Source organism: Peromyscus californicus, unplaced genomic scaffold, assembly GCF_007827085.1.
Source record: "Peromyscus californicus insignis strain IS unplaced genomic scaffold, ASM782708v3 Scaffold_19__1_contigs__length_69161282, whole genome shotgun sequence".
Classification (NCBI taxonomy): domain Eukaryota; kingdom Metazoa; phylum Chordata; class Mammalia; order Rodentia; family Cricetidae; genus Peromyscus; species Peromyscus californicus.
Genome location: NW_026294491.1, coordinates 5,047,380 through 5,191,061, shown reverse-complemented (window position 1 = coordinate 5,191,061; position 143,682 = coordinate 5,047,380). Strand labels below are relative to the sequence as shown.

At 46.6% G+C, this 143,682-nt stretch overlaps 1 protein-coding gene and 1 long non-coding RNA gene across 4 annotated transcripts; one reads left to right on the top strand and one right to left on the bottom strand.

Moving 5' to 3' along the window:
• The first annotated feature begins 28,933 nt into the window (after positions 1-28,933).
• Positions 28,934-113,502, top strand: Fkbp5 (FKBP prolyl isomerase 5). 3 transcript variants are annotated; one of them, XM_052744411.1, is made up of 11 exons: positions 28,934-29,033; positions 65,446-65,571; positions 69,234-69,378; positions 79,735-79,877; positions 80,666-80,780; positions 93,506-93,662; positions 98,119-98,209; positions 101,371-101,454; positions 105,165-105,350; positions 110,185-110,424; positions 111,305-113,502. In XM_052744411.1, exons 2-11 carry the CDS (start codon positions 65,467-65,469, stop codon positions 111,407-111,409), a joined length of 1,371 nt encoding a protein of 456 aa, XP_052600371.1. In that variant the 5' UTR covers positions 28,934-29,033; positions 65,446-65,466; the 3' UTR covers positions 111,410-113,502. The 3 variants fall into 3 exon arrangements, with proteins under 3 accessions (XP_052600371.1, XP_052600372.1, XP_052600373.1); XM_052744412.1 differs by lacking the exon at positions 28,934-29,033 and adding an exon at positions 29,075-29,155; XM_052744413.1 differs by lacking the exon at positions 28,934-29,033 and adding an exon at positions 30,007-30,026.
• Positions 113,503-113,616: 114 nt separating this feature from the next.
• On the bottom strand, positions 113,617-127,751 carry LOC128114428 (uncharacterized). Its single transcript, XR_008219766.1, has 4 exons — positions 127,037-127,751; positions 120,691-120,850; positions 118,146-118,220; positions 113,617-116,746 (listed from the first exon to the last, which is right to left on the bottom strand). It is a non-coding gene; the product is annotated as an uncharacterized LOC128114428 (long non-coding RNA).
• Positions 127,752-143,682: the final 15,931 nt, after the last annotated feature.

The following is a 143,682-nucleotide window of genomic DNA, read 5'->3' as shown; positions in this document are numbered from 1 at the left end:
AAAAGCAGGAGGGCTGAAATGATGGCTCAGGAGTTTAGAGTTGGTGTTACTTTTCCCTAGGACCTGAGTTTGGTTCCCAGTACATGCCTCTAAGTCCAGCTGTCCTTTGTGAGTACCCATATACATGACAGATACTTGCACACATGCACCCACAAAAAAAGTCATTTTTGTTATTATTTTTTCTCACTATTTATTTATTTATTTATTTATCTATCTATCTATCTATCTATCTATCTATTTATTTATTTATTTAGTTTTTCAAGACAGGGTTGCCTCTGTGTAGCCTTGGCTGTTTTGGAACTCGCTCTGGAGACCAAGCTAGCCTTGAACTCAAGAGATCTGCCTGCCTCTGCCTCCTGAGTACTAAAGGCATGTGTCACTGCCGCTCAGCGATTTTTCCTTTTTAAAAATAAATCCTTAAAAAATAAACGTAGCTGCTATGATTGGAGAGAGGAGTGGACAATAAGAAGGTTAGCAGTGGTGACGCCCGCCTCTACCTGTCCCAGGTATAGGCTTCTAGGCATGCACCACCATGCCCGGTTTATAAGGTTCTGGGGATCGAACCCAGGGCTTCATGCATGCTAGGCAAGCACTCTGTTGGTAAGCCACACCTCCAACCTGTGGGTGAGAAAGCTGTGAAGGTAGGAGAGCCTCCATTGAGGAGTTCCTTGAACTTGGACACAGAAAGTGGGAATCAGTGTAGAGACCAGAATAAGAGGCTGTAGGTGAAGAGGGGGCGAGGAGGAGGGTCAGCATTGCTCCTCTGCCACAGTGGTCCCTGGTGGGACGCCAGCCCCTCCCGCTCCTCTGGCCCCTCCCACTCCCCTGGCCCCTCCCACTCCTCCAGCGCCCCTCCTCCTCTAGCCCCCCTCGCCATGCATAGCGGTTTTTAGCAAGGCCAAGACTTTGAGAAACAGCACTTTCAAGGCCATCCACCCAGGGACAGGGAGAAGTGAGGGCTTTGTGGTTAGCTCATTTCTTTCTGTCCTCCTTTTCAAGGTCGTTCAGATTCTGGGCCTCCCCCATCCTGTGGCCCGGAAAGAGCTGAGCTTCCAAGAGAGGTACGGGATGGCTGTGGGTGCTCCCGGCTCCCTCTTTCAGACACCCATTGGAAGCTGCCGCCGGGCTGTAACTCCTGCCAGCTGCTGGGGACCAGAGGATGACAGGGATGCAGCCTACTGGCTGTGACATCAGAGTTGGCGTTCCCAGGAGTGAGAGGTGGTTTAGGAACAAACAGCGAGCTGCTGGCAAAGGGAGGCAGGGTCGGGAGACTCCCGTGAACACCCAGCATGCCCAGCAGCGCTCCTCCCCGCTTTGTCCCGTAAGCCCTCACTTCCGGTTCCCAAGCACTTCCTCTCTCCAGGCGGTGGTCTCCTGTGAACACGAAGGAAGCGGTCTTTGGAGGACTTCCACGGGTCCAGTCAGATTTCCTTTTCCCTGCCTTAGCTCCTTGAGTCATTACTGCTGCCTGGAGTGCTGGGATTTCACGCCTTCCCATCGGAAGGGCGGAACAGCCAGCTCTGAGCATCAGGACTGGAGCTCTCTGGGCAAAGCTAACTGCTTTGGGAAGGGCCCTTTGGTTGATATATTGTGCACCCCAATAAACTTATCTGGGGGTCAGAGAACAGAATAGCCACTATATTAAACATAGGTTTAGGCAGTGGTAGCACACGCCTTTAATCCTAGCATTCAGGAGGCAGAGATCCGTCTGGATCTCTGTGAGTTCAAAGCCACACTGGAAACAACCAGGTATGGTGACACATGCCTTTAATCCCAGGAAGTGATGGCAGGAAGTAGAAAGGTATATAGGGTGTGAGGACCAGGAACTAGAGCCTTTTTTTAAGCTTTTAGGCTTTTAGCAGCAGTTCAGCTGAGATCCATTCAGATGAGGATTCAGAGGCTTTCAGTCTGAGGAAACAAGATCAGCTGAGGAATTGGCAAGGTGAGGTTGGATGTGGCTTGTTCTGTTTTTCTGATCTTTCAGCGTTCACCCCAATACCTGGCTCCGGGTTTGTTTTTATTAATAAGACCTTTTAGAGATTCATGCTACAGGGCCCCAGGAAGAAGACAGCAAAGTGGTCCTGTCCTTAGTCTCTCTCTCTCTCTCTCTCTCTCACACACACACACACACACACACACACACACACACACACACACACACACACACACCAGGAAGACAGTATCCCTCAGCAAACACATGAGCTGGTTGTGGTGATGCACACCTGTAATTCCAGCCTGTGGGAAGCAGACATCCAGCTTTCCAGGTCAACCTCGGAAACTGTGAGAGATTGAGGCCAGCCTGAGCTACTTCAAACTCTGTCCTTCCCGAACCAAAAGCAAGTGCTGGAGAGATGGCTGAGTGGGTGAGGGGCCTGTCACCGAAAGCATGAGGACCCAAGTTCAGATCTCTAGAACCCACTTCAAAAGCCAGGCACTGTGGTGGTATGTGTCTGTAATACCACCACTTGGGAAACAGCAGAGTCTGGTGGATCTCTGGAGGTCATTGCCTGGTCAGCCTATTGGAATAAGTGTGCTTCAAGTTTAGTGAGGGGACCCTGCACTATAAGGGTGGGCAGTGATTGAGGAGGTCATTGATGCCCATCTCTGGCCTACACACACACACACACACACACACACACACACACACACACACACACACACAAAAGCATCAAAACATGCTAGGCCAGGCTTGGTGATACATGCCTTTAATCCTAGCACTCAGGAGGTGGAAACTGGCAGATCTGTGTGAGTTTGAAGCTGGCCTGGTCTATACATTGAGTTCTAGGAGAGCCAGGGCTACATCATGAGACCACCAAATATGGCTTCTGCTCCCACAACCTCACCTAAGCCCATGTCACTTGCCTGTCCATCAACACACCAACCAGTTTACAAAAATGTTTCCCATGGCTCCCCTGTGTATCAATTGGTGGGCATCACCCTCATACTCATGTTCATGACACAGATGCCTCCAGGCACACACAGACACAAGCAGGATACACACACATATACAATCCAGTACAAGCATGAACATGCACACACACACACACACACACCGCGTGTCAAATGCACACACACACACACACACACATATACATACATGAACACATGGGCACACAGACAGTTTCATGTACATACGCTTCCTTCTCCACCCTGGCTCACACTTGCTTGATGAAGGGAACTCCGGGGAACCTGCCCGCGCAGAGGCCTGCTTGCCCCCGGCTGTCTCTGGGTTCATAGAGATCTGGCATCTTTTCTATGGTTTTCCCTCCCGGTGCCTGGTGTGAATTAGAGGAAGCATCGAGACAGGGCTTCACCCTGGAGCACCCGGCTTGCGTGACTGTCAGGAATGGGGCTACAGAGAGGGGAAGGGCAGGTGAGCAGCTGGGTAATGACCCTGTCCCTTCTGTATGCTGAAGTCTCCAAGGGCACTGTGGTTTGTGGGCTCAGTACGGTGACTCCGGTGTCTCTTTTCTCGTGGCCACATTTCTTTTCAAATGTATTTATTTTATATTTTGCCTGAATGTATGCATGTGTACTATGTGCATGCCCAGTGCCCGAGGAGGTGAGAAGAGGGTGTTGAAGCCCCTGGAACTTGATTTATGAGGGTATGTGCCGGGAACTGAACCTCGGTCCTCTGGAAGAATAGCCAGCATGCCTAATTGCACAGCCATCTGTCCAGCCCCCTCTGTCACATTTCTTAACTCACTTTGTGTGTCTGTGTGTGGGTTTGTTGTTGTTTTGAGACAGGGTTTCACGTAGCTCAACCTGGCCTCAGATTAACTATGTAGCCAAGGATGACCTCGGCTCCTGGTCCTCCTGCCTCCACCTCCTGAGTGCTGGAGTTACAGGTGTGTAGCTCATGTGTTTGTTGAAAGACAATTTTTCCCACGGTGTTTGAGGCTGAGGTCTGTACAAGTGAGGCTGGGCCTTGAGCGCTGACCTTTTTAAAAAGCGGAATGAATTAATTTAGTTTTGTATGGGTGTGGGCAGGCAGGTACCATGGTATGCTCAGTGGAGATGAAAGGGACTGTGGCACTGGGTGGGGCTGGGGTGCGGCTGGGGCGTGGCACTGGGTGGGGCTGGGTGGGGGCATTTCTGCCTTTGCTTTTCTGACTCGTTTATGTTGGAGATCAGTGAGAGACAACCTGAGTTCACTCTTTGCTTCAACACACATGGATGCTTGCTTGGCACAACGCCATTCTGAGGGACTGTCACCCACTCTTTCCAAGCCTGTGGTTCAGTGGTTTGTCACAAGTCAGGTGGAATGGCCTGGCACCCTGATTGTGTTCCTTGAACAGATCAAAATTTTTCGTTGCATTTATTTGTGTGTATGTGTGTATATGGGGGGTGGATGGGGTGCACGTGTGCCACCGCATGCCACTGTGTGTAAGTGTAGGTCAGAGGACAGCTTTATGGTGACCTCCCTGGAGGTCTCGGAGACTGAACTCAGGCCCCCATGCTTGGCAACAACCTCCTTTCCCTGCTGAGCTGTCTTGCGACCCTGAGTCCGTGAATCTTCTCCTGCTGCTGCCTCCACTTCCTGGGTGATGCGATTAGACCAGGCCTGGACTCTTGCTTTAGGAGCCTCAGGCTTGAGGGGAGGGTTTAGAGAGCCACACTGGCCATCTGCCTCATGTGGAAGCTTCTCCCAGGCTCCTCCGGGGCATCAAGGCAGTAACCCGAGGCCGTTGAGGTAGAGGGGTCTGACGCAACTACTGAAGGACTGGACAGGGAGGAGGTTCAGATTTGACTCAGCCTTGTTCAGCTGTGGACACTGTTTCCAGAGTGTGTGCCTGGTGTGTGGGGCTGGCAGGTCTTGATGGGGGCAGATAGAAGAGTCAGTGCGACCTAGGGGTGTCTCAAAAGAGTCTGTGTCTAGGGTGGGGTCTGGGGAACCCAAATTCAGTGTCAGGCATGCTGTCACACTTGTATAGGACTCCAGTTGAGGCAGGAAAGCTGAGTGTCCCAGGCCAGACTGGTGAGCTCCTGCCTTAAAACAGAGTCGTAGGCAGGGCTGGGCAGGTGGCTCAATGGGTAAAGCACTTGCTTGGAAACCGTGAGGAGAGTGGGAGTGAACACCATTGTAAACTGTGTGTGGAGCCCAGTTGTAATCCTAGTGCTGGGGAGCGGAGACAGGGCAAACTAGCCCAGTGCAAACTCATTGGCTAGACTATCTGACTAGCAGCTCTGGGTTCTAGGAAACTTCGCCTCAACATCCAAGGGCTCCAGCAACTGAGAAAGACAAGACCTTGTCATCAACCTCTGGCCTCCACAGGCACCCGAACATACACCTGCACATCACACACACCTGCACACCACACACACCTGCACACCACACACACCTGCACACCACACACACCTGCACACCACACACACATGCACACCACACATGCACATGCACCACACATGCACACCACACACACATGCACACCACACTCACATGCACACCACACACACCTGCACACCACACACACCTGCACACCACACACACCTGCACACCACACACACCTGCACACCACACACACCTGCACACCACACACACATGCACACCACACACAAATGCATACCACACACAAATGCACACCACACACACCTGCACACCACACACACCTGCACACCACACACACCTACACACCACACACACCTGCACACCACACACATCTGCACACTACACACACATGCACACCACACACACATGCATACCACACACACATGCACACCACACACACATGCACACCACACACACATACACACCACACACACATGCACACCACACACACATACACACCACACACACATGCGCACCACACACACATGCGCACCACATACACATGCACACCACACACACATGCACACCACACGCACACCACATACACATGCACACCACACACACATGCACACCACACGCACACCACATACACATGCACACCACATACACATGCACACCACACACACATGCACACCACACACACATACACACCACACACACATGCACACCACACACACATGCACACCACACACACCTGCACACCACACACACATGCATAACACACACACCTGCACACCACACACACCTACACACCACACACACCTACACACCACACACACATGCACACCACATACACATGGAAAAAAAGAAAAGCCAAGGGGTAGTGTCATAGATCAGGGGTAGAGCACTTGGCTAGCATTCCCAAAGCCTTCTGTTCCATCCCCAGCGCCACAAAAACAGATAAAAAAGTAGAGATCACTCTCATCCGATGCCCCCCAGCTACCACTGCATCCACGTGAGTGGTCCAGGAGGGGAGGTCTATTGTCAACCCCGCGCTCTCTTCGGAAGCATCTGCCGCCTGCAGTAGCTTTTAGTATTCATCCCCAGTGGACAGATAATGAATGGATGAGCAAATTTATTCAAATTTAATGGAATGAGAAAGTATGGTTCATTTTTATTTACGTAAGAGTTCTGTCCTGACAAAACTATTTTTTACTGAACATAGCATATTTAAAAGAAAATAAAGTTTGAGCCGGGTATAGTGGCACACACCTTTAATCTCAGCACTCAGGAGGCAGAGGCAGGCAGATCTCTGTGAGTTCTAGGCCAGCCTGGTCTACAGAGTGAGTTCAGGACAGCCAGGGCTACACAGAGAAACCCTGTTTCAAAACAAACAAACAAATGAACAAACAAAGTTTGAGAGTAAACCCCATGCATCTTCTTTTATTTTATTTATTTATTTTTTGAGACAGAATCTTGCATAGCCCAGGCTGACACTGAACTTGGCATATAGCCAAGGATGGCCCTGATCTCCTTGGTCTCTCATCTCCACTTGCCAAGAGCTGGGATGACAGGCAGGTGTCACCACGCCTGGCTCTTCCTGGTTTTCGAATGGAATTCAAATGAATCTGGAGCCTATGCTTTCCATATTCCCCAAGCAGGGACTTGGGAGTGGGGTGCACGCCTGTCACCTCAGCACTTGGGAAGCAAAGCAGGAGAAACACTATGTATGTGAGGTCAGTCAGGGCTACATAGGGCAAGATCCTATCTCAAAAACAAGTCCAAAGAAGGAAGAAAAAGAGAGTGAGAGACGAGGTCCCTTCTGACCTCCTAATGGCATCCTCCCCATGAGAAGTGGCAGCTACTACTGACTTGTGTCTGTGGCTCATCCCCAAGGAGACAGCCCACAGAGGAGTGGCCTGGTACAAGATGAGTGCTGACCCTTGCTTTTGGCACATCCTATTTCATGGCCTGGGCCAGGGTTGGTCATGTCCTCCAGGGTTGTCTGTGAGGGCTGTCGACATGGTGGACTCTTGAAAGATGTGGGTGATTGAAGGGGAGCAAGAAGGACAGGGGAGCCCCGCAAATGTTTGGACCCACAAACATTTGGTAGTAGGAAAGGCAGTGCAGGAAGGCAGGGGGGAGGATGTGAGAGACCAGGAAGCCAGGGAGGCAGGGAGGGCAGGGGAGGCTGGGATGCAGAGGAGCTGGGAGGGCAGGAGGGCTGGGAGGGCAGGGGAGACTGGGATGCAGGGAGGCTGGGAGGTCAGGGGGTCTGGGGGGGCAGGGGGACTGGGGGGGCAGGGGAGACTGGGATGCAGGGGGGCTGGGAGGGCAGGGGGTCTGGGGGGGCAGGGGCGACTGGGATGCAGGGGGGCTGGGAGGCAGGGGAGACTGGGATGCAGGGGGGCTGGGAGGGCAGGGGGTCTGGGGGGGCAGGGGGACTGGGGGGCAGGGGAGACTGGGATGCAGGGGGTCTGGGAGGGCAGGGGGTCTGGGGGGGCAGGGGCGACTGGGATGCAGGGGGGCTGGGAGGCAGGGGAGACTGGGATGCAGGGGGCCTGGGAGGCTGGGGGGCTGGGAGGGCAGGGGGGCTGGGGAGCTGGGGGGCTGGGAGGGCAGGGGGGCTGGGGAGCTGGGGGGCTGGGAGGGCAGGTCCTCTGCAAGAGCAGCCAGTGCTCTTAATGGCTGAACCATCTCCGGCCCGGGCTGTATAGTTCTAAACATGTGGTTTCCTATTCACATTTGTTCTCAACCACCCTGTATCTGAATTTAAATGTGGAACAAGCTTGATAGGAACCCACCAGGCCTGGAGAGCATACTGACCCTCCTGAACATTGTCACACCTCTGAGAGGCCTGATGGCTTACAGCTTAGTCAATGGCTCTGTCACTCACTGGTTAGGCAGGTCATTTAACTGCCACGTGTCTCAGTTTCCCAATCTGTCAAAAGGAGATAGCATCTACCTTTGAGATGGTTGTTGAAGATGACATTCTTTTTTCTTTTTTTTTTAATTAAAAAAAAATTTAAGGTTTATTTTATTATGTATACAGTGTTCTGTCTGCATGCCAGAAGAGGGTGCTAAATATCATTGTAGATGGTTGCGAGCCACCATGTGGTTGCTGGGAATTGAACTCATGACCTCTGGAAGAGCAGCCAGTGCTCTTAACCATTGAGCCATCTCTCCAGCCCCTTTTTTTCTTTTTCTTTTCTTTCTTTTTTTTGTTTTTTGTTTTTGTTTTGTTTTGTTTTGGAGACAGGGTTTCTCTGTGTAGCTTTGTGCCTTTCCTGGAACTTGCTTTGTAGACTAGGCTGGCCTCAAACTCACAGAGATCTGCCTGCCTCTGCCTCCTGCTGGGATTAAAGGCATGTGCCACCACCGCCCGGCCCTTTTTTCTTTTTTTAAGACAGGGTCTCACTGTGTAGGTTTGACTGATCTGGAACTCACACAGATCCACCTGTCTCTGTCTCCTGAGTGTTGGGATTTAAAGCATAAGCCACCACTGCCTGGCCTGTTTCTTTTTCTAGCTTAGGACATGCCTGTTGGTTGCCTCTGTGACAGTGTGAGGACAGTCTCCAGCTAGACAGTGGGAAGTCTCTGAAAGTTCTGTTGGGGCGGGCTGCACACTGTTTCAGTGAAGGGACAGAGGCAGGGCTCGGAGGCCTGTGGCCCCAGCTGCTGGAGAAGCTAAGACAGAAAGATGGCTTGAGCTCAGGAGTGTGGGGCAACCCAGTATAGGTGTGCAGCCCGGCAGTAAAGTATTACCCAGCTCTGGGCTCAATTCACAGCGCTGCAAAGACACAAAACAGAGCCCAGCGCTTTTCCAGTGCTGGGTTCCACCAGCTGCCTCTGAGGGAACTTCCCATGAGAGCGTGGATGTCCTCTTCCACCATCCCCACCCGGACTCCATCCCCATCTTGCCCTTTAATCTGAGTTTATTTTCAGATTGTTGCTTACTTATATGTGCATGTGTGTTTTACATGTGTGTGTATGTGTGTGTGTGTGTGTGTGTGTGTGTGTGTGTGTGTGTGTGTCTGTGTGTGTGTGTGTGTGTGGTCAGAGGACGGCACTCAGGAGTCAGCTCTCTCCTTCCACCATGTGGGTCATCAGGGTTGGTGACACACACCTTCGCCTGTGGAGCCATCTCACTGATCCCTCATCTTCCCTTTGCATTAGTTCTTTGTCTCATTACTGTGACCAAGTGCCCGGCAAGAAGGAACCTAAGGGAGGAGGGGTTTGTTTTGGCTCACGGTTCGGAGGGACCTGGTTATCAAGGTGGATAAGTCATTTCCAGCAGGGTGGGCTGTGAGGCTGCTGCTTCATTGCATCTACAGCCAGAAGCAGAGGAAGTTGAACAGTGCCAGACAGTGGTAGCTCAAGTCTTTAATCCTAGCACCCAGGGGGCAGAGATCTCTGTGAGTTCAAGGCCAACCTGGTCCACAGAGTGAGTTCCAGGACAGCCAGAGCTACACAGCGAAACCCTGTCTAGGAAAACAAAACAGAACAATCAACAAATCTGCTCTCAGTGGCCCACTTCCTCCATTGAGGCTCCAACTCTTAAAGGTCCCATGACTTTCCAAATTAGCTCCACCATTTGGGGACCAAGTGTTCAAATCAGGAGCCTACGGGGGAACATTCCAAGTTCAAATCACAGCACCCTTCTCTCTCACTTCCAGGACCTTTCTCCCAACACAGAAGTCATGCCTAGTAGTTGGAGAGATGGTTCAGTGGACTGCCCTTGTAGAGGACCAGAGTTTGATTCTAAAACCCATGTCCAGTGGTTCAGAACCACCTGTAATTCCAGTTCTAGGGGACCTTATGCCCTCTTCTGATCTCTTCAGACACTACACCCACATGCACACACACACACACACACACACACACACACACACACACACACACACATAATTAAAAATAAAATAAATCTTAATTTAAAAAACAAAGGCCATGCTCAGCTCCCTGAAAAAATGGAAAGAATGGGGGCCAAGATGGCGGCCACAGTGCCGAAGTTAGACGTCCATGGTGACGGGCCTAATGCCATCTGGGGACGAGGTTAAAGGGAAAAACAAGAGAGCAGGGACAATGTCAACTTGTAAGCAAATACAGAGAGGGGCTGGCGAGAAGGCTCATGGACTGAGAGCACCGGCTGCTCTTGCAGAGGACTTGAGTTCCATTACTAGCCCTGACATGCTGCTCACAACCATCTGCAGATCCAGTTCCAAGGGACCTGACACTCTCTGGCCTCTGCAGGTACTGCACACAAACAGTACACAGATATACATGTAGACAACACACCAATACACATAAAATGACAATACAGAGAGCGGCAGGACCAGACTAAGAATTAAGCACACACTACATATTTTAGGTTAAGTTCAAAGAGATATAATTACATACAATGCCATTCATCGTCTATGTGTACAGTTTTTTTGGTTTTGTCGTGTTTTGAGAAAGGGTTTCTCTACATAGCTCTAGCTGTCCTGGAACTCACCATGTAGACCAGGCTGGCCTCAAACTCACAGAAATCCACCTGCCCCTGCCTCCTGAGTGCTAGGACTAAAGGCATGTGCAAGCATGCCCGATTTATGTATGGTTTGATGGGATGATTTTTGGTGTTTTCAGTGGTGGGATTCAATCCTGGGGCCTCACACATCCTAAACAAGTTCTCACTGAGCTACAGCCACAGACTAGTATGATGAAGAGTTTTTGTTTGTTGTTGTTGTGTTTTTTAGATTTTTTTATGGGTGTGAGTGTTTTGTCTGTATGTATGTATGTGTACCACGTGTCTTGTGCCAATGGAGTTTAGAAGAAGGCTTTGGATCCTGTGGTGGTTTGAAAGAAAATGGTCCCCAAAAGGAATGGCACAATTAGGAGGTGTGGCCTTGTTGGAGGAAGTGTGTCACTGTGGGGGCGGGCTATGAGGTCTCCTGTGCTCAAGCTTCACTCAGTGTGACACTCAGTCCACTTCCTGTTGTCTTCTGATTAAGATGTAGCCAGCACCATGTCTGCCTGCACACCACTGTGTCCCACCGTGATGATAATGGACAGAACCTCTGAAACTGTAAGCCATCACAACGAAATGTTTTCCTTATAAGGGTTGCCATGGTCATGGAGTCTCTTTGCAGCAACTGAAACCCTGATGAAGAGAGATCCCCTAGACCTGGAATTAGAGACAGTTGTGAGTCACCCTGTTGGTGCTGAGAACTGAATGTGGGTTCTTTGCAAAAGCAGCAAATGCTCTTAACTGCCAAGTTACCTCTCCAGCCCCAATTTGATGAGTTTTGACAAATAGGTTTGTCTGTTTAACCTCTACCAACCATCCTTTGTTTCTTTTTTTTGTTTTTAACCAGTCGGTACTTGGTCCAAGCTGCCCCAATCTCCTTTCTGTCACTATGGCTTAACTCTGTATTTAAAATAATTATTGCTGTATCATGTGTGTGTCACCACATGTGCCACAGCTCCACATGTGCCACGGCTCCACATGTGCTGCGGGCCGCAGGAATATATCATAAGAACTCAGCTGGTTATGGCAAAGTCACTACCTGGAGGAATCAGGGAATTCCTCCAGAGGAAGCCAAATCTCAAGGAGTTTTTGGTGTTACTTGGCTTGTTATATATCAGCTGTCTTCTGTTATGAAAATCATGTGTGCCTTCATAGTTTTCCCAATTGACTTTTCCCTAAGAAGGGCTAACAGTGTGGACTGATCACTCTCTGGACATACACATTCCAGGTATTTGGAGAACAGCCTCAGGAAAGGCTTTCTCTGGAATCAGATATCTCCCCTAGCCACTTTCAAGGACTAAAGGAGACACCACCCAGGTGGTCGCCCAACTTCCGAGGACTAACAGTGATAACCACCCACAGGCGAGTCTCCTGACTTAAGATAAATTCCACAAGGAGACACCGCCTAGGTCAGGTGGACATTAAGTAATAGCTTTACACAATTTAGCTCGGACCCTCCCTTTATATACTGGGACTTCCAGGGCACAGGGCGGAGAAGAGAAAAGAGAATGGAAGAACTAGATGGGTAAGAACTTGAGAGGAACAAACTGAGACGGGGAAGAACCAGATTGAAGGGCTAAAAGAGAGGACTAGAGGAATGAGATGGAAGATGAGGAAGAGCCAGATGAGGAAGAACAAGATGAGGAAGAGCCAGATGAGAGAGAAGGAGACGGGAGAGGAGCTGATATGGGAAAGAACTAGATGGATGAGAACCCAGAAGGGACAGAACTAGATGAAGGAATTAAGATAGAACCTAGAGGGGACAGTAGACAAATATAGAGAGAAATCAGGCAAGAATGGAGCTAGACATGAGAGCAGAATAGAAGCTGTGCAGAGAGAGAACTATCACAGAATAATAAAGTGTATGAACTAAGGAGTTTCGTGTACATAGATTCATTTCTTTTCATCAAAGATTAATTATCAGCTGGTTGTAGATTCTTCCCGGACCCTGGGAGGGGACTATCGAGGGGCTGGACCCCCATAGTCCCCGATACACATGTGCCACCACATGTGCCACAGCTTGCATGTGGAGCTCAGAAGACAACTTTGTAGAGTCAGGTGTCTCCTTTACGTGGATTCTGGAGACAGAACCCATAGCACCAGACTTACACATGGTTGAGTAGCAAGAGCCTTTAGCTCTGCTGAGCCATCTCACAGCCTCTAGATTTATATTTCTAAAATTTTAGATAAATGGAACACTCAGTATGTTCTTGTTCTCTCTCTCTGAACATCTCTTTCTCTATGAGTGTGTGTGTGTGTGTGTGTGTGTGTGTGTGTGTGTGTGTGTGTGTGTGGCTGCATTTACCTATGCAGGCATGTGTGGAAGCCAAGGTTGAGACTGAGATGTCTTTTTGTCTTTTTCATTTACTTTTCCATCTTACATTTTAAATATTTATTTTTATGTTATGTGTATGAGTGTTTTGCCTGCTTGTCTGTCTATGCACCACTTTTGTGCCTGTGGAGGCCAGATGAGGGCATCAAATTCCCTGGAACTGGAGTTACAGATGATTGTGAGCTGCCATGTGGGTGCTGGGAATTGAACTCAGGTCCTCTGGAATACCTACTCATAATTGCTCAGCCAATCGCCCTAGCATTCCACCTCACTTTTTGTGACCAGGTCTCTAACTAAACATGTCAGCTGATTGGTTGGCAGCAAGCTCCGTGGATCCGCAGGTCTCTACCCTCAGCTCTGGGGTTCAGGAGTGCACTGCCATGCCCAGCTTATTTGATTAGCGCAATCCCAGCTCAGGCTGAGCTTTATATGGCACCGCTTTACTTGCTGAGCCGTCCCCAGGTGCTCCTTTTCTTTCTCCTTTCTCCTTTCCTTTTTTTTGGAGACAGCTCAGGCTGTCCTCGAACTCACAACAATCCCCCTGCTTCAGCCCCGATTGCTGGGACCACAGGCATGAACCATCGCACCATCACACCATCACAGCTACAGGTAGTTTGTTCTTCATTATTGCTGCTGCTGCACTGATTTCCACCGACTGGCCATACCACAGGCCGTTTCCACAATTCCCCGTCGATGGCTACATGACTGTCTGCCACGTGGGTCTGTTAGGAAGGAGTCCCCCAGAACACTCTTACACAAGCTGCTTTCTTTCTGGACAAACCCCCCTCTCTCTCATGGGGGGAGAACAAATTGTTGAGTAGCATGGCAAGTGCACTTGTATGTGGATAGTGTGTGTACGTGCAAGTACATATGTGTGCCCGAGTATAGACGAATTTCTAAACAGTCTTATTAAATAAGAAACACAGAGCCAAATACAGGGGTGCAAGCCATAGAGATCAGAGCAATAGCCACGACTAGCCTTAGCTTACCACCAGTAGTAGCTTCCAGAGAGAGCTTCTTCCTGCCTGACCTGTGCTTTTATTGCCTTTCTCTTCTGCCTTCTCATTGGCTCTAAGCCCAGCCACATGACTTCCTCGTCACTGCCTGACTATACAGACCTCCAGGTCTCTATGGTTGGTACTGGGATTAAAGGCTCATGTCACCATGCTTGGCTGTGTTCTTGACCACACAGAGACTCTGCCTGCCATGTGATCGGATTAAGGGCATGTGCTGTCACCCCTGACTTCTGTTTATGGCTCCCTGACCTCTGATCTCCAAGCAACTTCATTTATTAACATACAAATAAAATATCACATTTCAGCACAAATAAAATATCACCACACCTGAGTGTGCATGTGGATGTAGGCACATGTTGTCTGGAATGTGTGTGTAGTCGTGTTTGTCTTGCGTATGGTGTGAATTGTATGTGTGCATGTGTGTGCACGTGTGTGTGTGCACTTCACTTCTAAAGAAACCACCAGAGTGTGTTCCAGAGTGCCTGTGTGTTCCCAGCAGCAAGGCAGGAGTGTTCCAGCGCTGTCACAGTTGGCCAGCCTCTCTCTGGTGCCGTCAGCCTTTAATTTTTCACTCTGGTGAGGGAGGGATTGCTAATTTTCCACAAATGCTGTGGGTTGAGTGTGTGCCAGTGTTGAGGCACTTGGACCTTCAAGAGGTGGGTTTAGGAGGAGCTAACTAGCAGTGCCTCAGAGGACCTGGGAGGGCTGACAGGAGGGGTCAGCTCCCTCAAGCTTGGGACGCCATAAAGCCTGACCGTCACTGTCATCGTGTGTGGCCTTGTGCAGGGAACCCACGCCCTTGCTGCCTCTCCACCGCGTACGGTGCAGACCCGGGCAGGGTGGCTCACCAGGCCCATGGTGCCGTGTTCTCCAACCTTCAAAACTGTGGTAGTCTTTCCTTTTTTCTGTACAAAGTGCTACAGTCAGGGCTGGGGAGATGTCAGTAAAGTGCTGGATGCACAGGCATGAAGACTGGAGTTCGTTCCCAGCACTCAGGTACTGTGGTGACTTGAGTAACTGCAGGCTGGAGAGGTAAGCCAGCCAGCCTACCCCGACACAGAGACCCAGGTCTCAGTAAGAGACCCCGCCTCCAAAAAGCCTGTGCCTCCAGGCACACACACACACCAAGTGCTAGCTTTGTGTATTTTATTGCAGCAGCACAGAATGAACTAAATGGGTGTGCAGCAACCTCTCCATGAAGTCTACACTGCCCCCCACTCCCTGCTGCCATTCTGTCCATTCTCTGTTCCTCCTCACTCACCGCTTAGTTCCTAGAATCCAGTTTTGTTTTGCTTTTGTTTGCTGAGACGAGGTCTTGTTCCGTAGCCCAGGCTGACCTGGAATTATACTTCTTATCACGCTTCTCTGTCAGCCCTGTGGGAACACCAGTTTCATCCTGGTTGGTTTTTTGTTTGTTTGTTTGTTTGTTTTGTTTTGTTTTGAACGCAGACAAGTGCCCAACAGTGCCCAGTATCTACTGCCGTGCAAGCACTAGTGTGCAAGCAGTGCATTGATCGTAAGGGTCCTGCCATTAATGGGCACACATGACATCAAAATAGAAATAGTCGACAGGAGCTATTTTTATTGGGTGTTGCTGCTGTCTCATGTTGCTAAAAGAACACAGAACAAGAAAGAAGGAGAAAGCCAGGTGGCGCTGGTGCACACCTTTAATCCCAGCACTCGGGAGGCAGAGGCAGGCGGATCTCTGTGAGTTCGAGGCCAGCCTGGTCTCCAAAGTGAGTTCCAGGAAAGGCGCAACCTGTCTCAAAAAACAAAAAAAAAAAAAAAAATTCACCCAATAGGATGGTGCATGCCTGCAATTCCAGCTCTCAGGAGGCTGAGGGAAAAGGATTAGGGGACCTGAGTTCCAGGCTAGCCTGGGCTACATAGTAATACCCTGTGTCTAAATGTACACACACATTGTTTCAGTTTAATTTCTTTTCTTTCTTTTTGAAACACTGTCTCTTTATGTAGCCTGGAGGCTTGAAGGTCTTGAAGCCTGGAGGTCTTGAAACTCACTGTGTAGACCAGGCTGGCTTCAAACTCAAAAGATCTGCCTGTCTCTGGCCCCCAAATGCTGGGTGAAAGGTGAGCGCCACCACAGATAGCTTTAGTTTGCTTTCTATTGTGATAAAACACCAGGACCAAAAGCAGTTTCAGTGGGGAAGGGAGTGTGTATCTTACCTGTCCCGATCACAGTCCTCATGAAGAGAACTCAGGCCAGGAATGCAAGGCAGGAAGCCGGGGGCAGAAGCCAAAGCAGAGGCTGGAGGAACTCTGCTTGCTGGCTTGCTCCTCACGGCTTGCTCTGTCTCCTGTCTTACATCATCCAAGACCACCTGCCCTGGGTGGCTCCGCCCACAGTGGGCTGGACTCTCCCACATCAATCATTAATGAAGAAAACGCCCCACAGGTGGGGGTGGGGTGGATGGGTGGAAACAGGTTTGGGTGCAAGTGACAGAATATATAAAATAGCATCAATGCAAAATTAGGCTTTCCTATCTTTCTCCAGTAAAGTCCAGAGGTAAATATTCGCACAGATTCTGTCTCAATTCGTCAGGCTGTCTTCAACAGGGACTTGGACCTCATGATCCAGCATGGTATCTGGGCTCCGGCCATCACATCTGCATTTATCTAGCAGCAAGATGATTAAAGAGAGAGAGAAGAGAGAGAGAGAGAGAAAGAGAGAAATATGAGCTTCTCTCTTTTTTTTTTTATTTAACTTTATTTTATGTGCATTGGTATGAAGGTGTCAGATCCCCTGGAACTGGAGTTAGAGACAGTGGTGAGCTGCCATGTGGATGCTGGGAATTGAACCCGGGTCCTCTGGGAGAGCAGCCAGTGCTCTTAACCGCTGAGCCATCTCTCCAGCCCCGAGCTTCTCTTTTTAAGGACAATTCCTTTAACTTCTTTTCTTCTCTCGTTAGCCAGAAGATGGGCTCATACCTAGCTGCAAGGGAGGCTGGGAAATGTATCCCTCATCCTAGGGAGCCACGTACCTACTACAACATCAGAGGGGAAAAGGAAAATCAGTAATGGAGGATGGAGAGAATGTCTGCTCTATTACACAGGAATTCACCTCATTAAAAAGAAACAGCCAGGCGGTGGTGGTGCACGCCTTTAATCCCAGCACTCGGGAGGCAGAGCCAGGCGAATCTCTGTGAGTTCGAGGCCAGCCTGGACTACCAAGTGAGTTCCAGGAAAGGCGCAAAGCTACACAGAGAAACCCTGTCTCGGAAAACCAAAAAAAAAAAAAAAAGAAAAAAAAAAAGAAAAAGAAACAGAAGGGACTGGAGCCATAGCTCTGTGGTGTAAAGATTCGCTTCCAGAGGACCCAGGTTCCTCGAGGCTGTCTCTAAATCCAGTTCCAGGGCATTCAAGCATCCTTCTGGCCTCCACAGTTACCAGGCATGCATATGGTGCACAAACATGTGTGTGGCAAACCACCCATACACATGAAAATAAATAAGTACATTTTTTTAAAGGAAAGAAAAAGAAGGTGGCAGAGAACCATGGCTGCCTCCTCTTCCTCTGGCTGTGATGGTGCAAGCCTATGCAAGCCTGTGCAAGCCTGTGATCCCAGCACTTGAGAGGTGGGAGGCAAGAGAAGAGGGTCAGGAGGGCAAGGTGTGTGTTCAGGGCCAGCTTGAGACTCTCTCTCCCTCTCCCTCTCCCTCTCCCTCTCTCTCTCTCTCTCTCTTACACACACACACACACACACACACACACACACACACACACACACACACACACACAGAATTCCGTAGAGGAAGGTACCATCTTTTTGTTTGTTTAGTTTGTTTTTTTCAAGACAAGGTTTCCCTGTGTAGCTCTGGCTGTCCTGGAACTCGCTCTGTAGACCAGGCTGGCCTTGAACTCACAGAGATCTGCCTGCCTCTGCCTCCCAAGTGCTGGGATTAAAGGCGTGTGCCACCATCGCCTGGCAGAAGGTACCATCTTTTACTTGTCATTTGTATTCATTACAGGCGATGCTGCAATAAGCTATATGTTTTCATACCACCTCCTTGGCATCAAGGGACTTTTTTGGCTGGGTGAATTCCCAGAAGGAGAAGTGCTGGGTCGAAGACTGTGTAATTATTGCCAAATTGTTCTTTGAAGAGGTTTCATCAATTTCTGCTTACCAATAATATCTTTCCCATGCCGTGACCATGCGCTGTGTTAGAAAACATTGGCTGCCTTAGATAGAAAAGGCTATCTCTTTCTGGTAAGTGCAGGATGTATGGTTTATGTTTCTGCTTTTATGAGTCAGTTTAAATGTCTTTTCAAGTGTATTAATAATTTACTAATGTTTTTGATGATTGATGATTTTGGGGTGTGTGTGGGGTGTGTATATATGTGTGCAGGTGCATGTGTGTACTTTAAGTTGGGAATTCTTCCCCCTCAGACACTCCCCTCCTTGTTTCTTTGAGACAGGGTCTCTCACAGGCCTAGAATTCAGTAAATGGTCAAGGTTGACTGGGCCAGTAAGACCTGATCCGCCAGTCTCTGCCCGCTCAACACTGAGATTACAATCGCATGCCACCATGCCTGGCTCTTTTAAATATGAGCTCTGGGGACCGAATTTAAGTCCTCACGCTTTTGTGGCAAGCACTTTGCCAATTGAGCCATCTCTCTAGCCCTTGTCTGAATTTTTTTTGGGTGGGGATGTATAAGAAATAAAGTAGGGTGAGGACCCGAGTTTAGATCTAGCATCCATACTGGATAGCTCATTACTGCCTGTGATCCCAGTTCCAGGGGTTCCAATCCCTCTGGCTTTTATGGGTACCTGCACTCGTGTACACATGCCCACACACATATACATATGATTAAAAATAAAAATAAGCCAGGTGGTGGGGCCTCATGCCTTTAATCCCAGCACTTAGGAGGCAAAGGCAGTTCGATCTCTATGATTGAGGCCAGCCTGGTCTACAGAGTGAGTTCCAGGACAGCCAGGAGTACAGAGAGAAACCCTGTTTTTAACCCTTCCCCCCCAAATAAAATAAATAAATTCTTTGGGTTGTAAAGATGGCTCAGAGGTTAAAAGTGTGTACTGCTTTTGCAGAGGACCTGAGTTCAGTTCCCAGAAGTAAAATAAGGATCTGTCTTTCTTCATCCTACTCCCCCTCAAAAGCTGATTTAATTAGCTTTCACATTACCTACTGAATACACACCCATTTTTGACATTGTTCTGAAATATGTATAGGCAGGTTATGGCTATGTCTATATTTTATATTACTCAATAAAACTGTAGTTATTATTATTATTTTTGAGACAATGTCTCACTGTGTAGCCCTGGCTGGCCTGGAACTCTCTGTGTAGACCAGGCTGGCCTCAAATTCACAGAGATCCACCTGCCCGTTTCCCAAGTGCTAGGATTAAAGGTGTGTGACACCACATCTGGCAAAATCTAGATATATATTTGTAATAATTTATTTTTGTTTTCTGTGTATGGTGCTTTGCCTGCATGTACATTTGTGCACGAAGTGTCTGAGCATGACAGAGGGGGATTGGAGCCCTTGGAATTGTAGTTACTGACAGTTGTGAGCTGCCACGTGGGTGCTGGGAACCAAACCCGGGTCCTCTGGAAGAGCAGCCAGTGCTCTTAACTACTGAACCATCTCTCTAGCACCAAAATACAGATTTTTAAGAACATGTCCATTCAAGCCCGTGTTAGTGATGGCGGTTCTGCGGTATGCCTTAACTTCTGGGGGTTCCCTGTGGTTCTTTTCCAGAGCTTTTCTCCACTTCGATGCACTCATGTTTCCAGAATGAATGGCAGCTGTGAACTCATCATATTGCTATTGGGATTGCAACAGTCTACGAAAACAAAGACTCATGAATGGTGTGCACTATTTTGTACGACTCTTCCTGTAGAGACATGAACAACTGTCTCTTCATCCCAGACAGGGCACTGACACCAGATCAAAAACAATTCCACCGGCTCGCTGCCTGCTTCCCGCAGATTGGGAGGTGAAGCTCTGACTACTGCTCCAGCACCATGCCTGCCTGCTTCCTGTCACGGTCAGGAGTGAGTCTCTGAAACCGTAAGCAAGCCTCCGATTAAATACTTTCTCTCGGCCGGGCGGTGGTGGCGCACGCCTTTAATCCCAGCACTCGGGAGGCAGAGCCAGGCGGATCTCTGTGAGTTCGAGGCCAGCCTGGTCTCCAAAGCGAGTTCCAGGAAAGGCGCAAAGCTACACAGAGAAACCCTGTCTCGAAAAACCAAAAAAAAAAAAAAAAAAAAAAAAAAAAAAAAAAAAAAATACTTTCTCTCTTCCCTTTCCCCCCTTTTTTCTATTTTCTTTTGGTCTTTCGAGAGAGAGTTTCTCTGTGCAGCTCTGGCTGTCCTGAAACTCGATTTGTAGACCAGGCTGGACCGAACTCACAGAGATCCACCTGCCTCTGCCTTCTGAGTACTGAGATTAAAGGCCTGTGCCACCACCTCCTGGCTTAAATACTTTCTTTAAAACAAACAAACAAACAAACAAAAAACAAAAAACCCCACAAACAAACAAACAAACAAAAAACAATTCCACCAAAGTGTGGCTTGGTAATGCCACGAGTGTCCTGGGGTTACTCACAGCAGTCTTCTCTTGGCAGTGACTGCTTAAAGCCTTTGTCCCCTTGGGGAACGGACCTGTGAATCCCTTGACTTTCTGAGCATCCTGATCTTGCTAAGGTCTGTGAGTTTCCTGAGCTACCATCATCACCAAATAGTTTGGAACTGGCATGTAAAACATACCTGTATTTTGGGGCTGGAGAGCTGTCTCCATGGTTATGAGCACTTGTTGCTCTTGCAGAGGACCCAGGTTCAGATCCTAATGAGATAGCAAGGGATTCCTGGACCAACAGTGAAAATGTGAAGTCTGCAGAGATTAAGTTAGATTAAATACAGCCTCCCCAGCTAAATCTTTATGTGTCTTTCATGGGAACAATGAATACTTTTCTTGTGTGAATGTCCCAGTTAAATTTGAATTTCAAAAAAACAAATTATTTTTTTAAGCATAAATATACTTATGCAATATTTGGGACACATCTATGCTAAGAAATTACGTGTTGCTTATCTGAAATTCAGATTTCACCGCGTGTCTCTAAGCTAGCAACTTTTCCAGAGCCCAGCACTTGGGGTGGCTTTGGTGCCTGAGTGCTGGCTCAGGAGGGAGAGCTGTAGCAGAGGCGGAGCGGAGGTTCTCAATCTTCTTGGTTTAAAAGTTTACCAAGGTTAGAGACCCTGGCAGACCACTTGTTTGAATATGAATTGGACCCACCAGACCCATGGGTGACTAGCTTAGGGCACGGTTTTGGATGGTTATGGAACTTTCGAGGGGGTGGAGCCTTGCTGGAGGAAGTGAGTCACGGGGGCGGGGGCGGGGCTTGAGGTTCCATAGCCCTACCTGAGTTCCCCTGCTCTCTCTGGACCTGGATGTGGACATCTATCTGCCGATTGCTCATGCACCACCATACCTTCCCAAGTACAGTAAACTCGCCTCTTTAACTATGAGTCAAAACACCAGGCTGCTTCCTGTCGGGTAGAGGGTCACAGTCAAAGAAGCATGGCTGGTTGCCATGCCACCCCAGCAGTGGAGGTGAGGTGACTTGATTCCCCTGAACGACTTGTTTCTCAGTCTAGATGTCTTCCGAGGATGACGAATGTCACGTGAGAAGACTCTTTTTGACCTGGGCCTGGTTTAGATGTGGAGACTTTGGGCCTCAGGCTCAACCTGGTACTGGAATTTTTTTTTGTTTTTCCAGACAGGGTTTCTCCGTGTAGTTTTGGTGCCTGTTCTGGATTTCGCTCTGTAGACCAGGCTGGCCTCGAACTCACATAGATCCGCCTGGCTCTGCCTCCTGAGTCTTGGAATTAAAGGCGTGTGCCACCACTGTCCAGCTTGGAGGCCCAATTCTTAAAGAGTTAAATGGTCTTTAGGCATTTTTACATATGTGTGAACCATCCCATGATCACCTAAGTAACACTCAAAGGATATTTTATTTATTTATTTATTTGTGTGTGTGTGTGTGTGTGTGTGTGTGTGTGTGTGTGTGTGTGTGTTATTGGGGATTGAACCCAGGTCTTGGTGCACTCAAGGAAGATCTACCACCGTACCATCGCCCTAGCCCCTCTTCAACGACTTAGGTCAGCAATTTCTCTCAATGTAAATGTTCACAGTATAAGTTTTAGACTTCTTTTGTTGCGTGCATTCCGAAGTATGCTATTCTGGGGTTTGGCTAGTTGGTAGAGGACTGCACAGACAAGGCCTTGAGTTCAGTGCATCACAAAAACAAAAATTTATTTTAATGCATCATAAATGAGAGTTTTTAAAAATTTTGAATTTCATTTTGGATTATTCGGTGCAGGCATACAGAAATACAACTGTTGGTTGTTACTGAGTTTTTTTTTTTTGTTGTTTTTTTTTTTGGTTTTTCGAGACAGGGTTTCTCTGTGTAGCTTTGCGCCTTTCCTGGAACTCACTTGGTAGCCCAGGCTGGCCTCGAACTCACAGAGATCCGCCTGGCTCTGCCTCCCGAGTGCTGGGATTAAAGGCGTGCGCCACCACCGCCCGGCGTTACTGAGTTTTTATCCTAACGCCTTGCTGAGCTTGTTAGCTCTGATACTTGTTTGGTTTTTGGTGCACAGAATATCATATCTTCCTTCCTCCCTCCCTACCTCCCTCTTCCTCCTGTTCTTTCTTTTGAAACAGGGTCTCTAGCTCAGACTGGCTTTAACCATACTGAATAGCCAAGGATGACCTCACACTTCTAATCCCCGACTCCACTCCTCAAGTGCCGGGATTACATATGAGTGCTACCACATCCTATTTAGTCAGTGCTGTGGATGAGACTCGGGGCTCTGTGCATGGTAGATGGGCATTCTCCAAATGACCCACACCATCACAGCCTATGGAGTGGATGAAGTCCTGAGTGAATGTGTATTAACGACATGAACATATCCATAGAGAGGAACCCAGTGCCTCAGACCCATGGGAATGGCAGCCTTCCCTTGGTTAAAAGTCCAGATGTTGACAGTTGTGCAGAAAGTGTCAACCACAGGCTTCTCCTCCCATTGACTGTACCCCAAGACTGCTCCTCTACGGAGAGCCCTACTGAGATTAGCTGGCACACATCCTATTGAGCTGTATATAGTAAGTGAGCCCACCTCCTCAATGAGCTGTATGTAGTGAGCCCACCTCCTCAATGAGCTTTATGGAGTAAGTGAGCCCACCTCCTCAATGAGCTGTATGTAGTGAGCCCACCTCCTCAATGAGCTGTGTACAATAAGTGAGCCCACCTCCTCAATGAGCTGTGTACAGTGAGTGAGCCCACCTCCTCAATGAGCTGTGTACAGTAAGTGAGCCCACCTCCTCAATGAGCTGTGTACAGTAAGTGAGCCCACCTCCTCAATGAGCTGTGTGTAATAAGTGAGCTCACCTCCTCAATGAGCTGTGTGTAATAAGTAAGCCCACCTCCTCAATGAGCTGTGTGTAATAAGTGAGCCCACCTCCTCAATGAGCTGTGTGTAATAAGCATGAGTTTCTGGGTGGCTGTTGTGTCTCCCCTGAGCACGTGGCCCACCCGATCCCCATTTTTCTGTATGTGTGCCTCACCCCAGGCAGGTCAGTCCCAAAGCTTGCAGGTCGGGACACCAGCCCAAGTTTACTTTTTCTTTTACTTTAAAAAAAAAAAAAATTATTTTATGTGCGTTGGTGTGATGGTGTCAGATCCCCTGGAACTGGAGTTACAGGCAGTTGTGTGCTGCCATGTGGGTGCTGGGAATTGAACCCTGGTCCACTGGAAGAATAGCCAGTGTTCTTAACCACTGAGCCATCTCTCCAGCCCTTACTTTTTTTTTTTTATTTATTTATTTATTTATTTTTGGAAGCCCTTACTTTTTAATCTATATCCCTCTTTATGTGTTTCTTGCTTAACTGTCCTGACTAGAACACTTAGTCCAATATTAAACACACATCTCCAGGAGATGGAGGCCAGAAGATCAGGAATTTAAGGTCCTCTTCAGCTACACGGCAAGTTTGAGGCCAGCCTGGATTGCATGAACACCTGTTTCCAAAAACAAAAACAAAATAAAACAAAAGGTAAAAGTGGCCAGAGTGGACATCCTTATCCTGTGCTTGTCCACTGGGCAAGCACCCAGTCTTTTGTTATTGTGATGTTAGGTATGGGTTTCCACAGATGCCTTTGGGTGTAGGGTGGGGCCTGATTTTATAAATAAAGTTTTATTCAAACACAGCCATGCAACTCATTTACATATAGCAATGGCTGTGAGAGCAACTGAGTCAGTGTGACAAAGAATATGGTTTTTAAGCTTACAATGTTTCTCTTTGGCCCTTGAAGAAGTCCACTGGAGTGTTTTTTTTAAATTTTGGGCTAACTTGCTAGGAAACAATATATAATGAAAATGACTCTTATTGAGGCCCCCAAGGCTGTGTCGTCCAATGAAAGGGAACTCACAGGGGCTGGAGAGGTGGCTCAGCAGGAAAGGTACTGTCCAGCCTGACTAGCAGAGGTTCGATTCCTGGGTCCACAGGGTACGAGGAGAGCACTCCCTAAAGTTGTCTCTGACTGCTGGGTGTGCATGCAGAGAAGATCCTGGGACTGCAGAGATGTCTGAGCACTTGATAACATGCACTGCTCACCCAATGGCTCTGAACTTGGTTCCCTGCACCTGTAACTCCAGCCGCAGAGGATTCGGTGGTCTCTTCTGGGCCTTAAGGGCACTTGTCCCCGTGTGTCCCCTCCCCCACAGACACATATAAATAAAAAAACTAAAAATCTTTTATTTTTTTTTTTTGAGGCAGGGTTTCTCTATGTAACAGCCCTGGCTGTCCTAGAACTCGCTCTGTAGCCCAGGCTGTCCTTGAACTCACAGAGATCTGTCTGCCTCTGCCTCCTGAGTGCTGGGATTAATGGCAAAAAATTAAAAAATCTTTAAAAAAACAAACTAAATATTGGGGCTGGAGTTATGGCTCAGGGGTTACAGAGGATTTGGGTTTGGTTCCCAGCACCCATGTGGTGGTCCACTATCACATACAATTCTAATTGTAGAGGAACCCATGTCCCATTCTGACTTTTTGTGGGCACTAAGCATGCATGTGGTACACAGGCAAACATGCAAGCAAAAGACTCATACTATATATATATAATATATATATTATATATATATTATATATATATATAATATATATATACACACACACACATATATAAAATAAGTCTAAAAACTCTTTTTTTTTTTTTTTTTTTTTTTGGTTTTTCGAGACAGGGTTTCTCTGTGTAGCTTTGCGCCTTTTTCCTGGAACTCACTTGGTAGCCCAGGCTGGCCTCGAACTCACAGAGATCCGCCTGGCTCTGCCTCCTGAGTGCTGGGATTAAAGGCGTGCGCCACCACCGCCCGGCTCTAAAAACTCTTTTAAAAAAAGAAAATTATGAGTTCTAGTCTAGCCCATCCTAAATAGCAAGACCCTGATCACTATAACCTTGTTCCCACCAAAAAAAGTCCCACAAGACTGGAAAGAGAATTTGTGAGCCAACAGAGGAAGGACTTGGAGCAAGCATGGGAGAAGAAAAGATGGGAACCCAGCAGAAAGGGATGGCGTGAGCTTGTGTCTGTGTTTTGACTGAGTCCCAGAAGCAGGGAGAGACTACACCTGCACATACTACGACTGAGACCTGATCAGTATGGACGACAAACCACTCAAAAGCCACGCAATGGCGGAGACCCGCCTCCCCGTGTGTTCTGACTCCCCGAGCCGAACCTCCTCCATGTGTACAGCTGCCTCAGAAAAAGATCCTCACGTTGAGCTGGGGCTCTGTGGTGGGGAGAGCGAGGGCTTTGGGGAAGCTGAGGTGGAATACAGCCCCTGCCCACTTCCTAGCCAGGCTACCAGGAGAAGACTCCAGTCTGCAGTAGGTCCTTCTCCCCTCTCTCAGATTACGGCTATTTCTTTGTGTGGATGACGTGGGGGAGGTGATGTGTGTGCCACATGGTGAGTTTGTAGAGGTCAGATGCCAACTCGCAAGAGTTCTTTCTTGCCTGCTGGGCGGTGGTGGCACACGCCTTTAATCCCAGCACTTCGGAAGGCAGAGCCAGGCGAATCTCTGTGAGTTCAAGGCCAGCCTGGTCTACAGAGCGAGTTCCAGGACAGGCACCAAAACTACACAGAGAAACCCTGTCTCGAAAAACAAAAAACAAAACAAAAACAAAAACAAAAAAGTTCTTTCTCTTCTTTCATTGTGAAACCCAGGGATCAAATTCAGGTCACCAGGCTTGACCACAAGATCCTTTACCTGATGAGCCATCTCACTGGCCCTAATCTTCAGCTCTCTCAATGAATAAGCAAGAGAAACAAAAAATGGATGCCACGTTACAGTTTCGAGCATAGAGTTACCCATGCTTCGGGGAACAAACCCTGTGGACACCAAGTGCTTTTAAGACCCAGATGTGGTTTGAATTCTGTCACAGGCACAAAAGGACTATAGCATTTGCTGTGTAATTTGCAGAAATCGGTACAAAAAGAACACACAGGGCCCCTTGTTGAAAAATTACCATGTCAAGATGACCACAGACAGTGGTACTTTAAACGGGGACCTTCTTAGTGTGTGCCACTAAAAAAGGTGTGTCAACACCCATGAAGCCAGCTTTGGTGACAAGACCTGCAAAGATCTGCTTCAAGCATCAGGACAGGGCTTCTCCTGCCACATCCAGGGCATCAATGCTTAGGGAAGATGCCGAGGAGGAGGGTACATTTGGTGGCCAGAGTGGTTTTTCTGGGGGAGTGGGTGGGGCTAGCCAGGCTGCCATCAGAACTGTAGAACTGACTGTTCCCTACAGACTCTGGCCTAGAAGAAGAAAAAAAATGCCTGCAGCTGTATCTACAGCGCCTGTTGTTGTTTGCTGTGGTATGTTACAACACAGCCTGGCAGCCTCCCGGGCTTTTCTTCCTCCTGGAAGAGTCTCCTCTCAGAACATGTGACAAGTCCACACAACCCTGCAGATTGGCCCACACTGCCCCTAGCTGTTCACTCAGTTCCTAAGCAGTTCCAGGTCTGCATGCTTTGTTAGCTCAGAGCAATCCCTTCCTACCTTCTGGCAGAGTCCTGTTCCTTATCCACAGCCTTTGGTTTGGCTCAATCTCCGAAGGGTGGGTTCAACGTAATCTCTTTTTTTTTTTTTTTTCTTTTTTTTTTTGGTTTTTCGAGACAGGGTTTCTCTTGTAGCTTTGCGCCTTTCCTGGGACTCGCTTGGTAGCTCAGGCTGGCCTCGAACTCACAGAGATCCGCCTGGCTCTGCCTCCCGAGTGCTGGGATTAAAGGCGTGCGCCACCACCGCCCGGCAACGTAATCTCTTTAATGAAGCCTCTCCCCTGCCTCTCACAGGGGGATATTGACTCTCTCCCCTGGGGAGAGCCCTTCACTCTTCTATGTAGACATGTGCCACCATCCCTGGAACATTACTCAAATGTGGATGTCCCTGTTTGCTAGCTTGAAGCCTTTGCAGGCTGGCATAGTGCCGTCTCACCTCCATGAGCCCTCCTCCGCACAGGGCACACCTCTTGCTCTCCGTAAGCATAGTAGATGCAAAACCAAGTGGCATTAGTGAGCTGGACAGTCGCTATCCACATCTGTGCTGTTGAATTCATGGAAACAGCCTGTGGCCCTCTCTAGAGGCAGGTGAAGGGCAAGTTCCCAATCGCGACTGGGATAGGACTCCTGCCCAAGAGGAGGTTCCTAAGTCAGTTTTGTCTTTTCTGCATAGGTCTTTGAAGATAGGAAAGGAATGACCATACTATCACCCAGCATGGTGACACATAGAAGAAGGTCTTCAAAAATTCTGAAGCATGCATGACAATGCAAAAGAAACAAAAAATAAATTAGGACAAAAGCAGACGCGGAGCCAGAAAACACGGATTTTCATGTGGCTACGAGACAGTTCCAGAGGTAATTGGGACTTTTAGTTGAGAGAGAGAGACAGAGACAGAGACTCACTGGCTGCTCTCCCAGTGGATCTGGGTGCCATCCGCAGCACCCACATGGGAGTTTACAACTCCAGTCCCAGGAGATCCGACGCCCTCTTCTGGCCTCTGTTGGGCACTGCACTCACACAGTGCACAGGCATACAAGCAGGCGAGACACTCACCTTCTTTTTGAAAAAAAAAAAAAAAAACCCAACAGGTCTAGCTGAAGTCCCCAGGTGCAGCTCCCGAATGTCTATGGGAGTCACCCAGGGTTGGGCACGGGGTTGGGGGAGGGGTGTCGTCTTGAAGCTGAATTAGCTCAGCAGCCCATCCATCCTTTGGGCTCCTTTCGGTCCTCTTCACCTGGGCTAGTGTGCTGGAGAGGCAGAGGCCCCAAGGGACGGCGTGGTCACGCCCGCTGGCTGTCCCGAGAGAGGGGCTAGGTGCTTCATTGGATCTTCCTAAGGGGCATCTTCGAGCTCATGAGGTTGTTTTCTGGGGTCAGCACGGCCTGACCCCTCCAGCTTCGTGAAGGGCGGGCTGGGTGGGCAGATAGGCAGGGCAGAGGCTTAGCAGTATTTTGTCTGGAGGCAAAGGACGACGCCAAGAGGTGTCCGTCAGCTTCCTCCATCCCTCCTCTCCGGCCCCCACAAAGGGCAAGGGCCAGACACGTGGGCTGCGGTGGAGAGGCGGAGCTGCAAACGAAGGGGGGCGGGGCCTCATTTGCATAGACCTGCGCGGCCACCAATCGGGACAGACGGAGCGACAGCCCGCGCGCCTTTTGGGGGCGGATTGACAGCCCCGCGGCCCTATGGGAGGCAGGTCCTGCGTCCGGTGGGGGCGGGACGACGCCGGGCGCTGCCCGGCGCACTAGCCGGCTCGCGGGCGCTGCCAGTCTCCGGCGGCGGCGGTGTCCGGCGCGCGGCTGAGCGACAGCGCGACTGAGGTGCGGACGGGCGGCCTGCTTGGGCGGGCGGGGAGGGTGAGCGGCGCGCGCCGCGGAGAGACGCGGAGCTCAAGACGCGGCGGCGGCGGCGGCGGTGGCGGCGGCGGCAGCGGCGGCGACAGGTACGGGCGCCATGGCCGCGGGGATGGGGCGCGCGCGCGCGCGCGCCCGCGCGCGGTGGACCCGGGGAGTCGGCCCTGCGCCGGCGGTCCCGCCTCCGCCGCCTCTCACGCGGCTTCCCCGGGGCGGCGTGGACGGGAGGTGCGGGAGACCCCGGGCCCCCGCGTGGGAGGCGGAGCGGCCGGGCGCACCCCTCTCCTCGGCGACGGCTCAGCGCGGCGCCCGGCTGGCTCGCCCGCGCGCGGCTTTTGTTTCCCGCGCAGCCCACAGGTCCGAGGAGCCCCGTGTCGCGCGTCCCGCCACGCCGCCCGCCGCCCAGGGCGCGGAGAGGAAACTTGGCCTTCCGGAGCCCCGCGAGCCCGCGGATAACGGAGCGCCCCGCCGCGTCCGCAGGGCCGCGCGATGGGCGTGCCGCCCGGGGCGCCGCCCTCACCTGCCGGTCCCCGACCCGCCGGCTCCGGGCGGGCAGGTGACCGGCGGGGCTCGGAGGTAGACGGAGGAGGGAAAGCCAATTAAAAGTTGCTTTAGGGGCCCCCGAGGGGGCTGAGCCGGTACGGGCGCTTGTCGCCAAGTCGGACGACCTGAGTTCGATCCCTGGAACCGACGTGGTGGAGTTGTCCTCTGACCTCCAGGCGTACACACACACACACACACACACACACACACACACACACACACACACACACTCTAAATAATAAGGAAATCAGAGTTGTTGTAGGAGTCTTCATTCCCTTCAGCCCTGGGACATCACAACTCCACGGTCCCGGCCGTAGTCCAGGACTCCGAACCCAGCATTTTGCGTGTGTGTAGATGAAGCTAAGGGAGCACGCTGCATTATAATCATCTTCATCATCTTCGCTGTGGATGAGTCAGGTGGAGTGCTTGCGCCTCGTTTTTTTAAATAATGGGTTTCTGCGGTCGTGGCGACAGCTTTGGGAGGTCTGAGCCGTAAGCGGAGCGTGCAGGGCTTGGGACAGCGTGTACCGCGCTTGGCCGCCGCTCAGTCAACTCTGCTGCCGCAGTTGAGAGCTGGTGGTTTGGGGATTTTTTTTTTCCCCCAGGAGAGTGTTTTCCAGCGGACTAAGGCTGAGCGTTGAATGGGCACTTTCTTGGTCTTCTCTAGGGGTAGGAGGGAGTGTTTATTTTCGTTGTTTTATTTTCTTTGCATTCTGTTAGTGTAGAGAAGAAGGGAAGACTTAGGGTGTGTTTATTTGGGTTAAGAGTTTTGTCCCTTCCTCCAAGCCTCTTGCTGTGAGTGTTTGTTATCCATCATTACTACTATTATTATTGTTGTTATTATTATTATAGAAGTGTAGTAAGTAGCTCCTACTCTTGGTGTCTGAATAAATTCAAGAAATGACTTGAAAAATCCCTTATTCTGGTGGGACATTCTTTCTCTGTCACACTTCACGTAACCGTTTTCTGTTTGCCTCTCACCCAGCTGTTCGGTTTGGGCCGAGCAGTCCTAACAGCTTTCACTTTGGGAATTCTACAGAAATGGCATATTTTAACCATTTTTAGATGCAGAGGTTAATAACATCCATTATTTGTTAGAAACATGTGGTTTAGTTTTCTCCCTTTCTCGTTTCTAATGTGTCTTGTGTGGGAACTGCATTGGGTGTAATCTATATTTCAGAGATGTTGAACTTCAGAGCACAGTTAATTTTATTTAATTACACTAATTGAATGGTCATTTTATTCATCTAGCTAATTTAAGTTAGCTATTAGTTGGAACCACTTGAGATTATTTTAAATTAATGTAGGAATTTTCTTTTTAAATTGTTTTAAAACAGCAAATTTATACATTAATGGGGATTTTGTTGTTCCAACAGTTTTTAAAGTATGTTTCTCAGTATTTTTCAGTTATGTGGCATTTGAGTGGATTTATTTTTATTCTTTTTTTTTTTTTTTTTTTTTTTTTTTTTTTTTTTTTTGGTTTTTCGAGACAGGGTTTCTCTGTGTAGCTTTGCGCCTTTCCTGGAACTCACTTGGTAGTCCAGGCTGGCCTTGAACTCACAGAGATCCGCCTGGCTCTGCCTCCCGAGTGCTGGGATTAAAGGCGTGCGCCACCACCGCCCGGCTTATTTTTATTCTTTTTTTGTTTGTTTTTTGTTTTTTTGTTTTTTAATTTTTATTTTCTGGAGCTGAGGACCGAACCCAGGGCCTTGTGCTTGCTAGGCAAGTGCTCTACCACTGAGCTAAATCCTCTACCCCTATTTTTATTCTTTAAAATTTTATTTATGACAGGCGTGGCTGTCAGAGGACAACTTTGGAGTTGGTTTTCTCCTTCCACCATGCTGGGTCCTGGACTTCAAATTTAGGTGGGCCAGCTTAGTGGCAAGGTCCTTTACCTGCTGAGCAATCTCACCAGCCCGGATTTCTTTATAAGACATAATTTAAAATTCTTCAACATGAAAAACCTACAATTTGGGATTAGGCAAGTCGGTTGATTTTGAAATTCTTCTTTGTTCTTGGGTTGGAAAAAAAGTGTATATTCTGTGTTGATAGTTCCTCAAGGCAGAGAAGAGCCACTACGTGCCCTGTGGGGTGGAGAGGCTCAGTCCGTCTAAAGTTCCTGATAATCCCTGAAGGCAGAGTGAGTGGCTCGTCCCCATGTAGAGTGGGCTTACTTAAAAGGGGACTTCCATTGTTTTAGATGATCTCATTCCTCTTTAGTGTTCCACTACATAAAGTGGGAGGGCTTCTTTTGTCTTACGATGCTGCTCAAATGTACCAAATACCATAAGTCACGTTACTTCAAACATTTTTTTGTTTTTACAATTGATTTGTGCTTATGGGTGTTTTATCTGTGTGTGTGTATGCCGTTTGCATGTATGGTGCTGGCATCATCAGAGTCCAGAGAGGAGACTGAAGGTCAAGAGCTCAAGTGTGGTGCTGGGAATGCAAGCCTGGCCCTGGAGGAGCGGCCAGAGCCCTTCACAGTTTATTTCATCTAGTTACACAAAAGCATGTGTGGTGTGCACTTGAACTAGAAAATACCTTTTAATTGAAAGCCCACTTTAAAGGTCAGTTTTTGGGAATTTTAATTACTGATTTTTGTTTACTTTGTCTGTGTGTGGTAGACCAGGTCATAGAATGATCAACCACATTTCACTTTCAAAATTAAGCACGAGTTGATTCTCACATCTGCACACACACACACACACACACACACACACACACACACACACACACACAATCGGGGCTGTTTATTAGGCATTTACCTTTGAGTCTGGATATTGCTGGTAAATTGATTTTCTTCCTCTTCTCTCCCCTCCTTTCCCTCCCTCCCTCCCTCTTTTTTTCTATCCTAGAATTGAACCCAGGGCCTTGTGCATACTAGGCAATTGCTGTACCCTTAAGTGAATAATATAACTGACGTTAAGAACATGCTCTACAGGCCTTTAATATTTTCATGATTTCCAAAAAAGATTCAGTTGTGCATATCTTGACACTCTAAATTCTGTAGTTAATACACACTGAACAGATATCTCCATTTTGTAATTCTCAAGCTTTTGAGTTTTCCCACTTAACCAATCAGTAATTCAGTTTTTTCCTGTGTGTGTGTGTGTGTGTGTGTGTGTGTGTGTGTGTGTGTGTGTGTATTTTTTTTTTTTAATTTTTTTTTTGGTTTTTCGAAACAGGGTTTCTCTGTGTAGCTTTGTGCCTTTCCTGGATCTCACTCTGTAGACCAGGCTGGCCTCCAACTCACAAAGATCCGCCTGCCTCTGCCTTCTGAGTGCTGGGATTAAAGGTGTGTGCCACCACTGCCCAGCCTTATATTTATATTTATAAGTTCCCTGCAGTACTTTTAATGCTTTTTAATTTTCTTTATCTTTGCTATTCTGGGGATTCAGCCCAGGTCCTTATGAATGCTAGCTAGACAAGCGATCTACCACTGAGCTACAATGCCAGCCCTTTAGTGCATTTTAAAGTTCTGACATATGTGCCATCTCAGATGTTTCAAACATTAAATCTTACCATTGAAGACTAGGTGAATGATGATATGTAAGTCCTGTATCTATTGATTTAAAACAGGGACTAATGTGTGAGTTTATTTGCAAATAGTATAAAATTGTATAAAAGCCAGTTCTATAAGGGAGACAGGCTAAAATAGTTTATTAAAGAACATACCTATTGACAGGTTACTAGCAGCTATATCAACAGATTATTAAGGATATTATAGTAATATTTAGAGCACTAAAATTCCACTATTAAAAATAATTTGCACTTCTTCTTAGTTTAAGAGAATAGGCTGGTGCTGTGGGGGCACACGCCTTTTTACTTTCAACACCCAGGAAGCAGAGGTAGCCAGGTCTGCATATGGAGTTCCAGGCTGTATGCAATAGAAAGCAATACCACCAATGATAATTGCCTTACATCGTATGCTTTTATTAGTATTTACTACTAGTTGTTTAGGAAACATTTGATTAATTAGACCACCAGAGGGAGTGTAGGGTCTAACACATTTGATATGCCTGTTTTTTTACCCTTAGTCTGGAAGCAAAGCATTTAAAAAGTAAGAAAAAGTTTCATTTTAGTTCTCTGGAACAACCAGGCCAACCATAGTGAAAGTCGGAGATTGTAGCTCTTTGGAGCTGCTATGCTTTCTGTGACAAAGCTCAAGCCTTCATCAAGACTTTTTTTTTCTTTTAGAAGAAGGTACATTATTACAGAAATGAAAATGATACATTTTCAGAGTGAAATAATGGGTTTTTAAGTAAACAGTCATACAGCTGTGAAAGGGAACATCCACAGGCGCAGAATATTTCTTCCTATTTAAAATGTGGTACCTTTGAATTGTATAGTTTTGAAATTGCTCAGTGTTTGCAAAAAGGAGTACAAGATGAAGAAAGATCAAAGCCTGGAAGAGGTTGCATTTTCCTTTTCTGGTTGCAGCTGTCCTTTGGTGGCCAGCGGTAAGTTTCTAGAACCATCTGTAACATTCTGTTTCTATCTTGGCTACTGTTAAATGTATCAGGAAATGTTCGTCTGAGTGTCAAAGCAGGGTTGCGAATTTCAAATTGATCTTTTAAAAAGTCAGATTGTTTTAAAGGAGAAAAAACGATTAGTGATTCTTACTCCAGCATCCTTCAAGCTTGACAGTAGTGGTATCTTTTTTTTTTTTTTTTTTTTGACTACCTAAATGTTACCATGACAGGGAATGTGATGGCAAGTAAATTATCTAGAGAAGCCAATGAAGCGCTTACTTTTCACCCTTGAAGTAGGAATTAATGTTGGAAGAACATTTAAGATTTGGAGGGTTGGTTTTACTGAAAAAGTGAGATCTTTATTTAAAAAAAACTAGACTTGTATGTGTTTCTTAATATTTGTGTCTCTGGAAATGAAGTCTTTTCTTGATTGCCAGCTGAAAATTACACGGTAGAATTGAGTCAAAATGTCTATCATGGACTTAATGTGGTGAAGCTACTTTTTGGACTGGAGAAAACATCTTAGAGATTGAGTCCTTATCAGCATATATTCTGAATAAGCATGATATTCTTTACCTATGTTAAATATTAACTGGTGAAATTGTTTCCATGTGTAACTTTTGACAGAGCAAAAAAAATAATCTTGAACAGATTTTGGGTTTTGTCTTTGATGTAAAAATTACTGTGTAGTCAGAGGCCTGTGAAGACATATTTGTCTCACTGCGGTGAAGCACCAGTTTAAGGGGGAGAAAACTCTCTCTTCTTGTGCTCCTGGAGAGGAGGACAATCAGGAAAAGCTGAGATGGTCACCTTCCCATCATAGGTTTATTTTACTGTGAACTTAGTAAGCACTTCAAAAATATGAATTGGGGCCTGGTTAAGAATACTCATTGCTTGGCCGGGCGGTGGTGGCGCACGCCTTTAATCCCAGAACTCGGGAGGCAGAGCCAGGCGGATCTCTGTGAGTTCGAGGCCAGCCTGGACTACAGAGTGAGTTCCAGGAAAGGCACAAAGCTACACAGAGAAACCCTGTCTCGAAAAACCAAAAAAAAAAAAGAATACTCATTGCCCTAGTAGAGGACCAGGTTTGATTCCAGCACCTACAATGGTGTCTCACGGCCATCTTTAACTCCAGTTCCAGAGGATCTGACGCCCTCTTCTGACCTTTGTGGGTACATGGTGTGCATAGATACATGCAGGCAAAACACTCACATGCATAAAATAAATCTTTACAAAATAGTTTTGAGTTCACATATAATATATACAAATACACATCTGATATATATAAATACCAGATTATCAACTGTCCGTATTATATATAACTACATAAGTGTGTGTATATGAACATGCACACATAAAAATATGTACACACATAGTTGCTCTATGTGTATTTGTGTGCTTAGCTATCCATTCTGGTTTATTTAAAGGTGAACCTCTCTCCCTTTTTCCCATTTCAGTGAAACAGGCTGCACTGAAATGAACAAAGTATATACTCAGGAAGAGGCTGGTACAGGATGTTCACAGCAGCGCCTTTGCAATAGAAATGAACTGCTGGTTCCCACCGCAGAGGAGAGGGAACTCAGAAATACTGGTCAGGACAAACTAGACACAGCATTTTACTTTATGAAAAGCAAGGAACAGACAAAACCAAGGCATGGTGGCACGAATGAGGACTGTTCTAGGTAGGACGGTGGTTCACAGAAAGGGGACCTTTCCGGAATGATGAAAATCAAGTGATTTTCTTTTTCTTTCTTTCTTCTTTTTTTCCCAATAATTCATTTCTGTGCATTGGTGTTTTGCCTGCGTGTGTGCCTGTGTGAGGGTGTCAGATCCCCTGGAACTGGAGCCACAGATAGTTGTGAGCTGCCCTGTGGGGGCTGGGAATTGAACCCAGGTCTGCTTCAAGAGCAGCCAGTGCTCTTAACTGCTGAGCCATCTCTCCAGCCCCACGTGATTTAGTTTTTAAGTAATGTTGATTTTCTTGTTTGGGGCGTGTGTGTGTGTGTGTGTGTGTGTGTGTGTGTGTTTGCTTGCACGTGTGTGTGCAGGCTTACTTGCCCGTGTGTGTTTATGTGGAAGCCAGAGGTCCACATTCTCTTTCACTGTTGCTCATCCACCTTAATTTTTTTTTTTTTTTTCTGAGACCAGATTTCTCTGTGTAGTTTTGGTGCCTGTCCTGGAACTCACTCTGTAGACCAGGCTGGCCTCGAACTCACAGAGATCCGCCTGCCTCTGCCTCCTGAGTGCTGGGATTAAAGGTCTGCTGTTCGGCTCCACCTTAATTTGTGAAACACGGTCTCTCACTGAGCCTGGAGCTCTCGGCTCGACTGCTAGCCCGTGTGCACTCTTGAGCACTGCTCTTCCAGGCCTGCATCACCACGCCCTGTTTTTACATGGGTGCTGGGATTAGAACTAGGTTCTCAGGCTTACACAGCAAACACGTTACCCACAGAGTGACCTCCCAGTCTCTCTTTTTCAACTTCCAGAAAAGTGCAAGATTAGTACAAAGAATTTTTTGTTCATCTTTATCCAGATTTACCAGTTATTTCCGTGTGTTCAGACTTATTAAACTGTGCGTTGTATGGCATGTTCATTGCATTTTTAGCGAAGGAAGAAAGCTTTAAAGTGTGTTGAAAGTGAGAAGTGGTCTTACCAGAAGAAAGTGGGATAACCCAACCATAAATCCGCTGACCGATGAATAACAGGAAAGAGAACAGATGCCCGTCCCTTGTGTGTGCTGCTTTTCTCTGAAGTTGCACGTGTTTTTTGTTGGAAGAAGCAGGGTCCAGAGGATGGTCCAGAGCATAACTGCGGAGGACACCCTGCCTTCTTCTGTTATCCTGTGCATGCCGCCGCCACTGCCGCCGCCGCCGGGGACTGATACCTAGCAGTAGCTTTCCTGGAATTGAAGGTGGTGTTCATTCTTGGGAAAGCGTTGCACACCTACAGTATGCTAGTTGCTGCACAGACATGTACAATTTTAGTGTTCTGGACCCTAGACAAAGGAAGAGGAGGCCAAAAAGCCTGGCTGTCATCTTTGGGTGGTGCGCTTTATCAGAGGGAGACGAGCTTGGTGTTTGCAAACCGTGTCTGCCAGGGTGAGTCTCCCATAGCCTCAGCGTGACTGAGTGAAAAACTATACGTACCTGCGTAAGGCGAGGTTTAAATAGTGGTGGTTTAGACATCATTCCCCTTCTTGCTCGTTTGTATAGTTTTCAGTATATGTTCATTGCCATTTAAGACTAACTATATATAGTTTATAGGTATTAGTTTATTTTATTTATTTATTTATTTTTCGGAGCTGAGAACCGAACCCAGGGCCTTGTGCTTGCTAGGCAAGCGCTCTACCACTGAGCTAAATCCCCAACCCCTAGGTATTAGTTTATTTTTTAAAAACAACTTTTTTTAACCTCTGTATCAAAATTTTTAGTTATTTCCTAGATTGGGAAATATTTAAAGTATCTAGAGATTTGTGTAGTTTTGGTGCCTGTCCTGGATCTCGCTCTGTAGACCAGGCTGGTCTCAAACTCACAGAGATCTGCCTGACTCAGCCTCCCAAGTGCTGGGATCAAAGGCGTGCACCACCACTGCCCCCATATTACTGCCTTTCTTTAAAAAAACAAACACACAAAAGCTGAAGTTGCTGAAGAGATAGCTCAGTGGTTAAGAACATTTGTTGCTCCTGCAGAAGGCTCCATTTGATTCCCAGCAGCCACATAGCAGCTCACAATCACCTGTAACTGGAAATCCAATGCCATCTTCTGGCTTCCACAGGCACCAGGCACTCACGTGATGCAGATATTTATGCAGGCACACATGCATATAAACAGATCTTTGCCGGGTGTGTGTCACACTGTTAATCCCCGTGCTAAAAAGGCAGCAGTAGGCAGATCTCTCTGAGTTTGAGGTCTACCTAGCAAGTTCTCAGCTAGCCAGGGCTACATCATGAGACCCAGTCTCAAAAACAAACAAACCAAAAACAAACCCTGAAACTTTAAAACTAATGTTAACAGTGAAGCTGGTGGCTGTCTGTTGTGAACTATTATGCCTCTTTAATTTGTCAGTTTGTTTTTGGCTTTCTTCTTTCCCTTATTCTTTGTCTCAAAAGTTTGGTATTTTTTGATGTTGTTGGTTTTTGTTTGTTTGTTTGGTTTTGTTTTTCGAGACAGGGTTTGTCTGTGTAGTCCTGGCTGTCCTGGAACTCACTCTGTAGATCAGGCTGGCCTCGAACTCACAGAGATCTGCCTGCCGCTGCCTCCGCCTCCCCAGTACTGGCATTAAAGTTGTTCACCACTACTGCCTGGCTCAGTTTGGTGGGTTTTTAATGACTGGTTTCCTCCCTACCCTCCAGACAGCCTAGATTCTAAGCTACAGAGCCACAAGGTGGAAAGGACTAGGCAGAAGGGGAAAGAGAGGAAGGGAGGAAAACATTCTCTCTCCAGCTGCCTTGTTTACAGACATGGAAACTGAGATGTGGAGGAGATAGTCAAGATCCACAGCTGATTGCTGAGCAAGGGCTGCTCTGTTATTTTCAATGCTGTGGTCCTCAACCATCTGGGTGGAATTAGACCAGCACTAATTCTACTGCTGATTCTCAAAACCAAGACAGAAAGTGATTTTCTATCAGGAGCAGTATGATAGTAATTCTCCCCTGTTACAAGAAGGTCATGATTGGGTTCTCGGCAGAGTACTACTGTTCTTCCATTTAAAATCACACACGTATTTAGTGTGTGGGTGAGCTCATTTGTGGAGGTCAGAGGGCAGCTTTTGAGAATTGGTACAAAGTCGGCTTTGAGGAAAAAGCTCCTTTTTAATCTTCAAAGTTGTCAGTTGTGAGTGCTTCAAACATTGTTTTTTGAAACCTTTTGTTTTTGTCATGATAGAGCAGACTCTCTTACAGTTACAGTTGGCAGGTACTACCTTGAAGAGTTGGGTACCGTTGTGTTAGACGTGACCACCTCTGAGCCTCCGTCAGCTGCTGCAGTCTCGTACGTTTTAACATGAACCAGGCGGAATGGCAAGAACCTTAGTTGAGATTTGCTTTCTTCTCTGCTAAGGTCCGGGGTTTTGTATCTAGCTACACCAGTTGCTCAATAAGTAACCTTCTTCCCTTTCCCAGAGCACGATGCCAGATTCCAGGCACCGATTCACTGTCATGGCAGTTCCTTTTTCCCTTGAAATGTATTGTTTTAACCTCTGTGAGACATTCTCCCTGCGTTTTGAAAATGTGCATAGCCAACAATACTTCTTAGTCACTATAAGCATTATTTTACCATGAAATCATTTTGCAACTAGTAATTGTTTTATGTTCTATATTCTTTCCCACGATTAAAGAAAGAGAAAATGGCCTGGGTTACAGATACCCCAGACCTCTGTAGACTTTTACATTCCTTCCAAAAGACTAGATTTCAGATTTACTGAAATATTGATTTTTCTTTATCATTTTTAAGTCCTCTGAGATCGAATTGTATAACCTACTAATGTCTGTACACAATCTTTCCCATGTCCTCAGTGGTGTGTATCAGGTCATTTATTTATTTACCATACTTTGTTTTTGCTTCCCTTCATTTTTCTGAAGAAATTAGAGGGTTTTTTCTCTTCTTCTGATCTATGACTTGTATTAGATTTCCTTTTATGGCACCTTTTTAAAAATCCCATCACAAGAGAAGAAAAAAGCTTCCAAATTCAATTGAAATTTTTTTTCTCATTCATTATTATTGGGGAGGGGCAGAGACTCTCAACCGGCACACAAAGGCTGTGGAGCTGGGTTGGTGCTCTTTCCACACGTGGGTCCTGAAGATTGAACTCGGTTTTCAGGCTTGTGTGTTTTACTGCTCAGTCATCTTACCAGGGCAGATTTGGGTTTTTTTGAAGGTATATGTGCATTGTGTATGTGTAGGTTTCTCTTACTGGCTTTATGTGAAATGGGGAATTCTCTCTCTCTCTCTCTCTCTCTCTCTCTCTCTCTCTCTCTCTCTCTCTCTCTCTCTGTGTGTGTGTGTGTGTGTGTGTGTGTGTGTGTGTGTGTGTGTGTGTGTGTGTGTGTGTAGAGATTGAATGTGGCCTTTGAGCCACATCCCATTTTCCCAGCCCTAATGTGTTTTCTTATGCTGAAGTATTTTGCTTGTAAAGAAGTCTGCTAAGATATGTATAGGTGGTTACTCTCTTTCCTTCTAAATCTATATAGTAACAATTTTTGTTAGCTAGCTTCATTCTTAGAGTTTTTTAAAAAATAATTTGATTTATTTGGGTATTAATCCTGAGTTTCTTTTTTTTTTTTTTTTTTTTTTTTGAGAGGATGTTTAGAGACAGGGTTTCTCTTTGTAGTCCTGGCTATCTTTGAACTCACTCTGAAGATCAGGCTAGCCTTGAATTCACAGAGATCCACCTACCTCTGCCTTCCGAGTGCTGGGATTAAAGATGTGCGATTAAGAGCACACCTGGCCATTCTTTTTCTTTTTGATTTGGAGAATTGGTCCTAGGGCTTGTACATGCTAGGCAAGTGCTTTACCACTGAGCCAGGATCTGAGGCTCCTATCCTTTCTTGTTCTGTTCCTGAGGCACAGTCTCTACGTGGTCCTGGCTGTCCTGGAACTCACTAAATAGACCAGACTGACCTCAAACTCAGAGATCTGCCTGCCTCTGCTTCCCGAGTTCTGGGATCAAAGTCATGTGCCACCACACCAGGCTTCCTATGTCTTTTTACAGACTACTATGTGTTCCGTTCTTTGTACCATTTTTTTTTTTTAAAGATTGATTGATCTATTATGTGTACAGTGTTCTGCCTATATGTCTGCCAGCAGGCCAGAAGAGGGCACCAGATCTCATTACATATGGCTGTGAACGACCATAAGGTTGCTGGGAATTGAACTCAGGACCTCTGGAAGAACAGCCAGTGCTCTTAACCACTGAGCTGTCTGTCTAGCCCCGATTTGTACCATTTTTAATATGGCTGTATTCTAGAATTTCTTTATTTAATTCATGATATTTTTGCCAAATGTCTTAGAGTTGTTTCATTTCTTTTCATATTTTTTTCACCTTTAACTCCACTTAAAGCACCACTGTACTCCGGACACCTTCATGCATGTGTGTGCTTATAGTTTCTGAACAAGTGTGAATGCTATTTTCTGATATCGCAAACCATTTTTTTTTAGAGATTATTTTTTCTTTTTTTTTTTTATGTTGGTGTTTTTTGCCTGCATGTGTGTCTGTGTGAGAGTGTCAAGTCCTGGAACTGGAGTTACAGACAGTTGTGAGTTGCCATGTGGTTGCTGAGAATTGAACCTCAAGAAGAGCAGCCAGTGCTCTTAACTGCTGAGACATCTCTCCAACTCCATCTCAAGCCATTTTAATATTTTCAAACATAGTATCTGTTTTGATCTAAGAATGCTCATGATAGCCTAGAGAATTTGAGGTGACTTTTTTTTTTAACAATTATTTTGCATTGCCAGACTAATTCTATTTGTAAAGACTTAATAGTTTTGTAATTCTAATTTAGAGCCTAAATTTAGTAACTTAGGTTTTGATTTTTATGTCCTTTAATTCTTTCATTCTAAAAAGTGTCATTGGCTTTTCTAAAAGCCAATCATAATTATATGGAATAATAACTTTTAAAGAGGAAAGTAAAGATTCATTTTAGAACCTATATTCTAGATAAAATGGGTTAATAGATACACAATGATTTGAAGATAAGAACTTTTAGGTCATAAATTTTCTCTTAATTTGTAATTTATTGAAAGGGAGTTGGTAGTTTAAAACAAAAAAGGTAAAGATCATTAAAAACAAAGGAAAATGAGCATAAATCACTTGAGAAATAATGAGCAGGATGAGAGAATGGGAAGGGAGAAAAATTTACATCAGCAATCTAAGGCGAGATAGTGTCTGTATTTGAACAGTAAATTTAGCTCCACGCTTCCTGGCAAGCAAGTGAAAAAAGGAAACAGGATGGGTTTCATGGTTATTGTCTGATAAAGCAGCTTATCAGTTTTTCAGTAGAGAAAAACTTAGAAAAGTCCTGGTTATAAAGAAGCTGAATTCATACGCAAGGAATGTACTTTCTATCTCATTTGTAAATTATTAAATTTTTGCTGTTGCTGTCTTCACTGCTATAGCTAGTTATATTTGTCAGATTAAATTCATGTCCACTGTTGTCAAAAGTGGAAATACTGTGACTGGGGTGTGTTTATGTATTGCCTCTGGAGCTGAAGCCATTGACGAACAGGAAACTGAAAGCTAAAAGTTCAGGAAATGTATTGTATGGAGAAAATATATATAGTACTTAACTACTGCAGTCTGTGACCCTTTCCAGACTGAAATTTGTACTGATGTATTTAGAAACGGCTATTGGGGATTCTGACAGCAGAACCCCGGATGCTTAACCACGATGATAGATGCAGCCTGTGGCTTGTGCAATACAAGAGGAAACATGCAGCCGCTGACATGTGCTCCACTCAGTCTTTCAGGAAGCAGCTCAGCCGGCATCTCAGTGAGCTGGTCAAGGATGTTCTGTTTAAGAACTAGTTTTCCTTTGGTTCTAATGAAATGGAGACCCCTGTCTGACAAGATGTCCCATTTCACTCATAGCAGGTTCTGATGGTCGAGTTATACTTTCTTACGTTTAATTTTATTTTTCTCTACATTATTAATTTAATAGTTTTCTTACTGTTAAGAAAATTATTACCAATATTATCTTAAAAGTTAGCTGTTTCCTAAATATTTTCTAATTATTGTGGCATTATAGGAGATGCACAAAGAATATAGAATATTTTATTTTTTTGGAGACAAGGAGTGTCTCTACATAGCCCTGGCTGTCCTGAAACACTACATAGACCAGGGTGGCCACAAACTCACAGAGGTTTGCCTGCCTCTGCCTCCTGTGTCCTGAGATTAAAGGGGTGCATGCACCACTATGACCAGGAGTCTTTATTATTGAAGTTAAAAAAAAACATTTGCTTAGAGCCAATACAGTTTTTGGGTATATTGGATATAGTTTTCTTGTTATTTCTGCATGTAGCTCTTTTTTTTTTAATTCTTTTTGAGATGGGGTTTCTCTGTGTATCCCTGACTGTCTTGGAACTCATTATGTAGACTAGGCTGGCCTCGAATTCAGAGATCTGCCTGCCTCTCTACTGTGTGCTGGGATTAAAGGTGTTCACCACCGCCTGGTTTTAAGGGGAAGTTTCTAATACTGCATTTTTGCTTGTTTATTGTTATGTGGACACGCACATGCATACTTCTCTTGCTTTAAGGCGAAATATGGCTAAGTAGCCCAGGCTGGCCTGGGACTCTTGGTTCTCCTACCTCTGCCTCTAGACTGCTGGACTTCCAGGTGTGTGCTACCACACCTGTCTCACTGTTGTCATTTTAACAGAAATGTAAACTGTGAATCAGTCACACAAAATACTTACAGGTTACATTAAGTGAATTTTGTCTTCCCAAGTTTTTTTTTTTTTTTTACAGCTCAGGTGAAGCTAATCTTTTGTAAGGATTGAGTTTGGTTTGGCTTTGTTAAGGTTATTTATATGTTTATCCCTGAAGTATTCCAGTGACCATGAAGGCTGAAGACCCTGAATAGAATGGTCCAGGAGGTGAAAAGCAGTGCTCTTCCAAGGGAAGGTTCTAGAATGTTCTTTCCAGTAGAGAGGGGCGTGAGCTCTAGGCTGACAGGGAGCTGGTGTAGCGGGAAGGTGTTGGACTTAAGCGTAGCTGACTTCCAATTGCAGTCGAAGGCAGGCATGACAGCACATACTTTTAATCCAGAGACAGCATCATGTGGCCCATTTGCAGGGACTAGGTGCATCCTGTTCACCATCTTGCTGGACACATAGTGAGTGTCCTCAACTAGTTGTTAGTGAATGGTGATTTTCTGATTAAGCACTTGCAGTAACTCACATTTCCTGCATTGTGAGTCCGTGGGTCATCAAGACCTGTTATGTTCATCTAAAGTATTTTTGTATACTCAATCTTTATTAATGGGAATTAAAATTTAACAGACTGATTTTTTAAAATTGATTTTTAATTTCATATGCATTGGTGTTTTGCCTGCATGTACATCTGTGTGAGAGTGTTGGATCCCCTGGAACTGGACAGTTGTGAGCTGACATGTGAGTGCTGAGAATTGAACCTGGGTCCTCTGGAAGAGCAGTCAGTGCTCTTAGAAACCCCTGGGCCATCTCTCCAGCCCTTATTTTTTTTTTAAATTTATTTATAATAGATTGATTTTTAAATATATGAATGCTTACTCACACACACACACAAAAAAGTGAAAAATTATTTTTTTCCCCACTGAATCCTGTGATTTGGAATGGGTTGATGTATTTCTTAGAGGCTTTCACTGCACTTACAAATGCATATGGTTTTACTGTTTTTTTTTTTTTTTTTTTTTTTTGGTTTTTCGAGACAGGGTTTCTCTGTGTAGCTTTGCGCCTTTCCTGGAACTCACTTGGTAGCCCAGGCTGGCCTCGAACTCACAGAGATCCGCCTGGCTCTGCTTCCAGAGTGCTGGGATTAAAGGCGTGCGCCACCACTGCCCGGCGGTTTTACTGTTTTTGAGACAGGGTTTTACTATGTAGCCTTGGCTGGTCAGGAGCTTACAATGTAGACTAGCTGGCCAGTCACAGAGATCTACCATCCTCTGCCTCCCAAGTGATGTGTCCCACTGAATCCCACTATGCATATATATTTTTATGCAAATATATATATATGTATATACATATATATCATTCTGTGGTAGTAGAGGCCAAACCAAAGGCCTTGTGTATGTTCAGTAAATACCTTATCACTGAGCTATGTTCTTGACCCTTAGAAAAGTTAGGTTCTGTTCCATAAATTGCTTTTCTCTTTTATGTCATTCTTAAATACCTTTACACATGCATTCCAGTATAACTGTTAACTTATTTTTAACAGCTGCATAATAATTTTGTTGTTGAGATTTATAGTAATAGTCCATTAACAATTATTCCCTGGGGCTGAGGAGATGCCTCAGTAAAATGCTTGCTATGCAGGCATGGGAACCGAGTTTGCGTCCCGACATCCTTGTGAAAACTCATGTGCATGGTGTGTGTCTATAATTCCAGCCCTGGGAAAATAGAGAAAGACAGATCCCTGGAGCTTGATGGCCAACTAGCTAAGCAGAATTCATAGTCTATCTATGTTTAGTGAGAGAGAGGTCTCACAAAGTAACTGAGAAAGGCGCCAGCATTCATCTCTGCTCACATATATGGACATCTGCACAAAGAAATGTCTTTCTCTCTTCTATTAGAAGTGTTAGGGTTAGGAGCCTTCCACCAGGTACTTGTTTCTGAGAATATCTGCAGTCAGTTTCCTGGACATGGTGTTGCTGGACTAAAGGATATTAAACTTTTTGTAGATCTTGGCAAGTTTGCCCTTAAAAACATAGTGCCAGCTTGCATTCTCACTAGGAATGTAAAGTATTATCTTCTGGTGAATGTGCAGATTTCACTTTGTGGACAGAGTCAGGGACTCTGCTCTTTACTAGCTAATCATCCGTTCTTCAGTCACTTTTCCATTCTTCAGTTTCACTGTATGGAAACAATTCCAGCATCTGGGGTTATTGAGAGGCTCTTCCGTGGACCCTGCACTCTACTAAGGTAAACAGCAGTGTACAGACGGTGTGCGTGTCCTGTGGTGCGTGGAGAGACAAGTGCTGGGGCCGATTGCAGTAGTTCCTTGCTCTTTCATAGTAACAGCAGAGCAAGCCTCTCAAGAGAAGACAGGAAAATAGGAGAGTGCAAGAGTGCACTGTGAAGTTCCCAGTAGAGGGACCAGCAGGTGCAGAGCCCTGGGGAGGGAACAAGGGAGTAGGATGTTTGCCAGGGCAGCTCAAGCCGAGTGCGTGAGGTGGGAATGAAACATTACCGCAGAGATGGCCTGTGACCAACGTGGAGGGCTTTGAGTGTGGAAGGGATTTGGAGTCTGTGCTGTTTGTGATGGGAAGCCATTGGAGGGTTGCCAGAGTAAGTTGTTTTAAGCCAGTCTGATTGTCACTTTCCTTAAAAATGCTTCAGTTCCCATTTCCTTTGGAATAAAGTTCAAATGCTGTATTCTGGTACACAAGGTCCTTCAGTCAAGCCGCTGCTATTTATTTAGCGTCGTCTGCGTCTTTCCCACATGTACCCTTCACTTTAGCCAAATTGGATCCCAAGCACAAGTTCCTGGATGGGTCATGGTGATTCATGTCTTTGCTTCTTCCTGTACTCTGCTGGCCCTGCAGGAAGCCCGCCCTCGGCCTACTGTGGTCACTGGCTGAGTGTCAGAGGGTCTTTGCAGCTCTTGTTCTCTGGCCGTCCCCTCTTCGGTCACTCTCGGCTCTAGCCAGTCTTGACCCGTGCTGTCTACCCTACCTGTCCTATCACCACAGCCTTGCTGGTTGAGAGCCTCCTTCAGTTCCCATCGCCAGCACTGCCTGCCGTGATTTCTTCCCTCCTCTCTACTTCCTTGTGGGGACCTTTAGCTGGGGTCTCTGCCCCACAGAAAACCCTCCAATGGCTTGCTTTAATTCCCTCTGTAGCTCTGTGCAGAATTCGGTTCCTGTGCATGTTGTGTAGGGCCAAAGGATAATTAGACAGCTGTTGGTTTTCAAGCTGCAAAAATGAGCAAACAATTAAATGTCTGTTAAATCAGCAACCCAGATTAACTGGAATGTTGATAACATAGTAACCTCCATTCTTTCATAAAACTGACACCAGAAATTAGTGTATCCATCTATTTGTTTTTATTTTATGTCTGTGTCAATGTATGCTCTGTAAGGGCAAACCCTCATGGAATCCGGAAGAGGACATTAAGTTCCCTGGAGTTGGGGTTACAGGTGGTTATGAGCCCGAGTGGGTGCTGGGAATCCAACTTGAATCCTCTGGATGAGCAGTAAGCCCTTTTAACTGCTGAGCTGCCTCTTGAGCCTTTAGTATACCTATTCTGGAGATGCAACTTGGTGAAATATATTTTAAACACAAATACTCACTTTGTTATTGTTTTGTTTTTCCAGGTAGGTGTGGGAGACCCGCTCCCACTTTTACCCTGGGGTACTCTTGAGGGGGAAGACATGAGAAATATTTAGATAGAAGGATAGAAGGGAGAGAGACAGATAGAAACACAGGATAGCCTCAGGAGGGCCTAGATCCTTACCCACCAGCCCCTTCTGTCCCTTCTAAAGGGCTGTTTACAGGAGTGCCAAGAGGTGGAGCAAAGACCTCCCCCAGCTCAGCCAGATGTAGACCCTTCCAACCACCTAGTACCCATGCAACCACCTAGTACCCATGCAACCACCTAGTACCCATGCAACCACCTAGTACCCATGCAATCACCTAGTACCCATGCAATCACCTAGTACTCAAGCAATCCTCTAATGCAACCCTGCTGGGTAAAGCAAGCTCACTAGGAAACCTTTGTGGGCCTCCACAGGTAGGGTCTCAAAGTCTAACCTGGTGTCAAACTCAGTATGTGGCTGAGGATGACCTTAAACTGACCCTTCTAAACTTAAACTCGGCCTCCTGAGTTCCGGGGTTACCTGTGTGAGCTACCTTTCCAGGCTCATGTTTGTGGTTTGTGGAAACCTTAAGAAAGTAATGTAAATTAGAAGGACAGTTAACGGCTCCTGCTGCTGAGGCTGGAAGTGCACTGCGCCACACTGGAGCTCTCTGTGCAGTAGGTCATTCTAGGAGCCCTAGTGCATGTGAACTCTGTTTCTTTCTTTAGGTTTTGAGGACGGCTCTGACCTATGCTCCAAATTCCAGTAATGTTAAACCTTACATTTTAAAGTTGGGAAGCTGAAACTCAAAGTAGTTACGTGACTTGCTCAAATTCACATAGCTGTTCTGTTGTCAAACAGATTCCTTTTTGTTTGTTTTGTGTGTGTGTGTGGTTGTTGTTGTTGTTTTGTTTGTTTTTGAGACAGGGTTTCCCTGGCTGTCCTGGAATTCGTTCTGTAGACCAGGCTGGCCACCAATTCAGACATCGCCTGCCTCTGCCTCCCGAGTGCTGGGATTAGTGACTTGCGCCACTACTGCCTTGCTGTCAAACAGATTCTTAAGCAAGTCTTTTGATTCCTTTGACACACAGTGGGCAGTGAAGTGCAGAAGTGTCACGGCACTGTGGCATGGTGCAGGCGGAAGCAGTACGTGCCGTGTCTTCAATGGACTGTTCTATGATGGCTTTATTGACTAAACCTCAGGTATTGTGGTGTTCACCCTTTAGAGTGCACAGCTCAGTTTTCCAATGTGTTCAGACCACTACTCTCTACTCCAGAGCATCCAAAACCCAAAATGAACTCCACCCATCAGCAGTCACTCCCCATCCACCTGCCCGTCTCTCCAGCCCCTGCCTTCCACCACTGGATTTACCTGTTCTGGTCTTTAGTGAATGGCTTCATACAGTGAATGGACTTTTATTTACTGTGTATCTTATGTGTATGGGTGCTTGCATGTGTATCTGTGCACCATGTGTGATGAAATAGTTTGATTGCTAGCACCGCTATCAACCACAAAAGTAATAAGAATATAACAAAGGTGGAAATAGACTGCCACTACCTGCACACCCCCACCAGAAGTAATCTGAGCAGATATCTCAGGGAAGAAGATACACAGTAGGCTGATGGTGCTCCCTCTAACAGCTAAAGAGCACTCAACAAAACCCTAATAGGAGACCCGAGGCTCCCTCTTTTGAGTTGTTGAGACTCCCAAAACATACAGCCTATTGTTACTGCCCTTGGGTGCCCCCCAGAGGTGTAAGGGAAATCCCCTATTGCTGGAGACACCATGCACCTCAGACACAGAGCTCAGAGACCCCTGAGCTAGAATTGACCTGAATACCTTTTCCCTGAGGACTAGCTTTCATGGTACCAGAAAATACCATGCAGCTTCCAAAGGAGGGAGGCAACCAACAGTCCTCTCCCGCTACGATGCCTGTGAACCACATCAGTGATCAGCGTGGCCCAGTAACCTCAAGAGTGCAGTAGTGCTGGGCAGACTTTGTCAGTAACCGGCAGCTCTCCGATTGGACTTAAGACCTGAGAAACCACGAGGACATGATATGTATATAATTGTAGTTTTTAAAAGAAAAAGGCAAATAAAAAAAAAAAGAAAAAGAAAAAGGATCACATTAACCCCCCCCTTTTTTTTTTTGGAAGAAAAAGATAGCCAGGAATTTCAAAATTTGGCAAGAAAAAAAAGAAAAATGTAAAAAAGATGTGATTAATAGGAGATACACAGTAAGAAGGTAGGTAGATTCACATAAAAACTGCATCAGTGGTCACATTAAGTATAAAAGGCCTAGAAATCCTCAGTTAAGAGACAGAGTGCTCTAAGTTGCATAATAACTCATTGTGTGCTGCCTCGGAGAAACTCACTGTGGGGATAAAAACATACAAATAGATACAAATAGAAGAGAATACTCATTGCTAATACTATCTAAAGGAAGCTGGAATGATTGTACTGACTTTTCACCAATTAGATTTTAGAGCCAACAAGATTACCAAGAATAGGGACTAGAAAAAATGGACTCAGTAGTTAAGAGTATTTTACTGTTCTTCCGGGGTACCTGAGTCCAGTTTCCAGCAGCCACACTGGGTGGTTCACCACCACCCCTGCAACTCTGGAGCTGGAGCTTCTGCCAACATTCATATGCACACATACCTACACATAAATGTTAAAAACAAAAAAAGATTACCGAGATAAAGACCTTCTTTTGTTAAAGGGGTCACCAGACGGCGGTGGGTCACGCCTTTAATCCTAGCACTCGGGAGGCAGTGTGAGGCCAGCCTGGTCTACAGAGTGAGATCCAGGACAGGTACCAAAACTACACAGAGAAACCCTGTCTCGAAAAACAAAACAAAACAAAACAAAAAAAAAAGTTAAAGGGGTCATCAGTCCTAAATATTTAACAGTTTGAAATATTTATGTACCTATAAACAGAACTTCAAAATACATAAATCAGAATCTGATAAACCTTGAAGAAAGAGGTCTCTAATTATCCTATCAACTGATAGACCAGTGAACGACTCCCCCAGGGGAGCATCAGAAGTGAATGCCAACTACCTGAATTGACATTTGTGATAATAGTCTATCCATTATAAACCAAATACACTTTATTTTCAGTTTCACATAAGATACTAAGAGAGTTCATATTTTAGTTCATAAGATAGTGTTCAAAGATTTCCATGACTTGATACTCGAGTATGTATTCTGACCAAAAGGAATTAAATTAAAAATAAATGCTGGGTCTGGGCATAGTGACTCATACCTTTAATCCCAGCACTCACAAGGCAGAGGCAAGTAGATCTCTGAGTTTGAAGCCAGTCTGGTCTACCTAGTGAGTTCCAGGACAGCCAGAGATGCATAGTGAGATCCTGTCTTAGATAAAAAATAAAATCAGTGCTGGGGGTTGGAGAGATGGCTTACCAGTTCAGAGTACTACTGACTGCTCTTCCACAGGACCTGGGTTCAGTTCCCAGCACCCACATGATGGCCCATAAAATCTGTAACTCCAGTTCCAGGAGCTCTTCCAGCCTCTGAGAGCACTAGGCACACACATGATACACAGACAGACATGTGAGCAAAACGCCCATACATACAAAATAAAATGGAAGAAATATGCTGGGTGCAGTGGTGCACCCTTTGAAACCCAACACCTAGGAGACAGAGGCAGGTGCATCTCTGTGAGTTTGAGGCCAGCATGGTCTACATAGTCAGCTCTAGACCAGCCAAAGCTACATAAACTCTGTCTCAAAAAAAATTATTTTTAAAAATGAAAAATACCCAGAAAAATTATAAACATTTAGAAATGAACACATTTCTCAGAAACTCAAAGGTTATTTTAAAAACTTGAATTTTAATAAGTCATCAAAATTTGTGATTTATAGTTATGGAAATACTCAAAGGACAAATTCAAAAGTGTAAAGTCACAAAGAAGTATCTAGCTTACTTTTAAAGAAACTAAAGAAAGATAAAAGCTAAAGTAAACAGAAGAAACAGATCAAAGATAAAAGCTTAAATCAGGAAAATAGAAAATAGGAAAATAGTAGGGAAAGCCAATGAAGTAAAAAGTTGTCTCTTGGAAAACACAAATATGGTCTATGAATTTCTAGCCTGGTTGACCAGAAGGAAGAGAGAGGACACACATTACCAGTTGAGAGTGAAAGTAACAAAAGTATAGAAGATGCAGTTTTAGAAAGAAGATTAAAAACAGTGTGAGTTGCTTTATGATAATAAGTAGACAGTGATTCAAGACAGCAAAGCTTATTTCAGAAGCAATGAATAGCCTGGGAAGTGCTTCATCTATTGAAAACAAAGAAAAGGCTGAATTCCTTCAAGGAAAACTAAGCCCTACATGGCTTTCCCTGAGGAATCTACTAGATGTTTGAAGAACCATAACATTAGTTTTGCACAGACTCTTGGATAACATTGACATAGAATATTTCCTAACTCATTCTGTGATGCCAGTGTTATAACGCCGAACTTGAACACAATAGTTTGGGCGAAAAAAGAAGCAGAAGTAATAACCCTTAAGAACATAGTCCACATGGTGGCTCACAACAGTCCCAGGGGATCTGGAGCCCTCTTCTGACCTTGACAGGCACCAGGCATGCACATAATGCACAGACATACATGTAGGCAAAATATGTACATAAAATAATAAGTCTTTAGAATTTGTTTAATAGAAAAAAAGACTGTCGGGGGCTAGACAGATGGCTTAGTGGTTAAGAACACTGACTGTTCTTCCGAAGGACCTGGGTTCAATTCCCAGCACCCACATGGCAGTTCATAACCAGGGGATTCAACACCTTCACACAGACATACATGCAGACAAAACACAAATGCACATAAAATAAATATAAAATTAAAAAAAAACCTGTCTTTTCACAAACAAAAGCTTTGGAGCAAATTGATCTTTGTATTTAAGAAAATAATCCTTGCCGGGCGACAGTGATGCACACCTTTAATCCCAGATCTTGGGAGGCAGAGCCAGACGGATCTCTGTGAACTAGAAGCCAGCCTGGTCTACATAGTGAGATCCAGGACAGGCACCAAAACTACATGGAGAAACCCTGTCTCGAAAAAAACCAAAAAAAGAAAAGAAAAGAATCCTTGTTCATACTATACATCTTGGTATGTGGAGGTTTAGGTAGGTTTATATAACTCCTTTTTATTTTTAAAATTTGCTGTTTAAGTATTTGGTGTCATCATTTCACAATAGATTAACCCTGTAGCTTGACACTGTGTATTGTAAGGGATTCCAGGATCATGATTAAAATCTCATAGTTGCAAAATTCCTTAAAGTGCTTGCTAGTAAACAGGACCATTATCAGTTTTTAGTTGTGATGGGAGTCTTAGAAAGGAGCTGTGTAACAGATGATTAATGGCAGTCGAAGTGGTCTCACCTGGAGAGTAGAAGCAACTGTATTAGAAAAAGTATCAACTGTTCACGAACATATTTTAAATGTCCAAATTCTGAGATATGAATAATACCTGTTTGCCAAATGGCGTTAGATTTTTTTAACCCTCAAGGATTAATTCCGCCAGCAGGGGGCAGTAGAGTGGAGCCAGCTGCGGGAGGCAAGGAGGCGCAAGATGGCACAGTAGCGAGTATTAGTTCAAACTTCGGGAGTCTGACCCCATTGCTTTATTTTAGGCTCATTTAAGCACAGCACAGTCTGGTGAAAACTATTCTTGTGCACAACAAAGCATGCCTAAGTCTCTGAGGAACAAAATAATCTAAATATAGGTCAGGCGTAACTACATTGACTCTGTAAAGTACATGTGACACCTTTCATAAAGTTAGGTTCTACAGCCCGACTGAGAAAACGAGTTTATGAGGAAGTGTCCAGTGCTGGAATGTCCTCAGCCATACAGCTAGCACAAAGGTCAGTCTGGGTCCCCAGTACATGTCTGTGAGCACAGAGACTTCTGTACCCCCTAAAAAAGTAAACCCAGTTGATTGTAGACTTAAATGTAAAGTACACATTTATGAAATTTCTGGAAGAAAATCTTTGAAGTTTTGAATGTACCAAATTTTTCTGAAGTAAAATAAGTAAAAGAAAAAACAATGGGACTAGTTATGGTGGTACTCCTATAATCCCAGCGTTAAGAGATGAGGCAGGAGAATCATTTGAGTTCGAGGACAGACAGAGCTACACAGCAAGCAGATCAGAGACCACCTGGAGAGCTGAGCTGGGAAAGGAGGAGTTAGAAAAGGACACAGGAAAATCCTGTGGATGGGAGATCTATTCATTGTCTGGATTGTGGTGGTGGTTTTATGGGGATGGAGAGAGTGCACATACTCACACATTGTATGCTAGAATATGAGCAATTTGTTGTGTGTTTCTCACACAGTCTGCTAAGGAACATGCTTATACATTCTCCAGCATTTATAGTGTGCTGCGTAAAGTACTTCTCTTCAGTGTTAGTGAGGAGGAAGAATGTGTGCTGTGTGTATTGTTTTCTTACAATTTTAATGTGTTGTATACACATTTAGTCCCAGCACTGGGAGGCAGAGGCAAGCAGATCTCTAAGTTCGAGGCCAGCCTGGTGTACAGAGTGAGGTCCAGGACAGCCAGGACTCCACAGAGAAACCCTGTCTCAGGAAACCAAAAAGAAAAGGCAAAGAAAGAAGAAGACAAAGACAGACAGACTAGATAAGTGCCCTGGTGTGTTCTCTGACATGCTGAACGTATTTTCAGAATGTCTATGAAATATTAGATTTTACTTGGCTATCAGAACTTGATTAACCAAATGGATGGTAGAGAGAAAGAAAGGGCAGAACAGTAGGAGAGCCCTAAACGTGGGATGAAGGAACCTACTGACTGTATTCTTGGGAGAAACTCATGGTGTTGGTCAGCTGACTGCGTGACTATCGTAAGCAAATGAATGGCTCCTGAAGGGCTGTGGATGCTGCTGTCCAGGGCAAAGGGCACATTGTAGGTGTTTTTAAAGCTAGGGACTGGATATTCCTATTCCAGCTGGTCCCTACTTTGTCACATGAGTTCTTTTTGGGGGGGGGTGGTTGAGGAGTTTTGAGGCATGGTTTCTCTGTGTAGCCCTGGCTGTCCTGGACAAGCTCTGTAGACTAGGCTTGCCTCGAACTCATAGAGATCTACAGACCTCTCTCTGCCTCTCAAGTGCTGGGACTGAAGGAGTGCATCATTAAACCCTGCTTACATGAGTTCTTAAAAAGAAGAGGAGCTTTCTGGTTAGAAGGCAGGAGATATAACTACAAAGGAATGATGCAAGAGAACTGTGTTTGGCTCAGTTGGTAACGTGCTTGCTACGTAAGCACCAGGACCTGGATGCAGACCCCAGCACTCACATTAAAAACCACTTGTGGTGGTGTGATCCTGGGAAGGCAGAAACAGGAGAGTCTCTGGGCTTGTTGTTCAGACAGTCCAGCCAAATTTGCAAGGGATAGGTTCAGTGAGACTCAGTTACAAAAAGTAAGGTGGAGAGCAACTCAGGAAGGCACCTGAAGTCCACTTCCGGCCTCCATGAGAATACACAAATGGATCACACTGAAAGATTCATTTAGGAACCAACAAAGAAATGCAGCATTTGAAGATGGAGGAAGGGACCACCGGCACAGACCCTGTAGGTAGCACCTGGAATCTGGGGAAGGCCAAGGAGCGGCCCTTCCCGCACACCCAGGCTCATAGGCAGGGTCCGCCCTCTTGCCTTGCTTTTTCTGCTTGTCTCAGCTCCAGAACCGCAGGTTTATAAACCGTGTGGTTTCGGCCAGCGAGCCTATAGTCATGTGTTCTAGCAGCTCCAGAAAACTAGGGCTGTGTCTAAGAGAAGCTCAGAGCTAATTAATTGATTGATTAATTTGTTTGTTTGTTTATTTATTGCCCAGAGGGCTAGAATGGGGAGTTGAGTTCTATAATACTAAAATAACTTTTTATTCCTTGGGAATTTTTCCCTTTCCGCCTACCAAATCTGACTTCTCACAAAGCATAGATTTATTCATTAAAGGTAATTTCTAAATATAAAGTCTTAGAGCTGGAGTGTTGTTTTAGCCTAACCCCCTGCAATTTATAACTAGGAAAATTGAGTGAGGGCAAAGGCTTTGTAGCTGGTGCCTGTAGATGAGGGCGTGTGCCTTCTGGCCTTTAAGCCACCTACCTTCAGAATGGGGACTCAAGGTGGCCAAAGCTTTTGTTCTTACGTGAGGAAGGCTTGTTCACAGGCCCAAAATGCTATTCTTTTTCTTTAAAAATTTATTTATTCCATGTGCTCACAAGCCTTCAAATCTCCAGAAATTAGAAAGGTATACAAACTACAAACAGATGTTACATATTAAATTTTGCTGTAATTTATCTTTAAAGTACAGGAAATTTATTTTTAGAGATAACTCAAAATGCATTCATTCGTGTGCTTTTTTAGTACTCTTAAGGAAATCATTCTTTAGCGTTTTTCAACTCTTGTTATGAAGTGCTGTTCTTGTACAGTTTTTATTTTGGACTTAAAAATTACTTTTAAGAAACACAAGGAAGCCATGTTTTTAACATCTGCTTGATTTACATTGAAATGTTTGAATGAGACACTGGTTTATTACAAGATAATGCAATATTTTATTTATGTGTTATGGATGTTTTGACTGCATATATGCCTGTGCAGTGTGTGTGTGTGTGTATATGTGTGTGTGTGTGTGTGTGTTGCGGGGGTACCTGCAGAGGCTAGATAACATGGAGCTAGAATTACCACTGTTTATGAGGGGCTGTGTGGGCTGGGAATCAAAGCCAGGTCCTCCATAAGAGCAGTCGGTGCTCTCAGCTGCTGACCGTCTGCCGCTGTGGGATATGATGGTGTGTAAAACCTCGGCTCTGGGTTTCTTTTCTCTGTGAGCCATCTCCCTTCTGATTGCCAGGCCTGTGTGTCACGGAGATGCTTGCTGCGTGGCGTGGACACAGATGCTTCCAGTGCACTTCACACCTACATGTTTAGTTATTCCCAGTTTATCTTAGTTATCACTCCTGGGGAGAACAAATCGTATTTCTCATTTTAAAGATACAATTGGGTGCAGCATAATTTTTTCCAGATTTAATTTAGAGAAGTAATTTAGTCAGCTTGCCATGGCATGGCATTTTAGCACTGATTCTTTATACTGCCTGGTATTTTACCATCTTTGTTTTGACTGCTTTTGAAATCACAGTTCTTTTCACCATTTATTGAGTGCTGCTTATATGCCTTTTATTTAGACTAAGCAGTGGAGGTATAAAAACAAAGTGACATATTACACACTCTGGGGTATTTATTGGCTTCTGTTGGTATGTTTTTAGAAACCAGCAGCAGACTTGGAACTAAACTATTAGGCGTTAATGAGTCACCTCAGGTTAATCTACCACTCTGGTACCAAGTAGAAATTTGATTTTTTTCTTTTTTTTTTTTTTAAGATTAAAAACATGGAGCCGGGCGTGGTGGCATACCCTTTTAATCTCAGCACTTGTGAGGCAGAGGCAGGCAAATCTCTGAACTTGAGGTTAGCCTGGTTAATTTAGCAAGTTTCAAGCCATCCAGGACTACATAGTGAGACCCTATCTCCAAAACAACCAAAGAACACATACCAAAGTTAAAGAGGTCCATTTGTGCTGTCTCAGCCCTTGCCAGAGTGTACGATTCATGGAGACACATGTTTCTGTTGTAGTGTTTCCTCTAGAACAGTGCCTGGCAGAGCGTAGGTTTGGATTCCCCTCTTGGGGTTCAAACTCAGGATCTCAAAATCTCAAAACACAAAACAAAGAAAGAAAGATACTAAATAAGTAAGTCAATAAGTGGAGTTTGTTTTGTTTTGTTTTCAATTTTTTGTGTATGGATGTTTTCCCTGCATGTGTGTATGTGTATGAAGTGCATGCCCAATGCCCAAGAAGGCTAGGAGAGGGTGAAGGATCCCCTAGACCCAGAGTTGCAGATGGTTGTGAGCTCCCATGTGGGTGCTTGGAATTGAATCCAAGTCCTCTGGAAGAGCAGCCAGCGTTCTTAACCACCCAGCCATGTTTCCAGCCCGAGTTGAGGCTTTATTCCTAGGAAGACGTGAAGACTATTGAACGTTATTATCAGTCCTACAGCATTTAATAGCCATGCCTATCAGATAGACCTTTGGCCTGGGGTTTCATGACTTCATATAGAGCCCTGTGGAGTTTGTTAGCAGAACATCAAGTCAAGAAAGTGCTGGAGAGGGCCTGGACTGCCTGCCTCAGCAGGTGGATGCGCACTGAGGGCTTAGAAGATTGACAGGGTGGGAGCACAGGGCAGCAGGGCAGTCTCCTCAGGGCTTTGGGAATAGATCCTTCAACCTGTCATGGTGATGCTCAGCTTCCTCAGCTCAGCTTCTTCCGCAGGGGGTTTCAGTTGTGCTGCCCAACGTACAAGTAATCAGCAGTGAGGCTTGGGCCATAAAAGCTTGAGAACCAGGCTAGGGGTGTAGCTCGGGTAGAGTGCTGCTAGCATGCACAGCATGGCCCTGAGTTCAGTGTCCAGCAGTGGGAGTGACAACATTTTCATCTTGTTTACCATTAAACTCCCTAACTGTCACCAGGACTCTCTCCCAGATGTGCTGAGAGCACCCCCACTCAGCGTGTCCCCGCTGGAGTCCCTGTACCAGCCTTAGAGGGCACTTGCAGTGGTCCCTGGGACCTACATGGTGGGAGGAGAGAAGAGACTCCTGGCAACTGTCCGCTGTAGCACATGCCTTTAATTCCAACATTTAGGAGGTAGAGACAAGCAAATCTCCTGAGTTTGAGGCTGTTCTAGGATAGCCAGGGCTACATAGAGACCCTGTCTCAAAAAAAAAAAAAAAAAAAAAAAATCTTCAGTAGGTGTACCATCGTTAGCCTGCTCCTCCCGTTCTTCTGTTGTTCTGTGTCGGTGAGAGCAGGTCTTGTGCAGCCTGCTCCAGCCATACGCTCCAGGTCCTTCTGCTCCTGCCAGCCTTGTTGTCTAGTGGGTGTTACTGTTTGAGCAAGGGGCTTTGCTTGCTGAGGATCTTTGCAGACTTCTTGGAATACGTATATGCAAATACATACACATTGCTTCCTAAAAACAGGACCATGCTACAAATTGTTCTGTGTGTGCCATTGTCTTTTCTCTTAAGATGTGTTGGTGCCTGGCGTGATGGTGCACCCCTTTAAGGCGGGCAGATGTCTGTAAATTCGAGGCCAGCCTGATCTACATAGGGAGTTCCAGGACAGCCAGGGCTGTATACAGAGACCCTTTCTTAAAAAAAAAAAAAAAAAGGCAGCTCGGCCATGGTAGTGCAGACCTTTAATCCCAGCACTCCGGAGGCAGAGGCAGGCGGATCTCCGTGAGTCCCAGCCCAGCCTGCCTGCCTTGAAATAGTAACAACAAAAACAAAAAGGATGTGTTGGCACATCCCCTTTTTTGTTTCTTTGTTTTTCTTGTCAGTATTACAAGGTGGTTTTCCTGCAGTGGGTAAGGCTTCACCTGTTCCATACAGGTGATGTTTGCAGCTGTGGTAACCCTAAGGAGAACTGATGATGAAGACAGACATTTGATGTTTAGGTGGTGTGCCTGTGTAGCTGTAATGAGTGACTCTATAGATACCTGCAGCTGTAGTGACCCGTACTGTTACAAGCAGTTTGTGTTGCTTGCAGTCCTACCCATAACTCTCTGTGCCTAGGAGACCAAGTCTCACTGGGCACCAGAGTGACGCACTTTATCTACCCCAATGGTGTTCTCTTTAATGCACTTTACCTACAGCCAACAATGGTGTTCTTTTTGAATGAACATTCACTTAAGAAAGATTTCTTTCCTAGTTCCATGATTTGAGTGTTTAATGCTTCCAGGCTTAGCTAGATAACCTTCAGCTGCACATAGATGTAGCTCATCCTTTCACAAACTGTAACATTTTATGGTTCGCATTTCCAAATATTCAGACATTTTCATGACCACCTACCTAAGGAAATACTTTGATCTGGGGCTGGAGAGATTGCTCGGTAGCAGCACTGACTGCTCTTCTAAAGGCTCCAGGTTCAGTTCCCAGCACCCACAACTGTAACTCAGGGAATCTGACACCTTCTGGCCTTTGTAAGCACCAGGCGTGCATGTGGTGTGCAGACATATATTCAGGCAAAGTACCCATGCACATAAAATAAAATAAATTAATATTTAAAATAAGAGTATACTTTTTAAAAGAAATATTTTTATTTAGCAACACTTTCAGTTTAGCTCTAACTTATGCAGCCTGGGAATATTGAACTGATGGGGAAACTTTAGCACATCCTTCTCTTGAATCATTACTTTTCATTCCCTCTTGGCTCTTTCCCCTATGAATTTAAACCTTTACTTCCCTCTGCCCCAAGCATTCATTTCCCTCTGAAATCGTGCTGCAAATACCAAACCCTCCACCTGTCATCTTGGCATCTTTATTCATCTCTCTTCTGCTTAACTTCAACCTCAGGAGACCCTGCCTGTCCCTCTTGCGTCTTTAACATTGCCAGCGCCTCTGACGACACTAGGGAACGCACAAACTCAGCACTTCGTGTTTGCCTTTCCTAAGAAGTGTCCTATCTTATTCTAAGTAGTATATGCAGAAAGATGCGAAGTTATAGCCACAGAATTGCAAAGTGCTGAGGAGAGTGAGCAGTCAACTAATAAAAATCATGTAAAAATGAACAACATTACTAATTTTAAGAAAGTCTCGGGCTGGAGAGATGGCTCAGAGGTTAAGAGCACCGACTGCTCTTCCAGAGGTCCTGAGTTCAATTCCCAGCAACCACGTGGTGGCTCACAACCATCTGTAATGAGATCTGACGCCCTCTTCTGTATACATAGTAAATAAATCTTTAAAAAAAAAAAAAAAAAAAAAAAAGAAAGTCTCTGAGGGGTTGGGGATTTAGCTCAGTGGTAGAGGCTTGGGCAAGCGCAAGGCCCTGGGTTCGGTCCTCAGCTCCAGAAAAAAAAAAAAAAAAAAAGAAAAGTCTCTGAAACAGAGTAAACAAAATACTGGCCATAGTTACTGACGAAATGGGACTCTAAAAATTCCATCAAAGAAAATCTCTCCCAACATAGAGCAGAAAGGACAGCGATGGAAAATGAGAGTAGCGGTGGTTCCCAGCCACATCTGGCTGCACGCTGAGACCATGCAGCGTGCTCTGCCACCTGGTGCCCTCACACCACCTCAGCCTGGCCCCTCTGGTTGGAGTTCAGGCACCCACAGCATTTTGAAAGTTCTACAGGTGCTCCTAAGGGTGGCAGAGTTAGCAAGGTTAGTAAGGAAGGAGCCTGAAGGATAAGCCCCAAAGGTCTGACATCTCTCCACTGAGACTTAGGAGCAGAGGACAAAGATGGGAGACCTGTGAGGATGGGAGAGCAGCAGGGCTGTCGAAAGAAGGTCCAGCAGGGCACCTCTCTGCTCGTTAGAGCTTCAGGCAGCTTTGAAACACTGTCACTGCGGTTTGGGGAGCTTTAAACAAGGAAGCCAGTTCTTACCTGCTGTTTTTGGTCTTTTTTTTTAGATTGATTTATTCCGTATACAGTGTTCTGCCTGCATGTATGTCTGCAGGCCAGAAGAGGGCGCCAGATCTCATTACAGATGGTTGTGAGCCACCATGTGGGTGCTGGGAATTGAACTCAGGACCTCTGGAAGAACAGTCAGTGCTCTTAACCTCTGAGCCATCTCTCCAGCCCCACTGTTTTTGGTCTTTCTACCAACTTTTCTGTCACACTTGGGATGGTCTGGTGTAGCCACTGTGGCATGAGAACAGCATCAGTCCCGTCCATGGGCCATGGGGAAAGCTTGAACTAGTTTCTCATTTGGGAGGTCTAGCCATTTGGTTAGTTAACTACGGTTTTCAGCCCCTGTTGATGAAATGCTGGTTGTCTTCTCATTGTCAGGTCCTGTCTCAGGTGCTTGCTGACCAGCACTTTGGAGAGTGTCCCATCTAGCATGTCCGTCCATAGCGGGAAGGACTGTGTGCTCCCTTTCTGGTGCACTGGGAAGCAACCCCCTTAGCGAGTGCAGCACAACAGCTGCTTTATTGTGAGGTAGCAATAGTGTTAGGTAAGAGCGACTTAATCCAGAATCAAACCAGGACGAGGAAAGAACAGAAGACTCCCCTAGGAAAGACTGAAACTTCTTCAGCTTGCCTTAAAGGGTTTTAAGAATGGTCCTGTCTTCTTTATGTAACACAGAAAGTAAAAAGATTATTTATTTGATTTGTTTGCTTACAAAAACCTATACTTCTAGTGGCCTAAATGGAATGCAGGGGGAAATATTTGGGAAATTTAGTTTATTTCTTTATTCCTTAAGATTTATCTGACTTTGAAACCTAGAAAAGGGTTTGTTTTCTTGTCCTGAGGATTCCTGGTCCTTCTCTTCATAAGGACTCAGCAACACTGTGAGGGGCTGTTCTTTTAGATTTACAGAGCTTGCATTCCCTTAAGTGTTGAACAAGTTCTTTTGTCAAGATGGCAGTTACAGAGCCAACAAATGGGCTTGTGGGGATTGGATACTTATTTGACTAGCAAGCCAAGTTTTTCTTTTCTTCATCTTTTATTTTTAACTTAATTATTTCTCTTTTGAGAATTTCATATATGAATACTGTATTTACATCATTTCTCCTTTAATCCCTCCCATGGCCCCTTCTCAAATCCATACCCTTATTCTTTAATTATTATTGTTACATGTGTGTATGTATAAATTTATAAATACAACCTTCCAAGGTCATATGGTTTTGCTTATATGTGGTTAGGGCTGACCTCTTTTTAAGAAGGTCTCGTGTGGCTGAGCCTATTGCTCAAACCCTGGATCCTCCTGCCTCCACCCTCAAGTGCTGGTATTGTAGCTAGTGTATGCTGCCACCACCAACGTGCACCTAGGTGGAGAAAACATTTTTTCTCTCTTTTTTAATTAATTAATTAATTAGTTTTATGTGTGTAGGTGTTACCTGCATGTATGTCTGTGTCCTGTCTGCATACAGAGCCCATAGGGACCAGAAGAGATGTCCTGGAACTGAGTTACAGATGATTGTGAGCCATTATGTGGGTGCTAGGAATCGAACCTCAGTCTTCTGTGTGCTATCAACCACAGAGCCATCTCTCCAACCTTCCAGTTAAATATTTTAAAAAAATTTTTTTAATTTTTATAATCATTGGTGCTTGACCTGCATGTCTTTGTGAGGGAGTCGGATCCACTGGGTCTTTCGTTATAGACAGTTGTGAGCTGCCATCTGGGTGCTGGGAATTGAACCTAGATCCTTTGGAAGAGCGGCCAGTGCTCTTAACCACTAAGCCATCTCTCCAGCACCCCCCTAGTTAAATATTTTTTCTAAAGAATAGCACACAAATAATATATACCTCTCACTACATCACTGTGAGGCTGTTTGTCTGATTGTTTCTGCCATGGAGTTTGGTTGTGACTCATGTCACCTATTAAAAGGATATTACTCGCCGGGCGGTGGTGGCGCACGCCTTTAATCCCAGCACTCGGGAGGCAGAGCCAGGCGGATCTCTGTGAGTTCGAGGCCAGCCTGGGCTACCAAGTGAGTTCCAGGAAAGGCACAAAGCTACACAGAGAAACCCTGTCTCGAAAAACCAAAAAAAAAAAAAAAAAAAGGATATTACTCAGATGGGGTTTCTTAAACTGTTCCCATTTGTGACCCCTTTTTACTCAAGAAATTCTTATGCAATCCCAAATATATAAAATAGGTATACACGTTAAACATTTATTGATAATAAGTCATTGATAGTTTATTTTAAAACAATCTTTGGTGTACATACATTTTTACTACTTATTAAAGATGAAAGCAAATATGCATCCCCACAGATGGATGTGCTTGTTTGGTACAATCCAACTCAAAGATAGACTAATTTGATAGTACATGCTGAGAAATGGCAGTAGGAAAATATTAAGTCCCCGTTGTATGTCCCCAAAAGCAGAGAACATTGTATGTGCAGCAAAACCCCTGCTTGTTCATATGGTGTGCAGTAGCCTCCAGTCTGAGCCGAGGGTTTGCAGGCCGTCCTGTTTGAGGTGCTTGCTATGATGGCATACACAGTCCAGTGGACATGTGTGCTCAGACCAAGGCCTCAGTAGAGTCCATAACATGACATGGCCAGCGCTGCCAGGACACCTTGAGGTCCTTATGGATTGATCGTTGAACAAATTGGGGGCCATTGTGCATTCAGAAACCATGACTGCTGGTTAGTTTTTCTCTACACTACTCAGTTTTGGGTTGTGACACACATTACCTGGTAAAAGCTTTGTTGGGAAGGTCCTTTCTCCTTTCCTGGTAGGCAATCTGGGGTGGTTCTGGAGACCATTTCCTCAAGAACTTTCCCCTAGAGTTTTTCATCTCTAGTGCTTTGGTCGTGTGTTCTGTTGATAGAGGTCCGTGTATCTGTGAGAACCTAAGAAACATACTTCCCATGGATACTGTCCATGACCTGCTCCCTCCAGATACTTAAAAGGCCATCTCTTTCTGCTTTTGGGTGCTTCACACAAGTTCCCAAGTGTCAGAAAATATGTCACAAGCATCGGGCTTCCAGAAGCTTGTCTGGTTTTCCTTATTATTTAGTCCAGCATCATGTAGACTGGGTACTTAACTTTCGTTCTTTGTTTGAGAACAGTTTGTTCTGGTCTTTCACTACCCTGAGACAAACATTTGGACCTTTCATTCTGGTATAAACTGTGCTAGAAAATCAAGAATGGGGGCTTGGCCCTTGGATTTTGGTGTTGTCTTTGAAGATCTTTCAGCACAGCAAGTTTCTCACACTGAAGACATCTTAGCTCTTTTGGAAATGAGTTGAAACACTACATTTCTGTTGTCTAGTCATTAGTTCTAGCAGTAGAATGGTTTTTCACAGTATAGAAGTGGTTTTGTTTGGTTTTGACTGTAAACAGAGTACCCAGGAGTCTGTTCTTAACCTAATGTGGAATAGCTTTAGAAGCGGTCAGTTCTCAGCTGGGTTTTGTAGTATCTTTAACCTCAGTACCCAGGAGGCTGAGGCAAGAGAATGTCTATTTGAGGCCAGTATGGGCTACATAAGAACCTGTTTCAGGAAATAATGGCTAATTCTTCATTTTCCCTGCTCAGTCACAGAACAGTATAAAATTAATCATAGCAGTAGACAAGTGTGTTTTGCTTAGCCTATTAATTACTGATAATATTTTTTGGCCTTGCATGAAGAAGTGTCAGGTGACATTAGCAATAAGAGCTACTCATGTAGCCGGGTGTGGTGGCACACACCTTTAGCCTCAGCACTCGGAGGCAGAGGCAGGCAGATCTCCGTGAGTTCAGAGGCCTGTCTGGTCTGTCTACAAAGCAAGTTCTAGAACAGCCAGGGCTGTTAACGCAGAGAAACCCTATCTTGTTCTCTAGTACCTGCTAAAGACTAAACATGAACATAACCTGTGTTCTCAAAAACCCTTCAAATCTACCAGGAATGCCTCATAAATGTCAACATTCAACTAAGAGCCAAGGAAGGAGAAAAAAATGGACAGAATGACTCGTATGCACATAGTGGAGCGGGCATGTGGGGGGAGAAGGCTATCAAAACGTGGGTGTGGGAAAGGACTTGGTTAGTTTGACCTGTGTGGTGTGTGCAGAGAAGTAGCAGAGGCTAGATCTGGTCAGCATCATGCTGTGAGAGAGACATTGAGTGCTGTGGGAAAGTGAACTTTGTTCTCTCCTTTTGTGTGTGGGGGGAATGATTTTGTTTTGGTTTTCTTTTTCTTTTTTCTTGAGATGGTATCTCCTGCCCCAGGCTAACCTGGAACTCATGTAATCCGGATTGGCCTTGACTTTGCAACTCTCCTGCCTCTACCTCTGAGTTCTGAGATCATCGGCATGAGCACCACACCCAGCCCCTCAGACCTCATTCTGTAGTTGTTTGAAGTGAGCAGTGGAAAGTGTCGTCTTCCAGAAGGTCCAGAGGTGACGACATGTGCTTGCGTTTTTGAGCTGTGGATCGTTTTTGAGCTATGGGTCTCTGCCGTTTCTTAGCTGTTACCTCATTGATGCCTGACTGATAACTTCCTGTCTTTAGCAGAGCGCCTGAGAAGCTCTTAGTTCTCTCAGAAGACTATGGCTGCTGTAGAAGAAGGGTGCTGTGGCGTTGTGAGAGGGCAGCTTCTCCCTGTGCAGCCGTGTTAGGGAATATAATTACCAGCAGCCCCGACTTGTACTGCCCTCTAATCTAGGGCCGGGGCTAGACGGGAAACTGAAGAACTGGGTGATGTTTTATTTACCTGTCTGATGACATCAATACATGCGCGAGGCAAATATTTTTGTTATTACTTCTGATGTTTTAACTCTATTAGTCTTATGTAAGCTCAGTTCTCAGGGTTTTCAGGTGCATTAAGAAATTATATTTTCACTGAAGAAAATACCTTTCTGTTGGCAGGTTTTCTACTTATAAAAGACAATGACTACTGATGAAGGCACCAGTGACAATGGAGAAAACCCAGCAGCCGCCGTGATTGAACAGGGAGAAGATATTACTACCAAAAAAGATAGAGGAGTACTAAAGGTGAGGCCACAGAGGTGTATAACATAGGGAAATCTGCTGTGTGGAAGGAAGATGGAGAGTTTATCCAGCCTTTTTTTGTGGAGGGGTAGGGTGACTGGTGTTTTTAAACTAATGCTAAGTAGCAAACACTACAGCTCAATTCTCATCTGTCTTCATAATGGGGGCTGTTCATCTCAGATTGTACATGCAGCTGAGGCTGGGTTGGGTAAAGTGACTCGCCCCTGGTCACTCACATCTTAGGCCCTGGAGAACAGCACAAGTTATGCTGGATTCCAAAAGACTGCATCCTTACTTCAGCATGTACATGTGAATTACTGTCTTAATGTACTCTTTGAGTGTACTGAAGCTACACAGTGACTGTACTAAGGACTTTGTAGAGGGAAAGCAGAGGACTTAGTTTTTATATACAAGTACTGTTTCTGTGTGTCATGATGTAGGAGCACAGACAATATGTATTTGGGTCATCTTTCCGATTTATTTAAAGCACAATAAATACTTTTTCATTTTGTGTGTGTGTTGCATGCATGTGTGCACACATATGCGTGTGGACTTGCCCTCTGTCAGCATATCTTCCTCAATCACTTCTCTACCTTATTTTTCTGCAAGACAGGGTCTTTCATCAAACCTGGAGGCTACTGTTTTGGTAAGGCTGTGTAGCTAGCCAGCCCCTGGGATCCACTCATCTCTGTCCCCCCAGCACTGGGGTTGCAGACACACTCTCACGATCAGGTTTTTACATAGGTCCTGGCAATCTGAACCTGGGTTCTCCTGCTTGCTCAGCATGCACTTTACCCCATGAGCTATCTTCTCAAACTCCTCACATGTTTTCATTTGCAGCTCAGCAACAGTGTTATGGAGACAGTACCCTTTTAATAATGGTAGTACTGGGGATGGTACTTAGGGCCTCATCCATTCTAGACAAGAGCATCACCAGCTCTGTATTTTTGAGACAAAGTCTCACTAAGTTGCCCAGGCTGGCCTTGAATTCACACTGTAACCCAGGCAGGTCTTGAACCTGCCATCCTCCTGCCTTAGTATCCTAAGTAGTTGTGACTGTAGGACTGTGCCACCAGGGTATGCCAAATTCTCCCATTTTATAGGTGAATTGGCCGAAACTAAGAGGTTAAATGACTTGAACACATTAACTAGTTACTTGTCCCACACTGTTGTCACACATGTTTTATGTAGTTAATTTTCCTCTGATGAGCTTATTTTGCATATTCTCAGTGTTCCTGCCAGGTAGAAATTCAGCAGCTCTTGTGTCGGCACTGCTGGGTTGGTTCTGTCTCTCCTTGCTAATGTGGAAGCCTCTCTTCTGTGCTGGTCTCCTGAATGTCCCTAGATTCCTGTTGTCTCACTCTGTGCTGTCAGTCCATGATGTCTTCTTCCTGGGCTTCTCAGCCTTGGAACTCTGATTGCTCATCCAGAGCTCCAGGAAACTTCTCAAGACACTGGAGTGTTTTCAGGCTGTCTGCAGCATCTCCCACCTTCTCTTCAGTGTGCCAAATTCAGAGACCTGGCCTCCAAGGTCCCTCAGACCCTGTGTATTCTGTAACAGAGTCCTGGGTGGTTCGTAAAAGAGATGTTTGTTTTGGCTCACAGGTCTAGAGCCTGAGAAGTCCAAGAACATGGCACGCCTGCATCTCCTCGCTTCTAGCAAGGGCTCAGTTCACTGTAGAAAGCAGAAGGGCGGTCAGGCAGTCTGGGAGGCAAAAACAAGGAGTGGGCAAGATTTTTACAACTTTATGATGAACCCAGTCCCTCCACCAGGAGCTCACACAAGCAAGGCATTGATTCCACCTAACTGCCTACTTCCCTCTTGAAGGCGTCGTGTCCCAATGCTGGCCCAGTGGCAATCAGATTTCAGCATAAGCTTTAGAGAGGACAGATCATATTCATGCTTTATTCAGACCACAGCATCCCTCCACTGGGAGTGTCCATTGCTGCCTAGCCTGCTCAGAGCCCTCTAAATAAACAGACAGTAAACTATAGTCTCCTTTGTTCTAGGGAGTAAATCTAAAAACAGTGAGTTTAGGCTTATTATAAATGTTTGTGGTTTGAAGTTCTTTAGGTTGTAGCATCTGTTACTGTCTAGATCCTCCAAGTCACCACAGGGCTTTTGGTGAAGATTCAGTGGGTCTGGCAGCTGTGACCTGGAGCATTTGTTAACCTCCCTGGGTTGTTTCCTGTCTGTAAAATTTATAATAATACTAATCAAGAAAAATAAAAGTTTGGGTTTGCATTTTTTTCAAATTAATTAAGACTAGATTTTTGTCTTTAAGGCAACTTAAGACTTACACACAAGTTTCATCTTGCTGGGGAGACAGACACACACACAGGAGCACACATGCATATCCCACCCCCGCTCCAGAGTGATGCCATTGCAGACGGCCATGTGACTCCCACAGTCCCATCCCACGTAGCTGGGTGTTCTTAGTCGTCCTAAAGTGCAGATCCCCACCGATGACTGCCACCAGCCTAGTGTCACATGCAAGTTAGGGACCAGAGCCTCTCGGATTTCATACAGGTTTTTTTAAAGTGCTTTTGAATTTTTCTTTTAAGGCCTGGAAGAGGCTGTGTGATAGTGGTGCACACATTTAATTCCAGCACTCAGGAGGCAGAGACACGAAAGTTCTGTGAGTTTGAGGACATCCAGGGCTACACAGAAAACACCTGTCTCCAAAAAAGAGAGAGAGGGAGAGGGAGAGAAAGTTGGGGAATCTAAGTTCACGGTGTTTGTGTGGTGTTTGTGTGAGGTGGGGCTGCAGAGACACATCTCCAATAATTTAAAAGCAAGTAATTATATATGTGAAAATCAAACTTCCCAAAGAGGATATTACCAGATGTTAACTGCTATCTTATGTACCACTGAAAATGGCCCCTTTGGTACAGATGATTGACAGGCTAAATTGTACCACCACACTCCTGGATTGAATTTTCTCTTCCAAGAATTGACCAACTGCATTAGCAGTTTGCTTTGCCAAGAATAAAAAAATATTCTGAATATTACGATGGCTAAATATTTTTCATTTGGAGTTGTTCCCCCTCCCCTTTTTCTTCACTAGAAAACAAGTTACTTGGTATCATCCAAGTCTAGATTTTACAGATTATTCAAATAATGGAAGTGTAACCTGTTACATCAGAGTGAATAGCCAAGGAGAGTCACAGCCTATTTTTAGCAAAGGAGGGAAGTAAATAAGCCATATCTTTGAAGCTTTGCTGTGGGTATCTAAGTGGCTGTTTAAGAAGTCCTGCAATCTTTTTGGCCCAGTTCAGTTTGTGGACTTCCATCCTGCTCATCAGCCTGTGTTTGGGGAAATTTTAGTATCAGAGTGTGCAGCATTAAACCACCAGCTGAGGTTAATTCTGCTTTGTTTTGTCTCAGGTAGGGTTTCACAGTACATCTGTATAGACCAGGCTGTCTCCTGCGGTGATCCTTCTACCTCTGCTTCTGCCTAATTATTTTGAGAGAATGTTGCAGTGAGTAGTAATATTAAATGCAGGAAAAGACGGTTTTCTGAGAGAACAAGGAAGGAAGCCTTGAGGAACCAGGGTGAATTTGCAGATCTGTCTGTGTGATGTGGAGTAGCCTGTGTGGCCTTTTAATTCTTTTGTAAGTAGGAAGCTCCTACATATTTTCCCCTTGTATTTGTCTTTTCTAGATTGTCAAAAGAGTGGGAACTAGTGAGGAAGCCCCAATGATTGGTGACAAAGTTTATGTCCACTACAAAGGAAAATTGTCCAATGGAAAGAAGTTTGATTCCACTTATGATAGAAACGAGCCGTTTGTTTTTAACCTTGGCAAAGGTAAGAGGTAATTTTTGCAATGTTGCTTAGATTTGTTTCTACTTGTATTCTATAGAAACAGTGGAACCTATCCCTGGCAAGTGTGGCTCACAGATCCCTAGGAGTCTCGGCGATTCTTAGGGATCCATGATATCGTTCATTTCCTGACAGTGTGAAGAGGATGCCCTTATGACTAACTGACATTTGCATCACAGACTGACACCTGCAGAGACACAAACTGCTGGTCCCTTAGTGTGGGTCAGGGCAGGGCAGCCGCCTCTGCCAGCAGTCACTGTTAACACTGCCTCTCCCTTACCCTTTACACAAAGGGGGTGTCTGTGTTTACCCCAAGGCTTGACAAGTCAGCACAGAATTACACTTACTAACCCTGGTCTTGAGATTCACATAGTGTTGCTGCTGTGTGGAAGAACAGTCATGAACAGAGCCCTTCTGTGGACGCTCATATTCAGGGGGCCTGCTACATTTGTAGTTGGGACCTGAAGTAGCTTAGTGTTTTTCATGAAACACCATTTTTACTTGAAAGGGCAAACTCTGATTATTCAGACTTAGGTATGTCCTGAAAGGGAATGAAGTAAACCTGCCACTTTAAGGAACACAGCTAACAATGTTTGTGCCATTGCATTTTCAGGTAAGTGTTTCAAAGTTTCTGTCTGCTGTGCACTTACAGCTTCCTGAAACACAAGGCTTTTCTGTGAGAGCAGTGGGTATTAATGAGTGTGATTTTTCTGCTGGACAGTGAAGTTTGTCACCATTAGAATATCTTCCTAACTCAGATATATAAGGTCAAGTGTGGACAAGCAGTCCATTCAAAGTGCAAGCTGGACCAGAGGTTTTGGCACAACACAGTATGAAGAGACCTTTGGTGAGCTTTGAGATTCCACATTGCAGCTGACCTTTTGAACCTCTCGTCCACTTTTAACACAGTCACCTGAGAATCTGTGACACTGCTTTCCTGCCAGTTCCTAGCTCTCCGGGTTTGCACTTCTCCTACCTCTTCAGTCAGGAGTAAACAAATGAATTCATCTTGGCTTATGTTAAGTGAAACACATTCCACTTTTATATCATTAGAAATGACAGCTTAGGATTGGGGTGTAGTTCAGTTGTTAGAGTACTCCCCTAGCATCTACAGAGCCTGAGTTTGATCCTTTGGTATAGTGGTACAGACCTGTGATCCCAGCACTTGGGCAACTGGAGGCAGGAGAGTCAGAAACACAGTGTGATGTTCAGTTGACCATAGAACCAAGAACACCAGCCAGGCATAGTGGCACTCATCCCAGCAGCTGGGAGGTGTCCTAGTTAGGGTTTCTGTTGTTGTGATGAACACCATGACCAAAAGCAAGTTGGGAGGAAAGGGTTTGGCTTACATTTCCACATCGTAGTCCACCACTGAAGGAAGTCAGAACAGGAACTCAGCAGGACAGGAACCTGGAGGCAGGAGCTGATGCAGAGCCATGAAGGGGTGCTGCTTACTGGCTTGCTCCTCATGGCACGTTCAGCCTGCTTTCTTATAGAACCCAGGACCACCAGCCCAGGAATAGCACCACCCACAATGGGTCGGCTCTCCCTCATCAATCACTATTTAAGGAAAAAAAAAAAAGAAGTTCCATGCTAATTTTGGGATTCTAGTTTGACTTTAGTGTTTTATTTTGAGACATAATCTTCTGTATATAACCCTGGCTATCCTGGAACTCACTATGTAGAACAGGCTGGCCTTGAACTCACAGAGATCCACCTGCTTTTGCTGGGATTAAAGGCGTGTGCCCCCACACCCAACTGGACATTAGTATTTTAAATAGAACTATTATGAACCTGACTATAAAACTTGATTAAAAAAATGCATGTACAACAGAGTGCTGCATTTATTTCTACACTGTTTGTGTGTCCATTGCCTTTTCTGTGCTGTCTTTTAGACTCTTTTATCATCTTCACTGAAAATAACTCTGTGCTATTACTATAGACTACTGTATAATGTTGAGATAAAAGTAATGCACACCATTGCGTAGATCTGCCTAACATAGCGCACACTTGGGTGTTTATTATTGTTATTACATCAGAAGATTATTGACTGGCTTTAAAGTTTTTACTGCAGTTACAATAAAAACTATTGTAATGGCCTATGTCATAACTCTCCTTACTGCACAGGCACATAAACCTTCTAAGCAATGCTTAGCCAGCCTCTTTGTCCCGTGGAGTTGAGAAAGAGAACTGAATCAGTCTGTGCACTAGTGGTTACCACTGTGGAGTATGTTACAGTGTGAGAGGGGGAGATAGCTTCCCTCATGGGTTTATCCTTACTTTTGTTTGGGGTGGTGGCGTCCAAATTCATTCTCTCTCAGAAGCATTCTTTCTTGATTATAAAATACTAAGTAAAACAAAGCAAATACTTTCTTAAAGTTTCTTGTCTATCCGTGTCACATTTTGGGGGTTAGAAAAATTGAATGTCCAGTTTTCCAAACATTGTTATTTTTTAAAAGACTTCTTTTTTGAAATAGTGTCTCTTTTCTCCCTTGTTAAAAATCACTAAGTATACAACTTTTAAATATATCCTTGCATTTAAAATATGAGTATATTTAGAATCCAATAGCATGAAAGTGTTTTTGTTTATGTATGAGGAGACAGAAGTACAAAGAGGTTATGTGTGGTGTTTGTTCACTTCTGCACAATGACTCAGCCATGCCTCAAACCCCGGGTAGTGTTTCTGAAGTTTCATCAGACCTTAGGTGTGAAACAGCCTAGTCCATGTTTAAGAAAAGCCCTTAGCATGTACCGTGTGCCTGATCCACACCAGCTGCTTTTCCTGGGAGTGATGTGTTGTAGTTTGTAGGGTTTGTAAGAAGCAAACTTCATGCTCTTGCTTGATGTTACTGTCAAGTTCATGTGTACTTTAAAAGAAGTATTATGTTTTATCTCATGATGCTAATCCTGAAAGACATTTTATACCAGTGAAATACACTTCCTAGGAAGGACTGAGTGTGTAGCCAGTGTCAAGAGCTATTTGTGGTTTGGCCATGTGCTCCTTTAGTTTCTGCTGGTGCTCTCACTCCTCTGAAGTATCTCATGTGTTTCCTTTCACAGGGGTGTGCTGGTTGTGTAAGGAAAGCTTATGAGCTAAAGTAGTTTTCTTTCCCTCGGAGATACTATACCACTTTCATGCTATTAGATTTTGACTATGCTTCTAAGAAAGAATGAATTGGACCCTTACCATGCATCGTATGTAATTAGTAACTCAATGTGGAATAAAGACCAAAGCCTCCAAGCAAAAACTGATACTGCCAGAAGAAAACACAAGAAAAGTTTCATGCCATTAGATTTGGCAGTAATTTTGGGAAAATAACACCAAAAGCATAAACACAAAAGTTTAAAAACATTTTCTCTTCATAATGGGATACAGTAGCTGAAGAAAGGATCTACAGAATGGAGAGAAGCTCCTCTAAAGCACATCTAAGAAGGTTCTGGTCTCCACAGTGAACAGTGAACATGTTCAGTATGACAAATAGTCTTAAAAATGGAGGAAGCTGGGGCAAGGTCACACATGCCTGCCATCCAGCCACTCTGGAGGCTGAGAAAGGAGGATTGCTCAAGCCTAGGAGTTTGAGGCCAGTCTAGTTTCAGGAAAGGGACGGACAGTGACCAGTTAAAAGGGAAAGGTGCTCGGCATCATTTGTCACTAAGAGTGCAAGCCAAGCACAGGATAGTGAAATACCTTACACACCAGGATGGATGCTGTTTAAGAGAGGGAGAGAAAGAAGTATTGACGAGGATATGGAGACATAGGAACCTTTCTGCCCTCTTGGAAGGTAGGCTGATGCCACCTTTATAAAAGACATACTCCAGCACTCAGGAAGCAAAGGTAGTAGGTCTCCAAGTTCAAGGCCAGCCTGGTCTACATAGTGAGTTCCAGGACAGCCAGGGTTACATCGAAACCCTGTCTCCAAAATCAAACAAACAAAACAAAAGAAGAAGGAGGAGGAGGAGCAATAATTAGGGGCTGACTGCTCTTCCAGAGGACCTGGGTTCAATTCCCAGCACCTACATGGCAGCTTACAACTGTCTGTAACTCCAGTCCCAGGGTATCTGACACCTCACACAGACATAAATGTAGGCACAATAACAGTGCACATAAAATAAAAGTAAATAAATCATTAAAAAAACGTTAAAAAAAAAACCAGATTAAACAAAAGACTCACCTGTCTTGGTTCAGCAGTCTACTTCTAGATAGATATTCAAAAGAACTCTGTGAAGGGCCTCATATTTACACACGTTTATAGCACATGAGTCGCCTTGATCAAAAGGTGTGAGCATCTGAAGTGTCCATCAGCAGGTGACGGACGGACATTGTGGTGTAGCCTGACAGAGTCATCAGGTGACGGACGGACATTGTGGTGTAGCCTGACAGAGTCATCAGGTGATGGACGGACATTGTGGTGTAGCCTGACAGTGTCAGCAGGTGACAGACGGACAGACATTGTGGTGTAGCCTGACAGTGGGTTATGACTCGGTCTTAAAGGAAAAGGAAAGTCTGGCACATACTACACCAGTGATCAAACCCAAAAGACGTTATGCTAAATGAATAATCCAATCACAAAAATGAATGCTTAGTAACTCCACTTGTATTAAATGTTTATAGAGTTGCACATTACAAAATACAGAAAGAGCGGTTGCCGGTGGCTGATCGGAGGAGGCAGTGGGGTGTGTAATCAGGTACAGAGTCTCAGATGGCAGAATAAGAACATTCTGGAGCTGAGCTGCACAGCATTGCAGGTGTGGTCACGCCGTTTACCACAGTTCAGCATGTCAGCAAAAGAAGCTATGCAGTGTGGGTCACTAAAGCAGTGAGTTACTAATGAAGCAGTCTGTGTTATAAAGGGAAGTGCTGGATGATTAAACTATAATGCGTTTGTTAAAGTATCATGTGGGGCTTTATTTTGTTTCCTAGAACTCACTTTGTAGACCAGGCTGGCCTCAAACTCAGAGATCTGACTGCCTCTGCCTCCCGAGTGCTGGAACAAGGCACCACTTGGCTTGTGTGGGTTTTATATATATATATATATATATATATATATATATATATATATATATAATTTAACTTTATTTTATGTGCACTGGTGTGAGAGTGTCAGATTCCATAGAATTGGAGTTGCAGACAGTTGAGCTGCCATGTGGGTGCTGGGAATTGAACCCGGGTCCTCTGGAAGAGCAGCCAGTGCTCTTAACCGCTGAGCCGTTTCTCTAGCTCTCATGTGGGGTTTTTTAACCAGAAAAAAATATATATAGCACTACAGAAGAAAGTCCATTGCTCTTATCCTGGGCTTTGGTGTACATTTTACTTACTTATTTACATGTGTGTATTTTGCAGATGTGTGTTATGTTCATGTTTGTGTGCATGTGTGTAGAGATCAGACATCAGCCTTGGTAGTGGTCCATATCACTTTTGAAATAGGTCATTTGGACCTAGGGCTCACCCATTCAGCTGCACTGGACATCTTGTGAGACTCTGGATCCTCCTGTCTCAGTACCCAGTGCTGGAGTTAATAGCAGTGTCACTAGGCCTGGCTTTCACATGGAGCTGGGGCTGTAACTCAGAGCCTCATACTTGATGCCTGAGCTATTTCTCAGCCCCTGCCTTTAAACTCAAGTTGCCTTTGTCTGTGTAGGTATGAGAGGTAGAAATATATATTATTTGATATTTTGTTGCAAATGGAATAGAGCTCCTAGAATTGATACATTGTATTTGAGGTAGTAAAATTGAGGTCCAGATCAAATATAAGAATACATTTTCTAGACTATATTCTAGACTATGAAGAATCTTTGAAGTGTTCATCTGTCTGTCCCCAAAGGAATGTGGTCGGCAGTATTTAACTAGCTGCAGACTTGCTTTTGCTGTAGTTGTTTGCAGATACCCTGAATGGTAGAACTGGACCCCGCTGAGTAGACAGAACTGGTCCACACTCTGTGCCCACGAGTAACCTGGACATTGGTCCTCTCCAGCCACAGACTACCAGGAGCACCGTGCAGTTGAACATTGTGTTCAATCCTTTCCAGAGAGAATGTACATAGTGAGCACCATGGAGTATCTGAGGATGTATATCAGAAAGAGTGTTGATAGGATTGGGGCTAGTGTGTGATTTGGGGGAGTTCTGAACAAGCAGGAATTTCCTCTGAATTGGACAGTTAGGATGTGGGGTGGTCCTGTGTGAAAATGAAGATTTCTGCCTGGAGCAAAATAAGACTAGAATGACCCACGATAAGATGCCACGGTCGCCCATGTCAGCCAGGAGAGGGGGCTGTTTGGTATTTTGTAGGATGCACAGTGACCTTATTTTTTATCCAAGCTTAATGAAATTTTTAAGTGTTCTTGTTTGGTCTGGGTTTATGGTGGTTATATAGTGACCTCGTCTGATGTTGGTGTTTTATAAGCTTATTTACATCCAGTGGGAGAACGACATGGCCTTGATGTGAGCCCCAGGCCAACCTCTGACAACACGGAGGCCTAACTGCATGTGTCTCAGCATTGGCAGGTGCCAAGGACTACATTTTTAATATCTCTTGTTTTTTTTTTTTTTTTTGGTTTTTTTTTTTTTTTTGGTTTTTCGAGACAGGGTTTCTCTGTGTAGCTTTGCGCCTTTCCTGGAACTCACTCTGTAGCCCAGGCTGGCCTCGAACTCACAGAGATCCGCCCGGCTCTGCCTCCCGAGTGCTGGGATTAAAGGCGTGCGCCACCACCGCCCGGCTTAATATCTCTTGTTAAGAATCATCTTAAACCTAACTACCTATGTGTACTTTTTCCAAGTATATTGTTTCATTAGATACATAAAATTGATGTGTAAAAGGGAAAAGAAACTTGTAGGACACTCTAGAAAGATTTGTTATGAGAAATGCTAAAAACATCTTTGAATTAGTGGTGGGTAAAACAGTTCAAGTGAGTAACCTTCAGAAGTAACACTTCACCAGAGGAGCCTACATACTGGTCGCCTGTATTGTTCAGCTCTTGTTCCACAGTAAGGGAACTTTACTGTAACCTAGAATGGCATGCTCACAGACAAAGCCTTGGCCACTGACACACTATGAATTAATAGGTTGTTCATGCTTTATAAAATGAGGTATGTATATGTTGTTTGCATGATACTTCACTTAACAGTTCATTAACATACAAAACCATTCATATCAATTACAGGCTTCCACTGTACATGAAAGCCATGTAGAGTTAGAGTCAAGGTTGTTCACTGGAATTCGATGGTAGTAGAAGATAACAGCAACATAGAGGGAAGAAAAATGGAATACTGTAGTTACTGAAGGTCGTGCGTCCAGACGTTATCGAGAAAAGTGCTTTTCTAATGGGAACTATGTTGAGAAGGCCACAGAGCCAAAAACGAACCATCCCAGTTTTAAGACTAGGCATGTAATGAAAGAGATATCTTGGTAGAGGGAACCATTAGGGGGTTAGGGAGAAACCTGGTGCTAGGGAAATCCCCAGGAATCCCCAAGGATGACACCAGCTAAGACTCCTAGCAATAATGGAGAGAGTATCTGAACTTACCTTCCCCTGTAATCAGATTAGTGACTACCCTAATTGTCATCATAGAACCTACATCCAGTAACTGATGGAAGCAGATGCAGTGATCCACACCCAAGCTCTGGGCTGAGCTCCTAGACTACAGTTGAAGAGAGGGAGGAGGGATCACAGGAGCAAGTTGGGTCAAGATCATGGTGGGGAAACCACAGAGACAGCTGACCCAAGCTGGTAGGAGCTCATGGGCTCTGGCCTGTCAGCTGGGGAACATGCATGGGACCCCAAACTAGGCCTTCTGAACATGGATGACAGTTATGTGGCTAGATCTCTTTGGGGAGACCCTGGCAGTGGGACCAGGACTTATCCCAGATGCATGAAATGGCTTTTTGGAACACATTCCCTAGGGTGAGATACCTTGCTCAGCCTTGACCAGTGTGTGTGGGGGTAGTCCTGCCTCAACTTAGTATGCCAGACTTTCTGGACTCCCCAAGGGAGGCCTTACCCTCTCTTGAGGAGTGGATGCAGGGTGGGATTGGGGGAGGGGTGCAGAAGAAGGGGAGGGAGGGGGAACTGTGATTGATATGTAAAATGGAAAAAAAACTTAAAAAAAGAATAGGCATGTAAAAATTTAATTCACAAACAAGCAAAAATTATATATATATATATATATATATATATAATTTAAAGGAAATTGACAATTCCCTTGGTTGCAAGGATTTCAGCGGTTTTAAAATTGTGTTCTCTGTGTTTCAATGTTTTCTTGGTATTGATTTTCAGAAAGCAGATCAGGGGAGGTGGTGTGGTGGTGCATACCTGTAATTCCAGCTCTGGAGAGGAGGAGGGCCAGGACAATGAGGGGCTGAGAGTTATCCTCGGAACTAAGGAGCTGGAGGTCAGCCTTGGATCCATGAGAACCTGTCTCAGTAATGACAGCAGTAACAATTCAAGTGTCTTCCTGTAGCAAAAAGGACTGCATTGCAGATTTCCTGGAAGGGAGAAGGGAAGAGTGTACTTTATATTGGTAGTCCCTAGCAGGCCCCTTGCTGTTTATTCATTGACCAGATATCTTGAGCAGGTGCATAATAGTGCACCCACCAGTACACAGGTGTTTTAGATCAACAGTTCTGTCGATTCCAGATAGTAGTTGGTTTGCTTCCTGGGATCAGGAGTGGTGGCTCAGGGTGTAAGCTGTCTGTCTTCGGATTATTAGGGTTATGGTTACTTGTTTTCTTGCTGTTCTGAAGGTGTCAGCAGTTGAACATACCTGCAGTGTTTGAAGAGTGTCAGTGACAAGAAAGCAACTTTAGTACAAGGCTTTCAGTCTCTCCCAGTGATTGCAGGCCGTTCTCAGAACTGAGTATGTGGATAGATACATTGATACAGTCATTTTGTAAAGGCACTTGGGTAATATTTGTTATTAAGATTGAACACCACCTAGGAATTTACACTCTAGTTATACTTGCATACAGTAGCTAGTCATACATCCTCATTACAAGATTGTTGGAAATGCATTTCTCAATAGGAGATTGTAGTACTATATAGCCATTAAGAATGAGGTAGGAGCTGGGTGGTGGCGCATGCCTTTAATCGCAGCACTCAGGAGGCAGAGGCAGGCAGATCTCTGAGTTCAAGGCCAGCCTGGTCTACAGAGTGAGTTCCAGTACAACCAAGGCTACACAGAGAAACCCTGTCTCAAAAAAAACTAAATAAATAAATAAATGAGGAGGGATGGTGAGATGGCATATGCTTCAGAGCCTATGATCGGAGTTGGATCCCCAGGACCACATGGTGAAGGAAGAGCACCATTGCCCACCAGTTTTTGCTTTCATATGCACACACACACAATAAGTAAAGTAGCACATTTAAAAAGAAGAATGAGGCTGGGTGGTGATGGTGCACGCTTTTGATCCCAGCACTCGGGAGGCAGAGCCAGGAAGATCTCTGTGAGTTCGAGACCAGCCTGGTCTACAGAGCGAGATCCAGGACAGGCAACAAAACTACACAGAGAGACTCTGTCTTGAAAAACCAAAAAAAGAAAAAAGAAAAGAAAAGAAATTACCTCAAATGTGTTTTGTTGTTGCTTAAATTCGCTGTTGTTTCCCAAACAGTTGAAGACTACTTACAATGAAACATTGTTTGTTTGTTTGTTTATTATGTGCATTGATGTTCTGCCAGAATGTACGTTTATGAGGATGTCAGAAGCCCTAGAACTGGAGTTACAGACATTTGTAAGCTGCCATGTCGGTGCTGGGAATTGAACCTGTATCTTCTGCAAGAGCAGCCAGTGCTCTTAACTGCTGAGCCATCTCTCCAGCCCCACAATGAGACATAGTTAATGCTGCACGGGATAAGAGCTATGAGTATTACCCAAGCATGGTGCACATGCCTGTCATCCCAGCATCCTAGAGGCAGAAGCAATCCAGCAGGAGAATTGAGAGGTCTAGGCTAGCTTATGCTACATTATGAGACTGACTCAAAAAAACAAACAACAACAACAAAACCCCAGCAAGCTAGATATGGTGGTGCATGCCTTTAATCCCAACACTCAGAGACAGAGGAAGGCATATCTCTGTGAGTTCAAGGCCAACCTGGCCTACAGAGTAAGTTCTAGGACAGCCAGGGCTACACAGAGAAACCCTGTCTCTAAAAACCAAAACCAAAACAAAACACCAGAACGAAAGCTTGTAAATGCTCGCAGTGCACAGGTAGCCTGCTGCAGTCCTGCAGTTGAGCCGCAAAGCTGAGTTTCTGGGACTGCCAAGAAAGGAAACATCCAGATTGTATAGTTCTTACGATTTGACAGATTCAATTTTTGTTTGACAGCGTGTTTTCTTGCTTTCTCTTAGGCCAGGTTATCAAGGCCTGGGACATTGGAGTGGCTACCATGAAGAAAGGAGAGATCTGCCATATACTATGCAAACCAGAGTATGCTTATGGCTCTGCTGGCAGCCTCCCGAAAATCCCCTCCAACGCATCTCTCTTTTTTGAGGCAAGTGTGTGTGTTGTCGACTTTCCAGCATGTGCTGTGTGCTGTAGCAGTGGGACAGCGGCTGTTTGCCACTGAGAACCCGCTCCAGCTTACTTATTTTGGAGCTTGGCTTCTTGAATTGTTTCCCACACACCCAGGGGATGTGCCTGTGCTTTCTTAGAAATGTGTCTCTGGCACAAAATGGGCATATCCAAACAAACAGAAGACACAGATTTAGAAATACAAGTTCTGCTCAGTAGGGAAGTAAGACATACTGAAAACTGACAGACCGGAAATGGTGGTGATGAGCGGTAAAATGGGAAGTTGCGAAGGTTTACAACTCTCTTCTAACCTCCATCAGGAGCAGTAAGTGGTAGTGTATTGTTTAGCCTGGGTTGAATTAATTACACATAACTGGTAAAACTTGATTTTTATATAACAAGGTAAAAGTACATCTTTAGTCAGTTGAAGGCCAGATTCTTAAGTTTTAGATTTGAGATGGAAACCTCATAAATCGGGGGTGGAAACTGGTAGCCTTGGAGTCAGACAAAATTGTTGTGCGCCAGCACCTTGTAGCTCTGGCTTTTTGCCCACAGGGCAGTTGTCCTAGTATTTCCTGTCTGTCTGTCTTGGCATGGCAGCCTCACAGGATGCTGTCCTAGACGCTGTCATTACACGGGGCTGTTTCCAAGTGTTGCAAAGTGCAGTGTTCTCTTTCTCTGCTCTCCTCTATCTTAGCCAGGGAGATAAAGGTGTAATTAAGAGTCTCATAAAATAACTCTTAAACTGGCTCTGGCCTTCCGTTCTAGATTGAACTCCTTGATTTCAAAGGCGAGGACTTATTTGAAGACTCGGGCATCATCCGTAGAATCAAGCGGAAAGGAGAGGGCTACTCCAACCCGAACGAAGGGGCGACGGTGGAGGGTAAGTCCTGCCGCTGGGGGCCAGTCCTTCCGTGGTGTGAGCAAAGTGTGGAGGCAGCTGTCAGATCTGCTTGTCAAAATAAACACGCTGTGGGCTGCAGACAGGGCTCAGCAGTGGGGAGAGCTTGCTGCTCTCTTAGAGGACCTGTGTTTGGTTCCCAGACCTACATCCAGTGACTCCACATTGACTACTAGCTCCAGTTCCAGAGAATCCAGCACCCTCTTCTGGTCTCCATGGTGGGGGGTGTGCATACTCACACACAATATTAAAAAATTAAAAATAAAATAATAAATGCATTGAATATATCTTTCAAGAACAGTTTCAGATTCAACATTCATCTAAACACTTCTTTTGCTAAATACTAATTTAATGTGTGTTCCAGGCATCTGGCAACATCTAGAAACTCAAAAATACATGTACAGTAGTCCTAGCTACCAAAGAATTCTCAGTCCCTAGATCCCTGGGAGGCATTTCTTTCTGTCTTTCTCACAGTAACCGTAGGAGGTGAGATTTATTATCCCCAGGTGAGGAAAACTAGTTCAGTGATGTCATATAACTGGCCCGAGATTGCAGGGCTGCAGAGCGGAGCTGTGGCTTGGACAGCTGTGTCCGTTCTGCATGGGGTAGCCTGGTATCAAGTACTGTTGTGCCAGTTACCAAGCCAACCTGGAGCTATTTTCATGTCTTATCTGAAGACTGGGAAACGGAGTTCTTCCCTGGGCACACTGCGGACTGATCGATTGCCACCTTACCTACCTACCTACCGCAGTATTTGCCCACCTGTCTGAGGACCAGGATGTGGCTTCATCAGTTTTGGGTTTTTTTTTTTCAGCATCTGCTGTGTGTCTGACACACACTGGGCAGTCCGTAAGAGCCTTCTGCACTGGAAGTGTTTGAAGGTGTGCTTACTGAGCTGATGTCTTCAGAAGGGAGTTGTGAGAAAGACATGCTTCCAGAAGAAACCGAGCCACTAAACAGGGATGTTTATAAAAGGCCCATTCAGAAGAAAGTTTACCTAAAACAACTAGAATAATCGAGTTTTCTTTTTAGCATGTCCATACTATTTAGACCTATATTTCACTACACAAGTCTAACAGTTCAGGTTTATTATTTTTTTTTTTTTGGTTTTTGGTTTTTCGAAACAGAGTTTCTCCATGTAGCCCTGGCTGTCCTGGAACTCACTTTGTAGACCAGGTTGGCCTCAAACTCAAGAGATCTGCCTACCTCTGCCTCTCTGGTGCTGGGATTAAAGGCGTGTGCCACCACACCCAGCTTCATAATATATTTTTAACTGGGGGTTTTTGACAACCAAATTAAAAGGAACCGCTTTCTCCAATTATAACATTACAAACCTGTGCCACTTGTAGAGGTGGCCTTGAAGCAGGTGAGACTAAACCTTGATTTGGGTAATTATTCAGTGGAAATCATATTTTTAACTTTGTTGGGAAAAAAAATTTGGACTTAAGCAAAGAATTGCAAACTGTTGCGGTCTGTTTTTCTCCTGGTATTAAGATCTTACGCATCCATAGGGTGTTTGTCAAAACCAGGAAGTTTATGTGGAGACTGCCTCCCAGGTTAGGTTTGCAGTAAGGAGACTGAGGTTTGGGAATACTGTGTGGGCGATGCTGTGCCCTGTTTAGTCCATCATCATCATCATCATCAAGAGGCACATGGTGTCATGGTGATTCCTGGGCTAGGGTAGTGTCTCCCATGCTTCTCTTCTGTCTCGTTAACCTTTGTAAGCGTTGTCTTCTGTTACATCCTCCCTCTACACTCACACCCAGTAGTGGGTTTTGCATACAACAGTTGTTACTATGGTATTTGATCTATGATAATTTTGTTTCCATTTCACATTTATTAGTTGGAATTTTACTGTAAGGAAGATCTGTCTCTTCTCCCGGTGTTTATTTGGCTGGTTTCTTTGGTTCTCTGGTGAGATCGTTTACTTGGTGTTCAAATTGTCTCAGGTTTGGCTATTGGAAATACCTTCCAGTGAGCTTTTCTCACCCCACTGCTGCATTTGTTGACTTTGCTCTTTGTGAAGAAGACTGTCAACTTTTTGTTCTGTCTTCCTCACTTTGTGACACTGTGACATGGCCTAGGCTCACTTGAAGGCTCCCTGTCCAGTCCTGGAATAAACCATCTTTCCAAGGAGCACTGTTTCCTTTCCTTGGAAATCAATATTTAGAAGCTGAGTCAGGTGCTCAGGTGTGTTTGGGTGGGGGTGGGGGGACGGGACTTCATGCAGACAGAGCTAGGAATGCACTTCAAAAATATAAACATCTGTGTGGATTTCTGTATCAGTTGCATATGTATTAAAACTGTGAGTACAAGGCTCGGCAGTTAAGAGCACTGGCTGCTTTTCCAGAGGACCCAGATTTGATTCCCAGCATGCACATGGAGGCTCACAACTGTCTGTAACTCCAGTCCCAGGGGATCTCAAGCCCTGTTCTGGCCTCTGAAGGCAACAGGCACACACTTGGTACACAGACATACATGCAGGCAAAATACCCATATACATAACAGATTCTTAAAGACCATGAGTACATACAGTTATACAGTTTCATTCAGCACCTCAAGTTTGTTCTTCCTTTGCTCGTCTAGAACTTTTTATTCCAGTAGATTTACAGTATATGTTTACATGCAGTCCTAGAACATACATCAAATTACTCCTAAACTGTCACACATTAAGATAATGCCAAAGAGTTTCTGGGTACAGTGGGGCTGTCGGACATAGGGTACACACGGGCTTTGGAGGTCATGCATACAGTAGGGTAGTCAGACACAGGGTACACATGGGCTTTGGAGGTCATGCATACAGTGGGGCTGTCGGACATAGGGTACACACGGGCTTTGGAGGTCATGCATACAGTGGGGCTGTTGGACATAGGGTACACACGGGCTTTGGAGGTCATGCATACAGTAGGGTAGTCAGACACAGGGTACACACGGGCTTTGGAGGTCATGCATACAGTAGGGTAGTCAGACATAGGGTACACACGGGCTTTGGAGGTCATGCATACAGTAGGGTAGTCAGACATAGGGTACACACGGGCTTTGGAGGTCATGCATACAGTGGGGCTGTCGGACATAGGGTACACACGGGCTTTGGAGGTCATGCATACAGTAGGGTAGTCAGACATAGGGTACACATGGACTTTGGAGGTCATTGATTGAACTTTTGAGTCTTGGAATTACTGCCTATTTTATGTCTCAGACACCTTTAAGAACCTTGAGCGTCTGGTTTTCTCATGTGTAAAATGGGACTGATTTTTTTTTTTTTCCTGTTTGAGTTGCTGTGACAGTGCAAAGGGGTGGGTACGTCCTGTGTTCTTTTCTTACCCTCTCCACTGTATTTACAGAACTGGTTTTGCTTCCTTTAACTGGATTTATGGAAAGGAACCCTTGACTCTTTCCATTTCCTATACCTAATCCTTGGTTAATTTGTCTCTAGTACAGTCTTAATTTTAATTTTGTATCTTCTTAATAGTGATAGTTTTGTTTTTTTTTTTTTTTTGAGGAGTGGATGGACTGAATGGAAGGCTATTAAATAGTAATCTTTTGTGCTGCATTTTAGGTTTGTAGAATTTATTTTTTCTCAAAATCTGCTTTTTACTTTTACCCAAATTCTCATTTTTTTTTCTTTTTTCTTTTTTGGAGACAGGGTTTCTTTGTGTAGCTTTGCGAAAAATTCTCATTTTTATGAATCAGTTATAGGTTCTGTTCTCCTGTGCCTTTTCTTGCCAAGTAAAATTACTGTCTTGTCATTTTTATTCGGTGTTGTCCTTTTCCATCATAAGGAAAAGTGGCTGCGTTCTGAGTGCTCTGTGTGTGGTGATTGCGATGACAGACACTGAGTCATCACACTTGAGCTTGATGGCCAGCGTGGCTGCACTTGTAAGCATGTGGCCTTAGAAGATCCTGTTGTGCTGTAGTGGAGCCCTGAGGAGCTCCCGTCTCTCTGCAAACTCCTCCTCTTTGGGAGTTGTGGTTGTGGGTGTTGGTGACAGAGTGACTGGAGGTGCTGGCTGTGGGGCGCTCTTTGCCCTGTACTTTCGGCTACATTTGAGTGCAGATGCCGACGGTGGACAGGGCTTTCGAGGGTGCAGTCCGACTGGAATCTCCTTCCCCTCTCCCCTCCTAACCCAGGAAATGATAGGTGGAGAGTGAGGGAGTTACTTTAAAAAGAGAAGCTCCTGGTGGTACATACCTTGAAACCCAGGTGGGAGGATCTTGTGGGTTCGAGGCCAGCCTGGTCCACTAGTGAGTTCCTGGATAGCTAGAGCTACATAGTGAGAACCTGTCTCAAAAAAATTTTAAAAAAAGAAAAAGAGAGCAGATCAGAAATTCAAGTTTATGTGAAATATAGAAAGTGCCAGGTGATGGTGCACACCTTTAATCCCAGGACTCGGGAGGCAGAAGCATGCGGATCTCTTATAAGTTCGAGACCAGCCTGGTCTACAGAGTGAGTTCCAGGACAGCCAGGGCTACACAGTGAAACCCTGTCTTGAAAAACCAAAAAATAAACAAAACAGCAACAAAAAAAATGAAATATATAAAGTAGATGGATTTAGACTGATGGAAACTGGATTCTGTAAATCCAACCCAAAGCAGGTGTTGAGAAGACCTCTGCAGAGGTCCATACCGTTCTTCTCAACAAGCTCGGGCAGAACTCCAAGCTCCCAGTCAGCTGGTGCAAGGGAGCCAAAACAGGCTATGGGGCAATCATCAGGATTGCTATAAACCAGTATGGGACAGCTGCACCAGTGAGCCTCTACTGTAGTCACTCAGCCTAGGCTCAGCCCATTGAATAACAGTCTCAAGGAGACTGGCAGAGGCAAAAAGTTTTTTAACTCCCAGGTGACTCTAGTTTGCAGCCAAGGCCTGAAAACTAACTGCCTGAGGATTTGTTACTGTGACTTGTGCTCAGAAGCTAGGCCTGACTCCAGACTGCAGCAAGGGAGAAGCCTCAGGAGACTCCAGGTGTTAGACCTGCACTACAGAACAGGAATAGAAGGTGTCCTGGAACTTCTGAAACAGATGTGCTGGGCGTGGCAACTCTCCACTGCAGTAAACAATGCTGGAGGGCTCAGTCTCTTCCCATACATCATCAGTAAGGCAGGGCATTCCCAGCTGTGTATATAGCTGCCTAATAAATACTTAAGTCTTCACCTATGTCCCTCGAGGTCCCCCTTTTGGGAAAAGGCCCCCATGTTGCCTGCTTAGAATAATAGCGGCAGGCAGGTAGCTGCAATCATCTGCTCCTCTGAACCTCCCTGGCTTATATGTGTAGACAGCAGGGATTGGTCAGCAGGGATGAAAGGTGGAAGGGAACTAGCAGAAAACACAGAGGGACTAAGACGCAGACCACTGTCTGTAGTTTAAGAGCTAATTCCAAACTCAAAACAAACAAAAACCCACCCAGACTTCAGAAATGGAAAGGAGGATAAGAAAGTCTGAAATTGATGTTCATTAAAATGGAAAGTCCAGAAGAGAGATGGACAGTTTCTCCACATCTAAATTGTGATCTGAGGAGCAGACAAGAGCATCTCAGGAGATGCGGGGGAAGAAAGAAAGGAAGATGTGGATGATGGAGGAGAGGCTAGAGAGTACCCCAGTCAGCCACAGAACAGGAAATCTGCCAGGGCAGAAGAGTTTTAAGACTTAAAGGGGACAGGTAATAGTGACAGGCAGGAAGAAGTAGCTTTTCATGTACCTATATCCTGATGAAATTGCTGAGTTCTTTAAAACTGTAATAGAATATGCTAGAAAGCTATCACACACAACTTATAAATGACTAGGGAAACACCAATCCAGCAAAAGAACACTAGCTGTTATCCATCGGACTGGAGCCCAATGCCTGGTACCCATGTTGAGTGATTCCTAACCATCTGTAACTCTAGCTGTAGGGAATCTAATACCCTCCTCTGCCTCCAAAGGTATCTGTACGCGCGCGCGCGCGCGCGCGCGCGCGCACATACACACACACACACACACCACATACACTTTTCTTTTTAAGCTGATAGGGGTGGTAGAACAGAGGGAGACAGACCCTTGGAGCTCATTGGCCATCCCGGGTAGCCAAATCAATAAATTTCAGGTTCTGTGAGAGACCCTGTTTTAAAAAAATAAGGTGGAGCCTAGTGTGGTGGCATATGTCTTTGATGTCAGTATTTAAGAGGCAGAGGCAGGTGGATCTCTGCGAGTTTGCCTGATCTACATAGTGAGTTCCAGGGATATCCAGGGCTACACAGTGAGACTCTGCTCAGAAACAAAAAATAAGGAGAGCCACTGAGGAAAACACGCAACACCAACCTATAGGGCCTTCACATGGCATGGAGGGAGGGAGGGAGGGAGGGAGGGAGGGAGGGAGGGAGGGAGGGAGGGAAGGAAGGAAGGAAGGAAGGAAGGAAGGAAGGAAGGAAGGAAGGAAGGAAGGAAGGAAGGAGACACCAGGGCTCAATGTCAAAATGTCATGACCAAGCTATTTGTTCCTTGTAAAGGAAGCAACAAAAACATACCAGAAATTGAAAATAGAGGAAAGGTTTCATGTATGTTTGTGCTGAAGTCTGAGAACTGTGAATGTTCTGGTTTGGCTGTTCACACGCTTTCCAAGTATTTAGTAATGTCCAACAAATGACTACAGAAAGAGATCACAGGTGCTTGAGGCCAGTTCATATGTTTTCACAAAATAGCTCAGTGTATTCTTGGTCAAAAATATGGTGTGTATTCTTTCTTATGTTTTAGATTTATCTAGAAAGTATCCCCAGATTTTTGAGTGAAATCATAATAGAAAATAGTCTGCTTTTTATTTAAATAGAAAAAGAACAAACCACCCATGCATCATTCATTTTAGGATAGTCATACAAAACAAAAGCTCTAGGTCAGTGATGGATTTGATAGCCTCCTGGAGCTTATTAAAATCAGAGTCCTGACTAATAGATTCAGAAAGGAAAATTCCTATAAATTAGTGAAAATTGCCGCCATTTCCTTAAAAGCCCTGTTTTCAGATTAGTCATTAAGTAAATACTTATTTTGGGGTCCTGATCTGTGTGCTAAGTGTTGTGGTATACAGAAGCAGAGGACAGCTCTGGCCCGGTCTGCTGGGAATCTTCCTTGTACTTGACAACTGTGGAGTCATCGGCGTGTTCTTTTTTTGGTGGTTTTTTTTTTTTTTTCTTTCTTCTTTTTTTTTTTTTTTTTTTTGAGACAGGTTTCTCTGTGTATCCCTGACTGTCCTGGAACTCACTCTGTAGACCGGGCTGACCTTGACCTCAGAGATCCAACTGCCTCTGTTTCCCAAGTGCTGGGATTAAAGGTGTGCACCAACACTGCCTAGCCATTAGGTACATTCTTACATGGGGTCCTAAAATATGTAATGCTGGGTGATTTACTACTAATATGGATGAACAGCCTTGTCTATCATTCCCTGAGTTCATTTCCATGTCCACACTTCATACAGTGTTTGCTTATGTGTGAATGAATGTCAGTTCTGTTCAGATGCTTTAATTTAGCACCTAATTGTTTTGTTTTCTTTTACATTAAAAAAAATTTGTTTTTATGCATGTGTGTGTTTTGCCTTCTTGTATGTCTGTGTACTACATGCATGTCTGGTGCCTGAAGAGGTCAGGAGTGGGTACCATATCCCCTGGAACTGGAGTTAGGGATAATTGTGAGCCACCATGTGAGTGATAGGAACTGAACCCAGGTCCTCTCCAAGTTCATCTAATAGCCGAGCCATCTCTCCAGCCCCTTGGCTTTCTTTGGAGACAAGGTCTCCTGTCCTAAGGCTGGTCCTCTTGCCTCTCTGTCTCTTGAGTAGAGTAGTGATTAGACTTCCCAAAATTGCACTTGCTGCTCTGTCCACTGTCCACTCTAAATTTTTAGTTCTTTATTTTGTGCAGTGTTGAGAATTATACCTAGTGTTTTGAGAGCACTGAGTAGACACTTTACTACTGAGTTGTATCACCAGGCTCCTGAGTACTTGATTTTTTTTAATTTCATTTCCTTCTGTTAGGTGGTGGTCTGCTTGAGACCAGGTCTCACTAGGTGCTCTGGTCGCCCTCCAACTCACTATGTAGCCCTGTCTACTCTCAATCGGGCAGTGATCCTCTTGTTTCTGCTTCCCAGATGCCACTGCGCTTGGCTTTTGATTTATCCTACAGTTAAAGTTAGCCGGTGTCACCCTCCATAGATGAAGACACTGAACGGCCTGTAGCCAGAGTTGTTAGTGGCAGAACGGGACTGATTAGTATCCAGGCCTGCTCCAGTTCTACACTGTTGTGAAGGGGACCGTGGTGAGATTGTAGATCTCTTCCATCCCAGTAGTCAAGTTCCATGCCTGCTGGTGGGAGTGTCTGTCTCACAGTGCTGCCCTCCCCCTGGAAGAGAGCAGAAGGGGAGGCAATCTGGGGAAATCTGACCACCACGCCTGATAGGAACCATGTCCTTGTGATCAGTGTGCCTTGCTGCTTTTAGAAACCTGACTCTGGTTGCTTTCTTGGGGCTTAACAGCATCCATTCTCTTGGAAACCCTGCTCTGTCAGGAAATGGACCCAGAGAAGCCCTTTCCACATGAATTAGGCAGTAGAGCCCTGCCGAGTGTGAGTGACCCGTCATAACCTGGTTTTCTTTAGCCAGATGACCAGTCTTTTCTAGTAGTAATGCCATTACAGCATTCCCATTCAGATCCCCATGACCCAGTCATTGTTTTGGGAAGGAGTGCAAAGCTATCAGACACCAGCTACTATAATTAGAAAAGGGAAAGCAGACGCTCACCCAGCTAACGGCTTAGGCTGTGGCGTTTACAGCACTTTTTTAAAGTTAAGCAGCCTTCTCCTCGGTTTTACTTCCTGAAATACAAGCTGTATGGTTTGGGGGTTCTTGCATTCCAGTTTTTGTTACTGCTGTGCCCCCCCCCATTTTAATCAGAGAACAAATTGCTGTCGGCACATTGAGTTCATGTGCCAGCCACATTCAGAACAGGGTGTTCTGTGCTCTTCAAAACAAAATTGCTCTAGGGCAGTAAGAGAACAATAAGTCAGAGCTCCAGTTGAAATGATGTTTTGCAGTGACCGGGCTCACTTGATGTGGTTACACTCTGGATTGCGCAGCTAAACTTGGGTAATTTGGTTTGGTTTGACTTGGTGGGGTTTATTGAAGCACCCCCCTTCCAGGTTACATAGACTTTCAGTCAAGAGAAAATATTGTCTCTTTTTAACTTGCTTACCAAAAAAGCCCTAAGTAGAAGCATCCTGTATGTACTTCTGTTCACTTGGAGCACGTCATAGATCATTTACTTCCTGTAAATCATGCTGGATGAGATTAGCAACAGACCTCCCGAGCCCTAGAGGCTCAGCTCCCGAGTGAGTCATGATGGCTTTTATTAAATATTTATTAAGTGTGTATTTGTACTATAGAATACAAAGTCAAAAGCACCCACAGGTCTTCCAGAGACAGAGCAGAAGAAATGGGCTTCAAAGGAACTGGGTGCCTCTGCATAGATCACCTCCAAGCAAGTCTTACTGTGTAGCAGCAGCCTTCCCAGAGCCCTAGTGGTGAGTTCTTGTCAGCGACCTTGTAGGACTTGTCCTAGCAGTGTTCAGAACCAGCTAGTCCAGCCAGTGAGAACCTTTCTCCTTGTAGATGGAGACTTGTGGGCTGTGTTCACCCTGCTCTGATCCTACATTTTTCTCTGACATTCCAAACTTGATTATGTTATGAGGTGATGTGCATAGATATATAAGGAGGTGTCTATGGGAATGTCACTTAAAATGTTGAATTACATTTGTGTTCATTTATTATGTGTGTGGGTGTGCATGTATAGATGAGAGAGGACAGCTTGTGGGAATTGATTCTCTTCTTCCACCACCTGAGGCCCAGGGAATGAGCTCGGTTCGTCAGGTGGAGAGAGACACCTCTATCTGCTGAGTTACCTTGTGCTCACTGCTGCTCCTCCAGAGGCAGGGTGGTTCCCAGCATCTGTGCTGGACTCCAGCTTCAGGGGATCTGATGCCCTCTCCTGGCCTCTGTGGATATCTGTACACATAGAGCTTATACTCAGACACACACATATGTAAATTAACCATCTTTTTAGATTTAAAATCTAAATCCTTTTTAGATTTTAGTGTGTGTGTGTGTGTGTGTGTGTGTGTGTGTGTGTGTATGTGTGTATGTGTGTTTGCCTGAATGTATGCTTATGTACCACATGTATGCAGTGCCCACAGAGGCCAAAAGAGGGCTTTGGATCCCCAGGAACCAGAGTTACCGACAGTTATGAGCTTCCGTATAGGTGCTAGGAATTGAATTCCAGGTCCTTGGCAAGAGCAGCAAGTGCTCTTAGGCACTGAGCATCTCTGCAGCCTCAGCTGACTTTCCTAACTATGCCTTTGTTACAGTGTGACTTCAGCTTACTCTTTGCTTGCTTTCTACATTCTCCTTTCCTGCACTCAGGAAGAGAACTTCTGAAATTATTTACTAATTTCAAACACATTTCATGCTGCAAATCAGTCTAGGAAAGTGACAGATAATTGGGGATCCTTTGCAGGAGTCTCTGGATTTCCTGTTTTGAAAACACATTCAGACTTGATCGACCAAAAGCCACAACAAATGTACTGGTAGTTTCCTCCCCGCTAAAGACACTGACTTCAGGAGGAAAGTAATCAGTAATCAACTAACAATAAACTTCAGAATTCCCTCCCCCCAAAATCTGTCAGGTTGTGAGCGACCAGGATGATAAATCTCAATACTAGAGACGCTGTTACCTAGTGCATGGACGAGAGCTCCTGTGCTCAGCAGATCTCTCATGAAAAGTACCATCCATTAGTCTAAATTCCGTTTATATTGTGGTTCTGGGGGTTGAGCCTCAGACTTTGTACATGCTAGGTAGGTACTCTGCCACCAAGTTCTATTCCTACCCCCTCTTTATTATGTAGTGTGACCTAGGCCACAGATGTATGATTCTCCTGCCTCAGCCTTTTGAGTGGCTAGGCTTACAGGCCTGAGTCCAGGCTCAGATTAGATGCTTAACCGTCTAAGAACTCAGTTCCTTTAGAAACATCACCTTTTACTCCAGAAAAAAACACTGTAAGCCTCAAATGTGCTCCCAAACCTCTGATATTCATATATTTTTATTTATTTATTTACTTATTTATTTATTTGGTTTTTTCGAGACAGGGTTTCTCTGTGTAGCTTTGCGCCTTTCCTGGAACTCACTTGGTAGTCCAGGCTGGCCTCGAACTCACAGAGATCCGCCTGGCTCTGCCTCCCGAGTGCTGGGATTAAAGGCGTGCGCCACCACCGCCCGGCTTCATATATTTTTAAACAAAGTTAAATCTATTTTTAAAATAGAAGAGGCTGCTGGTAGTACTCAGTACTGCCCAGCTGGATACTTCTTATACTCTACTCAACCTGTTTTTTTTCCATGTTATGCATGCACTGGGGTGGGGACGGGGGAGTCTGCAAGTTAGCTATTATTTTATCTGGAACATTCCAGAAGTGGTTATAATATAGGAGGCCTCATACATATTAACAAGTGTAGGATATAAAACAAGAGGCTTTATGCCACGTCCTAAGATCCAGGCTAGCTGTAACCTTTGTTTTGAAGGAACTGACTCAGGGTTTTGGTTGACAGCATTGTGAGCAACCAGGATGGTGTCTGTCCTTTATGTCATGACTCTGGTGACTGAGGCCCTGCTGTCTCTAGCTCACTGCTGTTTACCCTCCAGAGTGTCTCTCACTTCTCAGGCCTAGGCTACAGGTGACTGATCAAGATTAACCACCGGAATTGGCTTTAAAGCTGGTTTCCAGGTTGAAACAGAGTCATGGGCTTTCAGCAGACTGTTGAGGTCAGATAGTAAAAGTGGAGTGAGTTGGAATAGAAGATGATAGTTGTCTTAGGACATGGAATTAATGTTTAAGAGTGGGTGGTTTCTCAAGACTCTAAAGCAAGTTACTTACCCAGTTAAGCATCCTTGGGAAATTACTAAATTATCAAAGAGAAATCATGGTGACTATTGTACTCACAAGCCATTCATTTTTCTTACTGAGTAAAAGACCTAATTGAAAAGGCGTATGTAACATTAGCATTAAAGCTAATTGGGGCTAGGATGTAACTCAGTGGTGGATTGCTTGCCTTATATGCACAAGTCCCTGGATTCAATCCCCACCACCATACAAAATAATTAGAGCAAGATGTGTTGCGTGCCTATAATAATATAATAATGCAGCACTTGGAATGCAGGTGCAGGAAAATAAGAGTTCCAGGCCTGCCTGAGCTACATAAAAAGAGACTGCCTCAAAAAAAAAAAAAAAAAAGTGATCATTTAACATGAATGTATTATTGGAGAAATAACGTTCAGTCCTAGGCATTATTACTTATTTATTTATTTTTGCCCGAGCATCTGAAGTGAAGATACTGTTATAAATGGTTAAGCCATTGTATTTACTCAAGACTACATGTGTGGCATTCTCATAATTGTGTGTTTAAATAAGCCAGTATATCTTGACCCCTGTCACAGGTAAGAAAATTAATAAGTATTCATTGAACCTAAAACAGAAAAAAATGCTCTTGTTCTTGACCTTTCAGACTGGGTGGGCAAAGCTTCTAGAAGACACTTCACGTGTCTGTGGACAAGAGGGGAAGTGGTGTTGCCACACTGTTGGCCATTCACTTGCCAGGCCATGCTGGGGAGCGGCTTGTGACTGTCCTGTCTCCTTGCCCTCAGTCCATCTGGAAGGCTGCTGTGGTGGAAGGATGTTTGATTGCAGAGATGTGGTGTTCGTTGTTGGTGAAGGAGAAGACCACGACATTCCAATTGGAATTGACAAAGCCCTGGAGAAGATGCAGAGGGAAGAGCAGTGTGTTTTGTATCTTGGACCACGGTAAGAAGCACCCATTTCAGTCCCCAGGGGAGCTATCTGAAGACCAAGGGCCTGCTTGCTCTCTCACTCAGTGTTAGCACAGTGAAGTCATGTCATTGTGTCAGGTGATAGTTGGGAAGTTTGGGGCCTCACACCACCATAGAAGTCTGTGAGCAATTGACTCCACTTCAGCATGGCTAAGAGCAGGACTGACAATCAGGCCTTGTTTTTGGCTTGTTCCTCCACCATGGTGCCACATCAGCAAAGACTGGCTCGTCCTCCTCCTTCCTCTGCATTAATCCGGCAGGAGGGTGTTGAGTTGAAGCAGTGCATGAATTACTACTGCTTGAACCCCTGCCACATTCTTACATGGAGTCCCTGCAGGAAGAAAAACCAGCTTGTTCTTCCTGGATCTAAAGACAGCGGAGATGACTCATTTTTGCCTAAATTTTTCCCGTCATAAGGATAGCCATTAGCACTTCCAAGCTTAGAACTATCCGCACTGACAATCTCTTGTGAAAACATGTTTTGTATTATTTTTAGACCTAAAATTATACCATAAATTCAACTCTTCTATCTTGAGAAGTGGACCCCTGAGAATCCAGGGATGCCCACGCCTGCATGCCCGTGCATCTGCTTGTCCAGAGTGGCCTTGCAGGCTGCACAGATTGCCCCTGGCAGAATTTTGAGTTCTGGGACTCTTCGGCCTGCCCTAACCTCTACAGTGGTCCGCTGACTTAATGCTAATGCTTCTCTAGAACTTTGTTTCTCACTCGTTTTAGCCATGCCAACGCTTCCTTGAAAGTTCTCCAGAACGCTCTACCCTGACTCTGAAGCTGTTCCGAGGCTCTTTAACCTGCTGTCCTCTCTCAGCTCTCGTCTCCACTGCTGGAGTCCCACTCCAGTATGTGTGTGTGTGTTTGCACTGTGCTCCAGGGCACTTACAGTGAAGCTGTTTCCTTTGGACTGAGAGCTTTTCCCCCTGACTTACAGGGCAGCTTCTTCATAACCTACAGTTTCTAATTATTATTATTATTATTATTATTGTTATTATTATTGTTATTATTTAGATATCTTCGTACTTTGTAGCTCTGACTGCCCTGAAACTCACTATGTAGACCACGCTAGCCTCAAACTCTGCCTGCCTCTGGCTCCCGAGTGCTGAGATTACAGTTTTCTAAACACTTTTAATCTAGCATTCCAAAATTATAGTAGCTCAACACTCAGGTGGCACATATGTTTCAGGTATGTTCTCACAGTTGAGTTCTTAAGGATAAGTTCTGTAAAGTGTGAGCATTCAGTAACACACGACCCAGATCTTGAAGTCTTAACCCAGCTGGTAGAATAGCAAATCAAATCAAACTGCTCTCTGTTTATTAGCGTAGCTAGTTCTTGCAGGGCTGCACATCAGTTGTTCGTGGCTGAATCCCGTTCTCTGCAGCCTACCAGTGGTGCACCTGGGCAAGTCCCTAACTGCCTAACTAACTCGCAAGGCTGCAGAGGCCGAAAGCACTTGGCAAACCCCTGCCAGGTAAGCCTTCCCTCCGTGGCTCTTCCTGCTCTGCAGAGGCTGTCATTCCTTTACCCTGGACCACAAGGAAACAGAAACCTCTGGAGAGCAAATGGTGGAGTTTTCCAATCTTTTCAGGCATGAAAGCCAGCTAGTTCTCCTAAGTTTGGTGTATAAAGGTTTCTTTCTTGCCCCTCCTGCGGGGCGGGGGGCAGGTATGTTAGCATATCTCCAGGGCATTTTCTTGGTATATTGAGTTCTGCAAAGAACATTCTGTGCTGTGCTGTCTACATCGTCTGTGTGTGCTTGTGTGGCACTGTACATGGATGGTTGCATGCATGCAGCGAATTGAGTTGTTCTATCAAGATAAAATGCTGATCCCGTTTGTACTCTGAGTAGTCTTCTGTGTCTCACCTTCCTGCTCCCCCACCCCACACGCATGCACACACGCACCTCCCTTGACTTTCATAGACTCCTTGACAGGATGTTTTCATAAAAAACTAACAAAGCATCGATTTTCTCTCTCACTAGGACAGTGTCTGTTCTTCAAAGTGTTCTTTAAAATAGTGTGCAGTGGTGGTCCTCTCGGAGGCCTTTCCACTCCAGGAGTTTTCCCTCACTTTTCTTAAATTTGTTTGCTCTGCTCAAATAAATAATTAAATATTGTGATTGATCTCTCTTTTGTTTTAGGTGAAGTTTTGATAATTTTAACTTTTTTCTCTTTTCTTCTTTTAACTTTATGCCTGTTTTGTAACAATCCCAAACAAAACACAGGCTGTTAAGAATGGCACTCTGATTATGAGCTAGGTGTATGGGTCACAGCATTAAATAGTTTCCTCAGGACAGTAGGGTCTGAATTTGGTCTTGGCTTTCCACTGTCTCTGGACCTTTCGGGGAGCACTTGTTTCTGGCCTCAGCTTCTTTGTCTGTGAGGAGCATCTGGTATGGTTCCATTCAGGTGCTGCTGTGCACTACAAGGCTAGCTGACCCTCGACTGCCGGAAAGGCAGCTGTTGCTCGGGGGCGTTGACTCTGGACTCCATTTCTGATGTTTCATCTTTCAGTCAGGTCCTACTTTGTCCAGTCTGAGCCAGCGTAAGTTGGGCATCTTCTGTTTAACAGAGTCAGGCTAGCCATTCCTAGAACAGATGGGTGTGCACCTGGGCTCCCAGGAAGATGTGTCCACCAGTCTTAACAAAATTACTGTTTTAACCTGGAGAGATGGTACAGATAATCTTCTTTAATCTTCTCTAATCCCACTGATAAAAGCCAGGCTGCATCTCCTCCAGACCAGTCCCCACCTCCCCATACTCCACCCTCACCCCTGTTGTAGAGTCTCCAGTGAGAGACCCTCACCACTGTTGATGTTTGGGGCTAGATACTTCTTGGTTGTGGCAGAGGGGGGTTGTCTTGTGCCATGAGGGTGTACAGCAATATTCCTAGACACTACCTGCCAGCCAATAGTGGCCCTACTCAGAAGATCTCTAGGCATTGCTAAATGGCCCCCTGAAAAGAAGGGTTAAAATCAGCCCAGTTAAGTGCCACTGTTCCAAAGCAAATGCCAGTCATCTGTTGCATCCATCCCTACTTAGCACAACTGCCAAGCATACCTTGCTCTCAGCAGCAGACTTAGGAAGTGCCCACCCGCCTGCCTCCTTTGCAGCAGGTGAGGGACAGCTCGGAGACACCCCGCCCTTCCTATCCTCCAGGGAGAAAACCAGGCACCATTTCCTAGAGTTGGCCCTGGCGATTGCAGCTTTTCCTTTATCACTTGGCTGCAGATGCCCTTTGCTTAGTGTAGAGCTGCTGCACCAGTTCTCTGCTCCAGCTGCTCGGTTTCTTTTGTAACAGTGGAGGTGAGTGAGTAAGCAGGTTTTCCTGGAAACTCAAACAAGGGTAGAGAAGTAGCACATGCAGCCTGGTGTGTGCATTCTCCCCCAGGCCCTTGGCCCCAAGGAAACCCAAGTGGAATATTACTAGCCTTAACCAGTTTTGACATCTTTCAAGCCATAGTGTGAAAGTTTGGGTTAACTGAACTTTTTATGCCATTTCATATTTCAAGAGTAGTTTGGCTCATAGCAGATAAAAATGGTGTTCCAGTGAACCCCTTGCTATTAGGATAAGCATTATTCTAATTTTCTTTTCTTTTTGGTTTTTTTAGACAGTGGCTCTCTATTTGTAGCTTTGTTTGTCCTGAAACTCACAGAGATCTGCCTGCCTCTGCCTCTGCCTCTCAAATGCTGGGAATAAAGGTGTGGGCCACCCCGCCTGGCTTTGGGCAGTGTTTAGATGCTGGGAAACCCTAAAGCAGAGCTCCATGAGGACTCTGTTCCTGCAGATGCATGCTTTCCAAATACATTTAATTTGTTTAAGATCTGAACTAGTTCCCTCGAACTAGTTTACAAAAGCTCAGTGTGATAGCATGCCCCAGTAAACCAGCACCCTCCATAGCAAGACCCTGACCCTCAAAATGAAATTTACATCTAACTTCAGGTTTTGTCTTTTGTTAACTTAGTAAGTTTTGGCTACAGGGTGTTTACTGCGTCTTAAACAGGATAACGAAGAGGTGTAAAGTTTGTGTGCTCTAAGTGGGGGCGGGCTGCTGGCTGTTGTCATGTGGTACTTGTTTCCAGTGCATCTTTTAACCCTTTCAGAGCTCTGCTCTTTGCTGGTGTGCTGCCCCTTTGGTTTATCTGAGTGGAGGCAGCAGTGCCTTTGGAAGGCAGCAGTGCTTTAGAGTGAGAAGCTTGTTCTAAAACAGAGTCCTTAGCACTCCCTAAGAGAAAAACAGAGGCACCTGGGTCTAAGAGAACACGTTGGTGAACTGTGGGATCTTTCTCTTTCCCGTCAGCCTCTCCTGGGTCTCTGGGTCTCTGATGGGTGCTGATTCTGTGCCTCGGATACCAAAGGAGGTATCTGGAAATGCACCAGTTCTCCTGAAGTCTTACTTTTTCACTCTCCATTTCAGATATGGTTTTGGAGAGGCGGGGAAGCCTAAATTTGGCATTGAACCCAATGCTGAGCTTATGTATGAAGTTACCCTTAAGAGCTTCGAAAAGGTGAGAAAATCGAACTTCTCAAAAATCTCGGTGAATTTCTTCTCATACCCTTCCCGTAGCTATTAGGTGGTTTAGCTAAGTGGTGTTTATTTCTGTGCTTGCTTCTCTTTACCCATGATGCCGGCCCACCCCTCCCCCTTCTGCTTAGAGCATGGGAAGCTGACAGAACACAGTGATATATAAGAGGAGCTGGTGGTGTTACTGTGTGTCAGCCTTTTTATTCTGCTGCATCTTTTTTTTTTTTTTTTAACTTTTGGGTAGAATCCAAGACTTGTTCCCTTATTTGTTCCTAGGCTTGTTCTTTTTGTACTTTTTTTTTCCTGGGTTGAGGACAAAAAAGTTCACGTACTGCCAAGCACCTCCTTAGGGGAGTTGGGGTGCAGCTTTTCAGTGCTGAACGGATTGTACGCTTCACAGGAGTCATGAAGAGGCCTCTGCTGGGCCTCCAGGTTATGATCCCAAGGCCTCAGCGTTGGGGCCAGCAGGCTACGATTCGGGACAAGAACTAAACCTGCTACCCAGCTGTTTTCATACTGTCCAAGAAGAGGAGAGGGGATCTGCTATGGCCTCCTTGGACTTCCTTCCAACCCAGGGCTACCTCTGTAGCTTCCATCTGCCTTTAGTGGGCAGACACACTGCACCCCATAATCTCAGTGGGCCGTCGTCCTCACCTGTGTCTCCAAGTGGCCGACACCCACCCTTCCTGCAGCTTCGCAGGGACTGCCCTTTTTATTAACTTTTTATTCCCATGCTGCCATAAGCCCCATGTTCTGTACACCAAGTTTTCACTAGAAATGTGACCTTCCATATTATACCAGACTCCAAAAGGAAATTGTCACCTTGTTAGCCTGTGAGTTTGGGAGAAAAAAGTAGGATTCTCCACAGCAGCATTGTGTCCCCACACACATGTTCTTGTCATACCGTTGCTCTTTCGGGGGGAAGTGACCTCTTGAAGACCTCCAAGCTCCATACTGATCCCTTCATGGGCTTTGATTGCTGAGAGGAGACTGGACTCTTTAGCACATGATTATCAAGGCCTTTAGCTTTCCTGTCTCTTTTTGTAGAGGACCCAGCCCCTCCCTCCCATGCTCTCTGAAGAACATTCTTGCTGTCACACTGCACGAGTGTGTCTGTGCTGTCACATCGCTGGTGGACTCAGTGTGGAGGCCTGGGATGTTTTTGGAATCCACCTGGTTCAACCCCCTGCCTTATAGAAAGGAAATGGAAGTCAGAAGCTAGAAGAGGTGGTGCACACTTAGAATCCCAGTTCTCTAATGGCTAAAGCAGGAGTGTCACCTGTCTCAGGCCACCCTGAGTTACATAGCATGACTCTAAATGTCACCACCCCACCCCACCCACCCCGTCTACCCCACCCCATGCCAAAACTAAAATAAAAAGAGAGAGCTGGGCAGATGGCTTACTGAGTAATCCTGTGGACCTGTGTTCGGATCTCTATCATCCATGTGAAAAGCTGGACATGGAGGCATGTGCCAGTGACCCCGAGGCTGGGACCGACAGAACGATCCCTGGGACGTGCTGGCCAGCCAGCTTAGCCAATCAGTTTGCTCCAAGTTTAGTGAGAGACCTGTCTCAGAAATTAAGTGAAGATCTGACAGGATGGCTGCATGGGTAAAAGCATTAGCCACAAACCCCGGCAATCTGAGTTCCTCTCTAGAACCCACACCAGGAGAACTGACTCCACAGGGCGGTCCTCTGCCCTCTGATCTCCAACTGTGCGCACACACTCAAACACACACACACACACACACACACACACACACACACACACACACAAGCAATATTTGTTGTTTTTGTTTTTCATGACAGGGTTTCTCTGTGAAGCCCTGACTGTCCTGGAACTCATTCTGTTCAGGCTAGCCTTGAACTCAGAGATCTACCTGCTTCTGCCTCTTGAGTGCTGGGATTAAAGGTGTGCGCCACCACCACCCAGCTCCACTTGAAAGAACGTTTCTTCTTTTTTTTAATATTTGAGATTTATTTTTATTTTATGTGCATTGGTGTCTATACTGCCTATGTGTCTGTGAGAGGGTGTCAGATCCCCAGGAACTGGAGTTACAGACAGTTGTGAGCTGCCACGTGGGTGCTGGGAATTGAGCTCAGGTCCTCTGAAAGCTGCTGAGTCATCATCGCTCCAGCCCTCCACTTAAACTTTCTAATTCATATGTACTAAATAAAACCAACCATGCCTAATACTTTTTCCCAAAAGACCCCAGTTATTCTACTGGGTTCTGTGTTCTTAAATCCAGCTGTTTATATGGATTTTTTTTGTCTTTAAGTGCTGGGGACTAAACCCATGGCCTCCAGCATGCAGACACTGTCTCACTGAGCGATAGCCTAGACCTGTGTGTACTGTTGTGGAGAGTAGGGTACACATAATACAAACCATCATCCTTGACCAGATGATGGTGAAGTCATTTATGTACAGCTCTGCAGTGATGTTTCCGCATGAGCTCCATCTGAAAAATCCCCCAAGTAAAGGCAGGCATTGTGATGCACAGCAGTAATCCCAGCACTTGGCAGGTGCTGGCAGGAGGGTCAGAAGTTCAAGGTCATCCTTGTCTACATGGGTAAGGTGGAGGCCAGCCTGAGATACACACAATACTCTCTGGGGGAAATGGGAAAGAAATTCCCTAAGTACACACCTGCAAGCTGATACTGTTCCAGGCCATAGAACATCTGGTTGTGTGAATGATGAGACAACCGCCTGACTTGGAATTTTAGAAATTCTCTATGCATACACAGCTTGGCCTGGACCGTAAGTAGTAATCTGACTTTAGAGCTGGGAAACAAGCTTGACAGAGACGCCCAAGTGCCAGCAGCAGTGTGGTGAGTAGGCCCTCGGGAGGCCTTGCCTTGTCATACTGAAGTGCGGTCCTCGGAGTGCTCAGCATTGGTGTTCCTGGATGCCCTGCCCGTTCTGCTTGGACAGCACGGCTCAGACCACAGCTTGGGAGCCACGGCACACGTTCTTAACGTGGTACCGAGAGCACTGGCCTGGCAGTGACGGCAGGGGCACACAGTTCTGCCCGCCAGTGTCTTGAGTTTGGAGATCTTCTCGAAGTAACTGCTGTGTGTTCTCTAGACATCAGCTGCTGTGTGTCCTCCTGCTCGTCTAACTGATGCCACAAATCTATACACAGGCCAAAGAATCCTGGGAGATGGACACCAAAGAAAAACTGGAGCAGGCTGCCATTGTCAAAGAGAAGGGAACTGTGTACTTCAAGGTGCGTGAGTCCCTGTAAATCCTTTCCGTGTTAAGCTGTTTAGTCACGTGCCCACGAACCGTGCTGGTTCTCCCTGCTCTGCATTCTGTCAGCACCTTTTCGGTAAGAGTAAGCCTCCATTTTCACAGGCTTGCTGTTTCCAGTGTAAGGACTAGTGGAAAAGGAAATAATGCAGTTCCCTCTTCTGTACACTGTGAGCAGATGGTAACCTTCCTTCAGAGCAGACCACACCTGGCCAGCTCACCTGCATCCGTACCACTCAAGGCCTAACTCGGCCTGGTGGGTCCATAGTCAGCCTGCAGGAAGTGTGGAGAGAAAGAATGAGAGTGGTCCTTACAGGTCAGGGTTCACAGGAGTGGGCTCCATGCTTCTTCCCACTCCCGACAGGTCACTAGGACACATGTCGGCAAAGAGCAGGCAGAGTCTTGAGATCACGTTGAGTGATTGCCCACATTCCTGCCCCGCACTTGTTTTCATGTGGGCTTTGGTGTGGTGTTGTTCAAGACAGGGTTTCTCTGTGTAGCTCTGGCTGTCCTGAACTTGCTCTGTTGAGCAAGGGCTAGCCTTGAAATCATGGAGATCTACCTGCCTCTGCCTCCAAGGTGCTAGGATTCAAGGCATGTGCCACCACTGCCCTCCCAAGGACCTGATAGAACCTGATAGGAAGAGAGCACTGAGCCTTGCAGGGCCGAAGTGATTCCACTTACAGCTGCCTAAGGGACTGCTGCTTCCCCAGAGCCCTTTCCATGGGCCTGGGAGCCAGCGCGTTAGCCCATAGGTCCCAATCCCCGGTGCAAGAAAAGAGTTTTCAGAGGGCTGTGCAGACTGGTTGCCAGCCCGCTCCCACATGCATGTCTCTGCACAGCACGTAAAGACCTAGTGATGAGAATTCAGAAATGGCCATGCTCTACTGGGTCGGGTGACACTGTTGGAGGCAACTGATTCAGTTCCCTGCCTTGTAGTACGGAGATTGAAGCCAGAGGCCAGCTGTGGTATCGCACACCTTTAATCCCAGTGCTCAGAAGCAGAGGCAAATGGATCTCTGTGAGTTCAAGGCCAGGTTTACATAGCAAATCCCAGCCAGCCAGGGCTACATAGTGAGGCCCTGTATCAAAAGAAAAGTATGGGAGAGCACCACCCAAGTGTTTTTCAATTTTCTTTCTTGTAACTACAGTCTTTAAAAAAAAATTCGTTGTTTTTATTTTACTTGTTTGTTTTCATAACACTATAAAGCAGAGGCCTGAGTCTTGTCTTCATGAGCTTCTTTGTGAGCTGTACTGCTGCATCTACAGCCTTATCTGTGGGTGGGGACCGGGTGGGACAGCTGAAGAACTGTGAGGACATAGTCACCCCAAAAGAACACTGGCCGAGGCAGTCTAGACCACTGAGCTTTTTGTTTGGGGTGGGAGGTTCATGTGTTTTCCACGGTGGGCTGAGACCTGTGATTGGGTTGTAGAATCAGCTCAGTCCATGTGCTCTGTATACAGTGGGGGTGAGTTGTGTTTATTGTGATGCTGGATCATCATTTGAAATCATGTTTTCACGGTGGGTGAAATCCAGAGATTTTAATAATAGACATGCATTTGTTTATTCTTAACAAAGTTGCTTAAATGATGTATGAATCCTCAGAAGGTGTACAGATATGAGCTCTGAATTGGGAATCTGGAAAATTAGGCCTTTGCTTTTCATGTGTTGCTTGGGAGCGGTACAGTGATGATACATATATTTCAACATGTTTTGAATCTTCCTAAAATTACCAATCTGGGAAAAAATCTGGATTGTCAGTCACACATATGGAACATATTATTTTTAACATGTGATTTGATAGACAAGATCTTTCAAAACATTAGTCTGTTGGGGAGAAATTAATGAAAGGTTCAAAACCACTGACCTAAGACTTATCCGGAATGTCTCGGTGAAGATCCCAGTGCTGATGTGGCTGGAGCTGCAGATCTCAGAAGGCCGTGTTCCCTTCCCTGTATCCTGCTCCGCTGCTCTCGCCAGCTCCCTCTTTCCAGGGTGTCTGACTTGACGTGTGCCACATGCAGTGTGCAGATGTGTGGCTGACTGCAGACATGGGTGCACTCCGGGTTCGTCTTTCAAGACATCCGCACAGGCCAGTTTGGTTTACAGCCGTGGGCAAAGTAGGACTGAATTGTGCTGTTTAGACTGATGTTGAAACTTCCTTTCAACCTCTGAACACTCATGAGAAGAGAGGCCGGAAATGACTTTCCTCATCTAGTTCTGAAAGTCATTGTTAAGCACAGGTAGCAGCGTCATCATACTAGCCAGCTTAAAAGACTTGGCCTGTGAAGCTGGGGCTCACTGCTGTGTGCGGGCATCTTGCGCCCCCTAGTGCTCCTTGGGAATTGTGTCTGCTGCTGGCCTGTGGTCAGCCAGGGTATTGTAGAGAGAGCTCTGCAGTGTGATGTCCTCACTGTTCTGAGTGCTGTCAGTCCTAGGCCGGTCTCAGCAGTGTTCAGTGGGTAAACGTTGGGTTTAATGTCCTGCAAGGTCTGGCTGTCCTGCTGCCATCAGACAGGAAGTGTCTGTGCTCAGGCTGGTCCTTGGCTGCTGCAGAGCAGAGCCCTGGCCTGTATGGCAGCTTTACTTGTGTGGTTCCCAGCTGCAACTCCACTCACAGAGTTACCTTATTATAGCAGTGAGCACGTCATCTCCACCACGGTTTCTTGGTTAGAGCCCATGCTGTACACATCATTCAGTAGTTTGCTGTGTTGGTCAGCAGGGCTGGGGAGTGACTCTGGTTCCTCTAGAACAGCAGTTCTCAGCCGGTTGCTTGACCCCTAAAGGGTCACAGCATTAAGAAGGTTGTGAACCACTGCTCTGGGAACTGAGGCAAGAAGACCACAAGTTTGAGGCTAGCCTTGACAATTTAGCAAGCCCCTGTCTGTCTGTCCGAATAAAAATGAAGGCTTGGAGATATAAGGGGTTTAGTGTTTGCTTAGTGTGCATGAGGCCTTGGGTTCAATCTTTAGTCCTGCAGAGGAGGGTGGAAGGACAAGTAAGAGTAGACTAGTTCTCTCACATGGAGCTTTGATGTTCGAGGTTATTTCTACTGTATGCTACCAGCCAACCAGGTGTGCTCCCACTGCCTGTGGATCAGCACTCTGTCCTCTGGCCCACTGCCTATTCTTATAAGTAAAATGATGCCAGGACACAGCCACACCTCTGCACAGCCACACCCCTGCACAGCCACACCTCTGCAGTTTTGACTGGTGCTGCTTTCACACTACTAATGAGAGCCGAGGGCTTGCACAATCTGCTTTAGATGCCCAGGCTTCCTGTCTGGGGACTACGTTACCATATTGTAGTATTTACTATGCAATGCTGGATGCTAGGAGAAAAGAGAAAAGTCACTTCCCCTTCCATAAGCTATACAGCTCACCATCCTTTTGAAGAATGTTAAATGTTGGCTTCAAACAGTGTAATCACCTGCTGCCAGGCTAAAAGAATGCCAAAAACCAACACTCTGTAGTGCCAGCCTGTTACAGGGAACCTCACAGGCTGGCAGGGCTCCCATGGGACTAGGAAGGGGCAGGAGAGCTGAGGCCTGAAGATTCAAGGGCACAGAGCGGGGTTGTCGTGCAGGCCTATTCCTTTTGAAGACTCTGCTGAGGCAAGCCATGCTCACACTTCATTATATCCTTCCTAGAGCATAATACAAGTCATAACTGGCTTTTTTCTCTTAGGGAGGCAAGTACATGCAGGCTGTGATTCAGTACGGGAAGATAGTGTCCTGGCTGGAGATGGAGTACGGCCTGTCCGAGAAGGAGTCCAAAACCTCTGAATCGTTCCTGCTTGCAGCCTTCCTAAACCTGGCCATGTGCTACCTGAAGCTCAGAGAGTACAACAAAGCCGTGGAGTGCTGCGACAAGGTGGGTGGGCGCCCCACACGCCACCCTCTCTCCACGCGGGCCTCTCCCTCCCTCAGGCCGTTTCCTCTGCTCACCGTGAGCCGGGACACTCAGAAGGATCGGCTAGACGTGGACTATTTTATCAGACGTTTTACATCCGTTTTTCATGGAGTTGATAGCAGTTTTCACCTGTGGCCTTACTTACGCTGGTTTTGAGTTTCATAGTAGAGAAAGAACTCCATGCGTTCCACTTTCTGTTTTGTTTGCTATTGCTGGGGATTGTGCCTTGTACATGCTAGGCAAATACTTTACCACAGAGCCACATCCCCAGCCTCTGGGTTCACTTGTAATAGAGCAGATTTAGTTTGAATTTCTCAGGACTTTAGCAACTGAATTCACATATTTAGTCTAAGAGGCCCGTTTAACATCTCAGCAGCCATCACGGTTTTGCATTTGTGCTCTGATCCTGTTTCCAGGGGTGACTTAGCTATATTACTACACGTGGCAGTGGTTTGCTGTAAATGCCATCTTGGTAATTCTCTGTTCTAGTTGATGTGGGCTCTTATTACAAATACCTAGCTTTAGAATAACAGTGTATGTTACAATATAGGTAAAAACTACCATTGAATGTATCTTAAAAGTAGGCCTGAAGCAAGTCATGATTGTTCTAGTGCTCTGAAGAGACACCATTACCAAAGCAGCTCTTATAAAGAAAGCATTTAATTGGGGGCTTGCTTACTGTTTTAGAGGTTTAGTCCGTTATCCTCATGGTGGGGAGAATGGTGGCAATCATGGAGCTGGAGAGTAGTTGAGAGCCACATCCTGATCTACAGGCAGAGAGAGAGACACTGGGCCTGGTGTGGGCTTTTAAAGCCTCAACGTCCACCTCCAGTGACATACTTACTCCAAAAAGGCCACACCTCCTTCTAACCCTTTTAAACAGTTCCACTCCCTGATGACTAAGCATTTAAATATATGAGCCTGTGGGGGGCCGTTCTTACTCAAACCACCACAGTGCCAAATGATATGATCCCAGGATTTGGGGGGCAAAGAGTTCAACGCTGGCCTGGGCTCCATGAGTTCCTGTCTCAAAAACAAGAGCTGTCAAGATAGCTCAGCAGATAAAGACACTTGCTACCAGGCTGACAGGAGTTTGATTCCTGGGCCTATGTGGTGGAAAGAGAGAACAGCTTTGTCATGTCCTCTGACTTCTTCCACATTCATATTATTACACACATACACAAAAGAACAAAGTAAGTATAGTAAAAAATAGTTTTTAAAAACAACAAAAAAAAAAAAGGTGGGCAGTGGTGGCGCACGCCTTTAATGCCAGCACTCGGGAGGCAGAGGCAGGTGGATCTCTGTGAGTTCAAGGCTAGCCTGGTCTACAAAGTGAGTTCCAGGACAGCCAGGACTGTTACACAGAGAAATCCTGTCTCAAAAAACAAACAAACAAACAAAAAACAGGCATGAGATTACAGAAAGATGTGTTTTATATGTTATAAGACTTCAGCTTTATAGATTCGTGTTTTTCTGTCACATCAGAATAAATTTTTGCCTGAGAAAAGGACATTATTAATTATACTTTTTTAATTTTATGCTGCTGCTTCTTTTTTGTTTGTTTGGGTTTTTTGTTCATTTTGGCTTTTTTGGTTTTTTTGAGACAGGGTTTCTTTGTGTAGCCCTGGCTGTCCTGGAACTCACTCTGTAGCCCAGGCTGGCCTCAAACTCACAGAGATTCGCCTGCCTCTGCCTCCCGAGTGCTGGGATTAAAGGTGTGTGCCACCACCACCTGGCAATTTTGTGCTTTTTTTAAAATACAGAGATGTTACAAAGCTACTCAAAATTCAAGCATTCAAGAAAGTCCAGCCATAAAATTCCCATCAACTTTCTCTCCAAAGGCATGTTTTTAAAGATTTGGTTTCTTCTTTTCAAATATTTGTATTTGTGTGGGACTGTGCATGTGTGCATGCAGGCACTCCCAGGGCCAGAGAAAGGCATCTGATTCCTTGGAGCTTGAGGTACAGGTCATTGTGAGCTACCCCATGTGGATGCTGGGAACTGAATTCAGATCTTCTGCAAGAGCCATACTCTTAGCCACTGAATGATTTCTCCAGCTCCCCTCTCCCCCAAACATTATTCTGTGAGAATGGGTGTGGGTGGGTGTGTGCAAGCCATGATTCACATATGGACAACCCTCAGGAGTCGGTTCTTCCACCGTCTGGTTTCTGAGGATCAAACTCCATTTGTCAAGTTTATCAGCAAGTGTCTTTACCCACTCCGCTGTCTCACTCCCCTCCCCGTCACCGTTCTCGACATAGTTCCTCTCTTTCTTCAAATAGAGAATAACATCTGTGTTTAATTTGTTTTTTTCAGACAAGGTCTCATATCCCACTCTGACCTCAGATTTGCTGTGTAGCTATGAATAACCTGAACTTGTGGTCCTCCTGCCTCCACCTCCTGAGTGTTGAGATTACAGTCACACACCAAACACCGCTGGTGCTGGTGCTGGTGGTGGTGGTAGGTTTGGTTTTTTTGTTTTGTTTAAGCTAGGGATAAAATTCAGTGTTTGTATGTACTGGGCAAGCTGAGCTACAGCCCCAGCCTGTGCATATATATTTAAATTAAAATACATAGATTTAGGGCTGGAAAGACAGCTCAGTATTTATAAGAGCACTCGCTGTGCGAGCCTGGGGGATGAGAGCTGCATCTCAGCACCACGTAGTAAGCCTCGCCTCACCCACCCAGGATAGGGAACACTAAGTAGATAGGAAATGGGGGGATCATGAAGGTTGTTGGCTGCCAGCCTCCCTGAATATTGTGAGCTCCGGGTTCAAGGAGAAACCCTGCCTCAAAAGGAGTAAGGCAAAGAATAATAGAGGAAGGGGCGTGTGTGTGTGTGTGTGTGTGTGTGTGTGTGTGTGTGTGTGTACACAGATGCATTCACACCCATACACTTCTACATAATATATGACACACAAAAAAGAAAAATAACTTGAAAGCTGATTAGAGAAAGATTTGGACATAATTATATGAACCAGGACTTCCTCCCCATCAGATGAGTGTGTGCACACACAGCTCTCCCTCGTTGTGTTGGAGTAACAGACAGACTCGTCCTTGTCATATCATTATGTGAGTCTGTCAGGGTACTTAACTCATCCCCACTGCAAGAGCTGCAGGGCTTGTTTTTATTAGAAGGTCCATAATAATTATAAAAGTTATAAGAGAATGCTATTTATTCAGTGTTTCTCTTCACATGTTTTTGGGGTATTTGCACAGGATAAATTCCCAGAAGTAGAAGGGCTAGAAATGGGAACACTTAAAATTTTAAGTGTGGAGGAAGTGGCTTGGTGGGTAAGGTGCCTGTCACACAAGCATGAGGACCAGAGTTTGGTCCCTGGCACCCACATAAAAGCTGTGCGTGAGGAGCTAGAGAGCGACTCAGTGGTTAAGGGCATCGGCTGCTCTTCCACAGGACCCAAGTCCGATGTCCAGCAGTCACATGGTGGCTCACAGCTTTCTGTAACTCCAATCCTGGGGATCCTACTACCATTTCTGGCTTCCACAGGTGTGCAAGCAATGCATAGACATACATGCAGGCAAAATACCCATACGCACACACCAAAAAACCCAATTCCAGGCCTCCTGTGCCTGTAATAGTGTTGGTAGGACAGACTGGCAGACCTCCAGGGCTCACTGCCACCCAGGCTGTTCAGGGAACCCCAAGTCTGTAAGAGACAGTCTCAATAACAAGGTGGACAGCTGCTGAAGATTGGCATCCGGCCTACATACACATGAATACACACACACAAATCGGGGTGGGGACACTTTGTCTTACACTTAGGTCAAAGGTTCTGGTCCATGTTTGGCTGCCACTGTTGCTGTGGACAGAGAATGGGGGCAAGAAGCTTGGTGTGGTGGTGCACACCTTTAATCCCAGCACTCAGGAGGCACAGGCAGGTGGATCTCTGTGAGTTTAACGACAGCCTGGTCTACAGAGCAAGATCCAGGACAGGCAGGACTATAAAGTGAGACACTGTCTCAAAAAACAAACAAAAAAAGCACACCCCTTTGACTTTCCTCCAGTGCAGTGGTTCCCGACCTTCCTAATGCTGCGGCCCTTTAATACGGTCCCTCATGTTGTGATGACCCCAGCCTTAAAATTATTTCATTGCTACTTCATAACTAATTCTGCTGTTGTTATGAATTGTAAATATCTGATACGCAGGATACCTGATATGTGACCCCCAGGTTGAGAACCACTGCTCTAATCCTGTACTGCCGTGTTCATTAAAGACTCACTGAGGGCTGGAGAGATGGCTCAAAGGTTAAGAGCACTGGCTGTTCTTCCAGAGGTCCTGAGTTCAATTCCCAGCAACCACATGGTAGCTCACAACCATCTAGAATGAGATCTGGCGCCCTCTTCTGGCCTGCAGGCAGAACACTGTATACCTAATAAATAAATAAATAAATGAATGAATAAATAAATAAATCTTTAAAAAGACTCATAAATAAATAAGTAAGTAAGTAAATAAATAAATAAATAAATATCTTTAAAAAAAAGACTCACTGATAAGTGCCCTCAGGGTCCAGTCAAACCTCTCAACACATGAGCTTTGGCGGAGACATTTGATACTAAAATGTTGAAAACCAAAGTCAATTTGATGATTATATGTGATCCATATATATATATATGTCTGCTTATCTTGGGGTGTAATTGCTGTGATCCCACTGTTTCAGCACCTCTTTCCTGTCTCCCTTGATCTGTACACTGTTTATTAAATTTCTTTTTCAATGCCCTCAAGTGAGAAGAGTTACAGCCATCCCTTCTAACCTGTGGACCATCTGTTTCTAGGCCCTTGGACTGGACAGTGCCAATGAGAAAGGCTTGTACAGAAGGGGTGAAGCCCAGCTGCTCATGAATGAGTTTGAGTCAGCCAGAGGTGACTTTGAGAAGGTACTAGAGGTCAACCCTCAGAATAAGGCCGCAAGACTGCAGATCTCCGTGTGCCAGAAGAAGGCCAAGGAGCACAATGAGCGGGACCGCAAGGTGTACGCCAACATGTTCAAGAAGTTTGCAGAGCAGGACGCCAAGGTGTGTGCAAGGCCCTGACCGAGGCTTGCCAAGGCGAAGGAAGAGACTCCAGTGTGGCCAGGGGCTGCTGGGGGTGCACAGGTGGGGGGGCTCCAACACTGTCCAAACAGAGGCACAGGTGCTGAGGCCCTGCGTGCCGTGCACGAGTTGGAAGCTAACTCCTTGAGACGTAGCAAAGCTCTTGGTTTTTGCTTTATTTTGTTTTGTTTTTGCAAGACTCTACAGACCTGGCCAGCTTCATCTCAGAGATCTCCTGCCTCTGCCTCATGAGTTCTAGGATTACAGGCTTCTGTCACCAAACCAAGTTAGCTTGTTATTTAAAAATAACAATTCAGCCAGGTGGTGGTGGCGCACACCTTTAATCCCAGTGCTTGGGAAGCAGAGGCAGATGGATCTCTGAGTTTGAGGTCAGCCTGGTCTACAGAGTGAGTTCCAGGACAGCCAGGGCTACACAGAGAAACCCTGTCTTGAAAAGAAAGAAAAATGCTGAGCCCATCAGTATTTTTTCCAAGTAACAGTTTCTGGTTGCGATGTCCAGCTTGACTCGGAGACAGGTGTGTCACCACAGTCCCTTTACTGTACACGCTACTGTGTGTGTGAGTGCCACGCTGGCAGTAGATCTGTCTGTCTGAAGCCAGGTCAGCTTCTTGCCCCACAGTCATCCTCTGCTCCCAGTTCTGTCCTCGATGCCCAGCTTCCACTAGCACAGGACTCAATTAGTCAACAGCCACCTCAGATAGCAAGCTCTTCTGTTACATACCACCACCTCCACTTCCCAACTGTGCACCCCAAATACAAGCATACACATTTATTGTAGACCTGATAAACCCATCTTGGGAAGGCAGGGGTTAATTTCACCTCCTCCTCCTTTAACCCTCAGGAAGCAGCCAGCAAAGCGATGAGCAAGAAGGCTGTAGAAGGAGCGGCCGGGAAGAGATCCGAGAGTCGGGTCATGGAAGAAGGAAAGGCTGAAGGCCATGTATGACGCCGCGCCAAGGAGGGAAGAGAGTCCTCGTGAACTCGGCCCTCCTTGCTGGGCTCACACCCAACTCAGGACTGCACAGTGTTTAGTGTAAGGTTTGTTACAGTCTCTGTGATTCTGGAAGCAAATGGCAAAACCAGTAGCTTCCCAAAATAACACCCTGCTGCTGCTGCCCGGGGGTGGGGGTGGGGGTGGGGGGACATGCCCGGGAACAGAACAGAAAGGGCCGTTGGTGTGGAGAGACCAAGCCAGCAGCTCAAGTCCAGCTCATTTCAGTTTGTCACCTTTCGGTGTCCAACAGTGTCCCTTGAGATGATCCTAGTGCCCGGCCGCTGTGAGATTCTACATCAGCACTTCAGTAGCATTGCAGGAGCCTTGGAAAACTAACTCAGTGCATCCCTACTTTCCCACTGGGAGGCAGGGCAGGGGATGGAAGAGGAGGTTTTCCCCAGGTCCACAGCAGAAAACAGCAGCCACTTCCTGCCTGTCCAGTGACTTCCCAAGTTCCCGTCTCAGACTCTTGTGACTATGGCTTTCTGTCATACCCAGCTTGTCACACAGAGTCTGTCATTACTCCAGCACCCTCATTAGTGGTGGTGGCAGGCGGGAGTTTTGGGGTTCGCTTTCCCTAATTAGAATGAACTTGGGAGGTGTGGAGAGCAGTTGGAGTGGCCTTGTTTTCCCAGTGTCCTCCCTGTCAAGAATGACATTAGCACTTAGAGCGTCATGCCCGCACTGCTGCCCAGCCTCGTGTTTCCAATCTCTGCCCCCCGTGAAGAACCTGAGGCTTGCTCTTGTCCTAGACCTGGAGTGGACTGATGGAGTTACTCTTTTTTTAATTGCTTGTAAGCTTATGTACCGCTTTGTGGAAGAAACTTCCCACTCCTCTATCATGCAAACATACTTTCCACTTTTTACTTTTTAGCTTGGGTTTCGAATGGCAAGATCTGTGAGGTTTGAAAGCAGGCAGTTCCTCCTGGGGTGATGGTACCTGGGGCTTGGCTGGCAGCTGCTCTCCCGTGTGCCTCTTGGTTCTGGTGTGGGCTGTAAAGGTTGCTGGCTTCTCATGCAGGTACATCAAGCCAAAATCTCCAGTCCTTAGGCATTGGATCAGGGCAAGATTTAAATAGTCGCGTAGTTGGGTTTTAGTCCTATGGGTAATGTATGGAATTGAGCACAGCTTGCTTCTCCATAGCCTATGAAACCCTACGGGGATACACCCAGCAGCCCAGAGAACTCTTCACCTAAGCCTGGAAACCTCCCTTTCCTAGCCCTGGGAACACTGACAGTTGCATTTAGATGGGTTTTTATTTTTATGGTGGTTTTAATAAAACAGTCTCATTGTTAAATTAGGACCTTAAAACCTACAAATCAAGTTGTTTTCCCACTGTTCCCATTTTATTCTACGTGCAACAGATGGAATTAAGTTTTGAGAATTTCTTTTACTGGTGACTGAAATGCCTCAAATTTCACATTTTATGCTTCTGCCTCTTTCCATGGATGTTTTAAGCCTGGTCTCACCTAGGAAGTACACAGAGCAGGAGTTGACTTCTTATTTAACTCTCTGATGTCTGTAGATCTGTTGACTAGAATGCAGAAGCAGTGAGGACATGGCTGCATTGGACCTAACAAGATCGGCCAGTTAGCTCTTTACAGGAAACCTCTTTGTCAGAAAACAGGAACCTCACCAGCTCTCTCCCGAGTGTACATCGCGGGCCAAGGGGACTGGTTCCGGGAGGAGGAGGTGTGCGGCACCGCTGGACCATACATGTTCTTGTAGTCAGAAATTTCAACAGTTTATCTGGAATTAGAGTCTTCAAACAACCTTTAGACTGGGTACAGTGATGGGTACCAGATAATAAAGTTAAATTTTGGGTTTTCAAAAATCATTTAGATGCTTGGAGTAGTGGTGTACTCTTTTAATCCCAGCACTCAGGAGGCAGAGGCACACTCCTCTATCATGCCAGCCTGCGCTACAGAATGAGTTCTAGGACAGCCAGGGCTACACAGAGAAACTCTGTCTCAAAACAATACAAAAAAAAAAAAATCATTTAGATGCATTTTGTGTTCCTTAAATAAATTTTTTTAAAGTGGTTTTTCATTGTTCTTAGGTTTTTGATTTTTAAATTTTACTTACCTTGACTTTACTTACAGTATGTGCTTGAGTGTGTGTGTGTGTGTCCAGGTGCCCTTAGAGACCAGAACAGGACTTTGGACTCCCTAGAACTAGAGTTACAGGGAGTTGTAAGCCAGATGTGGGTGCTGGGAATTGAACCTGAGCCCTCTACAGAACAGTAAGTGCTCTTTAACTGCTGGGCCACCTCTTGCCCCACCCCTTCGTTGTTCTTGGTTTTGACTCAAAGGTCTCTTTATTACTGTTTTAATGTGTGTGTGTGTGGGGGGGGGGTGTTTACCTGCATATGTATATATACATGCACTCTGTGCTTTAGGTGGCCAAGGAAGATAGACGAGAGCATCAGATCCCCTGGAACTAGAGTTAGAGATGGCTGTGAGCCACCATGTGGGTCTGGGAACTGAACCAGGTCCTCTGCAAGAGCAGCCAGTGCTCTTAACCTCTGAGCCATCTCTCCAGCCCTGATAAATAGCCTAGAAAGAAAGATGTTTTGGTCTCCAGCCATCATGCTGTAGCCTAGAAAGAAAGATGTTTTGGTCTCCAGCCATCATGCTGTAGACGATGGATCTCCACTGATCTCAGAAGCTCAACAGAATTAGTACAACAGTATTAGTCACTGTTCTGTTGCTGTGACAAGATGTCCTGACCTAGGCAACCATAAGAAGGGACTACCGGGGGCTTGCAGTTTCAGAGTCAGGAGTCCACGTGGCAGAATAAAGACAGTGGCAGGAATAGCTGAGAACTCTCTTGATCTACAGGTACCGGGAGAGAGAGAAACTGAATGCATGAGTCTTTTGAAATCTCAAACCCACCCACTAACACACCTCCTCTTATAAGGCCACACCTTCTAAGACTTCCAAGCAGTTGCACCAACTGGGGAACACGTTTTCAAACAGAAGCCTGTGGGGACGTTATCATTTAAACCACCACTGGGCTGGTCTGTCCTTGGATGCAGAGAAGCTGTTTGGGTTGAAAAAACTCTGACGGAGCCCAGTTAAAGGAATGAGATTTGGGGAGCTGGAGTGATGGCTCAGCTGTTGAGAGCACTGGCTGCTCTTCCCGAGGTCCTGAGTTCAATTCCCAGCAACTATGTGGTGGCTCACAACCGTTTATTATGAAATCCGATGCCCTCTTCTGGCATGCAGATGAACATGCAGACACAGCACTCATACATAAATAAATAATGGTTTAAAAAAGAGAGAGTGAGCCGGGTGGTGTGACAGTGTGCCTTTATTATGGTGAACCATTGAACTAAAAATCAAGGTTTGTTTTTTCTTACTAATGGATAATCCAGCTTTTTTAACTGATTTAGGAAATAATGCTGAACTATTCTCACTAATAAATACATGAAACAGGGGTGCCCATCTCAAGCGGTGTTCCGTGCTGTGTGTGTTCTTCCTGGAAAGTACACTGTCCCTGAGTCCCAGCTGCACATGCTCTGCAGCCCACAGTGCTGAAATGGCCGTGTTTGTCTGTAAGGGCCCTGTAGGCTCCAGGCCCCTCCTTCCCTCCGTCACTTGGTTTGTATGCATGCAGGGAGGCCAGGAGAGACACTGGGTGTTCTCTGTTGCTGTCTACCTTACTCCCTGTGACAGACCTCTTCCTGACCTGTAGCTCACCAGGTTCAGTGAGAGGGTCCCACCCCAGTGCTAGCAGTCCAGGCTGTGGACACAGCCACATTGAGCTTTTTTTGACACTTTGGTTGTTAGCCTAGCCTGTAATGTCTGAACCGTGTCTCTCAGCCCCACATTCAGCATTCTTACACGGGGCTGGAGAGTTGAGCTTCGGTCTTCATGTAAAATAATTTTGTTGTTTGTGTTGAGACAGAGTCTCACTATGTAGTTCAGGCTGTCCTAGAACTCACTCGGTAGCCCAGGCTGGCCTTGAACTCAGAGATGCACCTGCCTCTGCCTCCCAAGTGCTAGGATTAAAGGTGTGCACCACCACAACCAGGCCAGTTCCACATCTTTCTAGACAAATGTTCACTTAAGAACTCGGGATGAGCCAGAGTCCTGCCTGGAACTGTCACTGGACTCTGCTTCAGGAGCAGCCTGTGTGCCCCCAAAGCATGCTGCTGAGTGAGCTGTGTCCACACTTGGTCTCAGCAGTGCCACGATGGCCGTCAGCATGGTGCATCAGAACCCTGGCCTTAGAGACTGTCGCTAACACTGACAGCAGAACCAGTTCAGTTCAACTTGAACTAGTCCTACCCCAGAATCCACCCAAAGCCTGCTAGCCTGGCTGCATTTCCACCTGCTCCTCTGGACGGTGGCACTGAAGTGTCTTGGGAAAGTTGGGAGGCCTCTGCTTCCCTCCAAGTGTTTCTCTCTGATGTGGCAGGCAGATTTCTCTGCTAGGTTTTGAAAGGTATAAAGAGGAGACGTGACATTAGTAACTATTTGCATAGTTTTGCTCAGTCCATAGTGCCCATTTACATAGGTGACCTTAATGTGTTGTGGAAAGGCCTCCTCCAGGGCTGAGGATGTGGCCCAGTTGATAGAGTCCTTTCCTAACAAGTGGGAAACCCTGGGCTCCATCTCCAGTTCCACATAAAACTGGGTGTGTGGTGCGCATCTGTCATGCCAGCCCTGGGCAAGGAAGGTAGGTCAAGGATCCAAGGTTACTGGGCATGGTGGCACATACCTTTAAACTCAGCATTTAGAAGACAGAGCCTGGATGAAATGGGGGTGCAGGTGTGGTGCTTTTGGACTCTGTGAGTGGCAAGCCCTCCCAACCATCTTACAACCTCATTAGCTTGAGAAGGACGAAGATTCTGTTCTTCCCTCATCTTGAGCAGCCAGGTCTGTTTATTGGAATGCCTCTGTTCACTGAAGGTAAGTCCACGGCAAAGTGCTCAGCTCCACACTGGCCCCCCCACACTCAGGGGTCCACGGGGTCAGCTCCAGAGAACAGTAAAGGGAAAGCTGCCCTGAAGCCTCAGACTGGAATGGGGACTACGTCACTTCCTGAAGTCACGCTCTGGTAACCTTCCAGATGTGGGAAGACAAGGCTGCTTCGAGGGACTCACCTTCTGGGAGCTGGGAGCACTAGTCTGTCTCAGCTGACCGGGTACACCTAGACTCTAGGCCTTGCTTACTGTTATTCCGTGTTTCTGGACCAAGTCGGCTTCGGGGCAATGTGTTTTTATAAAGTAGCTCTTGCCTCGGGACATCATGACTCAGCTTCAGGTCATCTATGTAGAGCTCCTGACCAAGAAAAGAGATAAAAACAAATTAGGTAATTATTAGTATTTAGGGGCAGGGTGGGGCTGACCTCAAGAGTCACCAGCCAGCTCTGTATTATATATGCTCACAAACAGGTTCCCACACAGAGGAGTCTGGATTGGTTTTTTGTTTTGTTTTGCTTTTCTATCTTTTTATTTATTCTTCTTTCATATAATCCATCCCAACCAACCACAGCCTCCCCTCCCCCCAGTACCCCACCTCCACCCACCTCCGTTTCCCTTCAGAAAAGAGCAGGCCTCCAAGGGATACCAACCAAACATGCAATAAGACCAGGCACAAACCTTCATATCGAGGCTGGATAAGGCCACCCCATGAGAGGATAAGGGTCCAAGAGCAGGCCAGAGTCAGAGACAGCCCATTCCCACTGTTAAGAGTCCCACAAACACCCCAAGCTAAATAACATCACGGCAAATGGCACAGGACCAAAGGCAGACATGTGCAGGCCCCCAGACTGTCACTTCAGTCTCTGCGAGCCCTGTGAGCCATATTCTGGTGTCCTTGACTCTCTTGCCTCCTACATTCTTTCCTCCCCCTCTTCCTCGGGGTTCCCCAAGTTCCAACTAACGTTTGGGTGTGGCTCTCTGCCACCGCTTCCATCAGCTGCTGGAGGAAGCCTCTCTGAGGACAGTTGGGCCAGGCAGCGATCTATGAGTGTAGCAGAATATCCTCAGTAGTCATGCCATTGACTTTTTGTTGTTGTTTTTGGGGGTTGGTTGGTTGGTTGGTTGGTTTTTGTCAGTGGTGTTTGGTTTTACTCTAGTTCTCTGAGCCATCCACCTTCCAGTTCCTGGCCATCCAGGCAGTGTCAGGCATGGGCTCCCTCCCGTGGCTTGGGCCTCAAGTTAGACCAGTCATTGGTCGGCCGCTCCCCACAAGCTCTGAGTCACCCTTGCCCCAGCACATACTGCAGGAAGGACAGGTTATGGGTCAAATGTCCCCATCCCACCACTGGATGCCTTACCTGGTTATGGGAGATGGCTGGTTCAGGCCTCATATCTTCCATTACTAGGAGTCCTCACTAAGGTCACTCCCATGGGTTCCAGGAAGTTTCCACTGCACTAGGTTCCCATATCACACCCCCCATGCCCCCAATTCTACTTGTTCCTCCCTACCCCATCTGGTCCCTCCTGTTCCCATCCCTACCCATCCCCAGTCCACCCACAAGGTCTATTTCCCTTCCCAGGGAGATCCCTGCATCCCAAGGGGACCCTCCTCCATTGCTGGTGGAAGTGCAAACTTGTCCAGCCACTATGGAAATCAGTATGGCAGATCTTCAGACAATTGGGAATCAATCTGCCTCAAGACTGAGCTATACCACCCTTGGGCAAAAGACACTCCATCCTATCACAAAGGCACTTACTTGCTCAACTGTGTTCATAACAGCTTCTTCATAGCAGTTTCACTCATAATAGACAAACTGGAAACAGCCTAGAAACTGAAGAATAGATAAAGAAAATGGTATATTATGCAATGGAGTATTACTCAGCTGTTTTAAAAAAAAATGACATCTTGAAATTGTAGGCAAATGGATAGAACTAAAAAAAAAAAATCATCCTGAGGAGGCAACCCAGACACAGAAAGACAAACATGGTATGTACTCACTTGTAAGTGGACATGAGCTGTTAAGTAAAGGATAACCATGTAGGGTCCTTAGATTGCTCCAAATGACCTGAAGACACCTGGTATGCAGTTGCAGAAAGCAGCTGGGACCCACCCAAAATGGCTTCAACCCCAAGGGAGGGTAAGGCAGCCCCTTTTAAGCCTGCTTTGGACTGAGGTTAAGTGTACTTTGAAGTAATTGGGGATAGACCCTAACTGATACAGGAATCATTTTATGATTGGCTCGTGACACCTGGTCAGCAAGTATGGTTGCTGTGTCAGGGGTCTGTCTGACTGCAAATAGCAAGAACAGTTCCTGCTTCGGGCCGGGTGGGACCCTGGTTGGCTGCCAGACTGGATGTACTTCCAGAGGGTCTGATTGAAGCCAGACATGAGTCAACATAGGATGGTGGGGTAATATGGGGCAGAGGTCTTAGCAAACTGGCCCTGGTCCCTACAACCATGCTACAATCCACAGACCTAGAGAGGTTAAGTAACGAGGAGGGATCTAGGGGGGGACACCTTGAATTTTTTTTTTCTATCTAAAAACCTAAACCCAGGCTGGCAAGGTGTCTCAGTGGGTAAAGATGCCAGCTTCCAAACCTGATGACCTGAGTTCAGCCCCCCCAACTGGCAAGTTGTCCTCTGACCTCCACACATTTACACTTAGACAAAATAAACAATTATTTTAAAAACGTCGTGCATATACACTAATTAAAAACAGAATACAGGGCTGGGGAGATGGCTCAGCAGTTAAGAGCATTTGCTGCTCTCACAGGGAACCCAGGGTGGGTTCACAGCCAGAAACAAATATAAGTCCAGTTCCAGAGGACATGTTGCCTCTTTTGACCGTAACAGACAGCTACACACAGGTGAGCACATGAACTCACACAGGCACACACATGCACATAAAAATAAATGATTTTCAAAAAAAAAAGCTGGACATGGTGGCACACACCTTTAATCCCAAAACTTGGGAGGCAGAAACAGGTGGATCTCTCTGAGTTCAAGGCCAGCCTGGTCTACAAAGTGAGTTCCAGGACTATTACACAGAGAAACCCTGTCTCGGGGGGGGGGGGGGGATTCTTAACCCCAAGCCAGACATGGTGGCACACACCTTTAATCTCTTCACTCAGAAGGTAGAGGAATATTGGGGCCCATTTAGGTTTCCTAGTGGCTTTACCCAGCAGGTCTGCATAAAGAGGATGATTAGGACCACGGGCCTGAGTACCAGGTGTCTGAGATGGTCTGCACTTGGCTGTGCTGAGGGGAAGTCTTATGCTCCACCCCTTGGTATTCCTTTAAAAGCCCTTTGGCAGAGACAGTCGGGGCCGATGGATTAGGATCCAGGTCCTCACGAGGCTGTCCTTTGTTTCCTATCTGTTTCTCTTCCCTCTAAATTTCGATCTAATATTTTCCTGCTCCTGCTCAAGAGTACTCTGGGGAAATGTGGGGGTGGGATACCCCCACACACAGAAGCAGGTGGATCTCTCAAATTGAGGGCCAGCCTGGTCTACATAGTGAGATTCTCAATAAATAAATAACTGGGAGGTGGTGGCACGTGCCTTTTAAGCGCAGCATCCTGGGAGGCAGAGGCAAGCCAGGACAGCCAGGGCTACACAGAGAATCCTTGTCTCAAATAAATAAATAAATAAATAAACAAACCTTAAGCTCATACATACACTATTGCCCTCTGAAATACTAATGGTGTCCTTTCTAAAGATGACATTGGCCTGGATATGAAGTTAAGAAAAGTGACTCAGGGCTGGAGAGATGGCTCAGGGGTTAGGAGCACTGACTGCTCTTTCAGAGGACCTGGGTTCAATTCCAGCACCCACATGGCAGCTCACAACTGTCTGTAACTCCAGTTCCAGGGAATCTGACACCTTCACACCAATGCACATAAAATTAAGTTAAATAAGTTTTTTTTTAAAAAAAAAAAAAAAAAAAAGAGGGGTTGGGGATTTAACTCAGTGGTAGAGCACTTGCCTAGCAAGCACAAGGCCCTGGGTTCGATCCTCAGCTCCAAAAAAAGAAAGAAAAAAAGAAAATGTGACTCACAAACACCCCTAAGAGATCTGGGAATGAACACCTTGCTTCACTGCTCCCATGCCCAGCATATGGCACACTACCCCAGTCTGGTCCATGGTAAATACTCAATAGTTTGGTCCTTCACTTTTCTTGGAATGTGGAAGCCAGAAGCACACCATATTCTAGCCATCCTCCACCCAGATGACCAACCAGCAACTTGACTTTGAGGCCGCCATAACTGCAGAATGGGTCTGTGCTCTTCAGACTACACTCACCTTCTTTCATTATGTGAGTGTGTACCTGTGTGTGCACATGCATGGCAGATCATCAGACAGTTTGCAGAGTTGGTTTCCACCTTCTGCCGGGTGGGTTCCAGGGTTCAAATTCAGGCCATCAGTCTGGGCAGCACGTGCCTTTACCTGCTGAGCCACCTCGCTGGCAAAAGACAGGATATTGTTAGGTAGCCCTGGCTGGCCTGGAACTATGTAGACCAAGCTGGACCTGCCTCTGAACCTGCCCCAGGTGCTGGGATTAGAGGTGTGTGTCACCATGCCCAGCCACACCGGCTTTTTATGTGGATGCTGGGGACCTGAACGTAGGTCCTCTTGCTTGTACAGCAAGCCCTTTGCTGACTCAGCCATCTTAACGTGTAAGTCAGTAGCTCAATGCCTTCTAAAAGTTGTGCAGCCAGTCTCCAAACCTTCAAACCCATCTCTCAACTCTGCAACTGTGCCAGTAAACCGTAAGTCCTCAGAGCGCACCCCCCCCCCCCAGTCCCTGCATTCACCCTCCACATCTCTGGGGTTAACTACTGTGAGCAGACTCATGCAGTAAACCCTAAATCCTCACAGCGCGCCCCAGTCCCTGCATTCACCCTCCACATCTCTGGGGTTAACTACTGTGAGCAGACTCATGCAGTATTTCTCTTTTCTTTTTGCAGTGTTGGGCATCAAAGCCAAGGCCTCACACCTGCTAGGCAAGGGCCTATGACTGCATTATTCCACTTAGGCTCCCTGTTGAAGCAGGTGTTAAGGAGCTCCTGTCCCAAAGCTGAATGACCCATGGTATCCGTTCACCTGGGGGCGGAGCTCTGTTTAAGTTGCTATGAAGAGCCAGGTGGGTGTGGTGGCACACACCTGTCATCCCAGCACCTGGGAGGTGGAGGCAGAAGATCAGGAGTTCAAAGCCGGTCTGGGATACTTGAGACCTTGTCAAAAGAAAAACTGCATGTAGTGCTTGGAAGAAAGAAAAGGGAAAAAGAACTGTGTGTAAAAAAAAAAAAAAAAAAAAAAAAAAAAAGTGTCTCGCTGAATCACTTTCAGTGGCTATAATGGCCTTTGGTGTGTGTGGTTTACGTATCACGTGTCTGTGTGGGTGTGGATGTGTGTGTGAGGCCAGAGGTTGATGTCCAGTGTCGTCTTTGGTAGCTGAATGGATCAAGTTCTTTCTCTGAACCAAAGCTCACCCGTTTGGCTGAACTGGCTGGTCAATGAGGGGCTGGGATCCACCTGTCACATGGTCCCCAGTACTGCAGCTTCAGACATGGCGCCCACTGCTCCCACCCAGGGTGTGCCACTCCACCACGAGTGCTGGGGGTCTGAACTCAGGGCCCCAGTGTAAAGCGGGCATTTTTCCAAGTGAGCCATCTCCCCTAGTTCTTTAATGCCCTTTTGACAGACTGAACCTTTCCACTTCTCCGAGTCCCCCCCCCCAGGTTTTGTCTCGTTTACCAAGCCGTACAGTCTCTTGGGAGGCATATTGAAGTGCTTAGAATTTCGAAAGTGAAATGAAGCGCATCTTCCCAACAGACATACCAGCTAAGCATTGCTGAGCCACCCAGCCAGTGGAGACACAGACTGCACATGGTTGTTGAGAAATGGTGGGAAGAGGTGGGTGCTGAACTACAGGTTCTCCATCTCCTTGATTTAATAAAGTGATCTGGGGTTTTGATTTGGGGTTGTTTTGCTTTTGTATTTGACGTTAGGAAGTAATCGCTCCTTTGGCATGCATGTATGCATGGTGTGAGGTGCATTTGCACAGGTGTGCTTGTGAGTGGAGGTCGGAAGTTGACATTAAGGGTCTGCCTCTCCCTTGAACCCAGAGCTTGTCACATCAAGCTGCTCAAGCTGGTCATATTACTTGGAGGTCCCTTGTCTCGACCTCACAAACACTGGGATCATGACGTGGGCCACCCTTGCTTTCTGATTCAATATTCTAGTTTTTAGATTCAAATGGACTGGTGTAGCTTGTGTATTTTCTCTGGACATGCTCCTGCCTGGTATAAATGGCAGTCAGGGTATGGGTGCCCTATATGACATCCCATACACCACCACTCTGTGTGTGTGTGTGTGTGTGCATGTACACACAGTACATGCACAGATCTCCTGGAGCTGGAGTTACAGTTAGTTATGAGCTGCTCTTTGTGAGTGTTGGGAAATGAATTTGGGCCCTTTGAAACCAGTACCAACTCTTAAATGCTGAGCCATCTCTCCAGCCCCAAGACTTTTCCTTCTTAGTACAGACTTGACAGCTCTAACTTCCGCTCTGGCTTGACAAAGCCCATGCACTTTGGTATGTTGCGTTTTTGTTTTGGATTTGTTTTTATGTTATATTTTGCCTGCATGTATGTCTGTGCGCCACATGTGTATCCAGTGCCTGTGGAGGCCAGAGGGGAGTCAGATCCCCTGGAGCTGGAGTTACAGATGGTTGTGAAATGCCATGTGGGTGCTGGGAATTGAACCTGGGTCCTTTGCAAGATCAGCCAGTGCTTGTAACCAATGAGCCATCTCTCCAGGCCAAGTTTTTGTTTTTATTCATCCCAAAGTATTTTCTAATTTCCTTCATAATTTTTTCTTTGACCTCAGCTTGCTAAAGAGTGTGCTTAATTTCCACATATTTGTGACTTTTCCAACTGCCTTCCTTCTGTTATTAATCTGATTTCATTCCTCTGTGGTTAGAGCACATACCATGTACCGTTCTTTGTTTGACTCATATCCTTTTAAATGTATTGAGACTTTAACAGCCACATATGGTCTGGCCCAGAGAATCTGTCCTACTTTTAAGAAGATTATATGCATGCTTTTGCATGGCATTTTAACAATTATCAGTAGTACATTTTTACTTTGTGTGTGTGTATATATGTGTGTGGGTATGAATGGCAGCAGACGTGTGGCGGTCGGGGGACAACTTGGGGGACTCAGTTCTGTCTTTCCAATGAGAGGGTCCACCTTGCTGGAGCAGGCGGCATTTTGGTAAATAGCTGTGAGGTCTGATGGGTTTCCAGGGCATCCTCAGCTTGTCCTCTCGTCCGGTTGTTCTGTCCCTGGGTGGGAGTATGGTGCTTTACTCTCCGTCATGACTGCTGAGCTGTCTTGAAGGTGCCTTTGGTTCCTTCAGCTTGGCTCCGTATATTTGGGGCTTTGGTGCGCACACATGATTGTGATAATGTCTCCCGTATTTTGACTCTTTTCATCGTAAGATCTTTGGCTCATCGTTCAGGAGTACTTGCTGCTCTCCCCATGGACCTGGGTTCGGTTCCCAGCACCCCACATCCATGCAAGGCCAGCACACTGCCAGCTGAGCTCCATTCCAACCCCACTTGCAAGTTTTCAGTCTTACTGCACTGCCCCGTCTGTCATTCTCCAGTACCACCTTCAATTGGGTTAAGAAACATAAACGTGCCGGGCGGTGGTGGCGCACGCCTTTAATCCCAGCACTCGGGAGGCAGAGGCAGGTGGATCTCTGTGAGTTCGAGGCCAGCCTGGGCTACCAAGTGAGTTCCAGGAGAGGCGCAAAGCTACACAGAGAAACCCTGTCTCGAAAAACCAAAAAAAAAAAAAAAAAAAAGAAACATAAACGTAGCCGGGCGGTGGTGGTGCACGCCTTTAATCCCAGCACTCGGGAGGCAGAGCCAGGTGGATCTCTGTGAGTTCGAGGCCAGCCTGGGCTACCAAGCGAGTCCCAGGAAAGGCGCAAAGCTACACAGAGAAACCCTGTCTCGAAAAACGAAAAAAAAAAAAAAAAAAAAAAAAAGAAACATAAACGTTTTCTAGAGTGACATTCCAATTTCCTTTGTCTTTTAATCTTTTCTTTCTAGGTATTGGTGATGGTCCTACAGATGACCGTTAACATCTTAATTTAATGGAATATAATTTGAGCTACTACCAACATAATTTCAATAGCATATAAAAACTTTAGTCAAGCCAGGTAGTGGTGGCGCACGCCTTTAATCCCAGCACTTGGGAGGCAGAGGCAGGGAGATCTCTGAGTTCGAGGCCAGCCTGGTCTGCAGAGTGATTTCCAGGACAACCAGACTACACAGAAAAACCCTGTCTCAAAGAAAACAAAACAAAAAAACTTTAGCCAATCATAATAGCAAGTCAGTGTAAGTGAGTGTAGTTCCAGTCCTTGGAGATGAAGGCAGGAGGATTAGGATTTCAAGGCCAGCTTGGGCTGCGTGAGACCCTAGCTTAGGAAAAAAAAAAAATCTGTCTTTCTATCACTCCTTCCCCTCCTGGCCCCTTGAGCCAGGACCCTTACACAGATTACATTTCTGACTGTCCCAGTCAGCACCCTGTGTCCTTTGTTTGTTTGAGGTTTTGGTTTTTCGGGACAGGGTTTCTCAGCAGCCCTGGCTGTACTGGAACTCCCTCTGTAGACCAGGCTGGCCTCGAACTCAGATCTGTCTCTGCTTCCCGAGTGCAAGAATCAAAGGCGTGGCCACCACCTCTGTCCAGCCAGTGTTCCTAACTACTGAGCCATCTCTCCACCCCCTCTGTGTTTCTACATGTGGATTTAAATTACTGTATCCTGCCTTTTATTTTTATCTAACAGGCTCTTTGGTCTTTTTTTTTTCCTCAGCTATGGAGTTTGGGGTTTTTTAATTGAATCTCAACAGTGATGAAACCACTTGTATTGAGAGTAGATCCTAGCAAAAGATCTGGGGAGAGGAGGTTTTATCCCTGGCCTTGCTGGGGGACGCCAGGAAAGAGGGTTTGTTTGGTCTTGTAGCAGTCTGCACTCTAACTTCCCCAAGTGTCGTGAGCTGCCACAGAGATCCATTCGGCACTTCTAAAAACCAAAGGAAGGGCCCAGGCAGCCATCGGCGTGGGGTCAGCTCACCAGGAAAATGCATAGACGCAGCATCTCAGAAGAGCAGCTGCTGCCCACCCCCCAGGCGCCTCAGCACCTGCGATGCTCCCTTGTCCAGCTGGTGAGGGTGTGGCAAGTGAATGGCACCTCAGCCACTGCCCCCGGGAGGGAGGAAAGGCCTCACCTCTCCCTGCCCCTCAGTGAGACCAGCCCCATCAGCCTCCCACTCCACCCTCTGCCACAGCTCCCATCAGCAGCCAGCACCTTCTGCGCAGACTCTCACGTGTCCTCCTTACCGCAATGGGGCCTGCCTGGCAGCTTCCTGCAATCACAGGTAAGTTCCCTCAAACGAAGGCCCGAGTGCAGGCCTGCTGTGTGGCCTTCAGACAACCTACTGGCTAGGAGGTGGGAGTCTGGAAGGAACCTGGGCACAGCAAGGTGCCCCTGCAGCGTGCTGGGGTTGGGGACATCAGAGAAGCTGCAAATTCACCCTGCTACCAGCTGTGACACAAGGGAGGAAGGGCAGAGGTGGGCCAGAACAAGGTTTTAGAGGGAAAAGAAGCAAGCAGCTAGCTGGCTGCTCAGGGCTGTTGTTCGTCAAGTCTCCACAGGCCATACACTCGTGAGTGCGGGCACCTGAGATCCTGCGCGCCTCTGTCCCTGCAGAGGATCGTGATTCCGTCAGCTGGGCTGGAGGGACGGCTCAGCTGTTAAGAGTGCCACGTTCCTAACCACTGGGTCAGGTGACTCAGCCACCTGTAACTCTAGCTCCGGGAGATCTGGCCTCCTTGGGCACAGAAGTTTGTACACACACACACACTAAAAATCAAGCAGTATCAAGGACCTGCTCAGCCTCCAGTGGTGGTCGTTCATGAGGAAAACCTGAGGTAAGGCTGAGGCTGTGGCTCAGTTACCAGAGTGTGCCACCGGCCTTATAAACTAGGGTTCCGACCCCAGCTCATCACAGACTTGGAGGTGTGACTCTTCAATCCCAGCACACAGGAGGTGGAGGCAGGAGGCTCACTGGCTCTGGCCACCTTCCTCTGTGGAGCTGGTTAGAGCCTCCCTCCTTGAGACCCTGTCTCAAAAATAAATACATAGAGAAGGAAAGCCAAGCCAGCCCTGGTGGCACATGCCTTTAGGCCCGGCACTGGAGAAGCACTGTAGTTCTGGGGGTGAGAAAGGGGCAAAGGGCACCCCAAAGGCTGGGCAGGGGGTGAGAGGTGGGCGGGACAGGTGGAGTGAACCAGGTAACGGAGTTTGTTCCCTCTGGGCTAGAGATTGAACGGGATTTTGATGGGTGAGTCTTGTGTCCTGAAGGGGTTCCACTGCCTGGCCTGGCCTGCCTGGGAGGCGAGGGAAGAGAGAAGGGAAGAGCTGGGGTGCCTAGGTGGAGTCCTGCCTGCTGGCTAAGGACAGTGACCCAGCCCTGGGGGCTGGATCAGCAGTTGGGCCTGAGCTCCTTCCCTTCCCCTGGGCCATTCCAGTCTCTCCAGCCCCTCGCCCCAGTGACCTGGCCTCAGCACTTACCTGGCAGGTGGCCCATCCTCTAGTGAGAGGGTCCCAGCTTGGAGGTTATGCCTTTGCGGTCAGGCACAGACAAGCCGACCACAGAGAAAGGCACTTCCAAGGGAAACTCGCAGAGGGCCACACGAGAAGTGATGCAGCCCACCGGGGCTTGACCTGAAGGTGGAAATGAATAAGGGGATGAGGACCTTGGGGAAACCCAAGACTCCACCAGAGAGCGGAAGGAGACCTCAGGTGGCTGATTCGAGAGAGTCGCCTCTTAGGGGTACCGGCATCCACGAGCTAACGGCATCAGTCCTATCGGGGCTGAGACGCCACCCGGAAGTAAGGAAGGCTCCAGCGGGGACCAGGGCACGCAGGTGCAGCCGGTCAGCGGAGAAAGGGCTGTGCGATGGAGTTCAGAGAACGAAGGAGAGGAAGGAGAGAGGGCCGAAGTACTGCGATGCAGGCAAGCAGAGAATTCTGGGCCAGGATGGCCGGTCCCGGAGGGACGAGTGGGGTCTAGCATCTGTTCTTCTCATCCGGGTTGTAACTGTGTGACTGTTCCCAGCAAATGTTCTTGCTGGGGAGGAGCAGCCACCGCCAGCCTGGGAAGGAAGTACTACATGGAGAACCAGAGGGGGAGCTGCCTCTCGCCCCAGGGACCCCAGAAGGATGGGCTCACGAGGCCTGACTGCGAAGAGGCCGGCTAAGCCAGTGGGCAAATGCTCTTCTGTGAGGGGCCAGACAGCGAGCCTTTCGGGTCCCTGGGTCTCCACTGCGGGTACCCAGTGCTGCCCTCTAGTGGGAGCTCCGAAGGCTGCCTGATGTGCCCAGGACAGCTTGCAACTGCCGTCACCTCTACCCACATTCAAGGGCCAGACTTGAAGGCTGTGCCTCAGTCCAGATGCACATGGGGTCTGGAAGGATAGCCTAAACCACGATAGTCACGTGCCTATCAAAAATACACCTCAGGAGCTGGAGAGATGGCTCAGCGGTTAAGAGCACTGGCTGCTCTTCAGAGGACCTGGGTTCAATTCCCAGCACCCATGCGGAGGCTCACAACCATCTGTTCCAGAGGACCCAATGCCCTCTTCCAGCTTCTGAGGACGCCAGGCATGCAAGCAGTACACATGCATACGTGCAGGCAGAACACTCATACATATAAAAATATTATATATAAATATAATTAAAGTATGAGAGGCATGTGCCTATCAAAAATGCACTATGCGGGGACTGGAGAGATGGCTTAGTGGTTAAGAGCATTTGCCCTTGCAGATGATCCAGGGTTGAGTCCCAGCACCCACATGGCAGCTCATAACTGTAACTCCAGGTCCAGGGGATCTGATGAGGACATCAGACACACATGTGGTACACATACATGCGTGAAGTCAAAACACACATAAAAATAATACACTCATGTATCAGGATGCCCACGTTCCTGTCAGAAAGCTCTGGGTTGAGCATAGTTCCACTGTCTGCAATCCCAGCACCAGAGAGTGGGAGGCAAGGGGTCAGCAGTTCAAGGACAGCCTCAGCTGGATAAGGAGTCTGAGGCCAGCCTAGGCTACATGAGATAAGATAAAGTAAGTCCGCCTCCAGCCAGGCAGCAGCCAGATGGCATGCACGACTGCCCTCCCAGCACTCAGGAGGCTGAGGCAGAGGATAGAGCGCTCCAGGGAAAGGCTGGGCTCTGTCACGAGACTCTTCTTAAGCAAGTGACCAGCCACTGAACTAACTCACAGTCGGCAGGATCCTAGCTCAATGCACAAGAACTGTGGGTTTTCTACATGCTAGGAATGGACAATCCAAGATAAAGAAATTAACAACAAAAACGGTCCAGAGCCAGGTGTGGCATTGTGCCCTACGGCCCGGCACAGGGAGGAAGAGTCAGGAGATTGAGTTCAAGACTGTCCAAGCTACAGAGTGAGTGTCAGTCCAGCCTGGCTACATGACAGCCTTCTCAAAAACAAACAAACAAAAAGATGAAATACGGAAGCTGGCCACGGGCCAGAAAGATGCCCTGAGTTCAGGTTTAATCCCCTCACGTTATGGGACACCTCTCCTCAAAGTAATTTTTAATTTTTATTTATTTATTTTTGCCGGGCGGTGGTGGCACACGGCTTTAATCCCAGCACTCAGGAGGCAGAGACAGGTGGATCTTTGTGAGTTCAAGGCCAGCCTGGTCTGCAGAGAAACCCTGTCTTCAAAAACCAAAAAGAAACAAAGTCAGCCATGGCTGCATGCTCCTGTAATCCCAGCACTGACAGGCAGAGGTGGCAGGCAATAGAGGAGACATCCAAAGCTGTCCCCTGGCCTCTGCACTCTCACATGGGAATGGATAAATGCCCACACCCACATGTATATACCACACCCACCACACACACACACACACCCCCACACACACATTAAAACTAAAAGCGAAAAGAAAATACAGAAATACAGGGCTGTGAGTAGTGTTCTGTGGTGGAGCCTGGCATGTGTGAGCACTTAGGTTCAATTCAACCCCACAGGAAGAAAGGGAAAAAAAACCCACATGAAGATGTGCTCAGAAAGCTTCTAAACATCATCTCAGAGAATAAAGGCCGAAGGGGGCCAGGGGACACCCTGTGTCTGTGGATCAGAAAACTCGGTTTGATGCCAGAAATCCTCCAGCTAAACGGCTTGATGCAATGGCTCCCGGAATTTCAACTCTGTTGCTACTTGATTTATTTTTTATGAGTGTTTGCCTGCTTGTATGTATGTGTACCATGCATGCAAGTGCCCAGGGAAGCCAGAAGGGGGCGTCAGTTATGAGCCACCAGGTGAGTGCTCTTAACCACAGAGCCATCTTTCCAGTACCACGGTTGCCGTTTTGAGGCAGGGGATCATGTAGGCCAGGCTGACCTCCAGCTCTCTATGTAGCTGAGGATGACCCGGAACTCTTTCTTTTAACATTGATTTTTGTTTGTGTGTGTGTGCGTGCGCGTGCGTGCGCGGGCATGCGTGTGTGCCATGTGAGTGCACGTTACCTCAGAGGCCAGAAGAGAGCACTGGATCTCCTAGAGCTAAAGTTTCAGGCAGTTGTGAGCCACTCAGCTTAGGTGCTGGGAACAGAACTCGGGTCCTCTGGGAGAGCCGGAAGGGTTCACCACAGGGCCATCTCTCCAGCTTCACCCGGGAACTCTCGGCCCTCCCTCGGAGGCCACCTCCCGGTGCTGGCACTATAGGTGGGTCCACCCCTTTCAAACTGGTGCTGGGAAAACGGAGCATCACATGCCCCACACTGCTCAGCTGAGCCATCGCCCCTGGTCCTGACGAGTCCACAGTTGTGGGGTGCTGCTGCCGTAAGGACCCCAGGCAGCTCCTTTGGGACTTGCTAATAGATCTGAAGTCACTACCACTGCCCAGCAGTCTCTGAAGGACTGGAGAATATTTCTTCCCACCGGAGCCTGGCTGCTGGCTGCAGGTCCCTTGAGGAGAGCTTGGGAAAATTCTGATACACGCTCATGACATTTTGCCAGATCCTGTCTCAAAGGGCTTAAGGTGGAGACCTTTGGGGAAGAGACCCCTCCTGGCCAGGTGGCAGGAACAGAAGGGGGCAGGGGGAGCAAAGGAAGCAGCTTCTACCCATGTGGGGGTGGGGGTGGGGATCAAGTGCTCAGGAGAATTAGAAGGTGGAGGAGATATCACAGGCCACAACTCCCCCCACCCCAGTCTGTCCCAGGCCTTGTTCTGAGGTGGGGGGAGACAGATGAGACGGGGGAAGGGGGCCAGATGGGGATTAGGGGCAGGGAGGGGGCAGCAGGCCGCTGTGATGAGTCTTGTAAGCAGGGGTGAAGCCTAATGAGATTAGTCCTGGAGAAGGCAGCAGAGGGGGCGGGCGGGCGGGGCTGTGAGGAGCCCCTCATGCATTCGGGGGGCTCCCTAGGGGTCTTAGGGAAACCAGACTGCTCACCCATCTAGTCTACCCCAGGGCATAGAGTTTTCCAGAACTGTGACTCCTGCTGACCCCTTTCCAGACACGCTCAGACAAATGAGGGAGAAGTGAGAAGCCCAGATCTGATGTTGTCTACCAGGGTGGCGTGGGGGGAGAGCTTCCATTCGGAGGAAGACTGGGATCCCTTAATAAGTGATGCAGCCCCCCTCGGCCCCGCCGGGAAGACAGTGAGGCAAGCCACCACAGCCGTATGAAAGTTAATCCAGGGCTGGGCGTGTGACTCCTGACATCACAGGCTCTTCTCCATCTCCAGCATCACGTAAACGTCTTTCGGGGTACATACCTGTCACCCCAGCTCTTGGGAGACGGGCACGGGAGGACCAGGAGGTGGAAGTCATCCTTAGCTACATAGTGAGTTCAGGGTCAGCCTGAGCTACATACGACCTTGTGTGGCTAGGTTTCATTGTCAACCTGACACAATTAGGTCATCTGGGATTTGAGAAAACGCCTCTGTCAGATTGGCCTATGGGCATGTCTGTGGGGCCTTCCTGATTAATGATTGATGTGGGAGGGCCCAGCTCACTGAGTGGTACCACACCTGGGCAGATGGTCCTGGGTGATGTAAGAAAATAGGCTGACCAGGCGTTGTGGCCTGTGCCTTTAATCCCAGCACTCGGGAGGCAGAGGCAGGCAGATTCTGAGTTTGAGGTGAGCCTGGTCTACAGGGTGAGTTCTAGGATAGCCACCAGGGCTACACAGAGAAACTCACTCTCTCTCTCTCAAAAAAAAAGAAAGAAAGGGAAGAAAGGGAAGGAAGGAAGGAAGGAAGGAAGGAAGGAAGGAAGGAAGGAAGAAAGAAAGAAAGAAAGAAAGAAAGAAAGAAAGAAAGAAAGAAAGAAAGAAAGAAAGAAAGAAAGAAAGAGAAAGAAGTCTAACTAGGCAAAACAACCCAGAATAAATTTGTGATGTCAGCACTCAGGAAGCTGAGGCAGGAGGACTAAGTCAGGACTAACCAGGGATACATAGTAAGGAACGGTTCCGAAAAACAAAAAAGACTGAACCGGGCCCCAGCAGTCACGATGACAAGGAAGAGAGATCGCCACAAGTTCAAGGCCAACCTGAGCTACACCATGACGGTCTCCAATATGTAAATAAATCAACATGAAGAGGCTTGGAGACAGCCCAGTGGGTAAGAGCACTTACTGCATGAGGACCTGACTCCAGACCCAGCAGCCACGGAAGAGCTCAGGCTACATGCACCTGTACCCCAACGCTGCAGCTCAGGGTCCAGATACAGGGGATTGCCAGGGCTAGCCCAAGGACAGCAAGCTCCAGGCTCAGTGAGGGACTCTGTCTCAAGAAAGCAGAGGTGAGATCTACGCTAGTGGATGTGAAGGGCTTGTGTTTTTTTCTTAAGGTATTTTTGTGTGTGTGATCTTCAGCTTGCATGTATGTCTAGGCACTATGTGCCTGCAGTACCCATGGCGGCCAGGAGAGGGCATCAGGTCCCCTGGAGTGACAGATGTGTATGAGGCGCCCAGAGGGTGCAGGTATCAGAACTGGAGTCCTGAAGAGCAGCCAGTGATCTTTACCACTGAGCCATCTCTCCAGCCCCCGGTACAAAGGGTTTAAAGATGTCTGTGTCATATGGTCACACTTCTATATAAAAACAGCGGCAAAGAAACCAGACGCACGCACAAGTGTCTCTGTGTGCATGCCCTGAAAGGCCGAGAGGATGCCTCAGGAGAACATGGTGACGGTGTCATTTCTTAGGCAATTTCAGATTTATTGTCTTTGTAGACCAGGGTGGCCTGATCTCAAACTCACAGAGATTCACCTGCCTCTGCCTCCCAGGCTGGGAGTAAAGGCGTGCACTGCTGCGCCCAGCCTTTAATTTGATTTTCTGTGAATATTCATGGGCAAGGGTGGGTTTGAGTTGTGTACCTTTGCACATAGACACCAGCGCTAACCAGCTGGCTAGGCTGGCTCGCCAGTGCGCTCAAGGACATGCCTGTCTCTGTCCTCCATAGTTAATGTCACTCACACCTCCAAGCCCAGCTTTTGTGTGAATGCCAGAGATCTGAACTCAGGTTCTCCTGCCTGCACAGAAGGTTCTTCATCAGCTGAGCCGTCTCCCCAGCCCCGACTGCAGGAAAAGTAGGTGCGGGCAGCAGAGGCAGGCCTTTTGAGACGGAGTGATGGAGTCAAGGCAAAAGCTGGTCACCTTTCCTGCCCTGGGATCAGGTCCCCTCCAGCCTGTTCCTTCTGAATCTCATTCAGCAACACACACCCCTCTAAAGACAGGCTCTTACTTTTAGCCCAGGCTAACCTCAAACTCAAGTTTAAATGAAAAGTCTGGCAGGCTTGCTTTCATTAACACATAAGGGCTGGGGAGACAGGCCCTCAGCAGATAAGAGCAGAGAACCGGGGTTCAATTCTCAGCACCCACATCAGATGGCTCACAACCACCTGTAACCCCAGTTCCAGAAGATCTGATACCCTCTGACCTCGTAGGCACCTGCACGCACATGGTACACATAAACTTATGCAGGCGCACACGTACACACACATGCACACACATGCGCATGCATGCGCAAGTATATAAGTACAACTAATAAATAACTCTTAAAATTAAAAAGATGAACACATAAGATGGACACTCTTGTCCAGTGTTCGTAAAGCCCTGGGCATGATCACAGGCACCCCATAAAACTGGGCATGGTGCTGCATACCTGTAATCCCCTAACTGGGGAGGTGGAGGCAGGAGGATCCAATGTCTGAGCATGAACTTGCTCACTGGTTTGTGTATGCCCTTGTGTGTGCGTCTCCGCTTCACAGAAGAGTCTTAAGAAAAGTCTTGGGCCAGTGAAATGGCCCTGCAGGTAGAGATGCTTGTCACTAAAGCCCGATGACCTGAGTGACAACCCTGAGACCCACACAGTGGAGGGATGCTCATTCACAGGCTCTCGTGGGTGTACACACACAACTAAGTAAGTAAACGTGTTTTTTTTTTTTTTTTTTTTTTTTTTTTAAAGATTTATTTATTTATTATGTGTACAGCATATGTGACTGCAGGCCAGAAGAGGGCACCAGATCTCATTACAGGTGGTTGTGAGCCACCATGTGGTTGCTGGGAATTGAACTCAGGACCTCTGGAAGAGCAGACAGTGCTCTTAACCTCTGAGCCATCTCTCCAGTCCCCCGTAAACGTGTTTTTTAAAAGGCCTTCAATGTTCTATCCGAGTCACCACAGTAATGCTCGGGTCTGTTCCAAGTAACGGAGAGCAATTGACACGTGAATCTCAAATCCTGAGATTTGAGATTCACCTATCTGAAAATTCCAGGGATTTTTAGGAATAGCTGTGCATCTGTCTGTTTTTATTGCTATAACAAATTGCCCAAAAGCTGAGTAACCTGGTAAAGAAAAAGGGTTTATTTGGCTCAATTTTGTAGGCTGAAAAATCTAATAGGAAGTCGCCCCCGTCAGTTTAGTCTTTGGTGGGGGACTCAGGGTGGATGTCACATAGCGGAAGAATGAGATCAAATCAGAGGGTTCCTGCTGGACGAGCGGGGTCCCATGATCCCACCACCTCCAAACAGTCACACTGAGAACCACCCTCCCAGCCTGCGGGCCGTGTGCTTCCAGCAGTTACCAGAGCAGAAAACTCATGTCCCGTCTCCAGAGCCTTGGGAGTGGTCCTCGGCGCTTCCTGCACTGCCGGCCGGTGCTTACCTTTGACCAAGTCCTGGGTCCTGCAGTGACTCAGGTCCTGGTCTGGAGCAGGTGGAGACAGGCCTGTGGGCAGGAAGCGCCACTGGGCCTCCGAGGTCTGAAGCAGGTCAAAGAAGAGGTGTGGCTGGGGACGGTGCGAGGTGGATGGGAGGAGGCTGTCCTCAGGAGGATGGAGGCTGGATTGTGATTTCAGAGGTGGGGCAGTTTCGAGTGTGACAGGACCAGGGTGCGGCTGTGGCATCAGGTCGTGGAGGTGTGAGAGCCACGTGCCAGAACTTCATCAAGAAGGGAGAAGCCTGAGGATGTCGGGGCCACATGACTCACAAGAGCATCTGACTCAAGAAGCCAGCTCAGCGGCCTGGGGTCATCAAAACCAGTTCAGGGCTGGGGGCTCACTCAGTGGGCAAGAGGTCCAGAGTTCGGATCCTGGCGCCAACATAAAAGCTGGGCGTGGCCTCTTGCCCCTGCAGCCCCACCTGAGCATTAGTGCCGGTTTTAATGTCAACTTGTCATGAATTAGAATCACCTGCCTAGGGAGCCCCACCTGAGGAAGTGTCCAGGTTGCCTTCATTGGCCGACCGAGCCGTGGGCTTCACAGTCCGGCACAGTCCGGCACAGTCCGGCACAGTCCGGCACAGTCCGGCACAGTCCAGGGAAGGCCGTGCTGCCCAAGGAGGAGCGCCGCTCGGGTGAGCGCTTGGCCTCCCTCTTGCCACAGAGGTAGTTGGCCTGTTGTGAGGCCAAGTCCTTCCCTGATGCACAGCCCAGGGACCAGCAGCTCCCTGGTCCTTGCGGGCTTCCTCCAGCCAGGCGGGGACAACTGAGACTCCAGGTTCTCGGCTCTCGGGAGTGCTGCTGCCGCTGTTACTGGTTTAAAGCTGACTTAAAAAGTATGCGTGTGCTTACACACCTACACATACACTCACACACACTCACCTACACTTACAATCATGCATACACACATGTGGGCACACACACACACACACACTCACATACACTTGCATTCACTCATATATACTCACACACATACTTATACTCACACACATACACTCACACACATATATACTTACACTCACATGCACACATGCACTCACACACACAATCATGCATGTACACACACACACACACGGGCACACACACACTCACATACACTCATACACATATTGCTCACACATACACTCTTGTACACACACACACACGGGCACACACACACACTTACATTCACTCACATACACTCATACACATATTGGTCACATATACACTCTTGCACACACACACACACACACACGGGCACACACACATTCACTCACATACACTCATACACATATTGCTCATGCACACATATCACTCACACATACACTCTTGTACACACACACACACACACACACACACACACACACACTTTGGCTGCTGTAGACTAGCTCTGTGAACACACATTGCAAACACCCCTCAAGAACCCATGCCTTTTCTTCTCAGCCACGCAGGAGCAAGGCTGCCTCTGCCTCTGCCGGGTTAGGATCTTGGACCAGGTGAGCTGATTCCCTCTCTGGGACCCATTTCCACAGACATTACGATCCAATGCTTGGCCCCATGCCAGGAATGTGGATTTTTCTTAAGAACCTGGGCGGGGGGGGGGGGGGGGGGCGTGCTGAGGCAGGTGGGTCTTTGAGTTCAAGGCCAGCCTGGTCTACAGAGAGAGTTCCAGGACAGCCAGGGACACACAGAGAGATCCTGTCAAAAAAGAACCTGGGTGCCATTTCTCACCCAGCAGGTTCAGGACCAGCCTTCCCAAGGGCCCCTCAGGGGTTAGGAGACCCAGGGCCTGGGTCACTTCCTTTGCCAGTGACTAGCAATGTCTCGGTGTCTTCACTCCCAAAAGATGAGACCCAGGAAAGGAAGGATGGGGTGGGGGGGAGGAGGGTTGAAGGAAGGAAGGAAGAAGGAAGGAGGAGGGATGAGGACGAGGGAAGAGGGAGAAGAGGGAGGAGGAGGGAGGAGGGAGGATGAAGGAAGAGAGAGGAGAAGAGGGAGGAGGGAGGAGGAGGAGGGAGGAGGAGGAAGTGCATCATCAGCCCCTTGAGCAGTGGTCTCCTCCGTGGGTGGGTTCTGCCTCCCCCTGGTGGTGATGCTGAGAAAGTGCAACCCAGCCTGGACCCATCCTCATCCCCCGCCAGGGCGGAAGCCACCTGGTGGTGAGTCCTGGGGTGAGGGTCCCCCAAACCCGTTCAGTTCTGTGGTCATCTGGGTCCCAGATGCTGAAGGCTGCCCTGCTGGACTCCGCGAGAGACCTAGCCTGGCCAATTTCTAACTCTTTTTCCGGGAATGGGGAGAGATTGAGAGAGGGTCTCATTCTGTAACCCAGGCTGGCCTGGAACTCACCACAGTCCTCCTGCCTCAGGAGCTGGGCTTATAGGTGTGGGCTCCTGGCCCACTTTAACAGGTATGTAGGAATGTGTGCTAACTGGGGCCTTACAGACAGCCTCACTGTTACCAGAATTAAGTGGGGAGAGCCTGGGCCCTGGCAGTCTTCAGCCAGGCTGTTACCTGCTCTCAACAGGGCAACTAAATGGACTAGCAAACTAGGTACAGTGGCACACTCCTTTAATCCCAGCACTCAGGATCAGAGGCAGGTCTCAGTGAGTTCAAGGCCAGCCAGAGTTACATGGTGAGACCCTGTCTCAAAATAAGTAATAAATACTCATAATGACAAGCAGAGAAAGATTTCCTCATCGTGGCCACACTGAGATGAGAGGCCCCGTGACCCTGAGTCCATCTTTGGGGTCCTGATGTGAGGTTCAGGTTTAATGGAGGTCATGAGGTATGCTTAGCTAAGCTGTCTTGGTCAAAGTGTGGCCCTGCCCGTCACTGACCAGGTGCTCTCCGGGCTCCAGTCTCCGGCAAGTTGTCAGGACCCTGTGAAAATGTCTTCCTGGGAGACAAGTTCCCTCTAGCTGGTGCCAGGCTTCTCCAGCCTTTTCTTTCTCTCAGGATAAGATTGCTGGGGGAAATTCCAGTTCTTTGGGGACCATTGTCATGGAAGTCTGATGGCCAGAGGGGGTGGCGCAAGATGCTCTTTGGGAGGACATTACATCTTCAGTTCCCAAAACCTCCCAGGTGAAGCGGCTGTGCCCTCCCCAGGAATGAGTAATTTGAGTGGTTGACACAAAGTCACAGAGCTAGGGACACGGTCGAGTCCCCAGCTCGAGACTGTGTCACAAGGCGTCTCGGCTAGGGGTCCCCACTCGGCCTGACCATCAAATTTAATCTGCAGAGCCTTAAAGGATGCTGTCAGTGTGGGGGTGGCATCCTAAGGCTCCTCGGGGACCCTTAACTGGCACCTGGGGCTCTACACTGGCACTCCTATTTCCTTGCCCTGGGACTCTGCCCGCTGGCTGGTGGTCACAGCATACTGCTGGGCTTTCACACAGTACACTGAGCACACACGGGTGTGTCCAGCTCTGCCGTGAGCTCGGTGGGCGAGCCACGCTACCTCGCTGTAAAACAGGCACCGGAATGCCTGTCACCCAAGTAACTTTAGTGAGGGAGCAGCCCAAAGCCGGGGTGCAGGACGCCCACAAGCTCTGCATGGATGCCGCAGCTCCTGTCTCCCCAGTTCTGCCTCACTCTTCCTGCGGCTGCGGGCAGCTCCCCAGTGTGAGAAGAACCACTCTTTTCCTGTTCAGGATTCGTTCTCCCTCAGGGGAGGGCTGTCCCAGAGAGCACTGCCCAGGGCAGGCCAGTTGGAGTCACAGGGCTCCACAGCACAGGCTGTGGACCATTCAGGGTGAGCCACATTGCGGGTCTGCCTGCAGCAGGTGTTAGCTGGGCTTGGGTGTCTGTCTGCTGCCGTCGGTAGTCAGTCCTTCCGGCCTCTCCTGAGTCCTTAGTCCTTATTTCACTGAAGGCCTCTGAGGCTCAGTGGGAACAATGTCCAGGGGACAGCTGGGTCATGTCCCTGGCATGGCTCAAGTTCACGGACTCCCCAAGTGAACATCACTCATAGCAATGTGTGACTCTGGCAGTTCTCGGAGGATGGAAATGGGAGACAAGGAGTTGGACAGACTCCCAGTAGGCAGGCAGACAGTGAGCGGAGCCATGGCTGTGTAATCAAGCTGGCGAATTTCCAAGAGGGCTGCCGTCTTCCTCACCCTTCTAACAGGCTTTCATCTCCCACCAGCAGGCCCCCTGCTGATGGACTCACCAAGTTCCAGGGCACAGTCCTGAAACACTACAGTTCTGGGCCAATCACTGTCCTAGCGGTCTTCAAACTGGCCAGCCCTAACGTAGGGCAGGAAAGCCCTTCAGAGGCTTTACAAACACCCACCCCCAGCCCTCGGGAAGAGACTGGAATTGTCAGCTTTCCCAGCTCCCCCACCCCTGCTTCACAGAGGGTCTTGTTCTCTGCATGTGTGTGCTGCATGTCTGCTGCATGTGTGTGCTGCGTGTGTGTTTCTCCTCACCCCCATAACCGCCTTTCTTCGTCTGCTGATTCTGTCTGTGCATGCGTGAGATTTCTCTGCAACTACTTGTTAGGCTTTGGATCTTTCCTGCCTTTTAATTCTTTAACTGGCAGAGAAAATGAGCCCGATCCAGACCCCTAGACTGTATCTTTTTGGGGAGGCTCATCTCAGATTTCTGCTGGAGACGGTATCATTTACAACCCAGGCCAGCTGGACTTACACTCACAATGCCATGAACGGATCTTTGACCAAGATGTTCCACGGTTCTTTTGTGGGGAGGACAGGGGCATTGAAACAGGGTTTCAAGGTGTAACCTTGGCTGTCCTGGAGCTCACTGTGTAGACCAGGCTGGCCTCAGACTCAGAGATCCACCTGCCTCTGCCTCCCGAGTGCTGGGATTAAAGGCGTGCGTGCGCCATAGTGCCAGCTTGTTACACAGTTCTCGTATGTCAGGTTAAACTGCTTTCAAGTAAAAAGTAATAACAAAATCTTGTAAATTACCTGGCCCCGTCGAGATCACAGATCTCAGATCTGATCTGAGATCACAGACTTTGAACAAAGACGGGGCTGAGGTCACAGAGGTGGGATGAGTCACTGTCTTTGCCTGGTACAACTTGGTCTTAGCTCATTTTTCAAAGTCAAGGTCCCAGGTAGCCCAGGTTGGCCTCAAACTCTATGTAGCCAAGGATGACTCTAAACTCCCAATCCCCCTGCCTCCGCCTGCTGAGTACTAGAATTAAAGGGCCCGTTTGTGCCAGAGGTCCATGTCTGGAAACCCTGCAAAGTCTGGACTTGGTTCTGTGGCCAAGCCAGAGGAAGAGAAGCCGGGGCTGCAGGGTTCAGTTAGTTCACTTCTAAATCTCACTTAGAAACTGAGGTGCTTCGGATGGGAAATGTCCCCTAGAGGCTCAGCAATTTGAACATAAGAGGTCCCCGGTTGGTGGAGCTGTCTGGGGAGAAGAGGCAGCCTAGCTAGAGGGAAAGTGTCCCAGATCAGGCTTTGGGGATGTGCTAGGCAAGCGCTCTATCAAATTTCCAGAGGTGTATGAGAGGCTGTGTCATGCCTGTGACTGCATGATCCTCACTACCCGGGCAAAGGTGGCGCATAGGTCCCACTCTGCTGGGACCTCTCTGGGGTCCCTTCAGCCAGCTGCAGAGGCAGCTGTGGTCCACAGCTGGGCTGGACTCAGACAGCCTGTCCTGGGTCCTGATCCCTTCCTGCTGGCCAGGGAGAGACAGACAATGACCTGTGTGCATGCGAGGCAGGTCCTGGGCCCCTTACACAACCTTTGCAGCTGCTAATCGGGGCAAGCGCTGCAAAGATGCAGAGGGCACACCTCTGCGGAGCACAGCTGCAGGCGCTCTGGGGTTCCTGCTCTGCACGGATCAGGGCAGTGCTCCCCAAGGGTGCTCATGGAGGTGAAAAGCCCCCTAAAAGGAAGTGATCCTTCGAATGAGCAAGCCAATTTTCTAGATGATGAAGCTGTAACCAGGACAGTTGTCCGTGGTCACCAGGCTGACAGGAGATTCCTCCTCAGCCCCTGAGGTTGAGTCCCCGGGCTGGGGGACCATGTGTTTCGGTTTCCTGATCCGCGCCATGATGGTTATGGGATCTGCCAACAGAGGACCCCGGGAGCAGGTGCCTCACAGGGTTGTTAGAATTAGTCCGTTGTTAGAATTCCCCCGATGTTACGGAGGAAGGTCATGTGTCTAGTGGCCTTTCAAAGCTAGGACTAGAATTAACAAGAAAATACTATGACGGAGTCTGGAGAGATGTGCAGTTAAGAGCACTCACTTTTCTTACAGAATACTGGGTTCAGTTTCCAGCATCCACTCACAACCATCTGTAACTTCCTGACCCTGGTGACCTAATAACATCCTCTCTCCACCCTTCAGAAGGCAGGCATATGACATACAAACATTCGTAAGGATAAAACATTCACACACAAAATGCATAAATATTGCCCTCTAAAATGAGATTGTAAAAATTAAAAATACCAGGCACATAGTAGGTGTTTTGTTGATGGTCTGGATGGACTGAGAGCAAGCTGTGTGGCTTCAGGCAAGTGGGTAACCTCTCTGAGACATGTGAATGTGTGACTAAGAGGAACTTGGGGGACTAGGCAATCTTTGTCTTCTGAAGGTCAACTCAATTCAGAAAGCAGCTGAATTCGTGTGGAACTGAGTCTGGTGACTAAGGCCAGGGGTCCAGTTGAGAAATGTCCCTTTGAGTTCTATGCAATGTGTAATTATAGAGCCCAAGCCTGTGTGGCCGGCAGCCTCGGTCCAGGAGGCAGTCAGATCCAAGTACCTGGTGCTTATCTGTGTCCCAGGCTGCCTCTCCCCCCTGCGCTGGACACTCCAAATCCTAAAGTCACCTCTGACCCAAACCTGGGTGTCCTTCCCACGCCTCCGGCCACCAACCCTGGGGCTACCCCTGCCTGCACCACTCTAGGGAATTAAAATGCTGCTGTCACCGGGCGGTGGTGGCACACGCCTTTGATCCCAGCACTTGGGGGGGCAGAGGCGGGTGGATCTCTGAGTTTGAGGCCAGTCTGGGCTACAGAGTAGGTTCCAGGACAGCCAGGGATACACAGAGAAACCCTGTCTTGGGGGGGGAAAAGTTGCTGTTAAGGGAAGGGATTTATGTATTCTACTCAAGATGACTCAAATAATTGTTTACTTTTTTAAAAAGATTTATTTTTATGTGCATTGGTGTTTTCCTGCTTGTATGTCTACGTGAGGATGGAACTGGAGTTACAGACAGTTGTGAGCTTCCATGTGGGTGCTGGGAATTGAACCCGGGTCCTCTGGAAGAACAGTCAGCGCTCTTAACCCCTGAGCCATCTATTTACTAGCCCTATTTACTTTCATTTTTATTTATTTATTTATTTATATTTTTTTAAGATTTATTTATTTATTATGTATACAGCATGTATGACTGCAGGTCAGAAGAGGGCACCAGATCTCATTACAGATGGTTGTGAGCCACCATGTGGTTCTGGGAATTGAACTCAGGACCTCTGGAAGAGCAGCTAGTGCTCTTAACCTCTGAGCCATCGCTTTTATTTATTTATTTTTTTTTTATTTTTAATGTTAAGTTTATTGAGCGTGCACATGTGTGTGTGTGTGTGTGTGTGTGTGTGTGTGTGTGTGTGTGTGTGTGTGTGTGTGTGTATAAGTCAAGAAGACAGCTTGCTGGCCTTGGTGATTGCTCCCACCGTGTGAATTCTCGAGACTGAACAAAGGTCTTCAAACTTGGCACCAAGCATGTTTCCCCATCAGGCCATCTTGCCAGCCCTTGTTTTTTTGTTTTTTGGGGTTTTTATTAAGATTTATTTTTTATTAATTTTTTTGAGGGGCTAGAAAGATGGCTCAGGTGGTCAAGAGTGCTGGCTGCCCTTGGAGAGGACCCAGGTTCACTTCCCAGCACCTACATGGTGGCTCACAACCCTCTGTAACTCCAGCCTGAAGGCACTAACATACATTCGGGTAAACATGCACATAATAAATAAATAAATATGTGCATGTCTGCACGCACACACGAGTACAGAGCCAGGGATGCCAATGGCATCAGATCCCCCTGAGCTGGATTACAGGAGGTTGGGGGCTACCCAGTACGGGTGCTGGGAATGGAGTACGGCCTCTGCAACAGCAGCCAGTGCTCGTGAGCACTGAACCTTCTCTCCAACCACCTTATTTGGGTTTTGGAGACAGGTCACTCCAAGCAGCCCGGGCTGGTTTGCAATACCCAGCATGCCTTGCTTCCGGAGCGCTGGGATTAGAACCACCTCAGCCAGGTTTTTTGTTTTGTTTTTTAAGATGGGGGGGGGCGAGTGATCTCTAATTTATGGTCCTCCTAAATTAGCCTTCCAAGTATTGAAATTAGAGGCTTATGCCCCCCAAGCCCAGCACAGCCAGGGCCACACAGAGAAATCCTGTCTCAAAAAAAACAAAAAGAAACCTGAAAGTAAAATCAGCTTATAATGAACGTTATTAAAACGTGGACCGGAGAGACCGCTCAGCAATGAAGGGCACAAACTCCTCTTGCAGGGGACCCAAGTTCTGTTTCCCACACCCACATTGGGCAGCTCACATATGCTATCACCTCAGCTTCGTGGGATCCACAGCCTTCTGGCCTCCGAGGGCACCTGTACTCATGTGCACACCCCCATACAAGACACACAGACACACAAGTATTACATAAGTAAAAATAATAGCCTGGCAAGTGGCGCACGCCTTTAAGCCCAGCACTCAGGAGGCAGAGGCAGATGGATCTCTGTGAGTTCAAGGTCAGCCTCGTCTACACAGTGAGTCTCAGGCTAACCAGAGTTACATAGTAAGACCAGGAAATAAATAAATAAATAGACAAAATGCACAAAGGCACACACTTGTAACCTCAGTACTTGGAAGGTGGAGGAGGAGGAGGATCAAGAGTTCAGTTACATATCACTATGTTTGAGGCTAGCCTGTGCTACCTGATAGCCTGCCTAAAAAAACTAAAACAAGAATGATCATAAAAACACAAGAGAAAGGTCTGGATTTGGACCTAATTCCG

What these genes read in the sequence shown, in the direction of transcription:
- Fkbp5 (XM_052744411.1), top strand. Translation starts at nt 65,467, where the DNA reads ATGACTACTGATGAAGGCACCAGTGACAATGGAGAAAACCCAGCAGCC. An exon ending in GTTTTGTATCTTGGACCACG is followed by an intron (nt 93,663 to 98,118) that starts GTAAGAAGCACC and finishes TCTCCATTTCAG; the next exon opens with ATATGGTTTTGGAGAGGCGG. An exon ending in AGGGAACTGTGTACTTCAAG is followed by an intron (nt 101,455 to 105,164) that starts GTGCGTGAGTCC and finishes TTTTTCTCTTAG; the next exon opens with GGAGGCAAGTACATGCAGGC.